Below are 144,179 nucleotides of genomic sequence, written 5' to 3'. Positions count from 1 at the left end.
TCCTGTGGTGAATATAAAATGTCCTTCTCAATCTCTTTTGATTAATTTTAGTTAGAAGTCTATTTTGTTAGATATTAAGATAGCTACACCAGCTTGTTTCTTTGGTCCATTTGATTGGAAATTTTTTCCCCAACCCTTTACTCTAAGGTAATGTCTGTCTTTGAAGTTGAGATGTGTTTCTTGTATGCAGCAGAAGGATAGATCCTGTTTCGTACCCATTCTTTTAGGCTGTGTCTTTTTATAGGTGAATTGAGTCCATTGATATTTAGAGGTATTAATGATCAGTGATTGTTAGTTCTTGTTAATTTTTGGTTTTGTTGTTGTTGGTGGTTGTGTGTGCGTGTTTCTCTTCTTTGGGATTTTCTGGTGTGGATTATCTCCTGCCTGAGTTTTCTTGGGTACATCTAAGTTCTTTGGGTTGGAGTTTTTCTTCTAGTACTTTCTGTAGTGCTGGATTTGTGGATAGATATTATTTAAATCTGGTTTTGTCATGAAATATCTTGTTTTCTCCATCTATGGTGATTGAAAGTTTTGCTGGGTATAGTAGTCTGGGCTTTCATCTGTGGTCTCTTAGTGTCTGCAAAACGTCTGTCCAGGGGCTGGAGAGATGGCTCAGAGGTTAAGAGCACTGACTGCTCTTCCAGAGGTCCTGAGTTCAATTCCCAGCAACCACATGGTGGCTCACAACCATCTGTAATGAGATCTGGTGCCCTCTTCTGGCCTGCAGTCATACATGCTGTATACATAATAAATAAATAAATCTTTAAAAAAAAAAAAAAAAAAAAAAAAAAAAAAAAAAAAAAAAAAAAAAAAAAAACGTCTGTCCAGGACCTTCTTGCTTTCAGGTGTAATTCTGATAGGTCTGCCTTTATATGTTACTTGGCCTTTTTCTTTTGCTGCTCTTAATATTCTTTCTTTATTCTTCATATTTAGTGGTTTGATTATTATGTGGCCAGGGGACTTTTTTTGTTTGGTCTAGTCTATTTGGTGATCTATAAGTATCTTATACCTTCATAGGCATGTCCTTCTTTATTGGGAAAGTTTTCTTCTAATGTTTTTTGAATATATTTTCTGTGCCTTTGAGCTGGAATTCTTCTCCTTCTTCTATCCCTCTTATTCTTAGGTTTGGTATTTTCATGATGTCCCAGATTTCCTGTATGTTTTGTGTTAAGAATTTGTTAGATTTACCATTTTCTTTTACTGATGAATCTATTTCCTCTATCGTATTTTCAGTGCCTGAGATTCTTTCTCTCTTCTACCTCTTGTAATCCGTTGGTTATGCTTGCATCTGTAGTTCCTCTTCCTTTATCCAGATTTTTCATTTCCAGAATTCCCTTGGTTTGTGTTTTCTTTATTGCCTCTATTTCAATTTTTAAGTCTTGAACTGCTTCATTCACTTATTTGACTGCTTTTTTCTTGGATTTCTTTAAGGGATTTATTGATTTATTCCAATTTTTTGTTTGTCTATTCCTCCATTTCTTTAAGGAAAATTTTCATTTCCTCTTTAAAGGCCTCTATCATCTTCATAACATTATTTTAAAGGCTGTTTTATTTTGTTTCATCTGCATTGGGATGTTCAGATCTTGCTGTTGTAGACCCACTAGGTTCTGGTGGCGCCATATTGCTCTTTATGTTGTTGAATGTATTCTTACACTGCTGTCTACCCATCTGTGTTTGATCGGTGCAGGTGATACCTGTGGTCTCTGGGAGTCACTCTTCCTACAGTTGGTGCAGGTGATGTCTGTGCCTTCGAGGGCCACTAATGCCGTGGAAGATGGTTGTGGGGGGGGTGAGGCATGAGGGTGGGGAGGGGGACTCTGGGGGATGGCGGGAGGAGGATGCTGCTGACTGGTTACTGGAGCTCTTCCTCCAATTGGTGCAGGTGGATCTTGTGCCTCTGGGGGACTCTGATGCCACAGGGGATGGTTCTGGTGGGGAGGGAGGATGACAGGTTCCCTGGGTTTGGGGGGCAGGCTGGAACTTGTAGGTTACAGAGTGTCCAGTGAATGGTGGGAGTGGTGCAGTGGTCAGGCCACAGGAGTCTTACCTGCTGACCAGCTGCTGGGGCTTTGGCGGGTGGGAGATGATAGTATTTCTATGGATAAACCATCACACTATGCCATTTCGACGCATTCAGTTGGAGAATGAGTCTCTCTTAACTAATGCATTAGTATTTCTTAATGTTTTCCCTACTACCCTTTTCTTCTCCATCCCCCCTTAAATTCAGGTTCAGGATTAACTGACATAGTGGGTGCTGTCAATCAACGAGTGTCTTGGCTTGCAAACTACATACCTTTGGATTACATCTGTATCCAGAGCGCTTGTCCTTTTGATGGCCTTCTCCAACATGGATGTCTGTATAGGATTACTAGAACGTCTTACAAGCTGTGGTCCAGCTAGTCCAACAATGACAGTCTACCAGTGAAAGTTGCCATAATCCAGTTGGATGTCTCAGCTGGTTTCCAGTATACACTGTAATCCCAGAGAATTAAGCTCTAATGCCAGAAAAGGAACAGACTTGCCAGAGAGGTGAGAACAAGCAGGCAAAGAGCAGAAATTTCCTTCTTCCATGTCCTTTATCTTAGCTGGCTGTAAGAGGTGTGGCCCAGATTAAACATGTGTCTTCGCACTTCAAAAGGTCTAGATTAAAAGTGGATTTTCACACTTCAAATAATTTAACTAGTAAAAAAAAAAATCCCTCACTGGTGTACTTCACAATTTGGGTTTTAGTTAATTCCAGATGTAGTCAACTTATCAACCAAGAATAGCCACCACAGATGGCCAACTGTACTTCCCCCATTTTTTCTTTTTTCAAAAAGGAAGGTTTTAACCTTAACAAAGTAAAATTACATATAATTTGGGAATTTGGGCGTAGCTTCTCTTACTACTTCCTGCTGGAGGGGGGCGCTGTATCTTATGGGGACACAAAGAAAATTTTAGGATTATGGAATAGTCCATGAGGCTGTATTGTCTGAGCCAGTTGCCTTGAAACCATTCTGGATGTTGGATCATCTGGGCCATGGTGTCATCAGAGACCTTTCAGGGGGTCTTGGCTGGTCAAACCTGATGTATCTTAATCTGGAACAAATCCATAGCCTCTGGCTTTCTGTGGGAACAAAAGTAGAGTCTCCTTTCCAAAGCAACATATCCTTATATTCAAATTTTGAAGTCAAGATATCTTTAAAATATGCATATTGGTTTAACTCAGTTTCCTTTACAATCAAATATCTCTCTGAAGTTAAGAATCCCAAAGACAACACAATCCAGATTCTCTGTGTAATATTCATCTTTACGTGGCTTATTTTCTATATTAATTTTACTGTCTCTTTAAAGACTTTATTTTTTAAAACTATGTATTTGTTTCTATAACTGTATATATCACCTTTTTTGTCTCTTTCAAGCCTACGTATATTTTACACACATTGTAAACTATTACATCTGAATCTGTCTTATTGTGAATCTATTGCTTTAAACTGCAGCAGCTGTGGCTGCTGGCTCCGCCCACCTCAGCTTCCCAACATGGTGGTGGTTTACCATCAGCTCTGGGAGCTATCGTGGGTCTCTATGCTTTTATCCAAGCAGCGTGTAGCCCAGAAACCTCTTTTTTTTTGTTTTGTACTAGCAAAGGCTAAATCCACCACGCATCTTAATGTGCCACTTGCAGAGGCCTCATTCCCGCCATACTGCAGGTCAAGCACACACACCAGGAACCCACCAGTAGCTCAAACCAGCAGCTGCCGCTCATTTGAGAGAGACAATTAGGAACTGTTTTTAGCTCCGTTTTAGAATCTTTTTTCTCAGTTTTTAGGTGGAAACTCTTGCCACCATGTTGGATGCCATTTGTAGCTAGAGTTTCCCTGCCTGACCCATAGTCAGGACAAATCTCTCTCACCTGTCAGTCCCACAGCCTCTCAGACCCAGCCAAGTAAACACAGAGACTTATATTGGTTACAAACTGTATGGCCGTGGCAGGCTTTTTGCTAACTGTTCTTACAGCTTAAATTAATACATTTCCATGAATCTATACCCTGCCACATGGCTTGTGGCTTACCGGCATCTTCACATGCTGTTTGTCATCATGGTGGCTGGCAGTGTCTCTCTCACTCAGCCTTCCACTTCCCAGCTTTATTCTCCTCCTTGTCCCACCTACACTTCCTGCCTAGCCAATGGCCAATCAGTGTTTTATTTATTGACTAATCAGCAACACATTTGCCATACAGAACATCCCACAGCAGCCAACCTCCTACAAATATAGTCATTTGAAGGAAGGGAAATAGAAAGTCAGCATGAACCCAGGTTAGCATGTTCTGTATCTCTGATGTTGTAAGTGAATAAAGACTCTTGAGCATTCTTGATGATCCTTCTGAGAACTCACACCACAAACCTCACACCTCAAACCAGTTAGACCCTGACTCAGAAGTCAGAAAGCACAAGTGTCTGCAAATTTCACCATCTTTCAGGAAAAAAATTCTAATGCTAGCATTTCTGGGTCTGAACAGGAAGAGAACATCTGGCAGCCATGAGCCCAGTCCTCTTTAGACTGTGAAAACTACATAATATTAGAGAAACATGATGTGAATATTGTTCCATAGAGAAGGGACATGGAGAGGAAACTGAGCCTGAAAACTCCATTTGTAGCCCAATGCTTCACCCAGGCTTCATTGGTCCTAGAGTTAGAGGTTTAGTAGCCTCACTATCTGCAGAAACAGAAGAGTTGGAAAGAAGACTTCACTTGATAAGGCAGTCTGGCACCCATACAGTATTCCCTCAAACTTGCCTTGATAACCAAAGATTATCAACACCATAGAAAAGTCTGCCATTGTCAAAGTGTTTCTGGATTGGAGGTAGGCTAGAGTGGAACTCCCAGGCTCCAAGAAAAGCCACTGTTAGCATATCAACTTAGAAATGTTCTAAAAATAATAGAAGAAATCCACTTTGTTGTGGGGTGTTCATCAGAGACAACCATTCAGACATGGGTTTAAGCCAATAGAATGTCTTTTATAGGGCTGGAGAGATGGCTCAGAGATTAAGAGTACTGGCCGCTCTCCCAGAGATCTTGAGTTTCTCTCTCCCCAAACACATGGTGGCTCACTATCATCTATAATGAGGTCTGGTGCCCTCTTCTGGCCTGCAGGAATACATGCAGGCAGAACACTGTATGCACAATAAATAAATAAATCCTTAAGAAAATTAGAAACACACACACATATATAAAAGAAAGAAAGAAAGAAAGAAAGAAAGTAAAAGAAAGTCTTTTATTAGCTGACTGGTGACTATATTAGGTGTTTGCTATCCCAATGCAGTCCCGAGCCTTCCTCAGAGTTTATAAGCATAAAACCCACATCTTGGGTTGACATACTTAGTTAACAAGAACAATTAGCCAGAAATGGAACCACAGAAGCAAAAAGAATAAGGTAAGTGTATGCTGGGACTTTCCTAGCACTATGGATTTTGGTAAATCAGGCCCTTGTTTTCCTTTCGGTATGAAATTTGTTGTGATGCCTATGTGCTAAGTTGTGTGGCCAGAACGGTACTTCCGTCATGGCGTCATTTGTGCTAAGGTCTGGGGGCCTGTTACAATGTTAAAATATATATGAAGACAGAAGGCTTTAAGGATTTGGTGAAACAAATGTAAACTGTAGAAATATTAGTTGTAACTGTTATAATGTGCACTAGAAATCTAGCGGTGAGCCATGATGCTCTAATTAGAAATGGATGTCCCCATATGAATCTATGAACCAGTCATTTTTAGGCCTTAATTTTTCAGCCAGATTTTACAAGTAAGTTTGAGATAGTTCTTGAGATTTCTTGTATGTGGTGTGTGTGCCTGTGTGTATGTATGAATGTTGTATGAGTGTGGTGAATTGTGTATGGCATATGTGCAAATGTGTGTATGTGTGTGTAAGTATGGGAGTGATTCTTTATGTATAGAAGCCAAAGGAAGATGTCAGGTATCTTACTATTTCATACTATGCCTTATTCATTTGATGGAGGGTCTCTCACTGAATCTGGAGCTATACTGGTGGCCAGAAAGTCTTGGCACCTCCTGTCTTCACCCCTTCCGCAGTGTGGCCATGCCGGCCTTTCACCTCCTTGTAGTTAGTCTTTGAGCTCAGGTCCTCATTGTTTTGTGGCAGACACTCTAACCCACTGAGCCATTTCTCCAGCCCAGTTTCTGAGTTTTCTGAGGGACATAAAAAGTGTTATTATTGCCTCATCCCTAGGAGTGATTAGAACAATGAGGACAGTGACAAAATGAAGAGAGGGAGGCAAACGGGAAGCATGATGAGGTGCAGTTGTGACAGGAAAGTCACCAGAAGGCTCAGGATTAAGACACCTGCCTCTATGCCTGAGGCCCTGAGCCATAGCCCAGAAGCCACATGGTAGAAGAAGTGACCCAACTTGGTCTGCATTCTTTTTACCAGCAGACTGTGGAAGTGATGAGTGCATTCTAAGCCCGAGGACTATTTTGTAAACATCTAACTGAGAGATAATAAGCCAGAAATGGAAAGTAGTATATCCACATTTAATTAAAAATATACGAGGGAAGGAAACCCCCCCCCCCAAAAAAAAAGAACAAGCAAGAAAATAGAAAACAGCAAATTGGCAGACATAAGTATAACCATATCAATACACAGATAAAATGTAAATGGCTTAAGCGGTCCAATTAAAATGTTAACTTTGTTGAAATGTATTAAAGAAAAAAAATCAAAACTGTTCTATTCCCAGTCTACAACAGAACCACTTTAAATACAAGTGTAGATCAGGCTAAAGTAAATATAGAACAGATATAGCACAAATATAACAAATGAAGAAGTAAATAGATACTGTAACTCAAATTTCTAAAGATCTTATAATAAAAAACCCAGAGCCTGATATTGGGACAAAAGTGGAAAGATCAAAGAAGCAGAGCAAGCCGCAGCCGCCACCTCTTACCTCACCGACTCCTCAGCCCAAAAGACTTTAGTTCCCGTTGCCTCACACCTTATATTCCTTTCTCTGCCCACCATATCCTTTCCTGTCTCAGCTTTCCTAGCACTGGGATTAAAGATGTGTGACTTTAAGAGGTTCTTTTTCATTTGACTGAAAGCCTTTACTAGTTTCACAGATCAAGACTGTGGGTGTATTTCTTTTAGCGTTCCCTACCACAATAGGATAATACGGGAAAATGTCCAGTTCACATCTGACAGCAAATTGGACAACTTGATTAAATCTCAATTCTGTGAGTGGTATGCATTTTCAAAATGACTCCTGAGGAAACAGACTACCTAAACAGCCTTTTGTAAAATAAGATTTATTAGTAAAACTCCAGGCCCAGAAATGTTTGCTCCTTAGAGAACTGTTTAATGTTCTCTTGGTTTAATTGTGGTAAGTTATGTATCTAGAAGTCTCCCCATTCCCTTCCAGTTTTCCAGTTTTGGGAATATAGGTTTCAAAATACTCCTCAATGACTCAACTCTCTCTCTCTCATTAGTATCTGTTGGAAGGTTTGTCTTTTCACCTCTAATTTTATTAATCTCTGTTTTCCTTTGGTTTGTTGGGCTAAAGGTTTGTCAATTTTGTTCATCACTATGAAAAACAAAATCTTTGTCTCTTTGTTGTCTCAACTGCCTCGTGAAGACATGTTTACAACTGTTATATGTTCTTGATGGATTGTTGCTTTATTAATGTAGAGTAGCTTCCATCATCTCTTCTGACTAATTTTGGTTAGAATTTAATGTTATCACATAGTGGAATATCTATTTTCAATTTCTGTTTGCTTCAGTGACAGCCCCCCGCCCCCCCCCCCACCTTTTGATTATGATTGTGTGGGTATCTTTACCAGTAAGTTGTTTCTGGATGACAATAGGAAGTTTTAAAATTAATTTTAATTCTGTGGTCAATATCAAGACCTCCTTTCCATGTAACATTACATATTTATAAGTTCCACAGACTAAAATGTAGACAAACTTCTAATAATCTGCCTGCCACGAAAGCATAGTACCAAAAAAAAAAAAAAAAAAAAAAAAAAAAAAAAAAAAAAGCTTGTTTCCTGTTAGGATCTCTCCAGCCATTAGCATGGAGGGGGAGGTCTCTTAACAGCTAGTTGTTTTTTTGTGTACTGGCTGGTTGCAGGCACAAATTTCATTGTCTGAGGGCTTGAGAGGATTGCATGTGTGTGCAATGACTTTGGCAGCTGGAAAGCCTAGCTTATTTTGGCTTGGGCTGCTTTGGTACCAGCAACTTAATATTTTTGCCTAAGTATGTTTGCTTCTGTGAGTTTGTGAGCAGATGAGTTCCCCTTTGGTGTTCATACGATCTTCCAGGTCTTTGTTCACTTCCTCTGTGCCCTCCACTGCAGGGCACTGTATCCATCACCTCCTCTGTGCTTGCCCAAGGTGTACAGTGGCATGGAAGGCTCTCTGTCCAGGCAGGTTGTCCTCGGTTCACTTTCTGTTTCCCAGTGTTTGCTCCTGGAGGTCTTGCTTTTCTTTAGATTTAAATCCTAGAACAAGGGAGGAGTGAAGCTGAGGGAGTTTCCCTTCCCTACAACTTTCTGCAGGGTTCTGAACTGACATCCTTAATCTAAGCAGTGGTTTCCAGAGAAAGGTTAGAATCACTCCTGTGTGGGAGGGAGACCCAAGAGGAGAGAATTTACACCACTGTATTGTAGGGATTTCGACAAAGCCTGGGGTCATTTCTACTGAGGTTGATTGATATTCTGCACTTATCCTGGGCTGAATAAATTAGGATGTGTCACATGCTACATAGACCGTCATGTGGTATTCATAGATATTTGTCCAGTTAGGGGTGGACACATTTGAAGCTCCCTGATGTGACCTTGGCTCCTCTGCTGGCCATTAGCCTGGCTTGTCTTGCTGCTCATCAAGCTTCCAAGTGTTGCTGGTCTCAGACCTTGGCACAGGACACTAGCCGTCCATGGAACTATACATATTTTGCTTTTAGGTTACATGGCCAGATTGTAGTTTTAGCATGGGCCCTCTTTCCTTCACTCTCTGTGCAGAGCTAACTCTTATCACTGTTACCAAGACACAGCTGCAGTTTTCCTCAGTCACCTCACAGTTAGCTCCTTGTCTGTGGGGTGGGCTCCAGGTGATCTTCCTGGAGTAGGGGAGTTGTGGGTTTTTTTTTTGTTTTGTTTTGTTTTGTTTTTTTGGAAATTGTTCTTATTCAAAAATTTAGTTTGTTACAATTAGCTGCATTAGAAGGCAGGCAGACTTGGTGAGTGGGCAGAGGTGCCTTGCCAGTGCTTCTCAATGTGTGTGGCTTCATGGGAGCCAGCCAGAGCTTCTCAAGACAGTCAAAGCTTTGCCTTTTTTTCTTTCTGGCCATCTTGGGGAACTCATGCCCAACTGCAAGCCCTTTTATTTTCCTTCCTAAGTGTTCCAGACTAGCCTTTTGGCCCTAACATTCCTGTCTTTACCATAAACACTTTTTTTGGATTCATGGTTTTGTACCTCTTTGCTTTTAGTAGATCCAGCACCAGCTTCTCCATCTCTAACGCCCATCTGTTTGCTCTTCCTTTGTTTTTTCAATATTTAAAGGATAAATAGAAGATAGTGTGTTTCTCTGGTGGCAAATTTTGTCTTGTTTTTTTCATAACCCTCCGTGTGTGTGTGTGTGTGTGTGTGTGTGTGTGTGTGTGTGCAAGTCTGTATGTGTGCTTGTGTGTGTGTGTGTGTGTGTGTGTCTTTGTGTATATGGTGTGTATCCTTCTTTGAGCACATGCCACAGCACAGGTATAGAAGTCAGAGGACAACCTTGGCTCCTGGTCCTCCCCCCTCCCCCCCCCTCTCCTCCTCCTCCTCCTCCTCCTCCTCCTCCTCCTCCTACTCCTCCTCTTCCTTCTTCTTCTTCTTCTTCCTTCTTCTTCTTCTTCTTCTTCTTCTTCTTCTTCTTCTTCTTCTTCTTCTTCTTCTTCTTCTTCTTCTTCTTCTTTTTCTTGTTTGAGGCAGGGTCTCTTACTGTTTGCACTGCATCTGCAAGGCTAGCTGGCCCACAAGCTTTCAGGAATTCTCTTGTTTCTGCCTGCCATCCACTGCTGTGGCACTGGGTTTACAGAAATACAGTACCACATCTGACTTTACTTGGTATGATGGTTATTCTTGGTTGTCAATGTCATCATATCTGGAATTAACTAAAACCCAAGCATCTAGGTCTACTTGTGAGGGATGTTTTATAATTAAACCATTTGAAGTTGGAAGACCCACACTAAATCTGGGTCTATTGAGGTGGGAAGATCCACCTTTACTCTGGGCCACACCTTCTGCTAACAGCTATATAAAGGACATGGAAGAAGGAAGTTATTGTTCTTTGCCTGGTGGTCCTCACTCTCACTGGCAAGTTCCTTCCTTTACTGGCATTAGAGCCGAGTTCCTCAGGATTCCAGCCTATACTGAAGACCAGATGAGACTTTCAGCCTCATGGACTGAGCAACTGCTGGATTCTTGCTCTTTCCATTGGTAGACAGCTATTGTTGAACTAGTTGGACCACAACCTGTAAACTACTCTAATCTATATCTCTATCTATATATCTATCTGTCTGTCTATCCATCTACCTACCTACCTATTTATCATGTATGTATGTATATATGTATGTATCTCTATGTCTGTCTGTCTATCTATCTATCTATCTCTCATCTATGTACCTATTTATGTATCTAATCATTTCTGATTCTCTAGAGAACCTAATTAATATACTTGGGATCAGGGCATTTGAACTCAGGTCTTCATATATGCAGAGCAAATGTTTTGCCCATTAACCTCCCCAGCCCTTCAACATTTTTTTTAAATGAAAGATCTCTACTTCGTTGATGAACTTCTCATTATTCATACAATGAATTGTGTTAATATTCTTAATGTAACGATGCTATATTCTCTGTCAATTTCCTTAGAATTACTCTATTCTTTTTCTAGCATTTCCCCAAATTCCTTCACAGTGTTTACTGAAAGAATATTTTGTTTCCTTGGTTGCATCATTTTGCCTTGCATTTTCATACTTCTTGATCCTCTTTGATACATCTGGTGTGCCAGTATATTACCAATTGGGCAGGAGAATTAATTAGGAAAATATTTTCCCCTGAAGGTATTGGGTATTATGTTGGAGGCTGCATAGGCTTTGTTTCCATTTGGATACCAATGGTGTCTCCACAAACTATAACTGAGGACTTGATGAGTGTGGTAACAAAGTCAGAGACCCTGATCTGCACCAGGTCACACGGTGATGACATTCTAATAGCCAAACAGGTACATATAATCTGTGGTACAGCGATTGGGACACTCAAGCAGTATTTGAGGGTGTACCATAGATGGAAGTTGGGGTGAAGTGTGGTTAGATTTGGTCTTAAAATGGCACCATACACGAAAGCTTACATATGGGAGGGAGCTATGTAAATATAGGTACCTACGTGGAATAGTGCAACGGTGTGTAGTCCATTGTAGTCCTCAGAAATGTTGATTGCTGCAGTATTGCTTTACAGAAAAATCCATGCCTCTGTGGGCTGATATGGATAATTCAGGCTCTACTATGTACAATTTCTGAGTTGTAAGAGGACTTGCTGTCTGTCTGACCAATAGGTAGGGTGCAGGCAGGACCCGTCCAGGTGGTCTCTCCCTGGGACTGAGCAGGATGATGAGTGTCGAATAGCCCAGGCCTCCCCATTCCCCCGGAGAGAAGCACGCTGGACCAGACGTCTTTTCGAAGCAGGAACTTGCTTTATTGCATCAGGAGTGAACTTATATAGGTTGGGGTAGTAGGGGGATGGGGTGATGATAGCAGGCCAATGAGATGATGCCATCTCAGCAGTTACTAGGCAGAGGCGATTCTAGATCGGGTAGTGCTGAGTCACTCTTATGCAGAGGTCATGTCCCAGGACAGGTTGCCAAACTCGAGCCAGGCTTAGGAAGTTACACTGGGCCTCACGCCCAGGCACAACAACTTGCCACTTTCAAACAAGCGCAGGCTGGGAATCAAGAGGACTTTATGCAAGGTGCTTTGTTTCCTTTTTGACCTGGCCACCTGGAGCCTCCATTTTCCATAATTCTCTTTCGTGTGCACTGTATTCCAACATTCTCAAATATCCTCAGCAAACATTGTCTGCTTGTTGTTAGGTTTTATTTCTTAAGAGGAGAAGGGGTTGTCTCGTGTCTCTCCTTAGCAATTTTTCTTTTTTGAGAAGTCTGCATCTCAGTTTATGGCAAAAATACTTTGGAGTATTTGGTGTTGGTATTTGAGTGCCATAGCTTCCATTAAGAAAGCAACTTAAGTTTATGCATAATTTGCATAACCTGTTATAGACTGATTGTTTTCCCTCCTGAAATCATATATTAATAGCCCAACCCCTCAAGGGATCATGTTAGGAGGAAAGGCTTTGGGAGGCATCTGTGGTTAGACTAGGTCATGGAAATGGAGTCCAAATGATAGGATCGTGAGATGAAGTGAAAGGTAATCATTCTCCACACACATACACCAAGGCAGACCATGCGAGGAGGCATTATCAAGAAGAATGCTTTCACTGAGGGTATGGCTACACTGGTACCTGGATCTAAGACATAAGTCACTAGAAGTTTGAGAACAAAATTCTATTGTTTAACCCACATAGTTTATAGGATTATAGCAGCCCAAATTTTAAGAAACCACTCCTGACCATGAATAATTCTTCCCTTTCCTCTGGGTCTCTCTTTCAGTCTTACTAACACATGTACTATTTACTTGTATTTTATTTCAAGAAAGATAGAAAGTAGGCCAGGGAATGGGCAATGAGATAATCAGCCAATAATAGCAATACTAAGGACAGTCACTGTGAAGTTATTCTGGGTTCTTGGGAATGTCAAGCAGCAACAAATGTCTTTTTAATAAAAAATTTATTAAATGGCTTTTGGTACTGATATTGAGTAAATCAGTCATTTAGTAATCACAACATTCAAAAACCTATCAATAAAAGGTAGAGAAATCTCTCCATCTTCACTGGTTCTGGCACAGAATTAGAGAGCTTCTTTAGTATTTTCTCAAGGATGCTGACTAGGATTTTTAGGAATTTCTTAGTTATTATTAAGGCCATTGTGATCTCTATGGTCATTGTTTCTCTCTTTCTTTTATTTGAACATATATATTTTGAATGTTTGCCTCACATGTATATCTGTTCACCACACGTGTGCCTGGTTCCTGTGGAGGTCAGGAGAGTATCAGATCCCCTGGAACAGGAGTCATAGGCTACTGTAGCTACTATGTGGGTTCTATTATGTGGGAATTGAACCTGGATACCCTGCTAGAACAGCCTGTGTTCTTAACCTCTGAGCCCACTCTCCAAGGCTCCCCACTTTCTCCTTTTTGTAGAGTGCTAGGGATTGAACCTGAGGTCTCATGCATTTGAGGCAAGTATGATACCACTGAGCAACTGCCCTGAACCTTCTTTCTTCTAAAGAGTAAACGTTTGGTTGGGTGCATTTGCACATGTGATTGCAGGCATGAACAAGACATGGCATGTGTGCAGAGGTCAAAGGACAACCTTGGGTGTTGTCTTTTACCTTCCACTTCCTTGTGTCAGGGTCTCTTATTCACTGCTGCATGTGGCAGGTTAGCTGGCCTCAGAGCTTCCATGATTCTCTATCTCTACCTCTTATTTTACCACAGGAGTGTGTGATTACAGATGCTTAGCTGGCTCTATGTAGGCTCTGGGGATCTGAACAAAGGTCTTCAGACTTGCAGGTAAGTGCTTTATCTACTGAGCCATGACTCCAGCCCAGTTATGGTTTCTCCTTGGGTATCTCTATCAAGAAAGGACACAAGTATCAAATTCAAGGTTATAGAGGCCAGCATTACCAAGAAGTCAAAGCAGCAGCTGGAGGCAGCTAGTGCCACTCCACCCACAGTGAAAAAATAGAGAACAATGGATGAATGCATATAAGCTGTTGATTAGCCCCTCTCTCCACACACACAGTCAGAGATCACCAGCTAGGGAATGGTGCCCCCCACAGTGGGCATGGCTTCCCACCTCAATTAACATAAGCAAAATAATTCCCCAAAGGCATGATCAGAGGTTTATCTCCCATGTGATTCTAAAGTCTGTCTACAACACTAACCATCACAATGTTAAACCTAAAAATGGATGCTGCTTTATAGTAAACTAATTCAAATAAAAGTGCAATTAATCCACCTGAGGGTTTACTCAAAGTGAGTAGATAGTTTTAAGCTCTCAGCTTATTTACACATATCTGATCCCCTTGCTACAGCTAATGTGGATATATGATCACTAAGTATCACTGGAAGGCCTGAATAAACCCAGTGTGTTATTTTGCAATATCAGCATCCTATTTTTCTGTCATTGATTCTGATGTTTGACAGCTACAGGATTTCAGCCTAATCAGAAATCAAGTTGTTTCTTAAATATATCTCTCTGAGAAGAGCATTAGCATCATCTGTCACCATATCAAGGAAATAAAATTTTAGGTAAAATAATTCTTTAGCATAAACATTCTTATTTACCAAAAGCCCATGAGTCAAACAGAACTCCTCATAATATCTTGAAAGCCTTTCTTGTACTGTTTCTTTCTTAGTAGTTTCGAACACATTAGCAGATTTCATATTTGCCTTGAGCTGATCCACTGACATTTGCCAGTCCTTAGCCAAACTCTGCAAGGATGCATCATCCACTCCAAACACAGTTCGATAGAAGTTCAGGCTCTTTTCAAGGTTCTCCACATCACTGCCCATGAGGAGGTGGGCCAGTGAAGGAATGGTACTCAGAAGGTCAGTTATAACAGTTTCTAGCCAAATCCTCTGCTTCAGGAATTGTCGCTTCCTTTCAATGGTTGCACGTGTAATACTAGGCAAGGAGAGCATAAAAATGTGTCGTTTGTATACAGGGAGAACACTCATAACCTTGTCCATCAGGATTGGGAAATCATAATCAGACAAATTTCTGTTAGAGATCAAGAAGATTGGTGGTTCATCAATTTTATTCTCCTGAAAGTTTTTCACACAGCTGTTGCGGATCTGCTGCAGGACCTTTTCTCTGTTAAAGATGTGTGGTTTGTATTCCTTTTCATTGTTTAAGTCAGAGTCCACCTTGGTTCTCACAAAGTAGAAGTCCTTCTTCATCATGCTGATTGCTTTAGCAAGGTCTATATCATTTTTCTTAAAGCATGTGGCAGAAACAATAATGAAGAAGTCATACTCATGGAATTTCATTTTCTCCAGATAATCTTTTGGTGGGAAATTTGTGGTTCCAATCCCAGGCAGGTCCCAAAAAACCACATTGGGAATATTGGGGTGTTTGTATGGATGTCTCTTCATGGTTGTTTCCACCACTCCAATTTCAGCTGCATCTTTCTCTTCATGCCCAACCCCTCTCAGGGCATTGATGAGGGCAGATTTCCCTGCTCCAGACTCCCCGGTCACAGCAACATTGAGTGGAGTACTGTCAATGTTTTTAATGCATCAGTGATTGAAGAGTTTGCCCCCTGAATGTTTCCTTCTTTCAGGCTTAACTCAGTTGAAGCTATGGTTTCCTGAGGAATGATTTTGTTTTCTGTTTTAAACTTCTTAAAATATTCGGCAAAGCTGGAGGCCAAATATTTGTGGCATTCATCCTTAGACGAAGAGGACTGTTGTTGACCCATGACTGTGAGCAAATAAAGGCCCTGAAAGAAAGAAGGAAAAGTCAGGAGGGTGTGTATCAAATTGAAAAATCTATATTATAGCAACTTTCACGTGTATTGCCACATCCCATCCTTAACAGTTGTCACTATGTATTGGATCTCTCATTCTGTTTATTTTACACAATGGGCATTTTGTGTCCTTTGACTAACATCACTCTATTTCCCCCTCCCCACAGCTCTTCTCAGTACCCTGTTTTCTACTTCTATGAATCTGGCTACTCTAGATTTCACCTGTAAGTGACACCCTAGGACTGTTTCTTTCTTGGTAGTTTCGAACACATTTCTACTGTTTTCTACTTCTATGAATCTGGCTACTCTAGATTTCACCTGTAAGTGACACCCTAGGACATTCTTTCTGCAGGTAGCTGAGACCTTTGCACGTGATTTTAATGGTTTATTCTCCATTGTCTCTTCACAGATCCATCTTATCTTTGCAGCCTGCTCTGTGCCTCTGTGCTATGTAGACTCCATGAGCAGAAGTCCCTAACCTTCTAGCTTCCAGTATCATTCAGCTGTATCTGTTCATGGCCTCGCTTTTGCTCTGCTTGGGCTGCATGTCTGACTGTGCATGTACCCATCATTCTTTACAATCTATGCTATTTGGCTATGGTGATATTTTATTTGTACTGAAATGTGATTTTATTTGTATATTAATAAATAAAGTTGCCTGGGGGTCAGAGCTAATAGCAAGCCATAGTAGAAGCTGGGCTTTGGTGGTACACACCTTTAATCCCAATCACATGACAGGCAGATATTTGTGTGTTCAAGGATACAGCCAGCATGGAGACACATGCCTTTAATCTCAATACCAGCCATAGAGACCTAGAGGTCTGTATAGACAGGCAGTGATGAGGAGGTTATGTGACTGGGTTTACAGCCAATAAGAAGGCAGAACAGAAAGTCAATAAAAAGGCAGATACACAGGAAGTAAGTCTCTTTTGGAGGGGAAGGACAATAGCTGCAGCGAAGGGTAAGAAAGGTTTTTTTTTAGTATCAGCTCTTAGATACTGCTCTGACCTCTTGGACTTTTAACTCTGCATTTGGCTCTGTGTTTCTTATTTAATAAGACTGTTACATCTACATTTGGTGCCTAATGTGGCAAGAATTCATTAAAAACCGCTTGCCTGGCTTGACTTGGTGGCCTGGCCCGGCTCCCTGCCTCGGCGGGCCTGGCTCCCTGCCTGGGCCCAGCTTGGCCTAGGCCCCAGGCCCGACTGCCTGTAGCTACAAGTGGTTTCCCGCAACAGGTGCTATGAACAACTCAGGCCTGCTGGAGCTACCGGTCATCTGCACTTGACTGTAATTGCAATAGCTACATGCAACTGCAGATAGAGCTGCTTTCGGGCCAACGCACATGGGAACACGTGGCTGGATTTAAGCTTTTAGCCAAAACTTGTGGCTACTCTTTCTTTCTTTCTTTCTTTCTTTCTTTCTTTCTTTCTTTCTTTCTTTCTTTCTCTCTCTCTCTCTCTCTCTCTCTCTCTCTCTCTCTCTCTCTCTCTCTGGATTCCCACCTAGGTAGCTGTTTTGAAATTCCCTCGGATTTCTACTGTTCTACGCAGACTTGGTAAGTCAATTAAGATATCAGATATTTTAAAGAAAAAAACTATTTAAATTTTTTTCCACATTAAAAAAATGGATATTATGTGTACATTGGAAGAAAATTGGGCTTTGTTTGATAAAATTTTAGGCAGTCTGAAAATGGAACAACTACATGAGAAGATTAATGTTGATGGGATTATGCACATTATTACTTTCCTTATTCTTATTTTACTATTAAAAAGATAGTCCATTTAAGTGCCAGGATAAAAGCTTTAGAAAAACCTGTTAAACCTGTTAAAATGGATTATAGAGAAATTCAGATTCAGATAGAAGAAATTAACAGTCAAATTGTTTCAGGATTGGATTATAAGGTTACAGAAAGAAAGCCTGTTTTCACACAATCACCCTTAATTTATCTAGTAACCATACAGCAGCTACCTGGTCAAGTGAATGCACAAAATATTTGGACTCCAATTGAAATGTTAGATTTATGAAAGTTTAAGGTGGAAATAGTATCTTATGGCATGCATTTCCCATTTGTAAAGCAAATGTTAAACTCCTGGTCAATTTATAATAAGATTATACCATAGGACTGGTGAGAGCTGGTAAACGCTGTTCTGGAACCCAGGGCAGAGATGCAGTGGCAAATGTGGTTCAAAGAGGAAGCTAAAAACATAGAAAATCAATGGAGGGCTAAAGAATCTCTCAGGATCAGCTTGTTGGAGAAGGCCAATATGCTGCAATACAAATACAAAGTTTATATGACATCCAAACCCTAATTCTACGTCGAATAGCAGCCTTGAATGCATGTGACAGAATTGAGGAACCAGGAAAGAAAACTGAGTCATTTCCAAAGGTTATACAGGGCCCAAAAGAATCCTTCATGGATTTCTTACAAAGACTGACTTCAGCAGTAAAGAGAATGGTCCCGAATTCAGAAGCTAGTAAGATAATAATTGAATCTTTGGCCTTTGAGAATGTGAATGGAGCATGCAAGAGAATAATCAGGCCATTAAAGGCAAGATCTGCACCCTTGGAAGATTGGATTAGAGACATGTTTAATGTTGAGGCTCATGATCATGATGATATGTGGCTAGGAGAAGCAATTTCAAGAGTTTTGAGGAATGTCAGATGTTTTGGATGTGGAAAGCAAGAACATTTGAAAAGGAGCTGTAAACAGGGAATTCCTAGAAACAATGTTTCTTCAAGGAACAATGGCAATAGAATGCTCCTTCCTTCAAGAGTATGCAGGAGGTGTGGTAAGGGAAAACACTGGACCAACAAATGTAGATCAACAAGGGACAGGTAAGGTAATACTTTGCCTCGGTCTTTGGAAAACTCTCAGAGGGGCCTCAGGCAGGCCCCCACAGCAAATCCAGTTCAAACCTTTCCTGCAGTCATAGAAGAAACCCCTACTCAGAGGAATTAAATAACCAAATGCCTATTGGAATAAGCCAGGCTGTTCAGGGTGATGAAACAGCTGAGACAGAGAGAATAGAAAATTCAGGAGAAAACATAAAGAAATTTTTTTTGGCAAACTTCTATAAATGAACAAAGACCAAAATTAACAATAAGAATAAATGGTGTTTTGTTATCTGGTCTGGTAGACACAGGTGCTGACGTGACCATAATTTCACCAGAATTTTGACATCCAACTTGGCCTCTTCAAGAGGTAAATGTTCAGCTTTTAGGAACTGGAACATTATCTCAAGTGAAACAGAGTGCAAGATGGCTTGAATGTATAGGTCCAGAAGGACAGAGAGGAAAATTAAAACCATATGTGGCTAATATGGCTATGAACCTGTGGGGTCAAGACCTGTTGCAACAATGGAATACTCAGATTAACATCCCTCCAACCTCAGAAACAAATCACAAACTAGCACATGTTTCTGAGAGAAATATTAGAAGGTATTATTCTAATGAGTGGTCACCAGGCATCCATATTATACAAGAACAGGGCACAACAACTGATGATCTTCCAAAGACACCAACAACTCTACCTTTAAAATGGTTAACAGAAAAGCCTGTATGGGTTCAGCAATGGCCTTTAACAACAGAGAAACTCCAGGCTTTAGAAGAGCTGGTAGAAGAACAGTTAAATGCTCAGCATATTGAAGAATCAACCAGCCCTTGGAATTCTCCTATATTTGTTATTAAAAAGAAATTTGGTAAATGGAGAATGGTAACAGACTTTAGAGCAATTAACAAAGTAATTCAGCCAATGGGTTCTCTACAGTCTGGAATTCCTTTGCCTACTCTGTTACCAAAAGGATGGCCTCTTATAGTTATTGATTTAAAAGACTGTTTCTTTTCAATACCCTTACAAGAAAAAGACAGAGAGAGATTTGCCTTCATGGTGCCTACTTACAATAATTCTCAGCCGGTTAAGAGATATCAATGGAGGGTCCTCCCACAGGGAATGTTGAATAGCCCAACCCTGTGCCAATATTTTGTACAACAGCCATTGGAAGTGATACATAAAATTTTTTTTAAATCTATAATTTATCATTATATGGATGATATTTTACTAGCTGACTCAAATGCAGATACTTTAGAAAGAATGTTTGAAGAAGTAAAGAAAATTTTGCCTTGCTAAGGATTACAAATTGCTCCTGAAAAGATATAAAGAGGAGACTCTATTAATTATTTAAGATATAAAGTAGAGCTACAAAAAATTAGACCCCAAAAGGTGCAAATTAGGAGAGATCAATTACAGACTCTTTCAAAGATTATTTGGAGACATTTCTCATCTACGAACTATTGTTGGGGTAAAAAATGATGAACTGAATAATTTGTTCAAAACCTTAGAAGGTGACAAGGACTTAAATAGTCCAAGAGAATTATCACCTGAAGCTGAGAAAGAATTGGCCTTGATAGAAAAGAAAGGACACATGGATCTTATTGATCCAAAGCTGGATTGCATTTTGGTTATTTTACCTTCTAGGCATTCTCCTACAAAAATATTAATGCAGAGGGAAGATATTATATTGGAATGGATATTTTTACCAATTAAACCAAAGAAAAAATTAAAAACTTATGTGGAAAAAAATCTCTGACTTGATTTTGAAAGGAAAATTGAGACTTTGTCAATTAGCAGGAATAGACCCAGCAGAAATTGTTGTAGCTTTAACTAAGGAAGACATTGAAAAATTATGGACAGAAAGTGAACCTTGGCAAAGACCTTGCAGTAATTTTTTGGGAGAAATTAACAGAAAATATCCCAAAAGTGATAGAATTGATCTTATAAGGAGAGCTGATTGGATTTTACCTTGAATTGTATGGGAAAAACCCATATCTGCAGTTTGTACATTTTATACAGATGCAAACAAACAAGGAAAAGGCAGGTTACAAATCAGAAAATTTAAGTAAAGTGGTTCAAAGTCTTTATAATTCAGTTCAAAAATCGGAATTGTATGCTATTCTGTTGGTATTAATGGATTTTTCAGAACCTCTCAACATAGTAACTGACTCTCAGTATGCTGAAAGAGTGGTATTACATATTGAGACTGCAGAATTTATCCCTGATGAGTCAGAATTAACTTCAGTATTTATTCAGTTACAAGATACAATCAGGAAAAGGAGTCATCCTTTATATATAACTCACATTCGATCCCATACTGGTCTGCCAGGCCCCCTAGCACAAGGCAATGATGAGATTGATAAATGATTGATAGGAAATGTGCTGGAGGCTTCAGAATTTCATAAAAAACATCATGTCAATAGTAAAGGTTTAAAAAAGGATTTTTCCATAACCTGGCAACAAGCCAAGGAAATTGTAAGGAAATGTCCTACTTGTTCCTTTTACAATCAGACACCATTACTAGCAGGATGTAACCCAAAGGGTACTCAGAGGAATGAAATCTGGCAAATGGATGTTTTTCACTTTGCAGAATTTGGAAAATTGAAATATGTACACCATACTATTGATACTTACTCAGGATTTCAATGGGCAACTGCTTTGAGTTCTGAAAAAGCTGATTCTGTAATCACTCATTTGCTCTAAGTTATGGCCATCATGGATATACCTGCACAAATTAAAACTGACAATGCTCCATCATATGTCTCTGTTAAAATGAAATAGTTTTTTTGCTTATTACAATATAAAGCATATTACAGGTATACCACATAATCCTACAGGTCAAGCAGTTATAGAAAGATCAAACAGAATTCTAAAGGATATGCTCAATAAACAGAAAGGGGTAACAAAACCCCCCAGAAATAGACTGCATAATGCTCTATTAACTTTGAATTTTCTCAATGCTAATGAGAAAGGAACAATAGCTGCAGAGAGACATTGGATAATAAAAAAAACTACAGAATTAAATCAGCCTATATACTTTAAGGATGTGCTGACCTCAGAATGGAAACCAGGATATGTGTTACATTGGGGACAAGGTTTTGCTTTTGTTTCTACAGGAGAAGATGGATACCATCAAAATTGATAAAGGTTCAATTTGAACAAGAGAGACCTCTTAATGAGAAGAGATGATAGTTCATCAACCAGTATGACCATCCAATTTAAACTAACTTAGACTATTAACACATGCCTTTTCATTTAATCAGATATAACTTGCCAAAAGGAAACCTCCCCAAAATTAGTCTTGGGGAAAGTTTTTTGTTTTTGTCTTTTAGGAGAGATCAGCTTTGGACTACAAAGTGCTCAGAGCAATTTTGAGAGGGCTAGCTGAGATGATCCAGTTTCAAAGACTACTTGAATTAGGACTTGAGATAAAACCTGAACTTTGGCATTATACACAGACTGGACAACAAAGGATATAGCTACCTTTCCTAGAATTTGACAATTAACCCAAAATTTTTCTTTTCAGAATAAAGATACCTTTGCCCATATCCAGCTGGAAGCAATTTTAAGAATATGACACCCACATTCCCAAAGAGGTGGTGTGGGGCAGGTGGTTTTTTTTTTTTTTGTCTTTTAATGGGTTTTGGGTCTGGGATAATTTTCATTGTTTAGGAGGTTTGGTTACAAGTTGTTGTTAAGGGCTAGGAAAAGGGCTAAGCAAAGGAGATTAGATTTAAGGTTCTTGTTTTAAAAAAAGATACATAGAAATCATAGAATAGAGGATAGATTATTGAATCTTCTTGGAAAAATAAAGAGAAGATATAGATATGAAATAGATAAAAAGATAGATTATTGAATCTACTTTTAAAAGACAATTATGAGTTTTAAATAATTTACATTGGATTGGATTTTTTATATTGTATACAAATTAATATATTGAGATTGATGTTGTTAGAAAATGCTGTATGTATATTTCTAATCTTGTTCAAGATATTGTACTTATACCATTCATTTAATAATGTAATGCAATTTGCTGATCCTTGAATGTTGTTATTACCAACTATTAGGATAAAAAGAAATGAAAGTTAGTAGTTAGACATTACAATAGAACTTGTCATATTAGGTATGTTTTCAAGATTGAGCAGATATATTTTAGATAGACAGGTCATCTTCAAACCCTTCAGAGATCTACAGAATGTTGCATTTAAAATGTTTTAATAACTTAGAAAATTTTTCTTTTTTGTTATATCTATGAGACATGTCGGCTCCTGGCAATACCAATCTACTTCAGAGAAAATATGGGCATTGAAGAAACTGCATATGGAATTACTTTTCATTGTGGCAAAAGTTAGTCACTGAACAACAAAGTATCCTCGAATTGACTGCTGACCAACAGGACAGACAGGACATGAAACAAAGGACTACCGATTCTTGCCAAAACAAGTGTGGTTGTGTATGGTGATATTTTATTTGTATTAAAATGTTATTTGTAGGTTAATGAATAAAGTTGCCTGGGGGTCAGAGCTATTAGCAAGCCATAGGAAAGCAGGGCAGTGGTGGTGTACTCTTGTAATCTCAGCACTTGGTAGGCAGAGCTGGGTAAGTCTCTGTGTGTTCAGGGATACAGCCATTATTGGATACACATGCCTTTAATCAATACCAATCATGGAAAACCTGGAGGCCTATACAGACAGGCTGTGAGGAGGCAGTCATGTGGTTGGGTTTACAACCAATGAGAAGGCAGAACAGGAACTCTATATAAAGACTTTAACACAGGGGTAGCTCTGGTTCGGAGAGGTAGGACCACCGCAGGAGGAAGGGTAAGGTTTTAGCTCTTAGCTTTGACCTCTTGGCTTTCTTCTTTGCATTGGTTCTGTGTTTCTTATTTAATAAGAAGGTTGGTTACATCTACAGTTGTGGCTTTAACAAAAGGCATCTTCTGAGGCCAGGACAATATGGCACCATCCCTGAAGTGGCCTTTGCAATCTGGAAAAGGTACAGTGCCCTTTTCTTCGAAGGCAGCAGAACAGGCAGTGGGCTGATGGCTTCTGATGTGCAATGGGACAGTAGCTGAAACAGTTATTCTTGAAGAGTAACTAAGCTCACACCTCTCAATAGTAGACTGACAATTATTAGAGGGATGTGGAGAAGAACGGGATGCTGAGATTAAGCCACACACACACAACCAAGAAGAATGGACAGCTGAATTAAAGAAACATTAACAATTTCTAGAATTTAAAATCCTGAATCATGACATGACACTAGTGGAATTCAGGTGTTTTTGGTACATGGACTGCTCTCACCAAATGTGAGGTCGAACTACTGACCTTGTGTACATACTACTTCACAAATGAGCCTGTCACATATGCTAAGCCTATAGGCTGAAGATGATGCCCCAACACTACGGAGAAACCTCAGGTGACTGTCCAGGCAGCTGGCTGTTTCTGTCAACTCACATTTTTTTTTTTGGAAGCTGCTTACGTGCACTTCCTGTTTTTATTTTTGTTAGGTAATATTTCCTTCTTGGGTCTCTGAGGGAGTTGAAGATTAGATAGTTAAAGTTTAGATAGTTATAGTTTTCCTTGTTAAGAATTTTAGAAAAGAAACTCACTAAAGAGTAAGTGTATAAATTTGAAAGACGTTATAGGATAGTTCTGTTAGTAATAAAGTTAGGATAGAAAGTGAATCAGGTACATTTTGGACTTACCAAAATAGGATAGATAATGGAATTATTTTCTCTGAATTTGTCAAATACAAATGGACTAGACATTGTTTAGGTATTTATTGCTTGTATACATGATATATAGTTACTGTACTTTTGTATATAGTTTTTCTTATATTAGTTATAATTTTTTCCTTTTTATTAAAATAGAAAGGGGGAAATATGGTGATATTTTATTTGTATTGAAATGTGATTTTATTTGTATGTTAATAAATAAAGTTGCCTGGGGGTCAGAGCTAATAGCAAACCATAGCAGAAGCCGGGTGGTGGTGGCGCACACCTTTAATCCCAATCACATGACAGGCAGATATCTGTGTTTTCAAGAATACAGCCAGCATGGAGACACATGCCTTTAATCTCAATACCAACCATAGAGACCTAGAGGTCTGTATAGAAAGGCAGTGATGAGGAGATCATGTGATTGGGTTTACAACCAATGAGAAGGCAGAACAGAAAATCAATAAAAAGACACACAGGAAGTAGGCCTCTTTCTGAGGGGAAGGATGGCAGCAGCAGGAAGGGTAAGAAGGTGGTTTTAAGTCTCAGCTCTTAGCTACTGCTCTGACCTCTTGGGCTTTTAACTCTGCATTTGGTTCTGTGTTTCTTATCTATTAAGACTGTTACATCTACATTTGGCCTTTGTTCAGTACTCATGGTATTTTTAAGGAAAATATTTTCTTCTTCTTATTCCTTTTGCTTAGATCTGGCAGTGGCCCCTCACACTGTCTGGCCTCTGATTGTCATGCAGTCCCTTATTTATCTGTTTGGCATAACTGATTTTCTGAATTTGTTCTTTTACTCAAGTCCCTTCATTTGAATATTTATTGGTGAATCCTTACTGATCTGTAATATGTAACTCTTTTCCAATAAAGAGTTGGGTTGAAGGCCAAGGGCCAAGCCTCTTTCCAAGGTGAAATGGGACCAATCTTTGCAAGTCTATAGATCATAGGAACTCTTGAAACTTGGACTTGACAATCTGTATTGACACTTAAGTTATATTCAGGTCTTGACTTATTGGTTAGCCCAGTGGGAAAAGAAGAACTGGCAGGTACTAAGGTCTGCTACTATGGGGACAACAGGTGTAGATGGACATGTATAACTCAGTTCTACAGCAATAAGAACCCCTGGTAGTTTTTTCATTTTCCATTCCCTAGCCCATGCAGTCCTGGAAACCAGGAAGCAGAGCCCATGAACAAAGTGGGCTATCAACCTTCCAGTGCTACTAGATTCTATTCCTTGGGTTCATGTGAAATCTGGACACAAGACGCTATCATGAGATGGAAAACAGGTAAAGCCACTGGCATGCCTATGAAAATATTTGGTATCCTGAATGCTATGCAGCCATGTTTGATCAGCCCCCATGTGTGGATGATCAGATAGGACAAGAACATGTGTCAATCTATTATTGACTAAGCAAGGCAGGCACCTTCATGGGCAGATTCCTCCATTCAATACCTTCAAACTGTCCTTTTCCTTATTGTCAGCTGAAATGTAATTGTGAAAGCTGGGGATTCCCAGAGGTATTCCTGTCCATCACTTTAAAATGAGCATGCTAAAGGAATGTAATCCTAAAATAAACATGCTTAAGTTGGACTACCCCTATGAATACGTATGGACCCCATGAATAAAATTGGTATTCTTCCTTTGTTGGGGAGTGAGTTATTGCATCACTTTGGAAATAACTCCAGGTTCAGCTTTGCCTCACTGAGGTAATAAGTATTTCTCCCCTGTGTTATGTATCACTTGTTTATTTTGTCTTTGAGCTCATTAAGATTTGAAATCAGTACACTGGGATTTTATTGCTGGTTATACTAAAGGCCCCTGTCTCATGAAGGAGCCCTCTCCACTGCCAGAGATAAAGTAGGGAATGGACACATTTCAGGGCCCTGGATTTCAGCTCTTCCACAGCCAGGTGGTCCTGTGAAGACTTTGTGAATCTTCAGAAGTTTTCCTATCTGGCCAGTGTTGTAGGACCCTTGAGACAGCTCTTCCAAAGAGGTCTCAGGGACAGGAAGAAATCCTGGGCCTAGTTTCTTCAATCTAACCTGTTAGCCAGGCCTCCCTCGTTTTGTAAAGCAGTCTCACTTTGGTTGGACTGATCATTTTAGAAATGATAGAGCTTTGATTTCCATGACTAAAATCACCTTTACCCCTTGATTCTTCTCCTCCCTCCACACTCCTGTCCATAGTCTGCTTGACTGAAAGCACACTCTATGGTTCTCTCACCAATCACATGGCACAACAGAACGTCCTCTCTCTGACACCCATAAGAAGGGATTCCTCATGCTGCCACATGGGTCCAATCTCAGAGCCTCTGCCATGATGCTGTCTGTCTGTCCATCATTGGCATTCACAACCCTTTTTTCTTTTAACCAATGTCTTATTCAAATAACAATCTGCCCCAGTGTCCTTCTTGAACCCCAGATCTGGGATCTTTCCTAATGGTATGGAGATGGAGTTTCTCATCCTATAGATCATCATAAAGGCACCTCAGGGAGAAAGGTGGGCCTGTGTTTGTTTTATTGATTGGATGATTTTGCTTTTCATGTGACAGAAGATCCAGATGTGTGATTTTGCAGCTTAGTCCTATAAACACCAAAGTCAAAATTTCAACCGAGTAAAGAAAATAGTTTTCCTGTTGACTAATCTTTTGTGTTTCAGCTTCATCCACATTGTGTTTATTCATCCTGTTTAAGGTACTACATACTGAGATATAAGGTTTCTAATTTGCTTCAAGTAAAAATTAAAAAATTTAAAGAACTGATTTAAGATTGAATCTCATTTAGAGATAAGGAAAAATAATCAGAGTAGAAGACTTTAAAAAATAATTGGACAGAGTAAATTTAACTAAGGTATTCTTTTGGATTCCTTAAATTGTATTTGATGTATATTTATGTTGTGTATATTGTGTTATGTCTACATGTATGCTTATGCTCATATACTGCTTACCTGGCACCAAAATGCCTTATAATACTAAATTAAAACTGTTAGATTTGTCCAACTTCCTTTTAGTTCACACAGGGTAAATAGATCTTTGACAAATAACTTAGATTTTCTGGTGAAAGATGAGTTTACCTCTAGAATTGTTAATGTGTATTCCTCCCAGGCTCCTGGCCTTGGTTAATAATTGTCTGTTAAATATTACAATTTTCTTTGTTTCATAAGTAGATAAACTTTGCTTTCCTAACAAAAACTCGAAATTCAGCACAACCCCTGGCCAGAATGGCTGCCATAGGTTGGTTTTTTTTTCCTCAAGGTCAATAAATGCTTTGAGGTAAAGCTTTGCTGCCTTCTAATTTAAAAGCACAGATGTATTGTGTTTTGTTCCTGGGTTACAGTACGAGCTGAGTAGCCTCTGGTTTAAGATATCTGTGTTTTCTTTTGTCTGTCCCCTTTCAGAGCAGTTACTTCTGTAATGGGGGACATAGCCTCATTTTTGCCTGTTTTGACAAATTGTTCTGACTATGCTTATCACTCTATGATAAAGCAATCAGTTCATATCCCTCCCAGTTTGTCAGGGCTACAAAAACTTTTCCTACATAAAAGTTGCTCATTTATATCATATCCCACAATATTAAAAAAAGTAAAAAAGGATCCAATAAGTAGGAGAAAAATGTTTAAAATGTTATAAGTATGCTGATATGTGTTTTTGGAAATGCTGAAGGGAAAGGACTTTTAAATTGGTTTTGTTCTAAGATAGAGGATAATTATAGAGTAAAAAAAGTATATGGGTATGACTGAGTTAGCGACAGTTAAAGGATATTAACATTTCTAATGTCAAAGTTCACTATACTGATATAAATCTAAAAACTAGCCTTATTTATACCAAGGATGTTCTCTTAAAATACTGATCTGCTTTTGGTAACATTACAAAAGTAGATCTTATTTAAAACAACATTCATCAAAAGCATAAGATGAAGGTTGTGGTAAGTTACAAAAAACTGTATCCAACAGCAATTCAGGGCTAGTAGACAACATATTTTTATATAATGTTATGGATTAGGTATTTTAATATCTAATTTGGTATGTACATTTTTTTGGGTAAAATTTTCTAAACCTTATGTTTCCTTCAGGTAAGTATTTCTGTTTCCTGCTGACAGCCTGTCTGCTGACAGGGACAGGCCCTGGGTCCCAGCACTGCCAGCTACAGAACAGAGAACCAAGAACAAAGGCCACAAAGTTCAAACCCTGCTCCCCATCCTCAGGAAAATGCTGATCTCAGAGGGTGTTGGGGGTGCTGCTCAGCTTCTGGCCTCCTGGTTAGGCAATTACTACTAAAATACCAGGGTTCCCTCTGAATTTTGTTACTCATCTCCCAAGCTGGACAGACATCCAAGTTCAACTCTGTCAGCCTCACATAAACCTAACAGAGGAGCAGAGGCCAGACCTAAGCTTTTCTGATAGCTACTGAAATTAGCTATTTGGTAATAAATTTGACCAATCACAAAAGCTGATTGGATTCTGATGAAAATGAAAGTAATTATGTCTATCAGGGCAACCATCAGCCTGGATCCACTGTATTTAGCCTGGTGAAAGTTATCAAGACAAAAGTTGCTGGAATTTTTTTACAAAGCCTCCCATCCTTTTGATCCCCATCCCTTGTTCTAATTATACACACTCTAAAACTGTCTTGGACCAGCAAGATGCCTGATCAGGTAAGGCCACTTGACACTAAGCCAGATGATCTGAGTTCTAGTCCCAAGACTCACATAGTGATGAGAGAGAATTGACTTCTAGAACTTGTCCTTTGACCTCCACATACATGTGCTCGTATGTGGGCACCTAGCCCCAGTACATGAGTACACAGAGAATGAATAAATAAATATAATCAAAAAACAAATAAAATGTGTTATACAAAATTCCCAAAAAACTACAAAAGAAAACAAGGACAAGAGAAATAAACAACAACAAAAATTTGTTGTAAACGTCTTGCACTGTGTATGAGCACAACAAACTCTAGTGATATGAAACATCAGTCATTACAAAAGGATGCATTTCTTCATTACTACTCCAACTTCGCAATAAAAACCATGAAGTTAAAGAGGATTCCTTAACCAAAAATGCCCATAGCATCTACTACTGCTTTTCTGAGAAATGGGCCAATTTCCTTCTCAATAGTTCTGATTATACCAGAGATTAGGGATACCTTGCTCAGACAAGGGATTTGTTGGTGTTGCTGCTTAGTTCCCATTTGTTCTGTTTCTGCAGTGGGTAGTGTTTGAATGCACAGTCTCATAACTGGTCAAAGTGGTGAGAACATGTGACTGTTGAGTGCTCATTCCTAAATATAACAGGGACATCTTTATCAACCCCCACCATAACCAGGTTCAGGAAACATCATGGAAGAGCCAGAGGATGGGCAGGGGCAGTGGCCTGAAATGACGTCTTCTGAATATGACATGGCATTTGCATGTGTGAACTCATGGCAACTGGGGTGCCCAGCAGATACTTCCAAAGATCTAGCCTGTCCACATTTCAGCATGAAGGAAATTGGGGGCACATGAGGACTCAGCTGAGGAGATATTAGGATTAGTTACTGGTGGGGGAGAGAGAGCCATTTTTCTTTAATATGTGACCACTAGAAAGTTGCCCATGATCAAGTAAATAAGCCTACACAAGAACACACAAGAGATCCTGATTAAAATCAGTGGAGTATTTAAAAACATAAAGACAAGAAAAGAAGAGAGAACAAGAGTGGGTAAAGAGAGAGAAACAGTTGTTGAAGACGATAAAAATACTACATAGATGCATGAAATTGTCATACAGTATATAAAAATATTTTTAAAACAAGACAAACCAATCCGTAAATTGTCCCCTAGCAGAATGTAGCAGAAGCATTCCACAGGGGGCGTCTTTCACCCCGGTCTAGCTTGCCCTGGAGTTTAGAATAAGTATGCTGAGCTGGTAGAAAGAGGCAAGAAAAGAGTACTAGGAAGTCACAAGACTGGGATACAACAATTTTCAAATATTCTATAGTGATATTTCACAACACATAACCCAAAAGGCTCATTTTCATCTATTCTATGGAATAAAGGTCTTCAAAACAAACAAACAAACAAACAAACAAACAAAAATCCCCCAAACAGAACAACTGGGTAAATTTTAAACATTAACTTGGTCCTTTACTTTAGGTCTATTCTAAACTTGAATGATTACCTAAGAACATCTGTAAGTCTTACCTGTCTCCAAAAAGCTCCCAAACTGAGGATTCCCAGCTCTGAGGATATGTCCCTAAATGTCTTTTTATCCACAGGCTCCTTAGGAAAGAGACAGTGAGGGTGAGAGGTGAGATCTGAATGCCCAGTTACCAGACAATCCTGTGTCCAGGGGAGGCTCTCACTGCTCAGGACAGAGGAATAGCCCTCGGCTGTGCTCGAGTTTCTTCACTGGAACTCCACCTCTGCTTCTTCAGCAGAAACAGGGAAGTTGGCTGGTACTTGTATACTCTCTTGGCTTTTATCCCACCTTCAGAATGTGCTAGCTAATCACAAGGAGAATGGATCCCATTTCATTCCAGAATTATCTGCATTTCCAGCAACAGGAAAGTGAAACTAAACTCACTTTTTTTTTTTTTTCTTCAGTGGTTCCAGGATTCAAGGAAGTGGAAATTGCCCTGTCATAACATTTTAACCCAACGCTTAGCAAGTGAGAGGAGCTCCAGAAGCTACTTACTAACTAGGTTAGAAGATATTCCATGACCCATTAGAGTTTATTTTCCCTTGGTCCTTCTGCTGGATAGTTTTATGTCAGCTTGACACAAGCGATAGTCATCTGAGAGGAGGGAACCTCAATTAAGAACATGCCTTCAAAAGATTGAGCTGCAGGCAAGCCTGTAGGGCATTTTTTAAATTAGAAATTGATGGGGAAGGGCCCAGCTTCTTGTGGGTGATGCCATCCTTTGGCTGGGGGTCTTGGAGTCTAAAATGAGGAAAGTTGAACAAGCCATTGGGAGCAAGCCAGTAAGCAGCACCATATCCATGGCCTCTACATCAGCAGCTGCTCCAGGTCCCTGGCCTATTTGAGATCCAGTACTGACTTCTTTTGATGATGAACAGTGAAATGGAATTGTAAACCAAATAAACCCATTCCTCTCCAACCTACTTTTAGGTCATAATGTTTCATCACAAAAACAGAAACCTAAAGATAAGTTGGTAACAGGATCATGGGGTATTGTGAGAGATCTCACCATGTTGTTCTGAGAAGGATTGTGAAAGGACCTTGGAACTTTGGTCTAGAGAGCTATTAAGAGTTTAAACTTGATGACCTTTTCTGTAGAAGCTTGGAAGATAAGAATGTTGAGAGTAAAGCAATCAATGGAGGCCTGGCTTGTGAAGTTCCAGAGGGAAGTTTGAGAGTCACTTAAAGACTAAAGATGAAAGTCTGTGGTTATGGTTAGCTGGGGCTGAAGAATTAATTGTATTTAACAAGACAACAGAGCTACTGAAGTAAGTCTTTGCTTTACTGGGACAATAGATGCTGGCCAACTGGAGGTAAGAAATTAGCAGTGATTAAGAAGAGACCAACATCACCAAGGAAAACTCTTTTGGGAAGTGTTTCCTCAGAGTCAGTGCACAGAAGCTGTGTTCCCAGGCCACCAAGGTTTTACTTCTCACTGGCACCCGTACTTGGTACTGTCCAAGAGTCTCTCTTTTAATGGTTTTAAAGTTGTGAAGGGGACATGGAGAGCAGCTGAGGCTTGGCACTGTGGGAGGCCAGGCTAGGCCATTGGAGAAGGTTCAGCCTCAGTATTAGTGGAAGCCCAAGGATTGAAGGGTTCATGGAGAGAAGTTGAAGCTTGGTTGGCACCATGAAGAGAGCCCAGGAATGGCTATTGGTGGTAGCCTGATTGCATCAAGGGACCCCATCATTTTTGGAGATTCCAGTATCATGGGATGGCCAACAAGAACAGGAGCTGTGAGGTGGAACAGTGGTAACCCTTAACCATAAAATTACTTTCATTTCTACTTCATAACTGTAATTTTGCTACTCTTATGAATTGTAATATAAATATCTGTGATTTCTATTGTTCTTAGATAACCCTTACTAGGGTCACGACCCACGAGTTGAGAATCACTGGAATAAACATTTCTTTGAGCAGAGCCAGATGCATCCTTTTAGGAGGAAAGGCTTTGGGATTCGTCTATGGTTAGAGTAGGTCATGGAAATGGAGTTCAAATGATAGAATCATGAGAAGAAGCAACAGGGAATCATTCTCTGCACACATACACCATGGAAGACCAAGTGAGGTATTACCAGGAAGAATGCTTTCACTGAGGGTTTGGCTACACTGGCACCTGGATCTCAGACATTAGTCACTAGAAGTGTGAGAACAAAATTCTATTGTTTAATCCACATAATCTATAGGATTCCTGCAGCCCAAACTTTAAGAAACCACTCCTCACCATGAACAATATTCCCCTTTCCGCTGGGTCTCTCTTTCAGTCTTATTAACCCATGTACTATTTGTTTGTATTTCATTTCAAGGAAGATAAAATGTCAGCCAGGGAATGGGCAATAAGATAATCAGCCAATAATAGCAATACTAAGGACAGTCACTGTGAAGCTATTATGGGTTCTTGGGAATATCAAGCAGCAACAAATGTCTTTTTTGTTTCAGAATGAATGTATTAAATGGCTTTTGGTATTAATATTGAGTAAATCAGTCATTTAGCAATCACAACATTAAAAAACCTATAAAGTAGAGAAGTCTATTCATCTTCACTGGTTCTGGCACAGAATTAGAGGCTTTTTTAGTATTTTCTCAAGGATGTTGACTAGGATTTTTAGGAATTTCTTAGTTATTATTAAGGCTATTGTGATCTCTTTGGTTATTGTTTCTCTCTCTCTTGCTCTTGATTAAACATTTATATTTTGAATGTTTGCCTTACATGTATATCTGTTTACCACATGTGTGCCTGGTTCCTGTGGAGGTCAGTAAAGTGTATCAGATCCCCTGGAACAAGAGTTATAGTCTACTGTGGCTACTATGAGAGTTCTATTATGTAGGAATTGAACCTGGGTCCTCTTCAAGATCAGCCAGTGTTCTTAACCTCAGAGCTCTCTCTCCACCCTTCTTATACCCATTTTCCGGAGTGCTAGGGATTGAAGCCGAGTCTCATGCAAGTGATGCAAGCACTATACCATTGAGCTTCTACCCCAATCCTTCCTTCTTCCTCTAAAAAAGAAACGTTTTGTTTGTGTGCATTTGCACGTGTGATTGCAGGCATGAACCTGACATGGTATGTGAACAAAGGTCAAAGGTCCCATTGCTTGTGTCAGGGTCTCTTATTAACTGCTGCATGTGGCAGGTTAGCTGGCCTCAGGGCTTCCAGGATCCTCTGTCTCTGCCTCCTACCTCACCACAGGAGTGTGTGATTACAGATATTTAGCTGGCTCTTTGTGAGCTCTAGGGATCTGAACAGAGGTCTTCAGACTTGCAAGGTAAATGCTTTATCTACTGAGCCATGTCTCCAGCCCAGTTATGGTTTCTCCCTGGGTACTGCTATCAAGAAAGGACACAAGTATCAAATTCAAGGTTACAGAGGCCATCATTACCAAGAAGTCACAGCAGCAGCTGGAGGCGGCTAGTGCCCCTCTACCCACAGTGAAAAAGCAGACAGCAATGGATGAATAAAAGCATGCTGCTGATTAGCACCTCTCTCCACATAAACACTCAAAGATACACACTAGCTAGGGAATGATGCTACCCACAGCATGCAGGGCTCCTGACATTAATTAACATAAGCAAAATAATTCCTCAAATCAAGCCCAGAGGTGCATCTCCCATGTGATCTAGAGTCTGTCCAAAACTATAACCATCAAAATGTTAAACCTAAAAATGGATGCTGCTTTATAGTGAACTAATTCAAATAAATGTGCAATTACTCCATCTGAGAGTTTATTCAAAGTGAGTAGATAGTTTTTAGATCTCAGCTTATTTACATACATCTGATTGATCCCCTTACTACAGCTAATGTGGAGATATGATCAATAAGTATGGATAAAGCCTGGATGGCATGAATAAACTCAGTATGTTATTTTGCAATATCTGTGTCCTATGTTTGTGTCATTGATTCTGATTTTTGACAGCTACATGATTTCAGTCTAATCAGAAACCAAGTTGTTTCTTGAACATATCTCTTTGAGAAGAGCATTAGCATCATCTGTCACCATGTCAACGAAATATAATTTTAGGTAGTATAATTCCTTAACATAAACATTCTTATTAAACAAATGCCCATTAGCCAAACAGAACTCCTCATAATATCTTGAAAGCCTTTCTTGTACTGTTTCTTTCTTTGTAGTTGTGAACACATTAGGAGATTTCATCTTTGCCTTGAGCTGATCCACTGACATTTGCCAGTCCTCAGCCAAACTCTGCAAGGATGCATCATCCACTCCAAACACAGTTCGATAGAAATTCAGGCTTTTCTCAAGGTTCTCCACATCACTGCTCATGAATAGGGTCAGTGAAGGGATGATATTTAGGAGGTCAGTTGTAAAGGCTTCTAGCCAAATCCTCTGTTTCAGGGATTGTCGCTTCTTTTCAATGGTTGTACCTGTAATATTAGGCAAGGAGAGCATAAAAACATGTCGTTTATGTACAGGGAGAACACTCATAATGTTGTCCATCAGGATTGGGAAATCATAATCAGACAAATTTTTGTTAGAGATCAAGAAGATTGGTGGTTCATCAATGTTATTCTCCTGAAACGTTTTCACACAATTGGTGCGGATCTGCTGCAGGACCTTTTCTTTGTTAAAGGTGCGTGGTTTGAATTCCTTTTCATTGTTTAAGTCAGAGTCCACCTTGGTTCTTACAAAGTAGAAATCCTTCTTCATCATGCTGATTGCTTTGGCAAGGTCTATATCATTTTGCTTAAAGCGTGTGGCAGAAACAATAATGAAGAAGTCATACTCATGGAATTTCATTTTCTCCAGATAATCTTTTGGTGGGAAATTTGTGGTTCCAATCCCAGGCAAGTCCCAAAAAACCACATTGGGAATATTGGGGTGTTTGTATGGATGTCTCTCCATGGTCGTTTCCACTACTCCAATTTCAGCTGCATCTTCGTCTTCATGTCCAACCCCTCTCAGGCCATTGATGAAGGTAGATTTCCCTGCTCCAGACTCCCCGGTCACAGCAACATTGAGTGGGGTACTATCAATTTTTTTTAATGCATCAGTGATTGAAGAGTTTGCCCCCTGAATGTTTCCTTCTTTCAGGCTTAACTCAATTGACGCTATGGTTTCCTGAGGAATGATTTTGTTTCCTGTCTTAAACTTTTTAAAATATTCGGTAAAGGTGGAGGCCAAATCTCTGTGGTGATCATCCTTAGATGAAGAGAACAGCTGACCCATGACTGTGTTCAAATAAAGGCCCTGAAAGAAAGAAGGAAAATTTAGGAGGGTGTGTATCAAATTGAAAATCTATTGTAGCAACTTTCAAGTGTATTGCCACATCCCATCCTTAATGGTTGTCACTATGCATTGGATCTCCCATTGTGCTTATTTTACACAATTGGGATTTTGTGTCTTTGACTAATATCACCCTATTTCCTTCTCCCCAAAGCTTTGCCCAACACCCTGATTTCTACCTCTATGAGTCTGTCTACTCTAGATTTCACTTGTAAATGACACAATAGGGTCATACTTTCTGCAGGTAGCTGAGACCTTTTCACGAGATTTTAATCATTTATTCTCCATTGTCTCTTCACAGATCCATCTCATCTTTTCAGCTGCTCTGTGCCTCTGTGCTATGTAGACTTCATGAGCAAAGGTCCCTCACCTTCTAGCTTGCAGTATCATTCAACTGTATCTGCTCATGGCTTCCTTGTGCCCTGCTTGGGCTGCATGTCTGACTGTGCATGCACCCATCATTCTGTGCAATCTATGCAATATTTTACCCTTTGTTCAGTACTCATGATAATTTTAAGGATAATATTTTCTTCTTGTTCCCTTTGCTTAGATCTGGCAATGGCCCCTCACACTGTCTGGTCTCTGGTTGTCATGCAGTCCCTTATTTATCTGTTTGGCATAACTGATTTTCTGAATTTGTTATTTTACTCAAGTGTCTTCATACAATATTTATTGATGAAGACTTCCTGATCTGTAATGTGTAACTCTTTTCCAATGAAGATTTGGATTGAAGGCCAATGGCCAAGCCTCTTTCTGAGGTGAAATGGGACCAATCTTTGCAAGTCTATTGATCACAGTAACTCTTGAAACTTGGATTTGACAATCTGTATTGACACTTGGGTTATATCCAGAGTCTTGACTTATGGATTGCCCATTGGGAAAAGAAGAACTGGCAGGTACTAGGTCTGCTACTGTTGGGACAACAGGTGTAGATGGACATGTATAACTCATTTCTACAGCAATAAGAACCCTGGCAATTTCTTCATGTAGCATTCCCTAGCCCACAGATTCCTGGATCCAGGAAGCAGAGACCATGAGCAAAGAGGACTATCAACCTTCTGGTGCTACTAGATTCTATTCCTTGGGTTCATGTGAAATCTGGACACAATAAGCTATCATGAGATGGAAAAAGGTGAAGCCACTGGCATTTCTATAAAAATATTTGGGTACCCTGAATGCTGTGCAGCCATGTGCAATCAGCGTCCATGTATGGATGATCAGATAGGACAAGAACATGTGTCAATCTATTATTGACTAATTTAGGCTGACACCTTCAAAGGCAGATTCCTCCATTCAATACCTTCAAACTGTCCTTTTCCTTATTGTCAGCTAAAATATAATTGTGAAAGCTGGGGATTCCCAGAGGTATTTCTGTCCATCACTTTAAAATGAGCATGCTCAGGGAATGTAATTCTAAAATGAGCATGCTTGAATGTTGGACTACCCCTATATGAACAAGTATGGACCCCATGAATAAAATTGGTATTCTTCCTTAGTTGGGGAGTGAGTTAGAGCATCACTTTGGAAATATCTCCAGTGTCAATTTTGCCTGACTGAGGTAATCATTATTTTTCCACTGTGTTATATTTGACTTGTTTATTTTGTCTTTGAGTTCATTAAGATGTGAAATCAGTGCATTGGGATTTTATTGCTGGTTAACTAAAGGGCCCTGTCTCATGAAGGAGCCCTCTCCACTGCCAGAGATAAAGTAGGGAATGGACACATTTCAGGGCCCTGGATTTCAGCTCTTCCACAGCCAGGTGGTCCTGTGAAGACTTTGTGAATCTTCAGAAGTTTTTCCTATCTGGCCAGTGTTGTAGGACCCTTGAGCCAGCTCTTCAAAAGAGGTCTCAGGGACAGGAAGAAATCCATAGACTGCTTGACTGAAAGCACACTCTATGGTTCTCTCACCAATCACATGGCACAACAGAACGTCCTCTCTCTGACACCCATAAGACGGGATTCCTCATGCTGCCACATGGGTCCAATCTCAGAGCCTCTGCCATGATGCTGCCTGTCTGTCCATCATTGGCATTCACAACCCTTTTTTTTAAACCAATGTCTTATTCAAATAACAATCTGCCCCAGTGTCCTTCTTGAACCCCAGACCTGGGATCTTTCCTAATGGTATGGAGATGGAGTTTCTCATCCTATAGATCAGCATAAAGGCACCTCAGGGAGAAAGGTGGGCCTGTGTTTGTTTTATTGATTGGATGATTTGCTTTGTATGTGATAGAAGACCCAGAACTGTGATTTTGCAGCTTGGTTCTGTAAACACCAAAGTTAAAATTTCAGCCGAGTAAAGAAAATAGTTTTCATGTTGACTAATCTTTTGTTTTTCAGCTTCATCCACATTGTGTTTATTCATCCTGTTTAAGGTACTACATATTGAGATATAAGTTTTCTAATTTGCTTCAAGTAAAAATTAAAAATTATAAAGAACTTATTTAAGGTTGAATCTCATTTAGAGACAAGGAAAAATAATAAGAATAGAAGACTTTAAAAAATAATTGGACAGAGTAAATTTAACAAAAATATTCTTTTGGCTTCCTTAAAATGTATTTGATGTATATTTATGTGTATATGCCTATTGTGTTATGTCTACATATATGCTTATGCTCATATACTGCTTACCTGGCACCAAAATGCCCTGTAATACTAAATTAAAACTGTTAGATTTGTCCAACTTCCTTTTAGTTCATATACGGTAAATAAATCTTTGACAAATAATTTAGATTATCTGGTGAAAGGTGAGTTTACCTCTAGAATTGTTAATGTGTATTCCTCCCAGGCTCCTGGCCTTGGTTAATAATTGTCTGTTAAATATTACAATGTTCTTTGCTTTCCTAAGTAGATAAACTTTGCTTTCTTAATGAACACTCGAAATTCAGCACAGCCCCAGGCTATAACAGCTGCCACAGGTTGGTTTTCATTTCTTAGGGTGAATAAATACTTTGAGTTAAAACTTCGCTGCCTTCTAATTAAAAAGCACACATGTATTGTGTTTTGTTTCTGAGGTTCAGTACAAGCTGAGTAGCCTCTGGCTTAAGGTATCCGGGTGTTCTGTGGTCTGTCCCCTTTCAGAGCTCTGACTACTATAATGGGGGACATAGCCTCATTTTTGCCTGTTTTGACAAATTGTTCTGACTATGCTTATGACTCTATGATAAAGCAATCAGTTCATATCCCTCCCAGTTCATCAGGGCTACAAAAACTTTTTCTACATAAAAGTTGCTCATTTATATCATGTCTCACAGTATTAAAAAAAAAGTAAAATGGATTCATTAATTAGGAGAAAAATGTTTAAAAGGTTATAAGTATGCTGATATGTGTTTTTGGAAATGTTGAAGGGAAAAGACTTTTAAATTGGTTTTGTTCTAAGATAGAGGATAGTTATAGAGTTAAAAAAGTATATGGGTATGACTGAGTTAGCTACAGTTAAAGGATATTAAAATTTCTAATGTCAAAGTTCACTATACTGATATAAATCTAAAATCTAGCCTTATTTATATCAAGGAGGTTCTCTTAAAATACTGATCTACTTTTGGGAACATTACAAAAGTAGATTTTATTTAAAACAACATTCATCAGAACCATAAGAGGAAGGTTGTGGTAAGTTACAAAAAACTGTATCCAACAGCAATTCAGGGCTAGTAGACAATATTTTTTTATATAATGTTACAGGATTAGGTATTTTAATACCTAATTTTGTATGTACATTTTTTTGGGTAAAATTTTCTAAACCTTATGTTTCTTTCAGGTAAGTATTTCTGTTTCCTGCTGACAGCCTGAGTGCTGACAGGGACAGGCCCTGGGTCCCAGCACTGCCAGCAACAAAACAGAAAACCAAGAACAAAGGCCACAAAGCCCAAACCCTGCTCCCCATCCTCAGGAAAATGCTGGCCCCCCACAGGGTGTTGGGGGTGCGGCTCAGCTCCTGGCCTCCTGGTTAGGAAATTCCCACTAAAACACCAGGGTCCCCTCTGAATTTTGTTAATCTTCTCCCAAGCTGGACAGACATCCAAGTTCAACTGTCAGCCTCACATAAACCTATCAGAGGAGGGGAGACCAGATCTAAGATTTTCTGATAGCTACTGAAATTAACTATTTGGTAATAAATTTGGCCAATCACAAAAGCTGACTGAACTCTGTAGAAATGAAATTAGTTATGTCTGTCAGGGCAGCCATGAGCCTGGATCCACTGGATTTAGCCTGGTGAAAGTTATCAAGACAAAAGTTGCTGGAATCTTTTTACATAGCCTCCCATCCTTGTGGTCCCCATCCCTTGTTCTAATTGTACACACTCTAAAACTGTCTTGGGCCAGCAAGATGCCTGATCAGGTAAGGCCACTTGTCACTAAGCCAGATGATCTGAGTTCTAGTCCCAAGACTCACATAGTGATGAGAGATAACTGACTTCCACAACTTGTCTTTTGACCTCCACATACATGTGCTAGCATGAGGGCACCAAGCCTCAGTATATGAGTAAGGGAATGAATAAATAAATGTAATAAAAAAACAAATAAAATACACTATACAAAATTCCCAAAGAACTACAAAAGAAAACATAAAGTGGAAAATAAGCAACAAAAAATTTGTCTTTAATGTCTTGCACTGTGTATGAGCACAACAAACTGTAGTGATATGAAACATCAATCATTACAAAAGGATGCAATTCTTCATTAGCACCCCATCTTTCCAATAAAAACCATGAAGTTAAAGAGGATTTCTTAACTAAAAATGCCCACAGCATCTGCTACTGCTTTTTTGAGAAATGGCCATGCTGGCCAATTTCCATCTCAATACTTCTGATTACACCAGAGATTAGTGACACCTTACTCAGACAAGGGATTTGTTGGTGTTGTTGCTGCTTAGTTCCCATTTGTTCTGTTTCTGCAGTGGGTAGTGTTTGAATGCACAGTCTCATAACTGGTCAAAGTGGTGAGAACATGTGACTGTTGAGTGCTCATTCCTAAATATAACAGGGATATCTTTATCAATCCCCCACCCTACCCAGGTTCAGGAAACATCCTGGAAGAGCCAGAGGATGGGCAGGGGCAGTGGCCTGAAATGATGTCTTCTGAATATGACATGGCATTTGCATGTGTGAACTCGTGACAACTGGGGTTCCCAGCAGAGACTTCCAAAGATCAAGCCTGTCCACATTTCAGCATGAAGGAAATCGGGGGCACATGAAGGCTTAGCTGAGGAGATATTAGGATTAGTTACTGGTGGGGGAGAGAGAGCCATTTTTCTTTAATATGTGACCACTAGAAAGTTGCCCATGATCAAGTAAATAACCCCACACCAGGACACGAAAGTGATCCTGATTAAAATCAGTGGAGTATTTAAAAACATAAAGACAAGAAAACATAGGGGAAACCATTGGGAAGAGGAAGGATGCCTGAGAGAGTAAGAGTCAGAAAAGAGAGAGGAATAATGGGTGAAGAGGATTTTAAAACAAACAAACCGATCCTAACATTGTCACCCAACATCCTACATGGGGGTCATTCACCCCAGTCTAGCTTCCCCTGGAGTTTAGAATAAATATGCTGAGCTGGTAGAAAGAGGCAAGAAAAGAGTACTAGGAAGTCACAGGATTGTGACACAAAAATTTTCATATAATCTATAGTGATATTTCACAACACATATGCTGAAAGACTCATTTTTTTCTATTCTAGGGAATAAAGGTCTTCAAAACAAACACACAAACAAAAATCCCCCAAACAGAACAACTGGGTAAATTTTAAACGTTAACTTGGTCTTTTACTTTAGGTCATTCTAAACTTGAATGATTACCTAAGAACATCTGTAAGTCCTACCTGTCTCCAAAAAGCTCCCAAACTGAGGATTCCCAGCCCTGAGGATATGTCCCTAAATGTCTTTTTATCCACAGGCTCCTTAAGAAAGAGACAGTGAGGGTGAGAGGTGAGATCTGAATGCCCAGTTACCAGACAATCCTGTGTCCAGGGGAGGCTCTCACTGCTCAGGACAGAGGAATAGCCCTCGGCTGTGCTCGAGTTTCTTCACTGGAACTCCACCTCTGCTTCTTCAGCAGAAACAGGGAAGATGGCTGGTACTTGTATACTCTCTTGGCTTTTATCCCACCTTCAGAATGTGCTAGCCAATCACAGAGGAGAATGCATCTGGTTTCATTCCAGAATCTTGTGCATTTCTAGGAACAGGAAAGTGAAACTAAACTCACTTTTTTTTTTCCTTCAGTGGTTCCAGGAGTCAAGGAAGTGGAAATTGCCCTGTCATAACATTTTAACCCAACGCTTAGCAAGTGAGAGGAGCTCCAGAAGCTACTTACTAACTAGGTTAGAAGATATTCCATGACTCATTAGAGTTTATTTTCTCTTGATCCTTCTGCTGGATAGTTTTATGTCAGCTTGACACAAGCGATAGTCATCTGAGAGGAGGGAACCTCAATTAAGAACATGCCTTCAAAAGATTGAGCTGCAGGCAAGCCTGTAGGGCATTTTTTAAATTAGAAATTGATGGGGAAGGGCCCAGCTTCTTGTGGGTGATGCCATCCTTTAGCTGGTGGTCTTAGGGTCTAAAATGAGGCAGGTTGAGCAAGCCATTGGGAGCAAGCCAGTAAGCAGCACCACATCCATGGCCTCTACATCAGCAGCTGCTCCAGGTCCCTGGCCTATTTGAGATCCAGTACTGACTTCTTTTGATGATGAACAGTGAAATGGAATTGTAAACCAAATAAACCCATTCCTCTCCAACCTGCTTTTAGGTCATGATGCTTCATCACAAAAACAGAAATCTAAAGATAAGTTGGTAACAGGATCATGGGGTATTGTGAGAGATCTCACCATGTTGTTCTGAGAAGGATTGTGAAAGGACCTTGGAACTTTGGTCTAGAGAGCCATTAAGAGTTTAAACTTGATGACCTTTTCTGTAGAAGCTTAGAAGATAAGAATGTTGAGAGTAAAGCAATCAATGGAGGCCTGGCTTGTGAAGTTCCAGAGGGAAGTTTGAGTCACTTAAAGACTCAAGATGAAAGTCTGTGGTTATGGTTAGCTGGGGCTGAAGAATTAACTGTATTTAACAAGAGAGCAGAGCTACTGAAGTAAGTCTTTGCTTTACTGGGACAATAGATGCTGGCCAACTGGAGGTAAGAAATTAGCAGTGATTGAGAAGAGACCAACATCACCAAGGAAAACTCTTTTGGGAAGTGTTTCCTCAGAGTCAGTGCACAGAAGCTGTGTTCCCAGGCCACCAAGGTTTTACTTCTCCCTGGCACCCGTACTTGGTACTGTCCAAGAGTCTCTCTTTTAATGGTTTTAAAGTTGTGAAGGGGACATGGAGAGCAGCTGAGGCTTGGCACTGTGGGAGGCCAGGCTAGGCCATTGGAGAAGGTTCAGCCTCAGTATTAGTGGAAGCCCAAGGATTGAAGGGTTCATGGAGAGAAGTTGAAGCTTGGTTGGCACCATGAAGAGAGCCCAGGAGTGGCTATTGGTGGTAGCCTGATTGCATCAAGGGACCCCATCATTTTTGGAGATTCCAGTATCATGGGATGACCAGCAATGAGGTGGAACAGTGGTAACCCTCAGCCATAAAATTATTTTCATTTCTACTTCATAACTGTAATTTTGCTACTCTTATGAATTGTAATGTAAATATCTGTGATTTCTATTGTTCTTAGATGACCCATACTAGGGTCACGACCCACGGGTTGAGAATCACTGGAATAAACATTTCTTTGAGCAGAGCCAGATGCATCCTTTTAGGAGGAAAGGCTTTGGGATGTGTCTACGGTTAGAGTAGGTCATGGAAATGGAGTCCAAATGATAGGATCATGAGAAGAAGCAAGAGGGAATCATTCTCTGCACACATATACCAAGGAAGGCCATGTGAGGCATTATTAGGAAGAATACTTTCACTGAGGGTTTGGCTACACTGGTACCTGGATCTCAGACATCAGTCTCTAGAAGTGTGAGAACAAAATTCTATTGTTTAATCCACATAATCTATAGGATTCCTGCAGATCAAACTTTAAGAAACCACTCCTCACCATGAAAAATTTTCCCCTTTCCTCTGGGTCTCTCTTTTAGTCTTACTAACCCATGTACTATTTGCTTGTATTTCATTTCAAGGAAGATAAAAAGTCGGCCAGGGAATGGGCAATAATCAACCAATAATAGGAATACTAAGGACAGTCACTGTGAAGCTATTATGGGTTCTTGGGAATATCAAGCAGCAACAAATGTCTTTTTTATTTCAGAAAGAATGTATTAAATGGCTTTTGGTATTAATATTGAGTAAATCAGTCATTTAGCAATCACAACATTCAAAAACCTATGAAGTAGAGAAGTCTATTCATCTTCACTGGTTCTGGCACAGAATTAGAGAGCTTCTTTAATATTTTCTCAAGGATGCTGGCTAGGATTTGTAGGAATTTCTTAGCTATTATTAAGGCTATTGTGATCTCTTTGGTTATTGTTTCTCTCTCTCTTGCTCTTGATTAAACATTTATATTTTGAATGTTTGCCTTACATGTTTATCTGTTCACCACATGTGTGCCTGGTTCAGGTCAATAGAGTGGATCAGATCCCCTGGAACAGGAGTTATAGTCTACTGTAGCTACTATGAGGGTTATATTATGTGGGAATTGAACCTGGGTCCTCTTCAAGATCAGCCAGTGTTCTTAACCTCGGAGCTATCTCTCCAGCCTCCTTTTACCCATTTTCAGGAGTGCTAGGGATTGAACCCGAGGTCTCATGCATGTGATGCAAGCACTATACCATTGAGCTTCTACCCCAAACTTTCCTTCTTCTTCTAAAGAGTAAACGTTTTGTTTGTGTGCGTTTGCACGTGTGATTGCAAACATGAACATGACATGGCATGTGTACAGAGGTCAAAGTCCCATTGCTTGTGTCAGGGTCTCTTATTCACTGCTGCATGTGGCAGGTTAGCTGGTGACCTCAGGGCTTCCATGAGTCTCTATCTCTACCTCCTATCTCACCACAGGAGTGTGTGATTACAGATGCTTAGCTGGCTCTATGTGAGCTCTAGAGATCTGAACAGAGGTCTTCAGACTTGTAAGGTAAGTTCATTATCTACTGAGCCATGTCTCCAGCCCAGTTATGGTTTCTCCTTGGGTACTGCTATCAAGAGAGGACACAAGTCAAATTCAAGTTACAGATGCCATCATTACCAAGAAGTCACAGCAGCAGCTGGAGGCGGCTAGTACTTCTCCACCTACAGTGAAAAAGCAGAGAGCAATGGATGAATGAAGGCATGCTACTGATTAGCACCTCTCTCTACATAAACACCCAGAGATACACACTAGCTAGGGAATGATGCTACCCACAGCAGGCAGGGCTTCCCACCTCAATTTACATAAGCAAAATAATTCCCTAAATCAAGCCAGATGTTCACCTCCAATGTGATCTAGAGTCTGTCCAAAACTATAACCATCACAATGTTAAACCTAAAAATGGATGCTGCTTTATAGTAAACTAATTCAAATAAATGTGCAATTAATCCACCTGAGGGTTTACTCAAAGTGAGTAGATAGCTTTTAGATCTCAGCTCATTTACATACATCTGATTGATCCCCTTGCTACAGCTAATGAGGATATATGATCACTAAGTATGGATAAAGCCTGGATGGCATGAATAAACTCAGTATGTTGTTTTGCAATATCAGTGTCTTATGTTTCTGTCATTGATTCTGATTTTTGACAGCTACAGGATTTCAGCCTAATCAGAAATCAAGTTGTTTCTTGAACATATCTCTTTGAGAAGAGCATTAGCATCATCTGTCACCATATCAACAAAATATAATTTTAGATAATATAATTCCTTAACATAAACATTCTTATTAAACAAATGTCCATTTGCCAAACAGAACTCCTCATAATATCTTGAAAGCCTTTCTTGTACTGTTTCTTTCTTTGTAGTTTCGAACACATTAGGAGATTTCATCTTTGCCTTGACCTGATCCACTGACATTCCCCATTCCTTAGCAAAACTCTGCAAGAAAGCATCATCTACTCCAAACACGGTTCGATAGAAGTTCATGATTTTCTCAAGATTCTCCACATCACTACCCTCGAAGAGTCAGAGAATGGATGATACTTCTGAGTTCAGATGTACAGGCTTCTAGACAATTCCTCTGCATCAGGAATTGTTGCTTTCTTTCAATGGCTGCACCTTTAATACTAGGCAAGGAGAGCATAAAATTGTATAGTTTGTATACAGGGAGAGCATTCATAACCTTGTCCATCAGGATTGGGAAATCATAATCAGCCAAATTTCTGTTAGAGATCAAGAAGATTGGTGGTTCATCAATGTTATTCTTCTGACACGTTTTCATAAAGCTGGTGCGGAGCAGATGCAGGACCTTTTCTCTGTTAAAGGTGCATGGTTTGAATTCCTTTTCATTATTTAAGTCAAGGTCCACCTTGGTTCTCACAAAGTAGAAATCCTTCTTCATCATGCTAATTGCTTTGGCGAGGTCTATATCATTTTTCTTAAAGCGTGTGGCAGAAACAATAATGAAGAAGTCATACTCATGGAATTTCATTTTCTCCAGATAATCTTTTGGTGGGAAATTTGTGGTTCCAATACCAGGCAGGTCCCAAAAAACCACATTGGGAATATTGGGATGTTTGTATGGATGTCTCTCCATGGTCATTTCCACCACTCCAATTTCAGTTGCATCTTTGTCTTCATGTCCAACCCCTCTCAGGGCATTGATGAGGGCAGATTTCCCTACTCCAGACTCCCTGGTCACAGCAACATTGAGTGGGGGTACTATCAATTTCTTTTAATGCATCAATGATCATAGACTCTGCCCCCTGAATATTTCCTTTTTTCAGACTTAACTCAATTGAAGCTATGGTTTCCTGAGGAATGATTTTGTTTTCTGTTTTAATCTTCTTATAATATTTGGCAAAGCTGAAGGCCAAATCTATGTGGTGATCATCCGTAGATGAAGAGAACAGCTGACCCATGACTGTGTGCAAATAAAGGCTCTGAAAGAAAGAAGGAACAGTCAGGAGGGTGTGTATCAAATTGAAAATCTACATTATAGCAACTTTCAAGTGTATTGCCACATCCCATCCTTAATGGTTGTCACTATGCACTGTTTATTTTACACAATTGAGATTTTGTGTCTTTGACTAACATTACTCTATTTCCTTCTCCCCAAAGATTTGCCCAACACCCTGATTTCTACCTCTATGAGTCTGACTACTCTAGATTTCACTTGTAAATGACACAATAGGATCATACTTTCTGCAGGTAGCTGAGACCTTTTCACGAGATTTTAATCATTTATTCTCCATTGTCTCTTCACAGATCCATCTCATCTTTTCAGCTGCTCTGTGCCTCTGTGCTATGTAGACTTCATGAGCAGAGGTCCCTCACCTTCTAGCTTGCAGTATCATTCAACTGTATCTGCTCATGGCTTCCTTGTTGCCCTGCTTGGGCTGCATGTCTGACTGTGCATGCACCCATCATTCTGTGCAATCTATGCAATATTTTACCCTTTGTTCAGTACTCATGATAATTTTAAGGATAATATTTTCTTCTTATTCCCTTTGCTTAGATCTGGCAATGGCCCCTCACACTGTCTGGTCTCTGGTTGTCATGCAGTCCCTTATTTATCTGTTTGGCATAACTGATTTTCTGAATTTGTTATTTTACTCAAGTGTCTTCATACAATATTTATTGATGAAGCCTTCCTGATCTGTAATATATAACTCTTTTCCATTGAAGATTTGGATTGAAGGCCAATGGCCAAGCCTCTTTCTGAGGTGAAATGGGACTAATCTTTGCAAGTCTATTGATCACAGTAACTCTTGAAACTTGGATTTGACAATCTGTATTGACACTTGGGTTATATCCAGAGTCTTGACTTATGGATTGCCCATTGGGAAAAGAAGAACTGGCAGGTACTAGGTCTGCTACTGTTGGGACAACAGGTGTAGATGGACATATATAACTCATTTCTACAGCAATAAGAACCCTGGCAATTTCTTCATGTAGCATTCCCTAGCCCACAGATTCCTGGATCCAGGAAGCAGAGACCATGAGCAAAGAGGACTATCAACCTTCTGGTGCTACTAGATTCTATTCCTTGGGTTCATGTAAAATCTGGATACAATAAGCTATCATGAGATGGAAAACAGGTGAAGCCACAGGCATGCCTATAAAAACATTTGGGTACCCTGAATGCTGTGCAGCCATGTGTGATCAGCCTCCATGTATGGATGATCGGATTGGACAGGAACATGTGTCAATCTATTATTGACTAATTAAGGTTGGCACCTTCAAGGGCAGATTCCTTCATTCAATACCTTCAAACTGTCCTTTTCCTTATTGTCAGCTAAAATGTAATTGTGAAAGCTGGGGATTCCCAGAGGTATTTCTGTCCATCACTTTAAAATGAGCATGCTCAGGGAATGTAATCCTAAAATAAACATGCTAGAATGTTGGACTACCCCTATATGAACATGTATGGACCCCATGAATAAAATTGGTATTCTTCTTTTATTGGGGAGTGAGTTAGAGCATCACTTTGGAAATATCTCCAGTGTCAGTTTTGCCTGGCTGAGGTAATCAGTATTTTTCCACTGTGTTATGTTTGGCTTGTTTCTTTTGTCTTCGAATTCACTAAGATGTGAAATTAGTTCATTGGGATTTTATTGCTGGTTAACTAAAGGGCCCTGTCTCATGAAGGAGCCCTCTCCACTGCCAGAGATAAAGTAGGGAATGGACACATTTCAGGGCCCTGGATTTCAGCTTTTCCATAGCCAGGTGGTCCTGTGAAGGCTTTGCGGCCTCTCTGAATCTTTAGAAGTTTTTCCTATCTGGCCAGTGTTGTAGGACCCTTGAGCCAGCTCTTCAAAAGAGGTCTCAGGGACTGGAAGAAATCCTGGGCCTAGTTTCTTCAATCTAACCTGTTAGCCAGGCCTCCCTCGTTTTGTAACGCAATCTCACTTTGGTTGGACTGTGATCATTTTAGAAATGATAGAGCTTTGGTTTCCATGACTACAATCACCTTTACCCCTAGATTCTTCTCCTCCCTCTGCACTCCCATCCATAGACTGCTTGACTGAAAGCACATTCTATAGTCCTCTCACCAATCACATGGCACACAGAACGTCCTCTCTCTGACACCCATAAGACGGGATTCCTCATGCTGCCACATGGGTCCAATCTCAGAGCCTCTGCCATGATGCTGTCTGTCTGTCCATCATTGGCATTCACAACCCTTTTTTTTTTTTAACCAATCTCTTACTCAAATAACAATCTGCCCCAGTGTCCTTCTTGAAGCCCAGACCTGGGATCTTTCCTAATGGTATGGAGATTGAGTTTCTCATCCTATAGATCAGCATTAAAGCACTTCAGGAAGAAAGGTGGGTCTGTGTTTGTTTTATTGATTGGATGATTTCCTTTTCATGTTCTAGAGTATCCAGATGTGTCATTTTGCAGCTTAGTTCTGTAAACACCAAAGTCAAAATTTCAACCGAGTAAAGAAAATAGTTTTCCTGTTGACTAATCTTTTGTGTTTCAGCTTCATCCACATTGTGTTTATTCATCCTGTTTAAGGTACTACATACTGAGATATAAGGTTTCTAATTTGCTTCAAGTAAAAATTAAAAATTTTAAAGAACTGGTTTGAGATTGAATCTCACTTAGAGATAAGGAAAAAATAATCACAGTAGAAGACTTTAAAAAAATAAATGGAGCTGGGTGGTGGTGGCGCTCACCTTCAATCCCAGTACTCAGGAGGCAGAGCCAGGCAGATCTCTGTGAGTTTGAGGATAGCCTGGGCGACCAAGTGAGTTCCAGGAAAGGCGCAAAGCTACACAGAGAAACCCTGTCTCGAAAAACCAAAATAAACAAACAAACAAACAAACAAATAAATAAATAAATGGACAGAGTATATTTAACAGAAATATTCTTTTGGCGTCCTTGAAATGTATTTGATGCATATTTATGTGTATGTGTATATTGTGTTATGTCTACATGTATGCTTATGCTGATATACTGCTTACCTGGTACCAAAATGCCTTGTAATACTAAATTAAATCTGTTAGATTTGTCCAACTTCCTTTTAGTTCACATAAGGTAAACATGGATCTTTGACAAATAACTTAGGTTTTCTGGTGAAAGGTGAGTTTACCTCTAGAATTGTTAATGTGTATTCCTCCCAGGCTCCTGGCCTTGGTTAATAATTGTCTGTTAAATATTACAATATTCTCTGCTTTCCTAAGTAGATAAACATTGCTTTCCTAACTAACACTAGAAACTGAGCACAGCCCCTGGCCAGAATGGCTGCCATAGGTTGGTTTTTGTTTCTCAAGGTCAATAAATGCTTTTAGTTAAAACCTTGCTGCCTTCTAATTTAAAAGCACATATGTATTATGTTTTGTTCCTGGGGTACGGTACAAGCTGAGTAGCCTCTGGCTTAAGGTATCCAGGTGTTCTGTGGTCTGTCCCCTTTCAGAGCTCTGATTGCTGTAATGGAGGACATAGCCTCATTTTTACGTGTTTTGACAAATTGTTCTGACTATGCTTATGACTCTATGATAAAGCAATCAGTTCATATCCGTCCCAGTTCATCAGGGCTACAAAAACTTTTTCTACATAAAAGTTGCTCATTTATGTCATGTCTCACAATATTAAAAAAAAGTAAAAAAGGATCCATTAAGTAGGAGAAAAATGTTTAAAAGGTTATAAGTATGCTGATATGTGTTTTTGGAAATGCTGAAGGAAAAGGACTTTTAAATTGGTTTTGTTCTAAGATAGAGGATAATTATAGAGTAAAAAAAGTGTATGGTTATAACTGAGTTAACTACAGATAAAGGTTATTGAAATTTCTAATGTCAAAGTTCACTATACTGATATAAATCTAAAATCCAGCCTTATTCATACCAAGGTAGTTTTCTTAAAATACTGATCTACTTTTGGGAACATTACAAAAGTAGATTTTATTTAAAACAACATTCATCAGAACCATAAGATGAAGGTTGTGCTAAGTTACAAAAAACTGTATCCAACAGCATTTCATGGCTAGTAGACATTACATATTTATATAATGTTATGGGATTAGATATTTTAATATCTACATTGGTATGTACATTTTTTTGGGTAAAATTTTCTAAACATTATGTTTCCTTCAGGTAAGTATTTCTGCTTCCTGCTGATAGCCGGACTGCTGACAGGGACAGGCCCTGGGTCACAGCACTGCCAGCAACAAAACAGAGAACCAAGAACAAAGGCCACAAAGTTCAAACCCTGCTCCCCATCCTCAGGAAAATGCTGACCTCACAGGGTGTTGGGGGTGTGGCTCAGCTCCTGGCCTCCTGGTTAGGCAATTCCTACTAAAATACCAGGGACCTCTTTGAATTTTGTTACTTGTGTCCCAAGCTGGACAGACATCCAGGTTCAACTCTGTCAGTCTCACATAAACCTAATACAGGAAGGGAGGTCAGACCTAAGCTTTTCTGATAGCTACTGAACATTATTATTTAGTGATAAATTTGGCTAACTGCAAAAGCTGCTTGGATTCTGATGAAAATGAAAGTAGTTATGTCGATCAGGGCAACCATGAACCTGGATCCACTGGATGTAGCCTGGTGAAAGTTATCAAGAGAAAAGTTGCTGGAACCTTTTTAAAAAGTCTCCCATCCTTTTGATCCCCATCCCTTGTTCTAATTATACACACTCTAAAACTGTCTTGGGCCAGCAAGATGCCTGATCAGGTAAGGCCACTTGTCACTAAGCCAGATGATCTGAGTTCTAGTCCCAAGACTCACATAGTGATGAGAGAGAACTGACTTCTAGAACTTGTCTTTTGACCTCCACATGCACGCTCTAGCATGTGGGCACCTAGCCCAGTACATGAGTACACAGAGAATGAATAAATAAATATAATCAAAATACAAATAAAATGCATTGTTAAACTTTTCAAAGAACTACTAAAAACAAGAAAAAATAAGCAACAACAAAACTTTGTCTTAAATGTCTTGCACTGAGTATGAACACAACAAACTATAGTGATATGAAATATCAATCATTACAAAGAGATATATTTCTTCATTAGAACTCCAACTTTCCAATAAAAACCATGAAGCTAAAGAGGATTCCCTAATTAAAAACGCCCACGGCATCTACAACTGCTGTTTTGAGAAATGGCCATGCTGGCCAATTTCCTTCTCAATATTTCTGATTACACCAGAGATTAGGGACACCTTACTCAGACAAGGAATTTGTTGATGTTGTTGCTGCTTAGTTCCCATTTGTTCTGTTTCTGCAGTGGGTAGTGTTTGAATGCACAGTCTCATAACTGGTCAAAGTGGTGAGAACACGTGACTGTTGAGTGTTCATTGCTAAATATAACAGGGACAGCTTTATGAACCCCCCACCCTACCCAGGTTCAGGAAACATCATAAAAGAGCCAGAGGATGGGCAGGGGCAGTGGCCTGAAATGATGTCTTCTGAATATGACATGGCATTTGCATGTGTGAACTCGTGACAACTGGGGTTCCCTGCAGAGACTTCTAAAGATCTAGCCTGTCCACATTTCAGCATGAAGGAAATCGGGGGCACATGAAGGCTTAGCTGAGGAGATATTAGGATTAGTTACTGTTGGGGGAGAGAGAGTCACTGTTTTTTAACATGTCTGTCTGCATGCCACCCTGCTTCCTACCATGACAATAATGGACTAAACTTTGAATAGTAAGCCAGCCCCAATTAAACATTTCCTTATAAGAGTTGCTGTCATCATTGTGTCTCTTCACAGCAATAGAAATTATAGCTAACACAATATTAATTTGTGATATTGGAGATGAACAAGAAAGGAAAGGCTATGGCTTAACAGTGATGTGTTCATGTGTCGTGTTCACAAGGTGTCATTAGTTTTATGTCAATTTGACACAAGCTAAAGTCATTTGAAAGGAAGGAACCTCAATTAAGAAAATACATACATAATATTGGGCTTCAAGCAAGCCTGTAGGATATTTTTAAATTAGTGATTGCTGGGGAGGGACCACTCCATTGTGGGTGGTACCATGCTTGGGTTGGTGGTCCTGGGGTGTATAAAAAAGCAGGCTGAGCAACCCAGTAAGCAATAATCTCCATGATATCTACATCAGCTTCTGCCTCCTGATACCTGCCCTGTTTGAGTGGCTGTCCTGGCTTCCTCTGATGATGAACAGTGATGTGGAAGTATAAGCCAAGCAAACCCTTTCCTTTCCAAATTGCTGCTGGTCATAGTGTTTCATCATAACAATAGCAACCTTAACTAAGACAGCCTCTGATTCCACAAAGCACATCTTCAGTTTAAGTCACACAGCATAATTCCTGTGTGACTGCCAGTTCCAATGTCACCTTAACACCTCCCCTTTTGGTCCTCTGACTCTAATCTTATTTCCTCAACTTTATGGCATAGTCATTTTCTTTAGTCCTTATCCCCACTGTAGCAGACTGATGGGAGAACTGGATCTGGGCTGTAGATGTTTGGGGTGAGAGGAAAATCAGAGTGAGAAAGTCCATGTTAAATCCCATTTATTCAATACAGCACTTCAGTGTCCTCAAGTCATCTTTTAGATTCACTGTTTCCTTTTAAGTATTTTATTTTATAAAAGAATTCTAACTGTGCACTGGAGAGAGAGGTAGAGAACTTTCCCAGCATGAATAAGGCCTCAGTTCAATGCCCAGCATCTCATCAAATGCAGGAGTTTGCGGCTCTCTGAAATTCTGGGACTCAGGGAGTAGAGGTAAGAGAATCAGCACTTCCAGGTCATCCTTGGTACATAGTGAGTTAGAGGCTAGCCTGGGCTACTTGACACCTGTCTCAAAAAAAAATGAGTATCAAGTTCAGTAAGACGGCTCAGCAGGCAAATACAATTGATGCCAGACCTAAGAATCTGGGTTTGGTTGTTTGGTAATTGATTACCTCAGATCTCATATTGTTGCCCTTTATTTTCCACAAATGTGAACAAGATCTCCTGTGGCAGCACAATGGACTTCACCATCTGTTAAGGAACCAGTAAACACCCACTGTCACCCTGGAGCTTCCTCTTTCTGTCTCACTCATGTCAAATCAATTCACAGACTTAATCTCTGTTTCCAAATCCAATCACACTTGACCATTCCTCCTACAATATCTTCTTCAAGACTTTCTCAATTGAGCTTTGATTATGTCATTGACACCACTGTATTTCCTCTGAGTATTCTTGCAACCACATGGATGATAAAATGGCCAGAGTTATCTTATGGACACTGAAATCATGTCATGTCAAGTCAACTCTGAGATGCACCATAAGGATTCCTTTCCCCTCAGGGAAAGTTCATTAGGTATGAGGTGCACATGCTGTGTACAACATAACTTTGAATATAATTATTGCACTTCTGGAGGCCCTGGTGTCTGAATCCCAGTCACTCTGCTCTCTCAGGCTGTCTTCTCATCTCAGGATTTTGTATTTAGTGACTGAATCCTGTAGCAATAATCTCAAAAGGTCTTATTAATAAAAACACAGGAGCCTGATATTGGGGTGAATGCTGAAAGCTCAGAGAGACAGAACAGGCCACAGCTAACCTCGCCTCACCAGTTCCTCAGCCGATACTGTTACCTCAGACTGGAAGCCTCTGAGTCCTCATCCAGAATGAATCTCAGCTGATCTGCTGCTCAAAAGCCTAAAAGCTTAACCAGGCTCTAGTTCCTGGTCCTCACGTCTTATATACCTTTCTGCTTCCTGCCATCACTTCCTGGGATTAAAGGCGTGTGTCACCATGCCTGGCTGTTTCCAGTGTGGCTTTGCACTCACAGAGATCCAGATCGATCTCTGTCTTTGGAAAGCTAAGATGAAAGGTGTGAGTGCCACCATTTTCTGGCCTCTATATCTAGTGACTGTTCTGTTCTGTTCTCTGACCCCAGATAAGTGTATTAGAATGTACAATATATTGGGGAACACAATATCACCATAGAATCCTATCCTTGTTGCTCTCCCCCAGCAGCCACACAGCTATTAACTTAATTGCCTTTCTCTATGTTGTGCTTCAACTAGGCAGGCTTTAGCACTGACACCCCCATTGGGATATAAGAATGTACCGGCTTTAACATTCACCATGCTTTCATTATGTTTCAGTTTCTTCACATCACTTACCTCCACATAATGTGTATCTGTCTGGGTTCATTCGCTGTCAGCCTCCCACAGTATAATGAACCTCAGGTAGCAGAATGTGCCTTTGTCTTGCTCAGTTCTTCATCATGAACACACAGGTATATGGTGGTTTATCATCAGGGAGTGATTAGGAAATATGAGGAATGCACCTGGACTTTGTTATGAACATTTGTGACTATTCTGTAGTTCTAACTGGTGTGTATGAAATTGAAGTCCTACAAAATTGATAGGCAGTTGGTTTCAAGAGTCTGAAGAGAGCACAAAAACAGTCTAATACAAACTGGGTATCTTAGAATCATATTGTGTATGAGCACAAACATACATATACAGACTCGCTGCACAGGCAGACCCTGTCCAATCCACAGGACAAATGGGAACAGCTGTGTAGGAAACCAGAGCTGCAGAACTTTGTTCAAACCGACTGCAGACATGAGCTTGGAAGAGGTGAGTAAAGAGGATGTCCAAAGGGGGATGCTAAGCCTGGTTAAATAAACACCACAGTCAGATTTCCTGTTGAGGGCCAGTCACCCACAGGGCACAGAGAGAATGTCCCTGAAGCACACAGACTGTTCTGTCTTTTCAGTTTTTCCCTCTCATTCTTTCAGTTCTACCTCCTGGATTTGTGATGCAGACTCCAGTGTGACAGTTTCCTGCAAGGTCTGTCCACTGAATGTGAACACAGGGAATGAGAAGGCTGTGACACAGCAAACATTCCAAAAGGAAGCCTGCCTAAATGACAGCTGTCACAACATCCTGACGGAGCTCATGTACCCTACAGAATAAGAAAACATCCTTACATCTTTACAATAAAGAAAAGCACAGTGAACAAGATTCTTCAGGCACAGATTTCCACAGCCAGTTACAGCAGAAGCAGCATGCAGAGAGACCTCTTTTCCACAGACCAGAGGCCTTGGAATGCAGGAATTAAATAACTGACCTTGAACTAGACAGCAAGATGAGAGTGAGATACAACAACCTCATGCACACTGCAGAGATATTCTATTACCTGAAGCATCCGTTGACAGTCATTATAGGGAGAGGAATAAGAGGCAAGTCACAACAATTGGATACGTTTACCAAAAACAATACCCATGTCATTTCCTTTAGGTCTATCTCAGCTTGAAGGATTGGCAAAGACCATTCACAAGCCTGCCCAATCCAGAAACTATCAAAGCATCCTAGCTTTGAAACTGAGGATCCCCACTCTCAGGCATGTCCCTAAATATCTTGTTACTTATGTGTTCCTTAGAGAAAAGATGATGAGTCTCAGAAGTTAAATATGAATGCTTCTGTCCACTTACCAGAAAATCCTGTGTCCAGTATATGGGCTCACTGTAGGTCAGCTACAGGAACTGCTGTCCACTGTGCTACAGGCTCTTCACACGAACCCACCCCTGGTCCCTCTGTGGAAAGCAGCAGGTTTATGTTAGTTTGGAAGAACTTCTACACTCTTCTGACTCTGCTCCTCCTGTCTCAGTGTGTGTTGGCCAATCACGGAGGAGCATTGATCAAGTGGCTTTTCAGAATCCCCTTCATTTCCAAGAAAAGTGAAAATAAAACAAAGTGTTGTTTTTTCAATCTATAAACACTTCATTTCCTGGCAGAAAAATTTGGACAGTCCCCAAACAAAAAACAAGGCATTCTAGAGCTTGCAAGCTGAGGTAGAATATGAAGAAGGATTTTAATAACTAGGGTAGACGTGCACAAAACTTAAGTCCAAGTGGATCAAGGACCTCAACATAAATCCAGCTACTCTGAACCTGCTAGAAGAGAAAGTAGGAAGTAGTCTTGAACGCATTGGCATAGGAGACTACTTCCTAAATAGAACACCAGTAGCACAGACTCTGAGACAAACAATCAATCAATGGGACCTCTTGAAACTGAGAAGCTTTTGTAGAGCAAAGGATACGGTCAACAAGGCAAAGCGACAGCCTACAGAATGGGAAAAGATCTTCACCAACCCCACATCTGACAGAGGACTGATATCCAGAATATATAAGGAATTCAAGAAATTAGACATCAAAATGCCCAACAGTCCAATTAAGAAATGGGCTATAGAACTAAACAGAGAATTCTCAACAGAGGAAACTCAAATGGCTGAAAGACATTTAAGGAACTGCTCAACATCCCTAATCATCAGGGAAATGCAAATCAAAACAACTCTGAGATACCACCTTACGCCTGTCAGAATGGCTAAGATCAAAAACACTGAAGACACCTTATGCTGGAGAGGATGTGGAGCTAGGGGAACACTCCTCCACTGCTGGTGGGAATGCAAGCTTGTACAACCACTTTGGAAATCAATATGGCGCTTTCTTAGAAAATTGGGAATCAATCTTCCCCAAGATCCAGCTATACCACTCTTGGGCATATACCCAAGAAATGCTCAACCACACCATAAGAGCACTTGTTCAGTTATGTTCATATCAGCATTGTTTGTAATAGCCAGAACATGGAAACAACCCAGATGCCCTTCAACTGAAGAATGGATAAACAAAATGTGGTACATATACACAATGGAATACTACTCAGCAGAGAAAAACAATGGCATCATGAGGTTTGCAGACAAATGGATGGATCTAGAAAAAATCATCCTGAGTGAGGTAACCCAGACTCAGAAAGACAAACATGGTATGTACTCACTCATAGCAGGATACTAGACATGAAACAAGGATGACTTGTCTGCTACTCACATCACCAGGGAGGCTACCTGGAAAACAGGACCCCAAGAAAGACACAGGGATCACCCAATGACAGAGAAATGGAATGAGATCTACATGAACAGCCTGGACATGAGTGGCGGTAATGAAAGGCGAGGGTTGAGGGAAAGAGAGCTTGGGGGAGCGGGAGATCCCAGCTGGATCAACAACAGAGAGGGAGAACAAGGAATAGGAGACCATGGTAAATAAAGACCACATGAGAATAGGAAGAAGCAAAGTGCTAGAGAGGCCCACAGAAATCCACAAAGATACCCACACAACAGACTGCTGGCAGTGGTCGAGAGACAGCCCGAACTGACCTACTCTGGTGATGGGATGGCCAAACACCCTAATTGTCGTGCTAGAAACCTCATCCAACTACTGAGGGATCTGGATGCAGAGATCCATGACTAGGCCCCGGGTGGATCTCTGGGAGTCCAATTAGCGAGAATGAGGAGGGTTTATATGAGCGAGAATTGTTGAGACCAAGGTTGGATAAAGCACAGGGACAAATAGCCAAATGAATGGAAACACATGAACTATGAACCAATGGCTGAGGGGTCCCCACTGGATCAGGCCCTCTGAATGGATGAGACAGTTGATTGGCTTGATCTGTTTGGGAGGCATCCAGGCAGTGGGACCAGATCTTGTGCTCATTGCATGAGTTGGCTGTTTGAAACCTGGGGCCTATGCAGGATTGTTTGGCTCGGCCTGGGAGGAGGGGACTGGACCTGCCTGGACTGAGTCTACCAGGTTGACCTCAGTCTGTGGGGAAGGCTTTGCCCTGGAGGAGATGGGAATGGGGGGGGGGGGTTGGAGGGAAGGGGAGGGGGACGGGAGGGGGGAGAACAAGGGAATCCGTGGCTGATATGTAGAACTGAATTGTATTGCAAAATAAATTAATAAAAAAAAAGAGAAAGAAAGAAGAAGAAAAAGACAATTACTAGTTTTAAATACTTTACATTGGATTGGATTGTTTTATATTGTATACAAATTATATATATTGAAATTGATATTGTTAGAAAATGCTATATGTATATCTCTAATTGTACTTATACCGTTCATTTAACAATGCAATTTTCTGATCCTTGAATGTTATTATTACCAACTATTAGGATATAAAGAAATGAAAGTTAGTAGTTAGACATTACAATAGAACTTGTAGTCATATTAGATATGTTTTAAAAATTGAACAGATATATTTTAGACAGGTCATCTTCAAACCCTTCAGAGATCTACAGAATATGGCATTTAAAATGTTTTAATAACTTAGAAAATTTTTCTTTTTTGTTATGATTATGAGACATGTCGGCTCCTGGCAGTACCAATCTACTTCAGGGAAAATATGGACATTGAAGAAACTGTGTATGGAGTTAACTTTCATTGTGGCAAAAGTTAGCCACTGGACAACAAAGTATCCTTGAATCAACTGCTGACAAAATGGACAGACAGGACATGAAACAAAGGACTACTGATTCTTGTGGTTATGGCTTTATCAAAAGGCATCTTCTGAGGCCAGGACAATATGGCACCATCCCTGAAGTGGCCTTCGCAATTCGGAAAAGGTCCAGTGCCCTTTTCTTCGAAGGCAGCTGAACAGGCAGTGGGCCGATGGCTTCTGATATGCAATGGAACAGCAACTGAAACCGTTATTCTTGAAGAGTAACTAAGCTCACGCCTCGCAATAGTAAACTGGCATTTGACAGAGGGATGTGGAGAAGAACGGGATGCTGAGATGAAGCCATATATACACAGCCAAGAAGAATGGACAGCTGAATTAAAAAACCATCAACAAATTCCAGAATTTAATATCCTGAATCATGACATGACACTAGTGGAATTCAGGTGTTTCTGGTACATGGACTGCTCTCACCCAATGTGAGGTTGAACTGTTGACCTTGTGTACATCCTACTTCACAAATGAGTCTGTCAGATATGCTAAGCCTATAGGCTGAAGATGATGCCCCAGCATTTTGAGAAACCTCAGGTGACTGTCCAGGCAGCTGGCTGTTTCTGTCAACTCACAAATTTTTTGGAAGTTGCTTGCATGCACTTTCTGTTTTTATTTTTGTTAGCTAATATTATTTCCTTCTTGGGTCTCTGAGGGAGTTGAAGATTAGGTAGTTATAGTTGAAGGTTAGTTAGTTATAGTTGAAGATAAATTAAGATAGAAAGTGAATTAGATACATTTTGGACTTAACAAAATAGGATAGATAATGAAATTATTTTCTCTGAATTTGTCAAATACAAATGGACTAGACATTGTTTAGACATTTATTACTTGTATATATTGTATATAGTCATTGTACTTTTGTATATAGTTTTTCTTTTGTTAGTTATAATCTTTTTCTTTTTTTTCCTTTTTATTAAAATAGAAAAGGGGAAAAAATAACTAGGGTAGAACAAACTGTTGAAAAATAATATTCACGATTCCTGACTCTACAAATATAGCCTAAACTGAAGTGGTACAGCACATTGTCTGGGATCCTGTGCAGATGCCAATTTTAGTCTTGCCCAAGACACAAATCATTTGACCCCCTCTGACTTCAACCTTATTTCTTCACAATTGTGGTTTCATATCCTTAATTCTTGTCCTTCTCAACTCACCTGAAGAAAAAAAAGTGAGTTTAGTTTCACTTTCCTGTTCCTAGAAATGCACAAGATTCTGGAATGAAACCAGATGCATTCTCCTCTGTGATTGGCTAGCACATTCTGAAGGTGGGATAAAAGCCAAGAGAGTATACAAGTACCGGCCAACTTCCCTGTTTCTGCTGAAGAAGCAGAGGTGGAGTTCCAGTGAAGAAATTCGAGCACAGCCGAGGGCTATTCCTCTGTCCTGAGCAGTGAGAGCCTCCCCTGGACACAGGATTGTCCGGTAACTGGGCATTCAGATCTCACCTCTCACCCTCACTGTCTCTTTCCTAGGGAGCCTATGTGTAAAAAGACATTTAGAGACATATCCTCAGAGCTGGGATCCTCAGTTTGGAAGCTAGGGGCTTTGATTACAGAAAGGCAAGACTTACTTATCGATGTTCTTAGGTAGTCATTCAAGTTTAGATAGACCTAAAGTAAAAGACCAAATAAATGTTTAAAATGTATGCAGTTATTTTGGTTTGGGATTTTTTATTTGTTTGTTTAGAGGACATTTAATCCCAAGAACTGATGAAAAAATTAGCCTTTTAGGATATGTGTTGTGAAATATCACTATAGAATATATGAAAATTGTTTTGTCTCAGTCTTGTAACTTCCTAGTACTCTTTTCTTGCCTCCTTTTACCCAGCTCAGCATGTTTATTCTAAACTCCAGGGGAAGCTAGACTATGGTGAAAGATGCCCTCTGTAGAATGCTTCTCCTATAACGTGCTGGGAAACACTTTTAGGATAGGTTTGTTTTGTTTTAAAAATATTTTCATATACTGTATGACAATTTCATACATCTATGTAGCACTTTTATCGTCTTCAAACACTATTCCTCTCTCTTTTCCCACTCTTATTCTCTCAGGGGTCCTTCCTCTTCCCAATGGTTGCCCCTATGTTTTCTTGTCTTTATGTTTTTAAATACCCCACTAATTTTCCTAAGGATCTCTTGTGTGTTCAGGTGTAGGGTTATTTACTTGATCATGGGCAACTTTCTAGTGGTCACATGTTAAAGAACAGTGACTCTCTCTACCTCACCAGTCACTGATCCTAATATCTCCTCAGCTAAGCCCTCATGTGCCCCCTGATCTCCTTCATGCTGAAATGTGGACAGGCTAGATCTTTGGAAGTCGCTGCAGGGAGCCCCAGTTGCCACGAGTTCACACATGCAAATGCCATGTCATATTCAGAAGACATCATTTCAGGCCACTGCCCCTGCCCATCCTCTGGTTCTTCCAGGATGTTTCCTGAACCTGGGTAGGGTGGGGGGTTGATAAAGATGTCCCTGTTATATTTAGGAATGAGCACTCAACTGTCACATGTTCTCACCACTTTGACCAGTTATGAGACTGTGCATTCAAACACTACCCACTGGAGAAACAGAAAAATGAGAAATAAGCAACATCAACACCAACAAATCCCTTGTCTGAGCAAGGTATCCCTAATCTCTGGTATAATCACAAGTATTGCGAAGGAAATTGGCCCATTTATCAAAACAGTAGTAGTGGATGCTGTGGGGCATTTTTAACTAGGAATCCTCTTTAACTTCATGGTTTTTATTGGAAAGTTGTAGTGCTAATGAAGATGTGCATCCCATTGTAATGATTGATGTTTCATATCACTATCATTGTGTTTTCATACTCAGTGCAAGACATATAAGCCAAAGTTTGTTGTTCCTTATTTTCCTTTCTCTTGTTTTTTGTAGTTCTCTGGGAATTTGTACAACACATTTTATTTGTATTTTGATTACATTTATTTATTCATTCTATGTACTCATGTACTAGGGATAGGTGCCCACATCTATGAGCACATGCATGTGGAGGCCAAAAGACAAGTTCTAGAAGTCAGTTCTCTCTCATCACTATGTGAGTCTTGGGACTAGAACTCAGATCATCTGGCTGAGTGACAAGTAGCCTCACCTGCTCAGGCATCTTGCTGGCCCAAGATAGTTTTACAATGTGTATAATTAGAACAAGGTATGGGGATCAAAGGATGGGAGGCTTTATGAAAAGATCCCCAACAACTTTTGTCTTGATAACTTTCACCAGGATAAATCCAGTGGATCCTGGCTCATGTTTTTCCTGAGAGATGTCACTATTTTCATTTTCATTTTTGTCAGGGTCCAGACAGCTTTTGCAATTGGCCAAATTTATCACTAAATAACGAATTTCAGCAGCTTTCAGAAAAGCTTAGGTCTGACCTCCGTTCCTGTATTAGGTTCATGTGATGCTGACAGAGTTGAACCTGGATGTCTGTCCAACTTGGGACACAAGTAACAAAATTCAGAGGGGACCCTGGTATTTTAGTAGGAATTGCCTAACCAGGAGGCCAGGAGCTGAGTCACACCCCCAACACCCTGTGGGGTCAGCATTTTCCTGAGGATGGGGAGCAGAGTTTGGGCTTCATGGCCTATGTTCTTGGTTCTCTGTTCTGTAGCTGGCAGTGCTGGGACCCAGGTCCTGTCCCTGTCAGCAGTCAGGCTATCAGCAGGAAATGGAAATAGTTACCTGAAGGAAACATAAGGTTTGGAAAATTTTATAAAAAATGTACATACCAATTTAGGTATTAAAATATCTAATCCCATAACGTTATATAAAAATGTAATGTCTACTAGCCATGAATTGCTGGTAGGTAAGGTTTTTTTTGTAACTTAGCACAACCTTCATCTTATGGTTCTGATAAATGTCATTTCACTTAAAGTCTACTTTTGTAAATGTTACCAAAGCAGATCAGTATCTTAAGAGAGCCTCCTTGATATAAATAACACCAGATTTTTACAACTGTATCAGTGTAGTGAACTTTGATCTTAGAAATTTTAATAACCTTTAGATATAGCTAACTCAGAGATACACATATACTTTTTTTTTACTCTACAGCCATTCTCTATCTTAAAACAAAACTAATTTACAAATAATTTTCCTTCAACATTTCTAAAAACATATATTAGCATACTTATGACCTATATCAAGCCCATGGATATAACAGAAGTATCAATACAGATTGTCAAATCCACATTACTATTAACTATATCAACTCAGCCTAGTGACTACTCTTTCTCCTGTCTCCTGCACATGTTGTCTGTGTTCATTTGAAATGCTGCAGGTGCCAGCACTTGGACCATCCATGTAGCAAGCATCGACTGGGATGGGTGATGTCCTAACAGTACTTTATCTGGCCTGGCTGTTGATTCAGTTGTTCAGGGACACTAAGTGTCTTTAAAGGAAAGTGATCTAGGACGTATCTGTGTGGCACTGGTGACTGGACTGGCAGACACTACACCCCATATAAATATGCATTATACTTTGCAAAGTTTGGGCCCTTTTTACCTTAGAAAGAGACTTGGCCATTGGCCTGGAATTCAACTCTCTATTGCAAAAGTGTTATATACTACGCATCAGGAAGGAGTCATTAATAAATACTCAAATGAAGAAACTTCAGTAAAAGAACAAATTCAGAAAGTTGGATATGCCAAGCAGATAAATAGGGAACTGTATGACAACCCAAGACCAGAGAGTGTGAGGGGCCATTACCAGATCTAAGCAGATGGAATAATAAAAAGAAAATATTTTCCTTCAAAATACCAGGAGTACTGATCAGTTCAGAAAGGCCAAATAGTATTGATTACGAAGAATGATAGGTGCAGGCACAGTCAGACATGCAGCCCAAGCAGGGAAAATGCGAGGCCATGATCACATACAGCTGAATGATACTAGAGGCTAGAAGGTGAGGGACCTCTGCTCATGGAGTCTACATAGCAGGGATGCACAGAGCAGGCTGAAAAGATGAGATGATCTGTGAAGAGACAATGGAGAATAAACCATTAAAATCTCCTGGGAAGGTCTCAGCTACCTGCAGAGAGAATGACCCTATTGCGTCATTACAGGTGAAATCTAGAGTAGCCAGACTCATAGAGGTAGAAATCAGGGTGGTGGGCAAAGCTGTGGGGAGAAGGAAATAGAGTGATGTTAGTCAAAGGACACAAAATCTCAATTGTGTAAAATGGAACATAGTGAGAGATCTAATGAATAATTACAACCATTAAGGAGGGTATGTAGCAATATACTTGAAATTTGCTATAATGTAGATTTTAAATTTGATACACACCTTCCTGACTTTTCCTTCTTTCTTTCAGGACCTTTATTTGCTCACAGTCATGGGTCAGCTGTTCTCTTCATCTAAGGATGAACACTACAAAGATTTGGCCTCCAGCTTTGCCGAATATTTTAAAAATTTTAAGACAGGAAACAAAATCATTCCTCAGGAAACCATAGCTTCAATTGAGTTAAGCCTAACACAAGGAAACATACAGGGGGCAAACTCTTCAATCACTGATGCATTAAAAAAAAATGACAGTAGCCCACTCAATGTTGCTGTGACTGGGGAGTCTGGAGCAGGGAAATCTACCCTGATCAATGCCCTGAGAGGGCTTGGGCATGAAGACGAAGATGCAGCTGAAATCGGAGTGGTGGAAACAACCATGAAGAGACATCCATACAAACACCCCAATATTCCCAATGTGGTTTTTTGGGACCTGCCTGGGATTGGAACCACAAATTTCCCACCAAAAGATTATCTGGAGAAAATGAAATTCCATGAGTATGACTTCTTCATTATTGTTTCTGCCACACGCTTTAAGAAAAATGATATAGACCTTGCCAAAGCAATCAGCATGATGAAGAAGGATTTCTACTTCGTGAGAACCAAGGTGGACTCTGACTTAAACAATGAAAAGGAATTCAAACCACACACCTTTAACAGAGAAAAGGTCCTGCAGCAGATCCTCAACAGCTGTGTGAAAACGTTTCAGGAGAATAACATTGATGAACCACCAATCTTCTTGATCTCTAACAAAAATTTGTCTGATTATGATTTCCCAATCCTGATGGACAAGGTTATGAATGCTCTCCCTGTATACAAACGACACATTTTTATGCTTTCCTTGCCTAATATTACAGGTACAGCCATTGAAAGGAAGCGACAATTCCTGATGCAGAGGATTTGGCTAGAAGCCTTTACAACTGACCTCCTGAGTACCATTCCTTCACTGGCCCACCTCTTCATGGACAGTGATGTGGAGAATCTTGAGAAAAGCCTGAACTTCTATCGAACTGTGTTTGGAGTAGATGATGCATCTTTGCAGAGTTTGGCTAAGGACTGGCAAATGTCAGTGGATCAGCTCAAGGCAAAGATGAAATCTCCTAATGTGTTCAAAACTACAAAGAAAGAAACAGTACAAGAAAGGCTTTCAAGATATTATGAGGAGTTCTGTTTGGCTAATGGGCATTTGTTTAATAAGAATGTTTATGTTAAGGAATTATACTACCTAAAATTATATTTCGTTGACATGGTGACAGATGATGCTAATGCTCTTCTCAAAGAGATATGTTCAAGAAACAACTTGGTTTCTGATTAGGCTGAAATCCTGTAGCTGTCAAACATCAGAATCAATGACAGAAACATAGGACACTGATATTGCAAAACAACATACTGAGTTTATTCATGCCATCCAGGCTTTATCCATACTTAGTGATCATATATCCTCATTAGCTGTAGCAAGGGGAATCAATCAGATGTATGTAAATAAGCTGAGATCTAAAAGCTACCTACTCACTTTGAATAAACCCTCAGATGGAGTAATTGCACATTTAATTGAATTAGTTCACTATAAAGTAGCATCCATTTTTAGGCTTAACATTGTGAAGGTTATAGTTTTGGACAGACTCTAGATCACATGGAAGATGAACCTCTGGGTTTGATTTGGGGAATTACTTTGCTTATGTGAATTGAGGTGGGAAGCCCTGCCTGCTGTGGGTAGCATCATTCCCTAGCTAGTGTGTATCTCTGGGTGTTTATGTGGAGAGAGGGGATAATCAGCAGCATGCTTTCATTCATTAATTGTTCTCTATTTTTTCACTTGTTGGAGTAGCACTAGCCGCCTCCAGCTGCTGCTGTGAATTCTTGGTAATGATGGCCTCTGTAACCTTGAATTTGATACTTGTGTTTTCTCTTTAGATAGAGATACCCAGGGAGAAACCATAACTTGACTGGAGACATGGCTCGGTAGATAAAGAACTTACCTTGCAAGTCTGAAAACCTTTGTTCAGATCTCTAGAGCCCACATAGAGCCAGCTAAGCATCTGTAATCACACACTCCTGTGGTGAGATAGGAGGCAGAGACAGAGAATCCTGGAAGCTCTGAGGCCAGCTAACCTGCCACATGCAGCAGTGAATAAGAGACCCTGACACAAGGAAGTGAAAGTAAAAGCCAACACCAAGGTTGTCCTTTGACCTCTGCACACATGCCATGTCATGTTCATGCCTGCAATCACACGTGCAAATGCACACAAACCAAAAGTTTTTTCTTTAGAAGAAGAAGGAAGTTTCGGGGCAGTAGCTCAATGGTATCATACTTGCCTAACATGCTTGAGACCTCAGGTTCAATCCCTAGCATTCCTGAGGAAGGGTAAAAGGAGGGTGGATAAATGGCTCCGAGGTTAAGAACATTGGCTGTTCCTGCAGAGGACCCCGGTTCAATTCCCACATAACAGGACCCACATAGTAGCTACAGTAGACTATATCTCCTGTTCCAGGGGATCTAATACCCTCTCCTAACCTAAACAGGGACTAGTCACAGATGTGTTAAAAGATATATATGCAAGGCAAACATTCATAAAATAAAAGTAAGTAAAGAACAAAATTTAAATATATATATGTTTAAATAAAGAGCTAACATGTGCGCATGAGAAACAATAATCATAGAGACTGCAATAATCTTAATAATACCTAAGATTACTAAATATACTTTTTAATCAGAATTCTTGAGAAAATGTTAAAGAAGCTCTCTAATTATGTGCCAGAACCAGTGAAGATGAATAGATTCCTCTACTTTATAGATTTTAAATGCTGTGATTACTAAAATACTGATTTACTCCATATCAATAAAAACCATTTAATAAATTCTTTTGTTAAAATATAGACATTTGTTGCTACTTGACATTCCCAAGAACCCATAATAGCTCCACAATGACTGTCCTTAGTATTACTGTTTTTGGATGATTATCTCATTGCCCATTCCCTGGCTGACACTTTATCTTCCATGAAATAAAATTCAAATAACCATTACATTTGGTACTAAGACTGAAAGAAAGATACAGAGGTAAGGGAAAAGTATTCATGGTGAGGAGTGGTTTCTTAAGGTTTGGGCTGCTATAATCCTATATACTGTGTGGGTTAACAATAGAATTTTGTTCTTACACTTCTAGTGACTGATGTCTGAGATTCAGATGCCAGTGTGGGCAGACATTCAGTGAAAGCACTCTTCCTGGTAATGCCTCATATGGCCTTCCATGGTGTATGTGTGCAGAGAATGATTCTCTTGTCGCTTCTTCTCACGATCCTATCATTTGGACTCCATTTCTGTGACCTAGTCTAACCATAGATGCCTCCCAAAGTCTTTCCTCCTAACATGATCCCACTGAGGGGTTGGGATATTAACATGATTTCAGGAGGGAAAAACAATCAGTGTATAATAGGTTATGCAAATTATGCATAAACTTAAGTTGCTTTCTTAATGGAAGCTATGCCACTCAAATACCAACACCAAATACACCAAAGTATTTTTTGTTTTTACTGTAAATTGAGATGCAGACTTACCAAAAAGATGACTAACTAGAGACACCAGACAACCCCTTCTCCACTGAAGAAATAAAATCTAAGAACAAGCAGATGATGTTTGCTGAGAATGTTTGGAGAATGCTGGAACATGAAAGAGAGTTATGAAGAGTGGAGACTCCAGATAGTCAGGTCAAGAAGATAACAGCGCACCTTGCATGGAGTGCTCTGGATTCCCAGCCTGGGCTTGTTTGCATGTCATAAGTCTTCTTACAGCTCAAAAATGAACAGAGTAGAGCCTGAGTTGTCCATATCAGCACCACAGAGGCATGGATTTTTCTGTAAGGCAATACTGTAGCCACCCATGGTTTTGAGCTCCACAAGGACTTATAATGAGTACACAATGTCCCACATGGGTACCTCTATTTACATAGCTCCCTCCCCATGCAAGCTATTGGTGTGTGGTGCCATTTTTAGACCAAATCTATCCATACTTCACCCCAACTTCTATGTATGGCACACACTCAAATGCTGTTTGAGTGTTTCAATCACCTTAACACCAAATTATATGTACCTCTTTGGCTATTAGAATGCCATCACCTGTGTGACTTGGTTCAGATTAGGGTGTTTGACTTTGTTACCACACTCATTAAGTCCTTAGAGTCATCAGTTGCAATTTGTGGAGAAACCATAGGTATCCAAACAAAACCAAAGACTATGTTGCCTCTAAATAATACCCAATATCTTCAGGGGAAACTATTTTCCTAATTAATACTCCTGCCCAATTGGTAAGACACTGGCACACCAGATGTACCAGATGTATCAAAGAGGATCAAGAAGTATGGAAATTCAAGGCAAAATGATGCAACCAAGGAAACACAAAACCTTCTATCAACGAACTCTGCAAGGGAAGTTGAGTAAATGCCAGAAAAAGAAAAGAGTAATTCTAAGGAAATTGACTGAGTATAAAGGGAATATATAACTGTTGGGGCCCAACTCCAGACAGCTGTGTCTTGAATTTTGTGTGACCTTCCTTACTTTATCAAACCTTGCAAAAACAGGTTCCTGGCCTAACCGCGGGCTCTACAACTTCCTGGAGTATGTGCTAATCAGCCAGCTGCAGGGGCCTGGGACCAAAGCGACCTCACCCTTCCTTAGGAATTTTCCATTCTTCTCTCCTTTTGCTTCCCCTGCTCCCCCTCCCTGCCTGAAGCCCTGCTTATAAGCCTCAATACCCAGTCAATAAATGAGACCTTGATGCGACTCAGACTGACTCTGTCTTCCCTTATGCGCCTGGTCTCCTTTCTCTCTTGCCCCCATTGATCTTTCAGGAGGTGCCTCCTCGGGTCTCCCCAATAACCTGGCCCGCGGGACGGGTCATATAACTATTTTCCATTTCTGGCTTATTATCTCTCAGCTATATGTTTACAAAATAGTCCTTGGGTTCACAATACACACTCATCACTAACATTGTTTATGGATAAAAAGAATGCATAACAAGTTGGGTCTCTTCTTCTACCATGTGGCTTCTGGGCTATGGCTCAAAACATCAGGCATAGAGGCAGGTGTCTTAATCCTGAGCCTTCTGGTGACTTTCCTGTCACAACTGCACCTCATCATGCTTCCCGTTTGCCTCCCTCTCTTCATTTTGTCACTGTCCTCATTGTTCTCCTAATCACTCCTAGGGATGAGGTGATAATAACACTTTTTATGTCCCTCAGAAAACTCAGAAACTGGGCTGGAGAAATGGCTCAGTGGGTTAGAGTGTCTGCAACAAAACAATGAGGACCTGAGTTCAAAGACGAACTACAAGGAGGTGAAAGGCCGGCATGGCCACACTGGGGAAGGGGTGAAGACAGGAGGTGCCAAGGTGTTCTGGCCATGAGCGTAGCTCCAGATTCAGTGAGAGACCCTCCATCAAATGAATAAGGCATAGTATGAAGTAGTAAGATACCTGACATCTTCCTTTGGCTTCTATACATGAACAGGCACACCCGTACTTACACACACACACACCCCCCACACACACACACCCACACCCACACACTCACACACACACATTAGCACATATGACATACACAATACACCATACTCATACAACATACATACATACATCCACACAGGCATACACACCACACACAAGAAATCTCAAGGACCATCTCAAACTTACTTGTAAAATTTGGCTGAAAAATTAAGGCCTAAAAAATGACCGGTTCATAGATTCATACGTACTTTTCAACTAATATGGGGAACATCCATTTCTAATTAGAGTATCATGGCTCATTGCTAGATATCTAGTGCACATTTAAACAGTTACAGATATCGTTTCTATAATTTATATTTGCTTCACCAAGTCTTTAAAGCCCTTCTGTCTTCATATATATTTTAACATTGTAACAGGCCCCCAGACCTTAGCACAACTGACGCCATGATGGAAGTACCATTCAGGCCGCACAACTTTGCACATAGGCAGCAAAACAAATTTCATACCAAAAGGAAAACAAGGGCCTGATTTACCAAAATCCATAGTGCTAGGAAAGTCCTTATGTACTAACGTTGCTTTTTTTTTTTTTTTTTTTTTTGCTTCTGTGGTTTCACTTCTGGTTAATTGTTCTTGTTAACTAAGTATGTCAACCCAAGATGTGGGTTTTGTGATTAGGAACTCTGAGGAAGTGTCCAGACTGCATTGGGATATTGAATACCCAGAGTAGTCGCCAGCAGGCTAATAAAAGACTTTCTATTGGCTTAAACCCATGTCTGAATGGTTGTCTCTGACGAACATCTGTAGCTAGAGTTTTCCTGCCTGGCCCACAGTCAGGACAAATCTCTGTCACCCGCCAGTCCCACAGCCGTCAGACCTAACCAAGTAAACACAGAGAATTATATTGGTTACAAACTGTATGGCCGTGGCAGGCTTCTTGCTAACTGTTCTTACAGCTTAAATTAATCCATTTCCATTAATCTATACCTTGCCACATGGCTCGTGGCTTACCGGTATCTTCACATGCTGTTTGTCATCATGGCGGCTGGCAGTGTCTCTCTAACTTAGCCTTCCACTTCCCAGCTTTATTTTCCTCCTTGTCCTGCCTACACTTCCTGCCTAGCCAATGGTCAATCAGTGATTCATTTATTGACCAATCAGAGCAACACATTTGCCATACAGAACATCCCACAGCACTTCCCCCCCCTTTTTTTTTTTTCAAAAAGGAAGGTTTTAACCTTAACAAAGTAAAATTACATATAATTTGGGAATTTGGGCGTAGCTTCTCTTACTACTTCCTGCTGGAGGGGGGCGCTGTATCTTATGGGGACACAAAGAAAATTTTAGGATTATGGAATAGTCCATGAGGCTGTATCGTCTGAGCCAGTTGCCTTGAAAACATTCTGGATGTTGGATCATCTTTGCCATGGTGTCATCGGAGACCTTTCAGGGGGGTCTTGGCTGGTCAAACCTGATGTATCTTAATCTGGAACAAATCCATAGCCTCTGGCTTTCTGTGGGAACAAAAGCAGAGTCTCCTTTCCAAAGCAACATATCCTTATATTCAAATTTTGAAGTCAAGGTACCCTTAAAATATACATTTTGGCATAACTCAACAGCTTTTACAATCAAATGTTTTTCTGCAGTTAAAAATCCCAAAGACAACACAATCCAGATTCTCTGTGTAATATTCATCTTTACGTGGCTTATTTTTTTATTAACTTTACTGTCTCTTTAAAGACTTTATTTTTTAAAACTATGTATTTGTTTATATAACTGTATATATCACCTTTTTTTGTCTCTTTCAAGCCTACAAATATTTTACACACATTGTAAACTATTACATCTGAATCTGTCTTATTGTGAATCTATTGCTTTAAAATGCAGCAGCTGTGGCTGCTGGCTCCACCCACCTCAGCTTCCCAACATGGCGGTGGTAGTTTACTGCCAGCTCTGGGAGCTATCGTGGGTCTATGCTGTTAACCAAGCAGCGTGTAGCCCAGAAACCTCTTTTTTTGTTTTTTACTAGCAGAGGCTAAATCCACCATGCAGCTTAGTGTGCCACTTGCAGAGGCCTCATTCCCACCATACAGCGGCAGGTCAAGCATGCACGCTAGGAACCCACAAATAGCTCAAACTGGCAGCTGCCACTCATTTGAGAGAGACAATTAGGAAGCTGTTTTTAGCTCCATTTTAGAATCTTTTTTTCTCAGTTTTTAGGTGGAAACTCTTGCCACCACCTTGGACGCCATTTGTAGCTAGAGTTTTCCTGCCTGGCCCAGTCAGGACAAATCTCTGTCACCCCCCAGTCCCACAGCCGTCAGACCTAACCAAGTAAATACAGAGAATTATATTGGTTACAAACTGTATGGCCGTGGCAGGCTTCTTGCTAACTGTTCTTATAGCTTAAATTAACCCATTTTCATTAATCTATACCTTGCCACATGGCTCGTGGCTTACCGGCATCTTCACATGCTGTTTCTCATCATGGTGGCTGACAGTGTCTCTCTCACTCAGCCTTCCACTTCCCAGCTTTATTCTCCTCCCTGTCCCGCCTACACTTCCTGTCTAGCCAATGGCCAATCAGTGATTTATTTATTGACCAATCAGAGCAACACATTTGCCATACAGAACATCCCACAGCAAACATCCCACAACAACATGAATTTCATTTATTTTTTAAAAACATTTCTAAGTTGATATGCTAACAGAGGCTTTTCTTGGAGCCATGGAGTTCCATCCTAGCCTGCCTCCAATCCAGAAACACTCTGACAATGGCAGACTTTTCTATGGTTTTGGTAATCTTTGGTTGACAAGACAGATTTGTGGGAATTTTTGGGTGCCAGACTGACTTACCGAGTGAATCTTCCTTCCAACCCTTCTGCTCCTGTAGATAGTGAGGGTATTGGACGTCCATTCCAGGACTAATGAAACCTGGGTGAAGCATTGGATTATAAATGAGTTATCAGGCTCAGTTTCCTCTCCTTGTCCCTTTCCTGGGGAACAATATTCCCACCATGTTTCCCTAATATTCTGTGTGATCATGACCAGAGTCATGACTTCCAGTGGTTCTCTTCCTGTTCAGAACAAGAAATGCTAGCATTAGAATTTTTTCCTGAAAGAAGAAAAAAAAATTGCAGACACTTGTGCTTTCTGACTTCTGAGTCAGGTTCTTACTGGTTTGGGGTGTGAGGTTTGTGGGGTCAGTTCTCAGAAGTATCATGGGGAATGTTCAAGAGTTTTTGTTCACATATCACATCATAGATACAGGATATGCTAACGTGGGGTCATGCTGACTTTCTGTTTCGCTTCTTTAAAATACTTTATTTGTAGGAGATTGACCATCTGTTGTTGTTGTTGTTCTTGGTTGACAAGTTGACTATGTTTGGAATTAACTAAAATCCAAGTGGCTGGGTATACCAATGACGGATTATTTTATTATTATGCAAATCACTTGAATGTGAAGATGTAATTTTAACCTAGACCTTTTCAAGTGGGAAGACACAATTATAATCTGGGCCACACCTCCTGCTGTCAGCTAATATAAAGGACATGGAAGAAGGAAATTTCTACTCTTTGTCTGCTTGCTCTCACCTCTCTGTCAAGTCCATTCTTTTTGTGCCATGAAAGCCTACTTCTTTGGGATTCCAGTGTATGCTCAAGACCAGCTGAGACATATAACTGGATTCTTGGACCCTCCATTGGTAGACAGCCATTGCTGGACTACCTGGACCACACCTGTAAGATATTCTAATAATCTTATATATCATCCATGTTTGGAGAAGGCTGTCAAAAGGACAAGTGCTCTGGATACGGATGTAATCCAAAGGTATGTATCTTACAAGCCAAGACACTCGTTGATTGATAGCACCCACTATGTCAGTTAATCCTGAACCTGAACTTAAGGGGGGAATAGAGAAGAAAAGGGTAGTGGGAAAACATTGGAAAAACATAAAGAAATTAATGGCATTAGTTAAGAGGTACTCATTCTCCAACTAAATGCTTCGAAATGGCAGTGTGACAGCTTATCCATAGGAATACTGTCACTTGCCCAGTAGTAATACAAAATGACAGTGTTCCTAAGAGGAAGTGGCAATACCTGAGAGGAGTGAGCACCATTTCCACATTGCCACTGAATGGTGTTTTGAAGAGTCTTCTACAGAAACACCAAAAAAAAAAAAAAAAAAAAAGAAAAATATATACCTGTGTGAAGTGGGTTTGATATTCAGCAATCTTTTAAAGATTCACTTTGTTTTTAATCATGCATATGTATTGTGGGGATTAAAGTATGTGCATGTAAGTGCCGGGGCAGTCAGAGGCATTGGAAATTCCTGGGGCTAGAATTAGAGGCAGTGGAGCCCCCTGACATGGGTGCCAGTAACAAATTCCAGTCCTCTTTCAGAGCAGTGCATGCTCTTAACCACTGAGTAATCTGTCCAGCATGGGCATATAATGTTGAGAAAGCAGCTATGCCTATGTCCAAGTCAGATTTTTCCATAGAAGAATTGATAGACAGGTGCATCTGTTTATGACAGATAGAGAGGTCAATCTCTGCATCTGTCTATATCTACTGTGGAATGGCACTAACTTTCTACTGCAGCATCTCGTCATGTGTAAGATGTGACGGTCCTGGACAATATATTATAGTTAATTACAATTTTCTCCTTGGTTTAAAATATCTACCACACAAACCACAGGTGTTTTCCCATTGAGCACTAAATCTACACAGCTTATTTATAAAATACGCTAACACACACTATCATTGTACAACTTTGTAAGTCATTCACTACAATCATTTATGTCTAGAATCAGGAGAATCATCTTTGTTTCCTACTCATCAGTTAGGTGAAGGGTAGTGTGTCTCTTTTGAAACTCTTCATGGCCTTTCACTCTTCTAAGGGTCAGACTGGGGGCAGCAAGCCCTGGGAAACCCACCAAAGGATGTGCTGCCCCTACCACCTATGCCCTGGGGAACCCATAAGAAGTTTGGGCTGGGGGCAGCAGGCCCTGGGAAATTCATCAGAGGATGCGTTGCCCCTAGACCCAGACAGTTAACAATCACATAGACAACACTCTCTAGACATATTCTGCCATAACATAAAGGATATGATAGATTGTATACTATAGCTGTCAGAAGGAACAAGTTTCCTGCAGATAAGAAATAGAACGTCTAGTTGTCAGAGAAAATGAGTCTGCAATGACATAAACTGTTAGATGATATGGCTATTTTCTTATAGCTGCAACTCTCCAATCAGTTCAAACCAAGCATCTCTCACCTAAAGTAAGCACCAATCCTGAGCTTGTAACTATTTAGAATTGGAATTTCCCCAGATCCCCTACCCTAAGCATTACAAAAGCCCTGCTTGATTGCTACTTGGCATCTTTCTTGCTCAGTGGCTGCATCAGATGAATTGAGAGACCTGGGTTTAAACTCATAAATAAAACGACTCTTCGGTTTTGCATTCGGATCGGTCTCTTGGTGGTCTTTGGCTGACTCTGGGTACAACAGTATTTCTCTCTATACATGATTATAATTGCAAGGTCAAATAGCTAATGAAGTGATTGATTGTGTGTCCTGAGACTAGACACTCTTTTATAATCAACTGATGACATTTAAACCCCTCAAAAAGGTAATGAAGAAACTAAGCAAGTATGTCATTCTGAAACTGCTAAACCCATGTAAGGTAGTTAGTTAGTTCTCTTTTGAGTACACTACTCAGAGGTTGTCATTGGTTCTGTTTCCAGCTCTTTCAGATAAACATACAACACTGAATTTGTCCTACAGATAAGATGATTTCAAGTAACTGACATCTGTAGCAAGCAATAAAATGAGATTAGTGTATAGAGTATATGCATCATTATTTCTCATCAGTTAGGCAAGGCTTAAATCAGACTCAGAAGATGGTAATCATTTCCTGATCATGTCATTGGCTAGAAATGGCTTTTTACTTCTCATTACATTTTACAAAAACTTTTATTAGCATTTTTTAGAAATTCAAATTTGACGTGTGTGTGTGTGTGTGTGTGTGTGTGTGTGTGTGTGTGTGTGTGTGTTTGTGTGTACATTCAACCATGCATGTACATGTGAAGGCAAGGTTATCAATGTATGGTATCTTCTTCTATCACTCTCCACCTTATTTTTTAAGACAGGATCTTTATTGAACCTAGTAACCATTGCTGGGTAGAAGACTGCACAGTGATCCCACTTAACCACACTTGGCTTTTGTGAGTGTGACAATCCAAAGTGAGGTCGTCATGCTTTACACTGAGTCATCAAGTGCTTTACCACTGAGCCAACACTCCAACCCTCAATATTTCACTTTTAGAGATAAGTGGTCCTACAAAGTACCACATGCCTGTAATCCCACCATGTCTGTTTATATAAATAAATATATATTATTTAATTTTTTTTTTGAAAAAAAATGAAGGGTAAGATTGTGGTAGTTCAGCTGGGAGACTTCAGAAAGCACTGGATTTACCCCTCAACACCAATACACCTGTGATGGCAGCCCTGGGGAGCTAGAGATGAAACAAACAAATTCAAGCTCATCAACTGTTCCAATGCAAAACAAGGCCAGCCTGGCTTCATAAAAACGTGTTGAAAAATACAAAAACATGGTGGTGAGTGTACTGTGGTGAGGCTGAAGGATGGTGGGTTGGTAAGAAAGGGAAAGGCAGGGGGAACAGAAAGGCAGGGAGAAGGAACAGTAAGAAGTCTCCATGGAGCGGGGAGGCTCAACCACAGCTTCCCCTCTCTTGCTTCCACTTCTTCCCACATTCCCAGTGTGCATTGTTTATGACCAGCAAGCAGCATAGAGAAGGAGTTTCAGTTTCGAATTCCTGGCAATGACTGGAAATGCAGCTATCCTTGTCCACTGGGAGTCCTGCATTCCTTCCAAGGTCAGAACAACTCTCACATTTCTCTAAGAACTGTGAGCAGACAATGCTCCAGGGCCTGACCCAGCCTGAGGGAAAACAACAACATCATCAACACCTAACTAAATTACAATCCTGGAAATGAGCTCCAGTTCCTCAGATGATGACATTGACCATGGCAGGTGTCTTCACTGGTGTTGGCTGATCTCTGCCACTTGTGACCAGGTGTTGCTCTAATGGATTTTCCCAAGGACCTGACCTGAGAAAATCACTCTCAGGGTGCTAGGGAAGATGCTATGTCTGGCATGGGGTTATCTGAGGGAAAAGAATCTATGTACACCATGCTCTTTTGTCTGTTTTGTCTCTATGATAAAATAAAGCACAGTCCTCACATTCAGCTCCTCCCTGTACCTATTCATCATGTTCCTCTAATAGTACTAACCAAAGCTCCTATGCTTTTGACCTCATTTTCATCCTCTGTTCCTTCATCTTCCATGTTTCCTTCCTTATTCCTTACCCCTGGCTCTGAGAATCTCTGCCTTCCTCTCTTCTCTCCATCTATGCACCTGTATCTACCATCTATAGAAACTGCCTTATCCTTTCTTTTTGGCCACATGACTCTGCTTTGACCAAGAATACTGCCCCATCCTTTACTTCACCTGGGTATGCAAAAACGTCCTTTGTTCTGAGTCAATTGTTTTGCAGTGCTGTTTTCCCTGTCAGGGGAAGGTTGGTCAGAGCTTCATTTGCACAAGAAACAAAGCTATGCATCTATAGCACACTTGTTTCCTAGGCCCTGCAGGGGTCCCACCTAGTGGATCATCAGAAGGTCTGAGAAGCTTAACTGTTTGCCATATGGCCTAGTAGTATATGGGCACACAAGAATTTCATAGCAGAAGACAGCTGATATATATTAATAAGTTAAATAACACCAAGTATTCCTTGATAAATGACTTCCTCTGGAGGACACCTTGGTTGGTCAAAGTATAGCTTATTATATACAGCTGAATCTCTATAATATATTCTTGCAGCCCACTGTACTACTCAATGTTCACCCAGCAGAGATGCTTAGGATGAACTTGAGTTCCTAAAAACAGCTGCTATAGCTGAGCTCTGTATTATTTCTCACGAGAACTCAAAGAAATTGAAATGAGTTAGGCTGGACACTACACGCTTTCAATGTCACCCAGAGAGGGCTGTTTAATATACACACAATGCCCATAATCTGTGGATTTGGCTCACAAAATCAAGAAGTGTGTTCCTGAGTCAATCAAGGCACAGTGATTCAGAGCTGTAATCTCAACAGTCAAGAGGCTGAGTAAGGAGAATCACTAGCTGCTTCAGGTCCGTCTGGACTTCATAGTCCTACAGGGATTCTAGATCTACATTGGACAAAGGAAGACATTATCTCAAATAATTTTAAAAGACACCATCAGTTGAGTGATGAGGCGTCTTACAGAATGGGAAATCTCTTTACCAGTTTTGTACATAGGGGGTTAGCATCTAGAATCTGTAAAGAAATCTCAAACATCAAGAAAACAAGTAACCCAATCTGAAAATGGAGTATAAGCTAAACAGAGAGTTCTTTAAAATGTTGTGCAAATGCCTGAGAAATATATATGTTTTTTAATGCTCAACATTCTTGTCCATCAGGGAAACACAAGTCAAAACTGCTTTGAGATTTCACCTCACCTCAGTCAGCATAGCTAGAAACAAAAATACAAATAGCAGCAAATGCTGCTGTGGATGTGGAGGAACGATAACACTCACTCCCCACTTGTGTTAGTGCCAATTTGCACAATTATGCACAAAACAATGGGGTCAAACACAGTCTAAAATCAGAAGCAAAAACTTTATTCCAAAAAAAAAATCACCATCGGGCACAAAAAGCTAATGAGCTAGATACCACAGCCAGAGTTTGGGAATCTGTAACTATGGCAGTTGGAGGGGATAGGGTTATGATCTCCTTCTTATAGCAAGCAGAAAGCATCAAGCATGGACAAATTTTTTTTTTCACAATTCCTAATTTAAACTTTTAAAGACAAATTGCTTTTTAAGGATTAACCATTTTCCATTAACATGGTTTTACAGAGTTTCACCTGATTGATATTTGTATAACCCTGAAGTCTTTCCTGACACAGCTAATTGATGTTTGCCCCAAATCTGCAACTCTTTCTGACATAGCTGGGTTCCCATAGAAGGAGGAATATGAAACAATGCAAGGCAGGTTATCACATAGAACTCATTAAAAGTTAACCTTGGCTTTTGATAGTGAGTGCAGGTGGCTGCAGAGAGCAATCTTTAGTAAAACACTAACATTTGGGTTGCTGAGAGAGCTGCCCATCATAAAACAAGGAAGGGCCCAGTGAAAGGTTAATCCCCATTTGCTGGCAAAGCTGATGGCCGTCGGCTTCCATCTCTTCATCTCACAAATGTTTATTCCTGTATTCCTATCTCATTCCAATATTTCTATCTTATATCTCTGGACCCTTCAGTTACTGGGGTAATTTTGTGGAAGCTCCACAAAAAAAGGAACATAGATTTACTACATGATCCAGCTGCATTACTCCTGGAAATATTCCCAAATGGCTTCATCTCCTACTGTTCAGCTACTTGCACATCCTTCATTCCTGCTCTATTCACAATAGCCAAGAAATGGAAACAATCTGGATGCCCATCTGCTGATGAATGGATAAAGAAAATGTGTGACTTTACAGAATGGAATATTATTCATCTCTTAAACAAAATGGAAACTATGAAATTCATGGGGAATTGGATGGAGAAGGATACAATCATTCTCAGTAAGGTAAGAGAGGCCCAGAAAGACAAACATCATTTAATCCCACTTATGTTTAGATCTTATCTTCCACCCTTCAGATATGTGTGCTCTATTTGGGATACCCACATGGGTTTTGAAACACTATGGGACCATGAAGTGAGACTTACAAGAGAGGGAAAATGGGATTTAAAAGAGAAATATGGATAAAGAGGTGTTAAATTGGGCTGAGAGGTGAGAATAGGGGAGGGGAGTGAAAGCAGAAGGTGTAAATAACACTACAGGATTTCCAAAATGTCATATGTAACCTCCAAATGCAGAGGCTTTCTAAAATATATCTATACACATACCAAAAAGAAAATGGATTTTCCCTCTATTGGGCAACAATGTCCCTGAGGCACACTACAGGGTAACAAATAAAAGGCCTAGACACAGGAATTACTTAGCTTTTTTGGATTTGTTGACCAGTGATGACCCTGGTCATTATAGGCCACTGCCAGTGCTCCTGATTACCTTCCAGAACTTGATGCTGGGATCATGTTAGTGAAAACACCACATTCCTGAGTTATAGAACATGGAGAAAATAAGCTGATACTGACCCAGAAGATCCACCCCTACTGGTTATCTTTCATAGTGCTGGAAAGTTCTAGCTACACTAGCAGAGGAGAAAATGAAACGTTGGTCATATCCAGGTGTGAACTCTGTGAGCTACAATAATGTCTGATCAGAGAAGATATAACCACCAATGTTATAGTGAGAAGAATGTGATGGTAGTAATGAACTACTTCCTGATTGGATTTAATATTACTCCACAATATGAAACCCATACTTGGTACCATATCTGGACAATAACCTAAGGCTACATTGAACATACACCCTAGTCAGAATCTACTACTACTATTATGCTAAAGGGACATAATATTAAAGCATGTCCTAATGATTTTCCGTTATGGCCATAAATTAAGGCATTACTTAATCCTTCTCATGGAAGCTCATATTTGTAGGAGGTTATAATCAATATAGATATCCACAGCTGTCCCAGATGTATAGAATAAGACATTGGTAAATGTTCAGAACTAATGGGTTATACATAGTTTTACTTCCAAAGGAATAGGAATAGTTATGGAAAAAAGGGTGAAAAGACTGTAGGAGTCAGATTTGTGGATGACTACAAGGAAAGAGTGTCTTTTGGACACTGCAGGGCAGTTATTCTGATAAATTGGCCATGGTTGCATCATGTGTGAGATTTGTCAAGCAGAACCAGAGGAAATCTCTGCATTGACAGGAAAGTTGAGAAGGACAAGAATTAAGGACATGAATCCACAATTGTGAAGAAATAAGGTTGTAGTCAGAGGGGGTCAAATGTTTTGTGTCTTGGGCGAGACTAAAACTGGCATCTGCACAGAACCCCAGACAATGTGCTGTACCACTTCAGTTTGTAGTTTCAGGCTATATTTGTAGAGTTAGGAATCACAAAAATTATTTTTCAACAGTTTGTTCTACCCTAGTTATTAAAATCCTGCCTGTTGTACCTCAGCTTGCAAGCTCTAGAATGCCTCGTTTTTTTATTTGGGGACTGTCCAAACTTTTCTGCCAGGAAATGAAGTGTTTATAGATTGAAAAAACAACACTTTGTTTTCACTTTCCTTTTCTTGGAAATGAAGGGAATTCTGAAAAGCCACTTGATCAATGCTCCTCCGTGATTGGCCAACACACACTGAGACAGGAGGAGCAGAGTCAGAAGAGTGTAGAAGTTCTTCCAAACTAACATAAACCTGCTGCTTTCCTCAGAGGTACCAGGGGTGGGTTCGTGTGAAGAGCCTGTAGCACGGTGGACAGCAGTTCCTGTAGCTGACCTACAGTGAGCTCATATACTGGACACGGGATTTTCTGGTAAGAGGACAGGAGCATTCAAATTTAACTTCTGAGACTCATCATCTTTTCTCTAAGGAACACATAGGTAACAAGATATTTAGGAACATGCCTGAGAGTGGGGATCCTCAGTTTCAAAGCTAGGATGCTTTGATAGTTTCTGGATTGGGCAGGCTTGTGGATGGTCTTTGCCAATCCTTCAAGCTGAGATAGACCTAAAGGAAATGATATGCGTATTGTTTTTGGTAAACATATCCAATTGTTGTGACTTGCCTCTTATTCCTCTCCCTATAATGACTGTCAACAGATGCTTCAGGTAATGGAATATCTCTGCAGTGTGCATGAGGTTGTTGTATCTCACTCTCATCTTGCTGTCTAGTTCAGGGTCAGTTATTTAATTCCTGCATCCCAAGGCTCTAGACTGCGGAGAGGATTTCTCTCTGCATGCTGCTTCTACTATAGCTGACTGTGGAAATCTGTGCCTGAAGAATCTTGTTCACTGTGTTTTTCTTTATTGTATAGCAGGAGTGCTAAGGATGTTTTCTTATTCTGTAGGGTACATGGGCTGCGTCAGGATGTGGTGGCAGCTGTCACTTAGGCAGGTTTCCTTTTGTAATGTTTGCTGTGTCACAGCCTTCTCATTCCGTGTTCACGTTCACTGGACAGACCTTGCAGACAACTGTCACACTGGAGTCTGCATCACAAATCCAGGAGGTAGAACTGAAAGAATGAGAGGGAAAAACTGAAAAGACAGAACAGTCTGTGTGCTTCAGGGACATTCTCTCTGTGCCCTGTGGGTGACTGGCCCTCAACAGGAAATCTGACTGTGGTGTTTATTTAACCAGGCTTAGCATCCCCCTTTGGACATCCTCTTTACTCACCTCTTCCAAGCTCATGTCTGAAGTCAGTTTGAACAAAGTTCTGCAGCTCTGGTTTCCTACACAGCTGTTCCCATTTGTCCTGTGGATTGGACAGGATCTGCCTGTGCAGTGAGTCTGTATATGTATGTTTGTGCTCATACACAATATGATTCTAAGATATCCAGTTTGTATTAGACTGTTTTTGTGCTCTCTTCAGACTCTTGACCCAACTGTCTATTAATTTAGTGGGACTTCAATTTCATACACACCAGTTAGAACTACAGAATAGTCACAAATGTTCATAATAAAGTCCAGATGCATTCCAATACACCCGTTCACTCCCTGATGATAAACCACCATATTCTAGTGTGTTCATGAAGAAGAACTGAGCAAGACAAAGGCACATTCTGCTACCTGAGGTTCATTATACTGTGGGAGGCTGACAACGAATGAACCCAGACAGATACACATTATGTGGCAGCAAGTGCTGTGAAGAAACTGAAACATAATGAAAACATGGTGAATGTTAAAGCCGGTACAATCTTATATCCCAATGGGGGTGTCAGTGCTAAAGCCTGCCTAGTTGAAGCACAACCTAGAGAAAGGCGATTAAGTTAACAGCCGTGTGTCTGCTGGGGGAGAGCAACAAGGAAAGTATTCAGTCACTAAGTATAAAGTCCTGAGATGAGAAGACAGCCTTAGATAGCAGAGTGACTGGGATTCAGACCCCAGAGGCCCCAGAAGAGTAATAATTATATTCAAAGTTATGTTGTACATAGCATGTGCACTGCATACCTAATGAACTTTCCCTGAGGGGAAAGGAATCCTTATGGTGCATCTCAGAGTTGACTTGACATGATTTCAGTGTCCTTAGGATAATTCTGACCATTTTATCATCCATGTGGTCGCAAGAATACTCAGAGGAAATACAGTGATGTCAATGACATAATCAAAGCTGGAATTGAGAAAGTCTTGAAGACGATATTGTAGGAGGAATGGTCAAGTGTGATTGGATTTGGAAACAGAGATTAAGTCTGTGAATTGATTTGACATGAGTGAGGCAGGAAGAGGAGGCTCAGGGGTGACAGTGGGTGTTTACTGGTTCCTTAACTGATGGTGAAGTCCACTGTGCTGCCACAGGAGATCTTGTTCACATTTGTGGAGAATAAAGGGTAGCAGTATAGGATCTGAGGTAATTAATTACCCAACAATCAAACCCAGATTCTTAGGTCTGACAACAAGTGTATTTACCTGCTGAGCCATGTTGCTGAACTTGATATTCATTTTTTTTGAGACAGGGTGTCAAGTAGCCCAGGCTAGCCTCTAACTCACTATGTACCAAGGATGACCTGGAAGTGCTGATTCTCTTACCTCTACTCCCTGAGTCCCAGAATTTCAGAGAGCCGCAAACTCCTGCATTTGATGAGGTGCTGGGGATTGAACTGAGGCCTTATTCATGCTGGGAAATTCTCTACCCCCTTCTCCAGAGCACAGTTAGAATTCCTTTATAAAATAAAATAAAATACTTAAAAGAAAACAGTGAATCTAAAAGATGACTTGAGGACACTGAAGTGCTGTATTGAATAAATGGGATTTAACATGGACTTTCCCACTCTGATTTTCCTCTCACCCTAAACATCTACAGCTCATTTCCAGTTCTCCCATCAGTCTGCTACAGTGGGGATAAGGACTAAAGAAAATGACTATGCCATAAAGTTGAGGAAATAGGATTAGAGTCAGAGGACCAAAAGGGGAGGTGTTAAGGTGACATTGGAACTGGCAGTCACACAGGAATTATGCTGTGTGACTTAAACTGAAGATGTGCTTTGTGGAATCAGAGGCTGTCTTAGATAAGGTTGCTATTGTTATGATGAAATACTATGACCAACAGTAATTTGGAAAGAAAAGGGTTTGCTTGGCTTATACTTCCACATCACTGTTCATCATCAAAGGAAGTCAGGACAGCTACTCAAACAGGGCAGGTATCAGGAGGCAGAAGCTGATGTAGATATCATGGAGAGATATTGGTTATTGGATTCCTAGCCTGCTTCCTTATATTGACCCCAGGACCACCAACCTAAGCATGGCACCACCCACAATCGAGTGGGCTCTCCCCACCAATCACTAATTATTCTACAGGGTTGCTTGAAGCCCAATATTATGTAGGTTTTTTTCTTAATTGAGGTTCCTTCCTTTCAAATGACTTTATCTTGTGTCAAACTGACAAAAACTATATAGTACAATTGACCCCTTGTCAACTTGACACACACACACACACACACACACACACACACACACACACACACATCACTTTTTAGCCATAGCCTTTCCTTTCTTGTTCATCTCCAATATCACAAATTAATACTGTGTTAGTTATGATTTCTATTGCTTTGAAGAGACACCATGACCACAGCAACTCTTATAAGGAAACATTTAATTGGGGCTGGCTTACAATTCAGAGGTTTAGTCCATTATTGTCATGGCAGGAAGTTGGGTGGCATGCAGACAGACATGGCCTTGAATAGGTAGCTGAGAGTTCTATATCGGTATCCATAGGCAGAAGGAAGAGAAAGTGAGCCACAGGGCCTGTTCTGAGAATCTTAAATCCCAAAGCCTCCAACAAGGCCACACCTCCTAATAGTGCCTTTCCCTAAGAGCCTATGGAGGCCATTTTTATTTAAACCACTACAAATATCAGTATCACAATATAAAACATTTTACAACTATTAAAGTCACACCTCTTTACAAATTCAAACACTTTAAAATTCAACCTCATTAAAAAAAGCCCTCAATGTCTCTTTTTAAATCTAAAGTCTTTTATTTCACAGTCTCTCACCTGTGGTCTCCTATAAAATCACAAATAATTTAAATACTTTCTTACTTCAAGAGGGAAGAGCCAGGGCACTGTCACAATCATATCAAAGCAAAAACAAATTCGAACTGTGTAATTAATTCAGTATCCATGTCTGGGATCCACTCGAAATCTTCAGGATTCCTCAAAGGGATTGGGTCACTTCTCTTGCTCTGACCTCTCAACAGTGATTTGGACTGTCTCCACTCTACTGCTGCAGCTGTCCTTGATGGTCATTCCATGGCACTGGCATCTCCAAAAATGATAAAGTCCCTTGATGCAATGAGGCTGCCACCAATAGCCACTCCTGGGCTCTCTTCATGGTCCAAGCAAGCCTCATTTTCTCACCTTCAACTCTTCAATCCTGGGGCTTCCACCAATACTGAGGCTGAACCTTCTCTAATGGCCTAAATCCTGGCCTCTCACAGTGCCAAGCCTCAGCTTCTTTCCATCACTCCTTCATGTCTTCAAATCCACCTGAGAGACTCTTGGACATTACCAAGTACAACTGCCAGGAAGAAGTAAAACCTTGGTGGCCTGGGAACACAGCTTCTGTGCACTGACCCTGAGGAAACACTTCCCAAAAGAGTTTGCCTTGGTGATGTTGGTCTCTTCTCAATCACTGCTAATTTCTTACCTCCAGTTGGCCAGCATTTAGTTTCCCAGTAAAGCAAAGACTTTCTTCAGTATCTCTGTTCTCTTGTTAATTACAACTAATTCTTCAGCCCCAGCTAACCATAACCACAGATTTTCATCTTTAGTCTTTAAGTGACTCTCAAACTTCCCTCTGGAACTTCACAAGCCAGGCCTCCATTATTTGCTTTACTTTCAACATTCTTATCTTCCAAGCTTCCACAGAAAAGGTTATTAAGTTTTGAACTCCTAATGGCTTTCTAGACCAAAGTTTCAAGGTCCTTTCACAATCCTTCTCAAAACAACATGGTCAGATCTCTCACAATACTCCATGATCCTGTTACCATCTTGTCTTAAGGTTTCTATTTTTGTGATGAAACTCCATGACAAAACAAAACAAAACAAAACAAAACAAACAACAACAACAACAACAACAACAAAACAAGCTGGGAAGGAAGTCAGGACTGTAATTCAAACAGGGCAGGAACCTGGAAGCAGCTGCTGGTGTAGAGGCCATGGATGGGGTGCTGCTGACTGGCTTGCTTGAACTGCTTCCTTTTAGACCCCAAGACCACCATCCCAAGGATGGAATCACCCACAAGGGCCTGGGCCTTCTCCCATCAATCAATTGCACCTGAATGAGCAAAAACCAGATATTTTTTCCTGTGGAAACAGAGGCATACTTTTCCCCAAACATAGTATTTTATAGGCTGGTTCAATTCAGCAGTTTCTTACTGTCAGGACAGGAAGGGATTAAGAGAAAGCAGCTGTGGCAAGGACCTTGCTCCACAGTGAAGAAGTTGGCTCAGGAAGGAAGGGAGGGGAGATCCACATGTACAAGGGCAGCTTATGGGCAGAGTGCCCGCCTGGCAATCAGCATCCTGCAAAAAAGAGGGTCAGCTTCCCTGTTCTTAATAATTAACACAAGGTTCTTGGTCTGGTGTTAGAAGTCCTGTCCCAGTCTGTCTTCCCCTTACAAGCTGCCCCAGCCCCAGGCCCCATCTACAGTGTCACAACAGGGCCTCAGCAGCTTAGCAACCACAGGAAGTTTCTCTTTGCTGGCCCTCCCTGGGAGTGTATCCTGTTGGTCTGAAGCCTGTTGCCTGCCATACCATGCCTTATTGAGCATCCAACCACCCCCTTTTCAGAAAATGATCCCCAAGTCACTGGCTTGGGCCTGAGAGTCCTTGAACTGGTCCAAGAAAATGTTCAGGGGATGTGGTGGTGGTGGTGGTGGTGGTGGTGGTGGTGGAAGCCATTTGCCACATCCCTTCTAGGAGAACAAGAGTAGTGTTCAGACAAAAACACAAGAGGGCACCAGAGCACACTGTACCAGTAGGGCACATTAAACAGAAACCAGGAATGGGCTTACAGCTTGTCTCACTGGGGGTGGAGTGTGGGTGGTGTGGGAGGGCAAGTTCTGTTTTTGTGACAGGAGCATCCTGGGTTTCCATTCAACCAAAGGAATCCTCTGTCCCAGTTCAACCAAAGGGACACAGTCTCTTCCAGGTAGTTCAGAGACATCTCTGAGCCCATGTGGTGTGAGTGCTAATAGTGCAACCAGGTAACACTCAGGCCTCCAGATTCAGTTAGCTCAAGCTTCCCAGAAACATCAACAAATGGATCAAAACAATGACAGCCAGAATAATGACCAACCAAGACAAAGAGTGCTCAATTACCAGCTTGGTTCAAATGCTCAACATGTCAGGAGTCTTTGGGGGGACTTCCTGGCCAATGCAGCATATGTTCAGGTCCATGAGAAGTTCCATAAAAACCACCAGTCACATATGCAATCAGCAAGAGCAATTATTAAAATTACCAACATATTTGTGTCTAATCACCTGCAAAAATGGCAAATTGTGACCTGGAGAGAAGCTCGAAGGCTCCTTTTAATCAGGGTTAGATAACTTCCAGGGAGGAGAGTTTAGTCTGGGGTCTGATTGGTAGGTTTAAACAAAAAGTTTATAGGATTGGTAGGTATCTCTAGTGGTTAGGGACTTTCCAGAGGTGGGGTAGGGAAAGCTATCTTTTTCAAGCAGAAGGCTGTGGAGCACCTGCTGATTAGTTACAGATGAGTTGTGCTTTTCCTGAGAACTATTTGCTAAGCTCCAACCAGCTCCTCCAAACTGAAGCTAAGGGCTGGTCCCTGGCAGGACTATTAGGAGAGCCTGTCATGGCCCTTGTCTGGCTCTCTGGCTGCTCATACAAAATATATGAAAATTGCTGTGTCTCAATCCTGTGACTTCCTAGTACTCTTTTCTTGCCTCTTTCTATCAGCTCAGCATATTTATTCTAAACTCCAGGGGAAGCTAGACTGGGGTGAAAGACGCCCCTGTAGGATGCCTCTGCTACAACCTGCTGGGGACAATGTTAGGATTGGTCTGTTTGGTTTGAAACATTTTTATTTACTATGACAATTTCATGCATCTATGTAGCATTTTTATTCTCTTCACCCAATATTCCTCTCTGTTTTCCCACTCTTATTCTCTCTGGGATCCTTCCTCTTCCCAGTGGTTGCCCCTATGATTTCTAGTCTTTATGTTTTTAAATACTCCACTAATTTTCCTAAGGATCACTTTCGTGTTCTGGTGTGGGGTTATTTACTTGATCATGGGCAACTTTCTAGTGGTCACATGTTAAAGAACAGTGACTCTTTCTCCCCCACCAGTAACTAATCCTAATATCTCCTCAGCTAAGTCCTCATTTGACCCTGATTTCCTTCATGCTGAAATGTGGACAGGCTAGATCTTTGGAAGTCTCTGCAGGGATCCCTGGTTACCACGAGTTCACACATACAAATGCCATGTCATATTCAGAAGACATTATTTCAGGCCACTGCCCCTGCCCATCCTCTGGCTCTTCCAGGATGTTTCCTGAACCTGGTTAGGGTGGGGGTTGATAAAGATGTCCCTGTTATATTTAGCAATGAGCACTCAACTGTCACGTGTTCTCACCACTTTGACCAGTTATGAGACTGTGCATTCAAACACTACCCACTGCAGAAACAGAACAAATGGGAACTTAGCAGCAACAACATCAACAAATTCCTTGTCTGAGTAAGGTGTCCCTAATCTCTGGTGTAATCAGAAGTATTGAGAAGGAATTGGCCAGCATGACTATTTATCAAACAGCAATAGTTGAAACTGTGGGCATATTTAATTAGGGAATCCTCTTTAGCTTCATGGTTTTTATTAGAAAGTTGTAGTTCTAATGAAGAAATGTATCTATTTGTAATGACTGATATTTCACATCACTATAGTTTGTTGTGTTCATACTCAGTATAAGACATTTAAGACAAAGTTTTAGAGTTGCTTATTTTTTTCTTGCTTTTAGTAGTTTGAGAATTTTGTACAATGAGTTTTATTTGTATTTTGATTATATTTATTTATTCATTCTCTGTGTACTCATATACTGGGGCTTGGTGCCCATATGCTAGAGCGTGCATATGGAGGTCAAAAGACAAGTTGTGGAAGTCAGTTCTCTCTCATCACTATGTGAGTCTTGGGACTAGAACTCAGATCATTTGGCTTAGTGACAAGTGGCCTTACCTGCTCAGGCATCTTGCTGGCCCAAGATAGTTTTACAGTGTGTATAATTAGAACAAGGGATGGGGATCAAAAGGATGGGAGGCTTTGTAAAAAGATTCCATGAACTTTTGTCTTGATAACTTTCACCAGGCTACATCCGGTGGATCCAGGCTCATGGTTGCCCTGATATATGTAACTATTTTCATTTTCATCAGGGTCTAGTCAGCTTTTGAGATTGGCCAAATTTATCACTAAATAGTTAATTTCAGTAGCCATCAGAAAAGCTTAGGTCTGGCCTCCCCTCCTCTGTTAGGTTTATGTGAGGCTGACAGAGTTGAACCTGGATGTCTATCCAGCATGGAAGATAAGTAACAAAATTCAGAGGGAACTCTGGTATTTTAGTAAGAATTGCCTAATCAGTAGGCCAGAAGCTGAGCTGCAACCCAACACCCTCTGAGATCAGCATTTTCCTGAGGATGGGGAGCAGGGTTTGGGCTTTGTGGCCTTTGTTCTTGGTTCTCTGTTTTGTTGCTGGCAGTGCTGGGACCCAGGGACTGTCCCTGTCAGCAGAAAGGCTGTCCCCAGGAAACGGAAATACTCACCTGAAGGAAACATAAGGTTTAGAAAATTTTACAAAAATATGTACATACCAATTTAGGTATTAAAATATCTAATACCATAACATTATATAAAAATGTAATGTCTACTAGCCACGAATTGCTGTTGGATAAGGTTTTTTTGTAACTTAGCACAACCTTCATCTTATGGTTCTGATGAATATCATTTCAATTAAAGTCTACTTTTGTAAATGTTACCAAAGCAGATCAGTATCCTAAGAGAACCTCCTTGATATAAATAACACCAGATTTTAGAACTGTATCAGTGTAGTGAACTTTGACCTTAGAAATTTTAATAACCTTTAGATATAGCTAACTCAGAGATACACATATACTTTTTTTAATCTACAGCCATGCTCTATCTTAAAACAAAACTAATTTACAAATAATTTTCCTTCAACATTTCTAAAAATATATACTAGCATACTTATGACCTATATCAAGTCCATGGATATAACAGAAGTATCAATACAGATTGTCAAATCCACATTACTATTATCTATATCAACTCAGCCTATTGACTACTCTTTCTCCTGTCTCCTGCACATGTTGTCTGTGTTCATTTGAAATGCTGCAGGTGCCCTCTTGGACCATCTGTGTAGCAAGCATCGACTGGGATGGGTGATGTCCTAACAGTACTTTATCTGGCTTGGCTGTTGATTCAGTTGTTCAGGGACACTAAGTGTCTTTAAAGGAAAGTGGTCTAGGACATATCTGTGTGGCACTGGTGACTGGACTGGCAAACACTACACCCCATATAAATATGCATTATACTTTGCAAAGTTTGGTCCCTTTTCACCTCAGAAAGAGACTTGGCCATTGGCCTTGAATCCAACTCTCTATTGCAAAAGTGTTATATACTACACATCAGGAAGGAATAATCAATAAATACTCAAATGAAGAAACTTCAGTAAAAGAACAAATTCAGAGAGTTGGATATGCCAAGCAGATAAATAGGGAACTGTATGACAACCCAAGACCAGAGAGTGTGAGGGGTCATTACCAGATTTAAGCAGAAAAAATAATAAGAAGAAAATATTTTCCTTCAAAATACCAGGAGTACTGAACAGTTCAGAAAGGCCAAATAGTATTGATTACAAAAAATGATGGGTGCAGGCACAGTCAGACATGTAGTCCAAGCAGGACAAAGGCGAGGCCATGATTACATACAGCTGAATGATACTGGAAGCTAGAAGGTGAAGGACCTTTGCATATGTAGTCTACATAGCAGGGAGGCACAGAGCAGGCCGAAAAGGTAAGATGATCTGTGAAGAGACAATGGAGACTAAAACATTAAAATCTCCTGGGAAGGGCTCAGCTACCTGCAGAGAGAATGACCCTATTGCGTCACTTACAGGTGAAATCTAGAGTAGCCAGATTCATAGAGGTAGAAAACAGGGTGGTGAGCAAAGCTGTGGGGAGAAGGAAATAGAGTGATGTTAGTCAAAGGACACAAAATCCCAATTGTGAATATGAACACAGTGGGAGATGTAATGTATAATTACAACCATTAAGGATGGGATGTAGCAATATATTTGAAATTTACTAAAATGAAAATTTCAATTTGACACACATCCTCTCAACTTTCTTTCTTTCAGGGCCTTTATTTGCACACAGTCATGGGTCAGCTGTTCTCTTCATCTAAGGATGATCGCCACAATGATTTGGCCTCCAGCTTTGCTGACTATTTTAAGAAGTTTAAAACAGGAAACAAAATCATTCCTCAGGAAACCATAGCTTCAATTGAGTTAAGCCTGACACAAGGAAACATTCATGGAGCAAACTCTTCAATCACTGATGCATTAAAAAAAATTGACAGTAACCCACTCAATGTTGCTTTGACCGGGGAGTCTGGAGCAGGGAAATCTGCCCTCATCAATGCCCTGAGAGGGATTGGGCATGAAGAGAAAGACGCAGCTGAAATTGGAGTGGTGGAAAAAACCATGGAGAGACATCCATACAATCACCCCAATATTCCCAATGTGGTTTTTTGGGACCTGCCTGGGATTGGAACCACAAATTTCCCACCAAAAGATTATCTGGAGAAAATGAAGTTCCATGAGTATGACTTCTTCATTATTGTTTCTGCCACACGCTTTAAGCAAAATGATATAGACCTCGCCAAAGCAATCAGCATGATGAAGAAGGATTTCTACTTCGTGAGAACCAAGGTGGACTCTGACTTAAACAATGAAAAGGAATTCAAACCACGAACCTTTAACAGAGAAAAGGTCCTGCAGCAGATCCGCACCAATTGTGTGAAAACGTTTCAGGAGAATAACATTGAAGAACCACCAATCTTCTTGATCTCTAACAAAAATTTGTCTGATTATGATTTCCCAATCCTGATGGACAAGGTTATGAGTGTTCTCCCTGTACACAAACGACATGTTTTTATGCTCTCCTTGCCTAATATTTCAGGTGCAGCCATTGAAAAGAAGCAACAATCCCTGAAACAGAGGATTTGGCTGGAAGCCTTTACAACTGACCTCCTGAGAATCATCCCTTCCCTGACCCTCTTCATGAGCAGTGATGTGGAGAATCTTGAGAAAAGCCTGAACTTCTATCGAACTGTGTTTGGAGTGGATGATGCATCCTTGCAGAGTTTGGCTAAGGACTGGCAAATGTCAGTGGATCAGCTCAAGGCAAAGATGAAATCTCCTAATGTGTTCACAACTACAAAGAAAGAAACAGTACAAGAAAGGCTTTCAAGATATTATGAGGAGTTCTGTTTGGCTAATGGGCATTTGTTTAATAAGAATGTTTATGTTAAGGAATTATATTGCCTAAAGTTATATTTCGTTGACATGGTGACAGATGATGCTAATGCTCTTCTCAAAGAGATATGTTCAAGAAACAACTTGGTTTCTGATTAGGCTGAAATCCTGTAGCTGTCAAACATCAGAATCAATGACAGAAACACAGGACACTGATATTGCAAAACAACATACTTAGTTTATTCATGCCATCCAGGCTTTATCCATACTTAGTGTTCATATATCCACATTAGCTGTAGCAAGGGGATCAATCAGATGTATGTAAATAAGCTGAGATCTAAAAGCTATCTACTCACTTTGAATAAACCCTCAGATGGAGTAATTGCACACTTATTTAAATTAGTTTACTATAAAGCAGCATCCATTTTTAAGTTTAACATTGTGATGGTTATAGTTTTGAACAGACTTTAGATCACATGGGAGATGAAACTCTGGACTTGATTCGGGGAATTATTTTGCTTATGTTAATTGATGTCGGGAGCCCTGCATGCTACGGATAGCATCATTCCCTAGCTAGTGTGTATCTTTGAGTGTTTATGTGGAGAGAGGTGCTAATCAGCAGCATGCTTTCATTCATCCATTGCTCTCTGCTTTTTCACTGTGGGTAGAGTAGCACTAGCCGCCTCCAGCTGCTGCTGTGAATTCTTGGTAATGATGGCCTCTGTAACCTTCAATTTGATACTTGTGTCCTTTCTTGATAGCAGTACCCAAGGAAAAACCATAACTGGGCTGGAGACATGGCTTGGTAGATAAAGAACTTACCTTACAAGTCTGAATACCTCTGTTCAGATCTCTAGAGCTCACATAGAGCCAGCTAAGCATCTGTAATCACACACTCCTGTGGTGAGATAGGAGGCAGAGACAGAGAATCCTGGAAGCTCTGAGGCCAGCTCACCTGCCACATGCAGCAGTGAATAAGAGACCCTGACACAAGGAAGTGAAGGTAAAAGTCAACACCAAGGTTGTCCTTTGACCTCCGCACACATGCCATGTCATGTTCATGCCTGCAATCACACGTGCAAATGCACACAAACCAAAAGTTTATTCTTCAGAAGAAGGAAGTTTTGGGGCAGTAGCTCAATGGTATCATACTTGCCTAACATGCTTGAGACCTCGGGTTCAATCTCTAGCATTCCAGAGAAAGGGTAAAAGGAGGGTGGATAAATGGCTCCGAGGTTAAGAACACTGGCTGTTCCTGCAGAGGACCCCGGTTCAATTCCCACATAACAGGACCCACATAGTAGCTACAGTAGACTGTATCTCCTGTTCCAGGGGATCTGATACCCTCTCCTAACCTAAACAGGGACCAGTCACAGATGTGTTAAAAGATATACATGCAAGGCAAACATTCATAAAATAAAAGTAAGTAAAGAACAAAATTTAAATATATATGTTTAAATAAAGAGCTAACATGTGCACAAGAGAAACAATAACCATAGAGATTGCAATAGTCTTAATAATACCTAAGATTACTAAATATTCTATTTAATCAAAATGCTTGAGAAAATGTTAAAGAAGCTCTCTAATTATGTGCCAGAACCAGTGAAGATGAATAAATTCCTCTACTTTATAGATTTTAAATGCTGTGATTACTAAAATACTGATTTACTCCATATCAATAAAAACCATTTAATAAATTCTTTTGTTAAAATATAGACATTTGTTGCTACTTGATATTCCCAAGAACCCATAATAGCTCCACAATGACTGTATTACTATTTTTGGATGATTATCTCATTGTCCATTCCCTGGCTGACACTTTATCTTCCATGAAATAAAATTCAAATAACCATTACATTTGTTTCTAAGACTGAAAGAAAGACATAGAGGTAAGGGAAAAGTATTCATGGTGGAGTGGTTTCTTAAGGTTTGGGCTGCTATAATCCTATAGAGTATGTGGGTTAACAATAGAATTTTGTTCTTACACTTCTAGTGACTGATGTCTGAGATTCAGATGCCAATGTGGGCAGACATTCAGTGAAAGCACTCTTCCTGGTAATGCCTCATATGGCCTTCCATGGTGTATGTGTTCAGAGAATGATTCTCTTGTCGCTTCTTCTCACGATCCTATCATTTGGACTCCATTTCCATAACCTAGTCTAACCATAGATGCCTCCCAAAGTCTTTCCTCCTAACATGATCCCACTGAGGGGTTGGGCGATTAATATATGATTTCAGGAGGGAAAAACAATCAGTCTATAACAGGTTATGCAAATTATGCATAAACTTAAGTTGCTTTCTTTACTTCTTTTTTTTTTTTTTTTTAAATTTACTATGTTGTTTATTATGTTAACAGTGTTCTGCTTGCATGTATTCCTGCAAGCCAGAAGAGGGCACCAGATCTCATTACAGATGGTTGTGAGCCACCATGTGGTTGCTGGGAATTGAACTCAGGGCCTCTGGAAGAACAGTCAGTGCTCTTAACCTCTGAGCCATCTCTCCAGCCCTTAAGTTGCTTTCTTAATGGAAGGTATGGCACTCAAATACCAACACCAAATACTCCAAAGTATTTTATTTTATTTTATTTTTTTACCATAAATTGAGATGCAGACTTACCAAAAGATGACTAACTAGAGACACCAGACAACCCCTTCTCCACTGAAGAAATAAAATCTAAGAACAAGCAGATGATGTTTGCTGAGAATGTTTGGAGAATGCTGGAACATGAAAGAGAGTTATGAAGAATGGAGACTCCAGATAGTCAGGTCAAGAAGATAACAGCGCACCTTGCATAGAGTGCTCTGGATTCCCAGCCTGGGCTTGTTTGCATGTCATAAGTCTTCTTACAGCTCAAAAATGAACAGAGTAGAGCCTGAGTTGTCCATATCAGCACCACAGAGGCATGGATTTTTTTGTAAGGCAATACTGTAGCCATCCATGGTTTTGAGCTCCACAAGGACTTATAATGAGTACACACTGTCCCACATGGGTACCTCTATTTACATAGCTCCCTCCCTATGTCAGATATTGGTGCGTGCTGCCATTTTTAGACCAAATCTATCCACACTTCACACCAATTTCCATTGGTATGGCACACACTCAAATGCTGTTTGAGTGTTTCAATCACTGTACCCCAAATTACATGTACCTCTTTGGCTATTAGAATGCCATCACCTGTGTGACTTGGTTCAGATTAGGGTGTTTGACTTTGTTACCACACTCATTAAGTCCTTAGAGTCATCAGTTGCAATTTGTGGAGACACCATAGGTATCCAAACAAAACCAAAACCTATGTTGCCTCTAACACAATACCCAATACCTTCAGGGGAAACTATTTTCCTAATTAATTCTCCTGCCCAATTGATAAGACACTGGCACACTAGATGCACCAGATGTATCAAAGAGGATCAAGAAGTATGGAAACTCAAGGCAAAATGATACAACCAAGGAAACACAAAACCTTCTGTCAATGAATACTGCAAGAGAAGTTGAGTAAATGCCAGAAAAAGAAAAGAGTAATTCTAAGGAAACTGACTGAGTATAAAGGGAATATATAGCATGATTACACTGAGACTATTAACACAATTCATTGTATGAATAATGAGAAATTCATCAGTGAAGTAGAGATCTTTCTTTTACAAAATGCTGTAGGACTAGGGAGGTTAATGGACAAAACATTTGCTCTGCACGCACGAAGACGTGAGTTTACACAGACAGACAGACAGACAGACAGATAGAGATAGAGATATAGATTAGAATGGTTTACAAATTCTGGCCCAGCTAGTTCAAAATAGCTGTCTACCAATGGAAAGAAGAGGAATCCAGCAGTTGCTCCGTCCACGAAGCTGAAAGTCTCATCTGGTCTTCAGTATAGGCTGGAATTCTGAAGAACTAGGCTCTAATGCTGGTGAAGGAAGTAACTTGCCAGTGAGAGTGAGGACAACCAGGCAAAGAACAATTAACTTCCTTCTTCCATGTCCTTTACATTGGCTGTTAGTAGAAGGTGTGGTCCAGATTAGCTGGATCTTCCCACCTCAAGAGATCCAGATTTAGTGTGAGTCTTCCAACTTCAAATGCTTTAATTTCAAAACATCCCTCGCAGATGGAACTAGATGCTTGGGTTTTAGTTAATTCCAGATATGATGACACTGACAACCAAGAATAGCCATCATACCAAGTAAAGTCAGATGTGGTACTGTATTTCTGTAAACCCAGTGCCACAGCAGTGGATGGCAGGCAGAGACAAAATAATTCCTAGAAGCTTGTGGGCCAGCTAGCCTTGCAGTAAGAGACCCTGCCTCAAACAAGAAAAAGCCTATGGACCAGGAGCCATGGTTGTCCTTGACTTCCAAACCTGTGCTGTGCAATGTGCTCAAACAAGGATACACATCACACACACACACACACACACACACACACACACACACACACACACACTCACACACATGATGAGTTTTAAAACAGGAAGACAAATTTTAAAACCGGAGAAGCACAATATCTTCTATTTATCCTTTATGTATTAAAAAAGCATAAATCTTGTACCTAAATAAATTGAATTAATTTAAAACTTCAATTTAGGCTTCAGGAATAGTATAACAGATGAATCATTTCCTCAGTGTCTCTGAATGAAGAGTCAGGGTATCCAGGATATGCTACACTCTGACAAAAGAAGAACAAACAGAGGGACTTTAGGGATGGAGAAGAGGGTTCTGGGACCGCTAAGAGCAAAGAGGAACAGAACCAGGAAGCAGAGGAAAGTGTTGATGGTAAAGACAGGAATGTTTGGACCAAAAGGCTGGTCTGGAACACTTAGGGAGGAAAATAAAAGAGCTTGCAGTTGGGCACGAGTTGCCCTGATGGCCAGAAAGAAAAAAAGGCAAAGCTCCTTCCATCTTGGCAGGCTTTGGCTGGCTCCCACGAAGCCACAAACAATGAGACACATTGGCAAGGCACCTCTGTCCACTCACCAAGTCTGCCTTCTAATGAAGGTAATTGTAACTAACTAAATTTTGATTAAGAACAATTTTCAAAAAACTTCCACCTACTCCAGAAAGGTCACCCACAGTCCACCCCACGGAGAAGGAGCTAACTCTGAGGTGACTGAGGAAAACTGCAGCTGTGTCTTGGTAACAGTGATAAGAGTTAACTCCGCACAGACAGTGAAGGAAAGAGGGCCCATGCTAAAACTACAATTTGGCCATATAACCTGAAGGCAAAAAGAACATAGTGCCATGAACGGCCAGCATCTGGTGCCAAGGTCTGAGATCAGCAACACTTGGAAGCTTGATGAGCAGCAGGACAAGCCAGGCTAATGGTCAGCAGAGGAGCCAAGGTCACATCAGGGAGCTTCAAATGTGTCCACCCCTAACTGGACAAATATCAATGAACACCACATGACCATCTATGTAGCATGTGACACATCCTAATTTATTCAGCCCAGGATAAGTCCAGAATATCATTCAATCTCAGCAGAAATGACCCCAGGCTTTGTCGAAATCCCTACAATACAGTAGTGTAAATTCTCTCCTCTTGGGTCTCCCTCCCACACAGGAGTGATTCTAACCTTTCTGGAAACCACTGCTTAGATTAATAAGGAAACAGCAGATGTCAGTTCAGAACCCTGCAGAAAGTTGTAGGGAAAGGAGACTCCCTTTGCCCCACTCCTCCCTTGTTCTAGGGTTTAAATCTAAAGAAAAGCAAGACCTTCAGGAGCATACACTGTGAAACAAACACTGAACTGAGGACAACCTGCCTGGACAGAGAGCTTTCCATGCCACTGTACACCTTGGGCAAGCACAGAGGAGGTGATGGATACCGAGAGAATTGACGAAGTGCCCTGCAGTGGAGGGCACAGAGGAAGGGAACAAAGTGTACTACTACCAGCCAGTGCATAAAAAAATAACTAGCTATGAAGACTCTTCACTCCATACTGATTGCTGGAGAGATCCTAAATGGAAACAAGCTTTTTTTTTTTTTTTATGTGGTGGGCATAAGATTAGAAGTTTGTCTACATTTCAGTCTTTGGAACTTGTAAGTATGTTACATAGGAAGAAAGCCTTGAGGTTGACCACAGAATTACAGTTAATTAAAAAACTTCCTATTGTCATTGAGAAACACCTAACTGATTAAGATATCCACCTACTCAGAATCAAAACATTGAAGCAAACAGAAACTGAAAATAACCTGACATAGATATTCCGTGATAAAATTAACTCACAACCAAAACTAGTCAGAAGAGATGAAGAAAGCTACTGTATGTTAATAAAGCAACAATTTGTCACAAACACGTAACAATTATTTGTCAGCATATATTACCAAATGTTGGAGACACCTAGGAGACAAAGATTTGGTATTTCAGAGTGATAAACAAAATTGACAATCTTTTAGCCAAACTAATCAAAAGAAAAAGAGAAGATAGAAATTAGTAAAATTAGAGATGAAAAGATGAACTTTACAACAGGTACTAAGGAGAGAGAGAGCTGAGTAACTGAGGAGTACTTTGAAACCTACATTTCAAAAACTGGACAACTGGAAGGAAATGGAGAAACTTCTAGATACATAACTTAGCAAAATTAAACCAAGATAATATAACATTAAAACACATCTCTAAGGAGCAAACATTTCTAGACCTGGAGTTTTACTAATGAATCTGCTTATTATACCAAAGGCTGCTTAAGTAGTCTATTTCCTCCAGAGTCATTTTGAAAACGGATACCACTCAAATAATTGCTGATTTAATGAAGTTGTCCAATTTACTGTCAGGTGTGAACTGGACATTTTCCTGTATTTTCCTATTGTGGTAGGGACGCTAAAAGAAGTACATCTACAGTTTTGATCTGTGAAACTAGTAAAGCTTTTCTGTCAAACGAAAAAGAACCTTTAAGGTGACCATGGGATTTCATTTGTTAATCAATTGCCTTGAAATAAGCAGAAGTTTCTGGATTATCATGCTCTAAACCTAGAGGCCTCATGTTAATCAACTTAGTGTTACTGTAATAAATATCAGAGAGATAATCATCCCACAAAGAAAAAAGGTTTACTTTTGGCTTACAGTTTCAGTGTTTGTGGTCTCTGATTAGATAGCCCCATTACTATTAACCTGCAGTAGTACATTAGTGTGGAGAACTCATGAAAGGAAAACACACACACACACACACACACACACACACACACACACACACACACACACACACACACAGAAACACAGACACACACACACACACACACACACACACACACACACACACACACACACACACACACACACACTCATGGGTGAGGACCATAGAAGTGAAAGAGAAATAGGCCTAGCTCTCAGTGTCTCCTCAACTGCATACCCAAAATGATCCCAAATCTTAGTTTGTCCCAATACTTAGAGGTCCAACCATGTCCCAACAGCACCGTGCTGCTGAGCAATGGATTTGCTTTGGGAATACCTTAGCCCCAGCCATAGAATGCCCCCTACCTGTAGAAGAGGGAAACAGAAGGGGTCTGAGTGGGGCCTGAATCCTAAACAATGGTTGCACAGTTACAGCACTCACGGTTTGAAGATGATGGAAAAAAGCAAAAACCCCCAAACCTTGATGATCTCTGAAAGGTAGCAAAGCAAGCAAATGGATTCTCCTGAGAGAGAATGTCTAAAAAGAGAGAGAATCCAGCCAACACTTGACGTTAGAGACACTTGAGTCAGACTTCTACGTCCAGAACTGCCTAGAAATGAGCTTGCATTGTTTGAACTCGCTGCATTTATGGTAAGTGAAAACTAATACACATTAATTCTTCAACATAGTGGAATTCATTGTGATTTTCACACATATCAATTGTGATCCATTACACTCTATACCTGCAGTGGTATCTTTTTACGTTTTTATTTGTTATATTTGTGTGGTATTTTTGTTCTATATTTACTTTAGCCTGATCTACACTTGTATTTAAAGTGGTTCTGTTGTAGACTGGGAATAGAACAGTTCTGATTTTTTTCTTTAATACATTTCAACAAAGTTGACATTTTAATTGGACTTCTTAAACCATTTACATTTTATATATGTATTGATATGTTTATACTTATGTCTGCCAATTTGCTGTTTTCTGTTTTCTTGCTTGTTCTTTTTTGGGGGGCTGTTCTCCTTTCCTTGCATATTTTTAATTAAATGAGGATATACTATTTTCCATTTCTGGCTTATTATCTCTCAGTTATACATTTACAAAATAGTCCTCGGGTTCACAACGCACACTCATCACTAACATTGTTTGCAGATAAAAAGAATGCATAACAAGTTGGGTCTCTTCTTCCACCATGTGGCTTCTGGGCTATGGCTCAAGACATCAGGCATAGAGGCAGGTGTCTTAATCCTGAGCCTTCTGGTGACTTTCCTGTCACAACTACATCTCATCATGCTTCCCGTTTGCCTCCCTCTCTTCATTTTGTCACTGTCCTCATTGTTATCCTAATCACTCTTATGGCTGAGGTGATAATAACACTTTTTATGTCCCTCAGAAATCTCAGAAACTGGGCTGGAGAAATGGCTCAGTGGGTTAGAGTGTCTGCCACAAAACAATGAGGACCTGAGCTCAAAGACTAACTACAAGGAGGTTAAAGGCCGGCATGGCCACACTGGGGAAGGGGTGAAGACAGGAGATGCCAAGGTGTTCTGGCCACGATCATAGCTCCAGATTCAGTGAGAGACCCTCCGTCAAATGAATAAGGCATAGTATGAAATCGTAAGATACCTGACATCTTCCTTTGGCTTCTATACATGAACAGGCACGCCCATACTTACACACACACACACACACACACACACACACACACACACACACACACACACTTTCACATATGCCATATGCAATACACCTCACTCATACAACATATACACATACAGACACACAGACACACACACCACACACACAAGAAATCTACAGGACTATTTCAAACTTGTAAAATATGGCTGAAAAATTAAGGTCTAAAAACTACTGTTTCATGTACTTTTCAAGTAATATGGGGAACATCTATTTCTAATTAGAGCATCAAGGCTCACTGCTAGATTTCTAGTGCACATTTGAACAATTACAGCCAATATTTCTATAATTTATATTTGTTTCACCAAGTCTTTAAAATTCTCCATCTTTGTATATATTTTAACTTTGTAGCAGGTCCCCAGACTGATGCCATTACAGAAGTACCACGCAGACCACAAAACTTATCACATAGGCAGCACAACCAATTTCATGCCAAAATGAAAACAAGGGCCTGATTTACCAAAATTCATAATGCTAGGAACGTCCTTACATGTGCTAACCTTGCTTTATTGCTTCTGTGGTTCCACTTCTGACTAATTGTTCTTGTTAACTAAGTATGTCAACCCAGGATGTGGGTTTTGTGGTTAAAAAAAAATAAAAAATAATAAAAAAAAAACCTCTGAGAAAGGCTTGGGACTACATTGGGATCCTGAACACTCGGTGTAGTCCTCAGCCAACAAATGAAGACTTTCTATTGACTTAAACTCATGTCTGAATTTTCATCTGTGATGAACACCCCACAACAACATGGATTTCATCTATTTTTTAAAACATTTCTATGTTGATATGATAACAGTAGCCTTTCTTGGAGCCTTGGAGTTCCACCCTAGCCTACCTCCAATCTAGAAACACTATGACAATGGGAGACTTTTCTATGCTTTTGGTAATCTTTGGTTATCAAGGCAAGTTTGAGGGAATATTGTATGAGTGCCAGACTGCCTTATCGAGTGAAGTCTTCCTTCCAACTCCTCTGTTTCTGCAGATGAATCTCTAACTCCAGAACCACTGAAGCCTGGGTGAAGCATTGAGTTACAAATGGAGTTTTCAGGCTCAGTTTTCTCTCCTTATCTCTTCTCCAGGGAACAATATTTACACCACATTTCTCTGATATTCTGGGTGTTGTGTTTACAGCAAGTGGCTTTCACAGTCTAAAGTGGACCGAGGTCAGGGCTGCCAGAGGTTCTCTTCCTGTTCAGAATAAGAAATGCTAGCATTAGAATTTTTTCCTGAAAGATATTGAAATTTGCAGACACTTGTGCTCTCTGGCTTCTGAGTCAGGTTATAACTTTTCTGAGGTGTGAGGTTTGTGGGGTGCATTCTCAGAAGTATCATGGGGAATGTGCAAAAGTCTTTATTCACTTACCACGTCAGAGATACAGGATATGCTAACCTGGGGTCATGCTGACTTTCTGTTTCCCTTCCTTCAAATGACTATATTTGTAGGAGACTGGCCATCTGTGGTGGCTATTCTTTGTTGACAAGTTGACTACATCTGGAATTAACTAAAACCCAAGTTGCTGGGTATACCAGTGGTGGATTTCTTTTATTAATTAAATTATTTGAAGTGTGAAGATCCACTTTTATTCTGCTTTTTTTTTTTTTTTTTTTTTTTGAGCTGAGGATTGAACCCAGGGCCTTGCGCTTGCTAGGCAAGCACTCTACCACTGAACTAAATCCCCAACCTGAAGATCCACTTTTAATCTAGACCTTTTGAAGTGGGAAATTACATGTTTAATCTGGGCCATACCTCCTGCTTCCACTAATATAAAGGACATGGAAGAAGGAAATATCTGCTCTTTGCCTGCTTGCTCTCATCTCACTGGCAAGTCTGTTCCTTTTCTGTCATTAGAGCTTAATTCTCTGGGATTACAGTGTATACTGGAGACCAGCTGAGACATTCTACTGGATACCATTCTTGGAACTTCCATTGGTAGACAGCCATTGTTGGGCTAGCTGGGCCACAGCTTGCAAGCCATTCTAATAATCCTATACAGACGTCCATGTTGGAGAAGGCCATCAAAAGGACAAGTGCTCTGGATACGGATGTAATCCAAAGGTTGGTAGCTTGTAAGCCAAAACACTAAGATAGCACCCACTATGTCAGTTAATCCTGAACCTGAACTTCAGGGGGGAGGGATGCAGAAGAAAAGGGTAGTGGGAAAAACTTGGAAAAACATAAAGGAGTATATTAATGGCATTAGTTAAGAGATGCTCATTCTCCAACTGAATGCTGAGAAATGGCATAGTGTGACAGCTTATCCATAGAAATATTATCACCTGCTTCAATGGTAATACAAAATGACAGTGTTCCTAAGAGGAGTAGCAATACCTGAGAGGAGTGAGCACCATTTCCACGTTGCCACTGAATGGTGTTTTGAAGACTCTTCTAAAGAAACACATGGGAAAATAGAAAAATATATACCTGTGGGGAGTGGGGTTGACATTCAGCAGTATAAGCTTTTTAAAGATTCACTTTATTTTTAATCATGTATATGTACTATGAGGATCAAAGTATGTGCATGTGAGTGCAGGGTCAGTCAGAGGCATTGGAAATCTCTGGAGCTAGAATTAGAGGCAGTTGTGAGTCCCCCTGACATGGGTGCCAGTAACAAACTCTGGTCCTCTTTCAGAGCAGTGTATGCTCTTAACCACTGAGCAATCTGTCCAGCACAGGCATATAACATTGAGAAAGCAGTTACTCCCATGTTCAAGTCAGAATTCTCCATAGAAGAATTGACAGACAGGTGCACCTGTTTATAACAGTTAGAGAGATTGATCTCTGCATCAGTCTATACCTACTGTGGAATGTCACTAAACTATGGCATCTCACCATGTGTAAGATGTGATGGACCTGGACAATATAGTTAATTAATTATGATTCCTTTCCTTGGTTTAAATTATCTATGCCAGAAACCACAGGTGCTTTCCCATTAAGCACTACATCTCCACAGTGTATTTCCATAATATGCCAACACACACAACTAACATTGTACAGCTTTATAAGTCATTCACGAAAATCACTTATGCCTAGAATCAGGAGAATCAGCTTTGTTTCCTGCTGACCATTGAGGTGCAGGGCAGTGTGTCTCTTTTGAAATTCTTCATGGCCTTTCAGTCTAACCCAATGGATGCTAGTTGGGAGATCTGTGTAGCCATTGCATTTCCCTGTATACATGATTAGAACTGCAGTGTCAAAAAGCTAATGAAGCTTTTATGTGTCCTGAGGCCAGATTGTAGACGAATTTCTAAACAGTCTTATTAAATAAGAAACACAGAACCAAATACAGGGGTGAAAGCCATAGACAGAGAAATAGGAATAGCCACCAGCTAACCTTAGCTCACCACGCCGCTGTAACTTCCCAAGCAAACAAGCTTCTTCCTGTGTAACCTGCACCTTTATTGCCTTGCTGTTCTGCCTTCTCATTGGCTCTTAGCCCAGCCACCTCACTTCCTCACCACTGCCTGTCTGTACAGACCTCCAGATCTCTATGGTTGGTACTGGGATTAAAGGCTTGTGTCACCACGCTTGGCTGTGTCCTTAAATGCACAGAGACTCTGCCTGCCATGTCATCTGATTAAAGGTGCGTGCTACCACTGCCTGACTTTTGTTTATGGCTGGCTATCTATGTCCTCTGATCTCTGGGCAAACTTTATTTATTAACACACAAATAAAATATCACCACATTTCAGCCCAAATAAAATATCACCACACCAGATGCCCTTTTATAATCAACTGATGACATTTAAACCCCTCAAAAAGGTAGTGAGGCAACTAAACAAGTAAGCCTTTCTGAAACATAACTGCTAATCCTATGTAGTGTACTCTTTTGAGGACACTACAATCCTACAGAGGTTGTCACTGGTTATGTTTCCAGCTCTTACCGATAAACACACAACACTGAAGTCATCCAACAAATAAGATGATTTCAAGTAACGGACATCTGTAGCAAGCAATAAAATGAGATTAGTGTAAAGAGCATATGCATCATTATTTTCCATCAGTTAGGCAAGGCTGAAATCAGACTCAGAAGATGGGAATCATTTTCTGATCATGTCATTGGCTAGAAATGGCTTTTTGCTTCTTAATACATTTTACAAAAACGTTTTAGCATTTTTAGAAATTCAAATTTGATTTTTGTGCGTGTGGTGTATATTCGTGTGTGTGTGTGTGTGTGTGTGTGTGTGTGTGTGTGTGTGTGTGTGTGTGTATACATGTGTACACTCAACCATACATGTACATATAGTAGCTGGGGATCAATGTATGGTGTGTTTCTTTGTCACTCTCCAGCTTATTTTTTAAGATTGGGTCTCTCATTGATCCTAATTATCATTGATGGGTAGAAGATGGCACAGTGATCACACTTCACATACATGGCATTTGTGGGTGTGACAATCCAAAGTGAGGTCCTCATGCTTTACACTGAATCATCAAGTGCTTTATCACTGAGCCGACACTCCAACCCTCAATATTTCACTTTTAGAGATAATTGGTCCTTCAAAGTAGCACATGCCTGTATAACCACCATATGTAAATAAATAAATAAATAAATAAATAAATAATAAATAAATAAATAAATAAATAAACAAACATTATTTTAAAAAAAATTTGAAAAGAAGCAAAGGGTAAGACTAGGGATGTAGTTCAGTTGGTAGACTTCAGAAAGTCCTGGATTTATCCCTCATTACCAAATCACACCAGTGATGCCAGCCCTGGGGAGCTGGAGATGAAACAAACAGAAATTCAAGGTCATCAACTGTTCCACTGAAATACAAGGGCAGCCTGGCTGCATAAGAACGTGCTGAAAAATACAAAATGTGGGGGTGAATGTACTGTGATGGGGCTGAAGGACGGTGTGCTGGTGAGAAAGGGAAAGGCAGGGCGAAGGAAGAGTGAAGGGTCTACATGGAGCGGGGAGGCTCAACCACAGCTTCCCCTCTGTTGCTTCCACTTCTTTCCACATTCCCTGTGTGCACCGTTTCTGACGAGCAAGCAGCATAGAGAAGGAGTTTCAGTTTCACATTCCTGGAAATGACTGGAAATGCAGCTATCCTTGTTATTTTGGCAAAGAGTCCACTGGGAGTCCTGCATTCCTTCCAAGGTCAGAACAGCTCTCACTTTTCCCTAAGAACTGTGAGCAGACAATGCTCCAGGTTCTGACCCAGCCCGAGGGAAAGGAACATCATCATCAACACCTAATCAACAACATCAAATTACAACTCTGGAAATGAGCTCTAGTGGCTCAGATGACAAAATTGACCATGCCAAGTGTCTTTATTGGTATTGGCTGATCTCTGCCACTCGTGACCAGATTCTACTCAATGTTCACCCAGCAGAGATGCTTAGAATGAACTGGAGTTCCTAATAACAGCTGCTATACGTGAGCTCTGTATGATTTCTCTTGGGAACTCAAAGAAATTGAAATGAGTTAGACTAGACACTTTACACCCTCTCAATTTCCACCCACAGGGGGCTGTTTAATGTACACACAATGCCAATGAGCTGTAGATTTGCTCACAAGATCAAAAAGTATGTTTCCGAGTCAGTCAAGGCATGGTGATTCACAACTATAATCTCAACAGTCAAGAGACTGAGGCAGGAGAATCACCCAGAGCTCAAGGCCAGTGTGGACTACATAGTACTACAGGGATACTGGACCTACATGAGATACAAAGGAAGATGCGATCTCATAATATTTTTAAAGGACACTATCACTTGAGTGAGGAGGAAATCTTATAGAATGGGAAAAATGTTTACCAGCTATGTTCTGGACAGGGGCTTAGTATTTGGAATCTGTAAATAAATATTAAACATCAAGAAAACAAACAATACAATCTAAAAATGGAGCATAATCTAAACAGAAAGTTCTCAAAAGATGACATGCAAATGCCTGAAAAATAAACATTCTTTTTTTTTTGAGACAGGTTTCTCTCTGTAACAGTTTTAGTTCTCCTGGAACTTGCTTTGTAGATCAGGCTGGCCTTGAACTCACAGAGATCTACCTGCATCTGCCTGGCAAGTGCTGGGATTAAAGGGAATTCCATCATTGCCCCGCAGTGTTCAACAATTTTATCCATCAAGGACACACAAGTCAAAACTACTTTGAGATTTCGCCTCACCCCAGTCAGAGTGGCTAGAAACAAAAATACAAATAGTAGCAAATGCTACTGTGGCTGTGGGGAGAGAACACTCAGTCCCTGATGGTGGGAGGGTCAACTGGGGCAGTTACTAAGATAAATTGTATGGAAGCTGCAAAAAAAAAGGGAACATAGATTTACTACATGATCCAGCAGTACTACTCCTGGGAATATTCCCAAATGCCTTTATTCCTACTTTTGAGCTACTTGCTCCTCCATCATTCCTGCTCTATTTACAATGGCCAAGAAATGGAAACAATCTAGATGCCCATCAACTGATGAATGGGTAAAAAAAAGTGCAGCTTTACAGAATGGAATATTACTCATCTGTTAAGCAAAATGGAAACTATGAGATTTATGGGAAATTGGCTGGAGATGAATACAATCATTCTGAGTGAGGTAAGAAAGACTCAGAAAGACAAACATCATTTAATCCCTCTCATGTGTAGACCTTAGCTTCAACCTTTCAGATATGTGTGTTTCATTTGGAATACCCACAGGGGTTTTGAAACACTATGGTGCCATGGAGTGAGACTTACAAGAGAGGGAAAATGAGATTTAAAAGAGAAATATGGACAAAGAAGGGTTAAATTGGGCTGGGAGGTGAGAATAGGGGAGGGGAGTGAAAGTAGAAGGGATAAATAACACTAAAGTGTAGCATGATTCTTAAAAGTTCTTATTAATAAAATCAAACCTGTGAGCCAGCTATTAGGGTGAAGCTGGAAGATCAGAGATACAGAACAAGCCACAGCTAACCTCACCTGGCCAACTTCTCAGCTAGTCTTGTTTCCTCAGACTGGAAGCTTCTGTGTCCTCATCCCAATGGCTCTCAGCTGAACTGCTGCTCGAAAGCCTGAAGCTTAACCAAGCCAAATGCTTACCCATCCAAATGCTTCTAGTTTCTAGTCCTCACGCCTTATATACCTTTCTGCTTTCTACCACCACTCCCTGGGATTAAAGGCTTGCTTTCTGGGATTAAAGGCATGATGAGACACCATGCCTGTCTGTATCCTTGAACACGTGGATTTCTGCCTCTGGAATGCTAGGATTAAAGGCATGTGCTACCACTGCCTATCCTTTATGTTTAATATTGTGGCTGCTCTGTCTCTGACCCCAGATAAGTTTATTAGCATGCACAATATTTGGGGAATACAATACCACACTAAAGGATTTTCAAAATATCATATGTAACCTCCAAATGTAGAGGCTTCCTAAATTATATCTGTACACATACAAAAAAGAAGATGGAGTTGCCCTCTACTGGGGCAACAGTGTCTCTGCTAGGCACCACAAGGTAACAAATCAAAAGGCCAGGCTTGTGGGAGGCTTGCTCCCACCTTTTTAAAGAGTTCCTGTGAGGAAGAGATAGGAATAAGGAACTTGTAGATAGAATGATAGGCCTAGCAAAGAAGAAGAGAGACAGAAACACAGGATAGCTTTGGGAGGACCCTGGTCAATACCCAATGGCCCAGAACTTTACTCAAAAGGGCTTTTCATAACAATGCCAAGGGATGAGGTGAAAAACCTCCCCTTTGCTAGATACAACCAAGTGGAGACCTTTCCAAACACCTGGTACCCAGTCCCATGGTCCAATCATCCTCTTATGCAGCTCTGTTGGTAAAGCAAGCTCAGATCTCACTAGGAAACCTCTGCGGGCTCCCAGACAGACACAGGAATTACTTAGATTTTTTTGGACTTGTTGGCCAGTGATGACCCTGGTCATTACAGGCCATTGTCAGTGCCCTTAATAGTGGGATCCTGTTAGTGAAAACACCACATTCCTGAGTTATAGAACATGGAAAAAATCAAACTAATACAGAGGCAGAGGATCCATCCATAGTGGTTATCTTTCATAGTGCTGGAAGTTTCTAGCCACAGTAGCAGAGGAGAAAATGAAACATTTATGAAATCCAGGTGTGAACTCTGTGAGTTATAATAATGACTGACCAGATAAGATATATCCACCATTGTTATAGTGAGAAGAATGTCATGGTAGTAATGAACTACTTCCTGATTGGATTTAATATTACTCCACAATATGAAACCCATATTTGGTACCATATCTAGACAATAGCCTAAGGCTATATGGGTCATACACCCTAGTGAGAACCTACTACCCTGGTTATGCTAAATGGACATAATATTTAATGATTTTCCATTACACCCATAGGCTAGGCTATTGCTTAACCCCTATCATTAAAGCTCATATTTGCAGTAGATGATAATCAAAACAGATATCCACAACTGGCCAAGATACATAGGATAAGACACTGATAAATATCCAGAACTAAATGGAATATACATATTTCTACTTCCAAAGGCACAGGGATGGCTGTGGAAGAAAGGGTGACAAGACTGTAGGAGCCAGAGCTGGTGGATGATCACAAGGAATCAGTGTCTTCTGGACACTGCAGGACAGCTCCACATAAACTCACAGTGGTTATGACAACATGTATAGGACCTGTCAATTCCAAACCAGACCAAATCCCTGCATTAAGAGGGGAGTTGAGAAGGACAAGAATTAAGGAACATGAATCCACAATTGTGAAGAAATAAGGTTGTAGTCAGAGGGAGTCAAATGGGTTGTGTCTTGGGTGAAACTAATTTGGCATCTGCACAGGACCCCAGACAATGTGTTGTGTGACTTCAGTTCACACTGCATTTGTGGAGTCAGGGACCAGGAAAATTGTCTTTCAAGGGTTGTATTTGAGTCTAGCTAGTAAGCTCCTTCTCTGTGTTCCCCTTTTTTTTCCAAGCCCTGTTCCACATTGTTATTTTAGGACCGCCCAGCTTTTTATGCCAAGAAATGAAGCGTTGATAGAATGAAAAACAGCTGTTCATTTTATTTCACTTTCCTCTTCTTGGAAATGCAAGTGATTCTGAAAAGCAACTAGATGGTCCTCCATGATTGGCAAAAACACACTGAGAGGGGAGGGGGCAGAGCCCGGAAGAGTGTGTTAAGTTTTGCTGAACTGACATGAACCTGCTCCTTTCCACAGAGGAAGCAGAGGTGGGTTCATGTGAAGAGCCTGGAGCGCAGTGGACAGTAGTTCCTGCAGCTGAACTGCAGTGAGTGCATACACTGGACACAGAATTTTCTGGTAAGTAGACAGGAGCATTCATATTTAACTTCTAACCCTCACCATCTCTTTTCTCTGAAGAGCTGATAGGTAACAAGTCACTTAGGAAGGTGCTCTGAGAGAGGGATCCTCAGCTTGGATGCTGGAGTGTTTTGGTGGGAGCTGGATTGGGCAGGCTGTGGATGGTCTTTGCCAATCCTTCAAGCTGAGATAGACCTAAAGGAAATGATCTGAATATTGTTTTTGGTAAACGTATCCAATTGTTTTGGCTTGCCTCTTATTCCTCTTCCTAAAATGGCTGTCAGTGGAGGCTTCAGGTAATGGAATATCTCTGCAGTGTGCATGAGGTTGCTATATCTCACTCTCATCTTGCTGCCTAGTTCAGGGTCAGTTATTTAGTTCCTGCATCCCAAGGCCTCCGCTCTGTGGAGAAGAGGTCTCTCTGCATGCTGTTTCTGCTGTAGCTGGGTGTGGAAATCTGTGCCTGAAGAATCTTCTTCACTTTGGTTTTCTTTATTGTAAAGCAGGAGTGCTAAGAATCTTCTCTCCATCTGTGAGAACTTGAGCTGTGTCAGGATGTGGTGACAGCTGTCACTTAGGCAGGCTTCCTTTTGTAACATTGGCTGTGTTACACCCTACTCATTTCCTATGTTCACATTCAGTGAGCAGACCTTGCAAACAACTATCACACTGGAGTCTGCACCACAAATCCAGGAGCTAGAACTGAAAGAATGAGAGGGAACCGAAAAGACAGAACAGCCTGTGTGCTGCAGGGACGTCTGTCTGCCTGTGCCCTGTGGGTGACTGTCCCTTCAATCTGACTATGGTGTTTATTTAAGCAGGTCTAGCTTCCCTTTTAGGACATCCTCTTTCCCCACCCCTTCCTGGCCTGTGTCTGCAGTCAAGTTAAACAGTGTTCTGCAGCTCTGGTTTCCTACACAGCTGCCCCCATTTGTCTTGTGGATTGGACAGGGTCTGCCTATGCAGTGCGTCTGTGTGTGCTTGTGCTCCTCACAGTATGATTCTAGGATATTTCTGTTTTGTATTAGACTGTTTTTGTGCTCTTGTCCGACTCTTAGCATCAGCTATTAAGTTAGTAGGATTTCAATTTCATACACACCAGTTAGAACTACAGAACAGGCTCAAATGTTCAGAAGAAACATCTAGTGTTTCCCTCATAGCCTTCGTTCATTGCCTGATGATAACCCACCGTACACCCGTGTGCTGGTGATGAAGAACTGAGCAAGACAAAGGCACATTCTGCTGCCTGAGGTTCATTATACTGTGGGAGGCTGACAGCAAATGACCCTAGACAGATACACATTATGTGGCAGCAAGTGCTGTGAAGAAACTGATGCATAATGAAAGAACGGTCAGTGGTAGAGGCAGAAACAAATTTACATCCCAATGGGAATATAAATCCTGAATCCTGCCTACCTGAAGCAGAACCTAGAGAAAGGTGATTAAGTTAATTACCAATTGGCTGTTGGGGGAGAGTAACAAGGAAAGGAAGCAGTCACTAAGTACAAAGTCCTGAGATGAGAAGACAACCAGCGTGACTGGGATTCAGACACGAGAGAGCCCAGAAGTGAAAAAACTATATTCAAAGCTATGTTGTATGGAGCATGTACACTGTGTATGTAATGAACTTTCTCTGGGGGAACTGGGGATCCTATTGGTGCCTCTCGGAGTTGTCTTGACATGACATGGCTTCAGTGTCAATAGGACAACTCTGGCTGATCATTCACTGCAGTCGAAAGTTTTCTCTGGTCCCATCTGGCCCCACAGTCCTACAGCCACTTATAAAATAATTATTCAGAGATTTAATACTATTTGCAAACTGTATGGCCTATGGCAGGCTTCTTACTAGCTGGCTCTTATAACTTAAATTAACCCATAACTATTAATCTATGTATCGCCACGTGCTCAGTGGCTTTATCTGTGTCCTATTACATGTTGCTCCTTTGGCAGCTGGCTGGCATCTCCTTTCTCTTTCCTGTCTCTCTCCTTGGATTTCCTGCCTGCCTCTAAGCTGCTTTACCATAGGCCAAAGCAGCTTATTTATTAACTAATGGGAACAACATCTATTCACAGTGTACAGAAAGATATCCCCCAGCATTTCCCCTTTTCTATCTAATCAAAAAGAAAGGTTTTAGCTTTTTTTTTTTTTTTTTTTTTTTTTTGGTTTTTCGAGACAGGGTTTCTCTGTGTAGCTTTGTGCCTTTCCTGGAGCTCACTCTGTAGCCCAGGTTGGCCTCGAACTCACAGAGATCCACCTGGCTCTGCCTCCCAAGTGCAAGGATTAAAGGCATGCGCCACCATCGCCTGGCAGTTTTAGCTTTAATATAGTAAAATTATATATAACAAACACTTATCAAGCACGAATTACAGTTACAATATTTAGTCTACTTTTATTTGGCAAAATTAAAGAAAATATTCTATCATATATCTTATATTTGTGAGTCTAAAGTTTCATATCCAATTTATTTTATTTTATTTTATTTTTTTTTTGGATTTTTCGAGACAGGGTTTCTCTGTGTAGCTTTGCGCCTTTCCTGGAACTCACTTGGTAGTCCAGGCTGGCCTCGAACTCATAGAGATCCTCCTGGCTCTGCCTCCCGAGTGCTGGGATTAAAGGCGTGCGCCACCACCGCCCGGCTCCAATTTATTTTTTTATCATATAGCCCAAAGGAGGCGTTGCTTCCTGCCATTGTATGTGACCTCTTATAAGGAGTTGGAGAAGGGTCACATGCCCCTTCTCCCTGTTCCTGCCTGCGAGGTGGATTCACTCCTGGTCAGATCAGAGGACAACTTTAGCTGTCTACTCCATTCTGTTTTGTGAGTGTATTTCCTCAATTTATATCTTAATAAATTCTGTTACCCATTTTTTTAAAAGGGAAAGACAGGAAGTACCACCACCTTTGGGCCGTATAGCCCAAGGTCATGGGCAGAGCAAATACCACTACAATTTATATTGTTGCAAGAACAATCATAGGAAATATAGTAATGTTGATGACATAATCTAAGTTGCAATTGAGGAGGTCTTGAAGAAGATAATATATGAAGAATGATAATTGTGACTGGATTTGGAAACAGAGATTAAGTCTGTCAATTGATTTGATATGGGTGAGACAGAAAGAGGAGGCTCCAGAGTGACAGTGGGGATTTGCTGTTGATATTCTTTTTTTTTTTTTTTTTGAAACAGGGTCTCAAGTAGCGTAGGCTAGCCTCTAACTCACTATGTTTCAAGGATGACCTGGAAGTAATTGTCCCTCTTATCTCTACTCCCTGCAAACCAGAACTACAGGGATCCACAAGCATCTGCATGTGATGAGGTGTTGGGGATTGAACCCAAGACCTTATTCATGATGGGAAAGCTCTCTCTACCAATTGACCTACATCTCTAGTGCACAGTTAGATTGCTTTCATAAAGTAAAAGATTTAAAAGAAAACAGTGAATCTAAATGATGACTTGTGGACACTGAGATATTGTAGTGAATCAATGGATTTTTAACACAGACTTTAAGAGTAAAAAGTTTTGGATTATTGTAAGTTCATATTCCTATGGAGATTAGTTCCAAGTAATGAAAAAGACAGAAGGAAAGTAAACCTAAGCAAATTAAGAATTATTTCAACCAAATACAATAGCTGGACTTACTGACATCTTTTGAAAACAAACATTAAACAGACAAAGGGTGGTGGATGTCACACGCCTTTATTCCCAGCACTTGGCCTGGTTTACAAATCAAGTTCCAGGAGAGCTAGGACTGTTACACAGAGCAACTATGTCTTGAAGAACAAAAAAAAAACTAACTAAGTAAGTAAGTAAACAGACAAAAAAGATTTGTATAATCATTAGAGATTTGGTATTGATTAAACACTGATGTCAATTATCATTCATTATTATTTATTTTTCAGCTTGAGAAACTAGATATTGTAGCTAGAGTTTTCCTGCCTTGCCCACAGTCAGGACAAATATTTGTCACCCGCCAGTCCCGCAGCCGCTCAGACCCAACCAAGTAAACACAGAGACTTATATTGCTTACAAACTGTATGGCCGTGGCAGGCTTCTTGCTAACTATTCTTATAGCTTAAATTAATCCATTTCCATAAATCTATACCTTGCCACGTGGCTCGTGACTTACCGGCATCTTCACATGCTGCTTGTCATGGCAGCAGCTGGCAGTGACTCCTTCTGCCTTCCTGTTCTTTCTTTTCTCCTCTCTGTTAGTCCCACCTATACTTCCTGCCTAGCCACTGGCCAATCAGTGTTTTATTTATTGACCAATCAGAGCAATTTGACATACAGACCATCCCACAGCAAGATATCTTGGATTTAACAGAATACTCCAGTCAGGCTAGAAGCAACACAGTTGCTCATATTTTTATAGTTGTTAATGCTGGCTAAAGGACTCAGGCAGATTTTTATATTATTTTCCCTTACTTACGTTTTAATTTTTCCATAATTAAAGCTTTAATTGAGAGCTAGTAGAAATTTGTTCTAGTTTGCTTTCTATTGCTTTTATAAACACCATGACCAAAGGCTTTTTGAAAAGAAAAGAGGTGTTTTTTTTTTTTTTTTTTTGACTAACACATTATGCTCAGAGTCCATCACTGAGGGAAGTCAGGGCAGAAACTCTACAAGAGTAAAGGCAGGAACAATGGGAGAATGCTGCTCACTGGCTTGCTCCCCATAGTTTGAGCATGCTTTCTTAACTACCCAGAACCACCTCCTACATCAATCCTCAATCAAGAAAATGTCCCACAAGCATTCCCCAGTATAATCTGATGGGGGGCAATTCCTCAACTGAGATTTTCTTCTCCAAAAGGACGCTAGTTCGTCTCTTGTTGACCAAATGTAATCAGCACAACACATATGGGAACTAGTTAACATCAGGACATAACTGAGGCTGCGGCACAGAGAACACAGTGCTAAGCACAAAGGCCTCTTCAGTCTCATGCAGCTCACTCTCCCTTCCTTCTTTCAGGGCCCTTTTTCAACACAGCCATGGGTCAGTTATTCTCTAATACAGCTAAGAATGAAGACAGTGGAGATTTGGAGTCCAGCTTCACTAAATATTTTAAGAAGATTAAGACAGAAAACAAGATTATTTCTCAGGAAACCATTCATTTAATAGAATTTCATCTGAAAAGAGGAAACATTCGGGAGGCACACTCTGTAATCAGTGATGCATTAAAAAATATTGATAACACCCCAATCAACATTGCTGTGACAGGAGAGTCTGGAGCAGGGAAGTCCAGCTTCATCAATGCCCTGAGGGGGGTTAGAGATGATGAGAAAGGTGCAGCTGAAGTTGGGGTAACAGAGACAACCATGAAGAAAACCTCATACAAACACCCCAAAATTAAAACTTTGACTTTATGGGACCTGCCTGGTATTGGAACTATGAAATTTCCACCAAAAGATTATCTGGAGAAAGTGAAATTCCAAGAATATGACTTCTTTGTTATTGTTTCTGCCACACGTTTTACAAAACTTGAACTAGACCTTGCCAAAGCAATCAGATTCATGAAAAAGAATTACTACTTTGTGAGAACCAAGGTGGACATGGATTTACAAAATGAAAAGAAATGTAAACCATGTGCCTTTGACAGAGAAAATATCCTGCGGCAGATCCGAAGCGCCTATGTGAATTCTTTTTGTGACAATAACATGGATGCACCACAGATTTTCTTGATTTCCAACCACAATTTATCTGACTATGATTTTCCAGTTCTGATGGGCACCCTGATTCAGGATCTTCCTAATCAAAAGCGCCACAATTTTATACTTTCCTTGCCTAATATCACGGAGGCAGCCATTGACAGAAAGCACAAGTCTATGCAGCAGATTATCTATTTACAAACCTCCTTACTTGAATTGTTCACTGTTCTTCATATACCAGGCAAGGAGTGCGACAAGGAGAAGCTGGAAGCAAGTTTAAACCACTATCGAGTCCTCTTTGGAGTGGATGATACATCCTTGGAATTCATTGCTAAGGATTCCCAAGTGCCTGTTGAACAACTGAAAAAAATCATTAAATCTCCTTATTTGTTTGAAACTAAGAATAGGGAAAGACATGAAGAAAAGTTTGTCCAATATTTAGAGAAACTGTATAATGGTAAGCTCCTTGTTATAGATCCTGACATTGAGAAAATCTTTTACTTTCAACGGATTTTCCTTGACACAGTGACTGAAGATGCCAAAGTTCTCCTTAGAGAGACATTGAAAAAACTAGTTCAAACTCAACCTATCCACAGCCACTGACTGTGGCAATATGAAATGGTTAATACCAGGTAGTCATCAGATAAATTCCTCCTCTAATGTATTTTCTTTACACTGGCCAATCCATTACCACCATGAGAAAACCTAAGCATAAGGGTCATGTGTATTAATATGTCAGAACATGACAATCACCAATACCTCTTCAACTCTCTACTTTCTCCCATTCTTTCCTCTCTGTTTTTCAACTTCACATGCACACTTGAATACACATACATACACACACACAGAGAAACAGACACACATATACAAGCACACACACACACACATACACAAAAGATATGAATAGATGTTTTGTAGCTACTTCCTCCTAATCAAAACATCCTAACAAAGACTCCAGAAGCTGGGCACTTTATGCTCAGTGCACAAAGCACTTGGCATGTACATTTGAGGACCAGAGCTCAATTTCCAGAACCCACATAAATGTTGAGTGGGTGTGGCAGTTATCTTGTAATTCTACACTCAGAAGATAGAGACAGTGGAACCATGGACCAAGCTGGCTAGCTAGAGTGTGTATACCTGCAAGTTTTAGGTTCAGTTGAGAGACCCCACCTTAATGACAAAGGTAGAAAGCCAACGAGGAGGAGGCCCAACATAAGTCTGAAATACCCACACACATGTAAACATGCACGCCACAAACAAGACGCATTTTAAATATAAACTAAAATAAGACTCAGAAAGAAAATCACAGATCTCAGAAATTCAAAGGGTTTATGAAGCTATCCTCAAGGTTATCTAAGTAGTATGCATTTTGGGGGGGTGGGTGGGGATGCAGTTCATACCAGCTGAGGTGCTTGTACATCCTGCAGGGGCCTCCATGGCTGCAGCTGTGGTGAATCATTGCCATGCTGGGGTGGGCTTTTCAGTGATGCAGCTGTCGTTGGATCAATGCTCCTGTAAGTAACCTTCACCCTAATAACCTCACTTATTCATGAGCTAGACATGGAAGACATTGTTTCTTTGGTCTGTCATGGTTGTTCAGATGGGGTGAGTAGACATTTGTTTTTATCTCCCCTCAAAATCATGTAACACAATAGATGCTTTGAATAGGGATCCAAAGAACCAAAAATGAGTTGAGGAAGACTGGTCTTATCCTTACAATGGGTGCTGACATATGGAAGTGAGGCTGACCATATGATCAGTCTCCTCAATCTTACACCCAGACATATCTAAATAGAAACTGGACATAAAAGGTTAGATAAGGGTGGGTTGTTGGAACAGAGAATCCTGTCCATTGTCTGTAGTGGGTGTACATTCAGCACAACAAGGGGTAGGTAATGTCCTAGGATGGTAGGTGCAGTCTTAAAATGGAGATTTGCACGCATAATACCTGCAGTCGAAGGTCCTAGATTGCCCAGTGCACCATCAGAAGAGGAGTGTATGTAAAACCCAAACCAAGAGGAGCCCAGGTTGCTAAGCTATCCTCATGTGCTTGTCTACTTAAGGGGAGGACAGAGGGCAATAAAAAGTTCTAATAAAACCCTAATAAACTCACTGACTCATTAAACCAGACATGGGTAGAATCTCTTCTTTAATTTGTCATTGGCTCCCTATTTGGGGTAGACTTTTCTTTATCTCTTCCCAGGAAAAGTTATACAATAGCAGAGGTGTTTTAGCATAAGTAGCCATTGTCAAGATACTTAGTTTGGTGTCACAGGCCCGAAGGAGTAATTTGTACATTGTCTTAGTCTGTTTCTGTTTATGTGATTAAATGCTAACCAAATCAACCTGAGAGAGGAAAGGATTTAATTGACTGGCAGGTTACAGTCCGCCATCAAGGGAAGTGAAGGTAGGAACTGGAGTAGAGACTGCTTACTGACTTGCTCTCCAGGACTTGTTCCAATCTGCTTTCTCACACAACCCAGGACCACATTCCTAGGGATGGCACTCAGCACAGTGGTCTGGGTCCTCCTACACATTTATCAATAAAATGCCCCATGCACATTTGAATAGGCCAATATGATGGAGGCAATTCTTCAGCTGAGAGTTCCTCTTCCACGTGAGGCAATGTGGTTCATGCCTCTCATCACAGCGCTCTGGTGATTCCTTATTCCCAAATAACGTAACCTAAGAGACCAGCTCTCGAGGTTATATCCAGGGTTAGAGGAAGAAGTCCACAGCATAGTGAAACTGAGCTTAAGGGTTTTCTATCTGAGGGGTACAGAATAGACTCACACATGTGCTGTTCTGGTCATGCTCTTTATTATTTTGCTCTAGTTTCAAATGTCTACCAATTATATACACATACTACAGCAGCTCGCTGGCAATAGAAAGGTTACAAGGCTATTTATTTCTCAGGGTTACAAAACCTTTGTACATACCATAAGAGACACATGTAGCAACAGCTTGTGAGTTTTTTTTTTTTTATGGCTAGGGATGCAGCTGTGATTGTGAAGTTTTGGCTTATCTCTTAAAGAGAGAGAGGTCACAAAGAGGAGAAACTAAACCAAAGAGAAATCTTAGGAGGAAGCAAAGAATTCATGCACTATTCTACATTTCGTAAGTGTAACTAAATTTATAAGCTAAAAGTTTGTGATCAGTAAAAAGGGAAAGGCAAAACACCATTTTCTTGTTTTCTCCTGACTCAGATAGTGCAGTCCCACTTCGGAAGTGGCATCAGTCAGTAACCATGGCAACCTGTGTAAGGCAACGGGGAAGTCTACAGTGTTGATTCACATCAGCATATTCGCCAAATGTTAGCTGACATAAAAAATCATTTCAGCCCTAGAAATATATCTTCTACCCTATCCGTGGTTTCAGAACAAAGAGGGGGCCTAGTAACTATTTTTTTCAAGGCTGAGGCCAGGCACTTCCCTGATGCTCTGGCCATCTGCAGGGTCTGCTTCCCATGGTAACTGGGTGAGAAAGCCTTTTCTTTCCAGACATGGTTAGTCAGCTAACAGCTTGTTCCTGTTACTCACACAAATCTTAGGGCTTAAACATAAACAGTTAGTTACTGAGTCTAAAACTTTGCATCAATAAACTGAGGTGAAAGTATATACAAAATACTAATAGGCTTTGGGGTCAAAGCAGGGATGCATGGCCTGTTATTGGCTGGCAGGATGAGCTCAGGGCAATTTTGTTCTCTTTAACCTCTGAAGAGCTTTAATTCAACAAACCCAGATGTAGTGTAATTCCACACTTGAGTGTTATCTGTGAAAGTCCCACTTGTGATCTAAATACAGTGATACCTTGTCTGGCCAAATTGTCCTGTCAGTAAGTAATTATAGAACAGGCTTCTAAGTTTTTTATTGTAATATGGAACAAAGACTTGACTATGAGACTTATTTTATTCATGAAAATTACCCAGCGTAGGGAGAAGTAATCCTTCTATCAGTACATAGGAGTAATGGTGCCCGATAAGTGAGGAATACACTGCTAAGGTTGTAGGACAAGTCCCATAGGTGTTTTAGAGGGGACCATGGCATCACACAAGAGAATTACAGGTAGAAGCAGCCAGCTATTCAAAAGGCAGTATTTCTCATAGACCCTACCTCGTGAATTTCTCCTCCCTCAGAGATATATATCTCTGGCGGGTTGGCCTTCTAAATATCAGCTGTAATCTACTGCATAATCTTGCGGACTCTGTTACCTAGGTCTAATTATGGTCATGTCAAACCTCCTTGGCCAAAGCCACCATCGTATTGACTAGATTATTCCAATTACCCATATATCTACCACATTTTGCTCTTCCCATTTTCATTTTCAATTGTTCATCTAGTATTATAAATCCCAGATCAATTAGGAAGGCTTTGCCCTTCATTTGTGATTGTTGGTTTCTTCGGTCTTGCTTCTAATAAAGAACATGGATAGTACATTTCAGACAAAGAGGAAAAGGATTTTAAGTACAATGTAATTGAGCCTTTGAAGACTCAGTTCAAGTTAGGGCTATTTGGAAAGCATCCAGGTATATAGTCCTCAGGAAACCACAGTATCACTCCAGCTAGGGAAGGTGTGGTTGGAGTTTCTGTGAAGTGAGGAAGTCTTGGGCTCAGGGTCCATGGCCTCTAATACTTAGGCTTATATTCACTCTTAAGGCTCAGGAGAGCACATATCACACATACACACACACACACACACACACACACACACACACACACACACACACACACACACACACACACATGTTTGTGATACTCCAGAGACCCACAGTTGGTAAAACAGGACTCTATTACAACATCAGTCTTAGTTGCCAACAAGATAAGGTTTCAGATCCACAGTTATGAGGTATGATACAGTAGTGATTCTGGATTCTGGAATAAAGGGACAAGGCAGTAACTAAGCTCTTTAAAGCTCATTGATAAGGTAGAAGAAAATAAGCTGGAAATGGTATGGTATAGCTAGGCCTTGGGTCTTGAGATCTTGTGGCAGTGGCCAACTTAGATGCCAAGATTTCTGCAGCAGAGGAAGGTAAGTGTGGAAAGACTCAGCCCTAACAGGCCTGAGGGCCAGCTGGCAGAAACCTGGTAATAAGATACTTCCTGAAAGCCAACCTGAGTCTACCTAAGGGCCTTAGCAATAGCAACTGAGACATGATTGGAGATGACATGGACCAATGAGAGGCAGCCATGTCACAACCAGCAGATGCATGTTCATCAAACCTTTCCCTGGGATGGGGTGGAGGGTATATAAGGTTTGCCTCTTTCTGAATAAACTGAGCTTGTTTCAACATCCTCCCAGAGTCTGTTTCGTTGACTCTGTGCATACTTGCCCCCTCCCCCAACAGCACAGGACCCTGCCACTTCTGGTTGTATTCCTTTCCTCAGGTGTGGCACTAGTTGACCGACCCCTTGAGTGTTGTATTTTGGTAATTAGGCCTCTCTACATTGTGTGCTTTCGGTTCCTTTGGCAGGTAAGTACTGGGACCCCCCCTTTCTTCTTGTTGTTTGTCTTGTTTGTGAGTCTGTCTGTACAGTAGGGTGGCACATACTTTTGTTCAGGCTTGCCTAGTGTTTCCATATAAGGGCTGGACCTGCAGGAAACAGAGCCACGGTCTCTGTTGTCTATCACATCTTCTACCACTATGGAAAACTTCCTTCCTCACCGTAAAGAAGACCATATTGGAGCCCTCAAGTCCCTCCTAACCAGCCAGGGGCTCTGGGCTACAACATCAGAACTAGAAAGGTTTTGGTTGGAGGCTGTGGAGCTTGCTCCATGGATCTCTTCAGAGAACATGTGGGAACCTGATCTTTGGATGAGACTTTTGTTCCTGGACAGAAAAAGGGAAGTGGCCTCAGGAATAACCCTCCAATTGTTTTTCATGTCCATTTTATTAACTATGATTGCTGGCTTAAAGTCCTCCTCTACTGAGGAAGTAATTAAGGCCCACAATAAGCACTGCCAGGAACAATGTAATACCAACTTATCTATCACCTTCATTCCATCCATGACTTATATTTCCTCTGCCTCTGCTGACAAGGAGACAGATGAGAATAGGTGTAAAGTAAAGGAAAAGGATGGAAAGACAGAGGAAATGATTGTGGCAATGCCCAAGCCTATACTGGCAGCCCGTCTCTCTGCTCCCCCCATGTCTCAAGTGGCTACCCCCCATCACTGCAGCATCCATGGAGTGATTTGCCTCAATGTTTACCTGCTGAGCCAGCTGATACCTCCCAGCCTATTCCACCTATGGTGCCATATATGCCCACCATAGTGTTTCCAGTTAATGTTGGCCACAATGTGACCAACCAGCCATGGATACCTACCCCTCTTACAGACTTGTCCTTGGTCCATAAGGCCACTAATGAATCAAGTCCTGACTCACCGTATTTTGAACAAATCCTACGGCAATGAGCAATGCACTTACAGACTTACGATGACTGGTACCATTTGATGAAGGCTGTGTTGGAGCCTGCAGTTTTCCTTAACTGGTACGCTGCCTATGATGACCAGGCTGAGGCTCAGGCTTGTCTTAATATACAGTACAACATTGCTGTTTCTCTTGAGATGCTCATGAGCCAAAAACCATATGTTAACACTGTCACACAAGCCCAAATTGGACAACACGCTTATTTCCAACAGGTCTTGGAACTGGCCTTCAACGCACTTAAGTCTTACACTCCTTGTGACCCATCTGCATACTTTCACAACCTCATCCAGCAGCCAGGGGAGTTGTTTACTGATTTCCTCATGCAGGTTAATGAAATGGTGGAGTGGAGCATGGATCTTGGTGTGGGGCATACAGGATGACATGGGCCAAAAAGATGGTGCTGAGAGGAAGTTAAGCAGATGCAGCCCAAGTTGTTTTTACACTGAGATTAGATACAAAAATCAGACAGGATGATGTCAGTACATAAACAGCTCATAGACAAAGGAATGAATATTGGGTGAACTTTGAAATGATTGGTTGGTTCCTTCCATCCCTCCTAGGGTTCTGAGGCTTTCTGCTATAAAAGATGCTTACTGCCTAATAATAAATGAGTTCCTATTTGACACGACTCCCTGCTGTGTTTGACTGTCTCCAGGTAAGAGGAAGGCTGGGGAATGGGTGAGTGTCACACTTACCTTTCCTTGGTTCCAGACCACCTCCTCAGAGGTGATCTAAGTTCCTAGTGGGGAAAGACCCCACATCTTGGCCCTACTCAGTAGATGATGACTAAACAATTGACATAGGAAGGGCTTAATGCCCCTACCCTCAATGCAGTAGCTGCCATCCTCAATGAGGATATTCACAGATGGGTAATAGCTACTAGAGATCTTGATCCCAACAGTGGCCCAATTGCTGCCCCCACAGGCTCCCTTAATAGCCCTTTTGCTGGTAAACAGAATAGGGAAGAGACTCAAGCTGCCTCCACTGATAGAACATGCTAAGGATGTGGCAGACCTCATCATCTTAAGAGGGACTGACCCCAGGCTAACCCTAAGACTAGATGCCCAAAATGTAACAAAGGGTTGGGCCAAGAACTGCCACTCCCCACTGGAGGGGGCTAAGGTTTCTTTAAACTCCAGGCACGGCATTCTCAACCCTGCAAGCAAGAGGAGACTCTACAAACCTGAAGATCTTTTGGACACTGCCCATATTTCCTCGCTCTTCTATGCTGACCATCATCCTAGATGGGTAGCTTGTTAAAGGGCTGGTGGATATGGGTATGGATGTCACCATTTTAACTGAGGCAGAAGCACTTCATTTCCCACAGTGGAAATTTAAGGTTGGCCCCCCAATTAGTGGAGTTGGAAGTCAACAAGATTCCAAGATAACCACCTGCCTGGTCCATTGGAAGGACCTTGATGGCAACTGAGGAGCCATTTACCATATCATCTCTATTGTGCCTAGAAACTCATAGGGCAGGGATATCTTGGAGGATATGGGGGCTGTCCTTACAACAGATGATAGAGCCTTATTTGATGATATTGTTGTCCATGAAAAAATGGGCCTTACTGGCTGAGACCTGAAGCAGCACCTCTAATTCTAAGGGCCACTGTCCCCAAAGTCCAGTGCTACTAAACAGCCAGATCCTGTTCCAATCAATTGGTTTTCTAACCAAAATGGAGCCTAAATTATCAATATTAAAACACCTGGTGGAAGAACAGTTGTGTGCTGGACATATAGAACCATCCACCAGCAGGCATAATGCTCCAATATTTGTTATTCCAAAAATGTCAAGAAAGCATTGTCTATTGCAAGACCTTTGTGTAGTCAATGACCAGATAGAATAAATGGGTTCAGTGCAGCCAGGCCTCCTGTACCCCAGTGCAATTCCTCATTCTCATTGTGTCACAATATTAGACATCAAGGACTGCTTTTTCCAGATTCCCCTAGCACAACAAGATAGGGGCCACTTTGCCTTTACAGTCTGTGAGCCAAACATGTACAAGGCAGCAAAAAAATATCAATGGGCAATTCTCCCTCAGGGAATGAAAAACAGCCCCTCAACATGTCAATTATATGTTGCTTAGGTTCTAGTTAATGTTCCTAAGGATATTGTCCTAGTATATTATATGGATGATTTGCTATTGACCCATCCTGATTTGGCTTATTTACAACAAATTGTTAAATAATTTTACAACAGGTTCACCTGTGACCCTACAGGTTTTATTGGCTCTCAGACACCTAGATCAAAGTCCTCCTAGAGAGGTAATGCATGCATGCATGGCTCACTGAGATACAGAAGGCTACTGTCTAAAGCCCACCACCCAGACAGTTCTCCAGGATTGATGCTCTTTGAGGGCTGGTAGTCAATGATAGATAAGAACTTGTTTGGCAAGTCAACCTCCAGACACAGTCCATCTAAGTTCTCTAGAAGAAGAGAATCAATGGGACAAGTATATTTGTAATATATGCATAATATATAGAATAATATATTAAACCAGCTTACATTGAAATAGTATCAACAGCTGAATCTCAGCTGAGAGGCTAAGAACCTGCTGGTTGCTTCATACTTGAGGAGTCATGCCTCAGCAGTCAGGGTCATCCCACAATGGTTGTCTCTCACTAGGCAGGACAACAACCCTATAGTTACTCAGGCCACAAGGTTGGTACCTCAGAAGTCCCAACTGTCACAGAAAACCTGGAAGTTTCTTGGAGGGTCACTGATCCAGAGTCCAGGATGGATTCCTGGAAACACTTGTTCTGATATTGGTGAAGGAATCAGCAGCAGAGACAGGATAAATCAGCCCACAGTAAGAGGGAAGGCCAAGCCAACACAAGGCAGGTCACCATCCCCCTCCTTACCCTTGACATCTGGGTGGGTCCTCCACCATCAACCAAGGCAATCAGGACACTTCTTCAGGTGAGGCTCCCTATCAAGTGATTCTAATTTGTGGCCAATTGACATCAATATCAACTATAATACCCTCCCTTAAGATCTTTCTTCCCTCCCTGCAGTGACCCCTTTCCAGTTTCCTGGCTTTTATGGTCTAATAGTGGCTGTCTACCAACAAGAAGTCCAAGAATCCTATAGTTGTTCAGTCCCTGAGACTGGATGTCTCAGCTGGTCTTCAATATATGTGAAATCACAAAGAAGTAGGCTCAAATGCCAGTGAAGACACAAACTTGCCAGAGTGAGGGCAAGAAGGCAAAGGCAAAAGCCTCCTTCTTCCCTGTCCTTTCTAGGCTGTCACCAAAAGGTGCCCACAACTGGTAATCTACTCTAATAATCATATATTTATATATCTCTATATAGTTCTATCTATCTCTATGCTATATCTGTACATCTACATCTATCTATCTATCTATACCTGTATCCTCATTCTATCACTTCTGTTTCTCTATGACTAATATAGGGGTTGACATGAGGGAATGATGAAAGGCTAGAAGTGGGGAGGCCTGAGATGGTCCACAGGAGGGAAGAAAGCTGGGCCTTCTAAGAGGATGTACAGAGTTCCCAGAGAGTTGAGTCAGAGAGGAAGGATAGGCCTTTATGTCGTCTACAACAGGGTGGGAGAGGAGACTAGGGGGTTAGAAATGGAGGACAGGAAGGAAAGTGAAGGTCACCTAATTGATTCCCAGGCTCATGTGGCCAGTGGGTTCTCAGGTAGAGAGTGCATCTGTGTATTGGTGGCTGAAACAAAGGGATGGGTGAGAAAGGAAGGCTAGATTCCCTCAGTCATCTGCAGAGTCCCCAGGGAATATAGGCTGTGAAGGAAGAAAGGGTCCTGTAGGTGCCAGTTGCAGGGCTGGGGATGAGACTGGAGAACTATAAATGGAGGACGTGAAGGGAGTGAAGATCACCTACCTGATTCACTGACCAGTTGGTATGGCCAGTGGGTTCCAAGGTAGAGAATCTATTTTTTTTTTTTTAAATTTTATGTGTCTAAGTTTCTTGCCTGCATGCATGTATGTCTGCCAGATATGTGCAGTACTCGTGGAGGCCAGAAGAGGTCTTTGGAACTCCTAGAATGGGAGTTACACACAGTTGTGAGCTGCCATATGGGGGATGAGAGCAGAACTTGGCTCCTCTGCAAGAGACAAAAGAGCTCTTTAACTCCTGAGCCACCCCTCCAGCTCCTAAAATTCATTTCTTAAGAGGATGAAAAATTTTATGCAAAATACATAGAGAACATTTTAATAAAATCATATAAGAAAATTTCCCAAATCTAGGGAAAGAGAATCCCATCCAGATACAAGAGACATACAGAACACCAAACAGAAAGGACCAAGTAAAGAAAATTCCCACATTATGTCATAATTAAAATGCTAACTGTACAGAACCTTTGTTGAAAGCTGCGAAAGAGAAGGGCCAAATCACATACAAATGCAGGTCGATCAGAATCACTCCTAACTTTTCAAACTTTGGAAACTAGAAGGGCTTGCACTTCAAAGTTTGAAAGACTATATTTTCCAACATTTACATTTATAATGATTAATACTAATTATGCTTTATGTACATTAAAATATAGCTATTTCTATCATAAGTTTTGTGTCATTCTTAACAACAATGTATATGTTTGAACACTATAGAAATCATACCTTTATTTGTTGTCCTTCCTGAAGACATTTAATGATCCTGAGTCTTTCCTAGGTATGTGAGAGAATATTTTTAAAAATATCAATTTCAGAGGGCATGACATTGCATTTCTTATCAGATGTCACTGATTTGTAACATGGGCCTTAGATTACCCTTCTGGCCTTCACAATGAACACATGTCATATCATTGTATTTTCTTGTAGACAACAATGTTTTGATGTGATGGCTAATCTTGGTTGTCAACTTGGCTACACCTAGAATCAACTAAAATTCAAACTGCTGGACACACCTATGAGGGCTTTTCTTGATTAGACCATTTGAGTTGGAAAGAAACACTCTAAATCTGAGCTACACCTTCCAGTGGCAGCCCACATAAAAAGACAAGGAAGGAGGAAACTTTCACTTTTTGCCTGCCTGTCCCCATTCTTACTGGCAAGTTCATCTATCCTGTTCCTGAGTTATTCCTTTGCTAGTATTAGAATCTACTTCTTTGGGATTACAACATAGACTGAAGGCCAGTAGTTCTCTAGAAATTACCCTGGACTACAGCACCAGATTGGGACTGCTGAGAGAGACCTCCAGTCTTGTGGACTGAACAACTCTCAGATTCTGGGCATTTCTGAAGGGAGACAGCTATTGTTGGACTAGTCAGACCACAGACTGTAAGCTGCTCTACTCTACAACTTTATATGAACATACACACACACACACACACACACACACACACACACACACACACACACACACACACACACTCTATTAGTTCTCTTCTTTTAGAGAATCCCAACTAATACAATGGGGCCATCTCTTTAATGAACTGTTTGTAGCGCTTTCTTTCATGTTGGAAAGAATATGATTTTTTTTCCTCTGTTATCAGCATCAAGCCTGTTGAGACAATCTATGACCTATGTAGGCCTGGGGCACACTGCCATGCATGATAAGGAAGAGTGACCTTTGCTTTTGTGAATGCTCTGCGAAGTCACCGTGACAAACCAGAGAATGACCTACTTTCCTTCTTTATGCTAACTAGTTCGATCCTGTCTTGCCTTAAAGGGATGACCAAAAACTGAAAATAATTTCCCACTTAGTGATATATTAGTACTATTCACCTTGAAAGGAGAAGTTTTCTTTTGTGAGAGTCACTTATTTAAAAAAATCATTGAAAGAGAAATTTCACTAAAATCCTTGCAGTGAGAATAAATTGGACCATGGAATAGCTTTGCACTATTAAAGGCCTTTCTTTGTAAATGTCCCTTATCAGAGAGCAATGCCATTTGTTTTAAATATAGAAGCCAAGAAAAACCCCAACAGTCTTCACTTAGTGTAAAAATAATACCAACAAGAGGCCACAGAATCAAAGAGATTTTGTCAAATCCTTCTAATTTCTCAGTTATTCCTCCTCTGGAAGCCTTCAGAAGTAAATGAATTCAGTTTGGTCATTAACTATGGGAATTATTGTCTCAGATACCAACAAAGAAGAGCATAGCCTTTGGTTATTTGCTGTCTCTTAGAACCAGCATCCCCAACTTCTCTAAGTAAGAAGCAAAGTAGAATGTTTTGTTAAGTCACAAGGATGCTATAGGATAAATATTTATGAAGAGCTTTTATGGAGAACAACGAAAGATGTTATGAAGTGCCAACTGCTGACATTTTTAAATCACACTATGCATCTAAAACAAGAAAGATTAGGTAATGTTGGCATGCCGACTATTCTCATCACAGTAAGTGGCTTTTGTGAGGTGTTGATTGGTATGCTCTTAATATATATGCACTTAGCTATTAGTGACTACGTTGGTTTGAAGAGAAAACAAAGCTCGTTACATAGAGATCTAAAGAAGACTCAGCTTGAAAGGATTGTTACAAGGCTTTTTGAATTCTGTAACCCCAAACATTCTAAGTTCAATTTCATGATATTTATTCAGACCTTTATATTACTCTCTGTCTTAGTTAGGGTTACTACTGCTGTGGTGAAACATCATGAATGAAAGCAGCTTGGAGAGGAAAGTGTTTATTTGTCTTACTTATCCAGAGTCACAGTCCGTTGAGGAAAGTCAAGTCAGGAACTCAAACTAGGCAGGGACCTGGAGGCAGGAACTGGTGCAGCGGCCATGGAGGATTGCTACTTACTGGCTTGCTCCTTGTGGCTTACTCAGCCTGCTTTCTTATGAAACCCAGGACCACCAGCCCAGGAGTGGCACCACCCACAATGGATTGGGCCCTCCCACATGAATCATTAATTAAGAAAATGCCCAACAGGCTTGCCTACAGCCAAATCTTATGGAGGCATCTTTTCAACTGAGACTTCCTCCTCTCTAGTGACTCTATCTTGTGTCAAATTGTCATAAAAGCTGGCTGACACACTCTTCTAGGAACAAAGATGGTTTCATGCTAATACAATTTTTGTTTTTTATAATTATAAAAATTAAGTTTGGAGACTAAACTTAAGGTAGTTTAACATGCTAAAACTTAGTTTTATTTATTTTTATTTTATTAAGAGATAGATAGATAGATAGATAGAGTACATGCCATGTATGGTATGTGTATGAATGTTGGAAGGCAACTTGTGGGAGTCCATTTTCTCTGTCTACCATGTGGGCTTCTGGAATTGAATTCAGGTCATCAGGATTGATGGTAAGTTTCCTTATCCCCTGGGTCATCACAGTGGCCCTAAATTAAATTTAGAAGCAAATCATTAAGAATATATATATGTGCTTTAAATACTGGAAATAAGTTACCCTCTTTATGAAGCCATTGTTAATGCTTTGTTCCTGTTCAACACTCCCTGGAACCTGGGAACTATGGACAGTGAACCAATTCAGATTAGACTGGTTTTGGGTGTATTCACGCTAAGGTGAAACCGTGTCCTCAAGTGAACTTTTAAGGAGGATTCTCTATTTACAGCCTTATGCAGAAGTAGGTGTGCATATGGTTAAGTCAGGTGCATTATGGAAAGGGACATGTATAGTGAACAAGGGTTTATGTAATCTAAGCTTGCCCATCAAAATAGAGACTCATTCAAATTGTGCCCTCCTTAACCGTACTGACTGGTTTTATGTCAACCTGACACAAGCTAGAGAAAGGAGCCTTAATTGAGAAAATGCCTCCATAAGATCCAACTGCAAGGCATTCTCTTAATTAGAGATCAGTGGGGGAGGGTCCAGCCCATTGTAGGTGGTACCATCCCTGGGCTGGTGGTTCTGTGTTCTAGAAGGAAGCAGGCTGATCAAGGCAATATGCAGCACCCCTCCATGGCCTCTGCATCAGTTCCGGCCTCCAGGTTCCTGCCCTGTTAGAGTTTCAGTCCTGACTTCCTTTGATGATGAACAGTGATAAGGAAGTGCAAGCCAAATAAACCCTTCCCTCTCTAACTTGCTTTTTGGTCATGGTGTTTCATCACAGCAACAGAAACCCTGACTAAGATGTTAACCAAAGTTCTCTGTCTTTTGAGCACCATAAGAGGAAGTAATTGATCTCCTGAATACATCTTCTCATGTGTTGTGTTGTGAATCTGTCCTGCTTATTGTGAACACTGTCCTGCTTTCTAATCTTCACCATTTCTTTGAATAGTTTTTGAGTAGTTTTCTTGCTCCCTTGAACATCAGTGTAAGCTTTTTTTTTTTTCATTCTTATATAAGAGGTCAATGTAGCTGAAGTTTTCCTGGTCCTGCTTGGCTCCCACAGCCCTGCAGCTGCTTGGACCCAAGTAAACACACAGAGGCTTATATTAATTAAAACTGCTCTGCCATTAGCCCAGGCTAACTATTGACTAGCTCTTACACTTAAATTAACCCATAATTCTTAATTATGTTTAGCCACATGGCTTGGTACCTTTTCTCAGTTCTGCCTTGTCATCTTGCTTCCTCTGTGTCTGGCTGGTGACTCCTGACTCAGCCTTCCTGTTCCCAGAATTCTCCTCTCTGCTTATCCCACCTACACTTCCTGCCTGGCTACTGGCCAATCAGCGTTTTATTTATTAACAAAATCAGAGCAGCACACATTCACAGCATACAGAAAGATATCCCCAGCAGGCCAAGAACCTGAAAAGCACCTGCCCTGGTCCAAACCACTGGTAACAGTTGCCCAAAATAAAAATCTCATTTCCCAGCCTTCATTGCATCTTGATATGGCTATATGAGCAGATGAAGGACATCAGGTTGTAACCTTGGGGAACTTTCAAAGATGTATGAATGGCTGATACTCTCTTTATTCTTTTTCTTTATACACATGCTTCTTGCAACATGAGAAGCTCCTATCAACCCTTATCTTATAATAGTTGGATATCTGGGATATCCTGGGGCAGAGCCGCTATGGTAGCCTGGACCAATGCATGAGAAAGAAACTTTTGGATCATTTGAATCATAGGGTCTGTAGGTGATTCTAAAATATCTGGAAGTCTTTGGTCTAGTGAATGAGTGGAGCTTCCACATCTTCTGTCAGTGATTGTTTGTTTATACATTCCCAAATGGTCTGTGCACATGCTTCTCTCCACTATCTGCTATTAGTATTTTAAATGTTTTCTGCTGTAACAGATGTTTAATCATTCTCTTTTCAGCCCCTGCCTCCTTTACCCTTGCCTTATCTTCCCTCCATTTCTATTTCTGTTTTCTTTTGAAAGCCTCTGAAGTTGTTTCTGCCTCTGCTCTGATGTTTTGTATTCTGATTATTTTTCCAAAAAGTAGATTTGAATATTATTTTTCTTCTTTTTTGGGTACCAGGTCATGGATTCTCTTCACCCAAGCTGATTCTGGGAGCCTTAAAATTTAAAAGAGACATAAGCACTTTTTAAAAAAAAAATTTACTTTATTTTATTTGTATGAATGTTTAGCCTGAAGGCATTTATGTGTACCACATACATTCCTGGAACCCATGGAGGCCAGAAGAGGGCATCAGATCTCCTGGAACTGGGGTTATAAGTGGTTGTGAGCCACTATTGGGAACTGAACCTGAGACTTTTGGAAAAGCAGCAAATGTTCTTAACCATTGAGCGTCCTCTCTATCTCCAAGGACAAGCATTCTTAGTAGCTGTTTCTTGCTGAAGGTATGAACCACAATCATTGTCATATTTTTTATTCTCTTTCCAATTTCCCAAACTAAGATTGCTTATGAAAAACACATAGAGGTATAACACAAATTGCTAAACAATCTTATTAATAAAAAACCCAGAGCCAGATATTGGGGTGAAAGCTGAAAGACCAGAGAAACAGAACAAGCCTGCCACAAGTTCTTACCTCTACGAAATCCTCAGCCTCAAGAGTGTGATTCCTGTTTCCTCATGCCTTATATATCTTTCTCTGCCCAGACATCACTTCTTGGGATTAAAGGCATGTGTGCTTTCCAGTACTGGGATTAAAGGTGTGTGCCACCACTGCCTGGCTCTGTTTCCAGTGTGGCCTTGAACTCACAGAGATCTGGATGGATCTCTGCCTCCCAAATGCTAGGATTAAAGGAATGTGCTACCACTACCTGACCTCTATGTTTAATATAGTGGCTGGCTTTGTCCTCTGATCCCCAGGCAAGCTTTATTGGGGTACACAATATATCACCACATAGAGGAAGAAAGATAAAGTAAATAATCATCTACAGCTTACTTCAACTAGTTAGAATGTAATGAGCCTGTGTGACACAAAGGAAATGCTACTTTTTAAATTTTAAATTTTTTATATTTGTGAGAATTTCATACATGAGCACTATAGCTACACCATTTCCATCCCTACTTCTCCCCCTCCAACTCCTTCCAAGTCCCCTTCATTCTCTCTTAAATTTATGAACACTTACTCTTTTAATTACTATTGTTTTATACATGCACACACACGCACAAGGCTGCTGAGTCTGTTTAATGTTACCCATGTGTACAGGTGTTTAGGGCTGACCACTTGGGATTGGACAACCTGTCAGGGAGCTGTCATTCATAGAAAACTGATTCTCCTGCAGCAGCCATTGGTTGACTGTAGCTCTTCATTCAGAAACAGAGTCTTGTGAAATTTTCCCCATCCATGTTGGCATGCTAACTGCTATTGTCATTATTCTTATTTTAGCTGATGATACTGTTGAGAGGAAATGCTAGCTTTGAAAGAGAAAACCAGGCAACTGTTCTGCAACTGTAATTGCAGTGGCTAATCTTGATTGTTGATTTGATTGGATCTAGACTTAACTACAAGACACACCTCTGGGTAGATCTGGGAAGCTATTTCCACGAAGGATTAACTGAAGTGGAGGGAGCGTGGTGGGAGGAACCTTTCCCAGAGTGGGTGGCACCTTCCAGTGGTGACCAGATGTAAAAAGGCCTGCAGAAGAGCAGCTTGCTTGGCTTGCCTTTGCTTCTTGCTGTGTGTCTGTCCCACTGCTGCTGCTGCCACTTCCGTCACCACCATTCTCTGCAGCAGAACTCATTTTGTTTGGCTTTCCAGTGTGAACTGAAGACCAATGGCTTTCAAGGAATCTTCTAGGCCTTCTGGCCAGGTGGACTGAACAGCTACAGGTTCTCAGTCTCTCCAATATGAAACAGCCATTGCTAGATAAATCCATGTTATGTAAGCAAATTTAATAAACCTTCTCTCATAATCTGTATGATTGTATCTGTTCTGTTCCTCTCCAGGACTCTAACACAGCAGCTGCTGGTAATTGTGTCTCCCACAGCCTGTTACAGTGAAGGAAACTGCAGGCTGTGTCCTTTATCCTGCTCTTCCTAATAGCAAGTCTCCAGATGTTGTTAGTATCTAACCTTCTAGATCCCAATCTGTCAGAACCAGATTCTTTTCTTAAGAAACCATCTGTACGCACCCTCTTTACCCATAGGTTACCTCTCTTTGTCTATCTGACTGTTGGGGGATAGTTGATCACACTTTGAACCCTGAGTTTGCATTTGTGTTGATGAAATAAAATTAACCTTGGGTCAGGAGGCTGAGTTAGCAACTAGTTGACAGGAAGTAATCATAGAGGATCCGAGGACATCTGGGAGAGACAGAAAGACACAGGAAGTAGTAGGGAGGGATTTGGAGTGGCACAGCCTTTTCTGGTTTGACAGAGTGGAAGCATGGGTCTTTTTGGAGACACTGGCAAGGAGAGGAGATTAACTAGTTACCACCCAGCCTCTCTGAGCTAGCAGGTTTTCACCCCAGCCTTCGAATCTGGAGTCTTATCCATAAGGAGAATGACAGAGATTTAGTTAAAGCTAACTTTAGCAGTAGTGACAGAGCCAGTGCCCGTGGGAACAAAATTTCCACCAGACTGTGGCCTGAGCAACTGGGCTACTGCAGGAGAAGCAGGCAGGTAATTGTGGAGTTGCAATTGCTAGCTGAAATAGCAGTAGATTGAGGTGCAGCCACTGTGCTGAAGTCAAAACAACACTTGACCTCAGTACCCTGGTCATAGCTCTCTCTTTCTCTCTCTCTTTTGGTTTTTACTTAGCCCTAACACGGCCGTCAATATACTTGGTATGGTCTCTACAGTGAGCAGGTTCATGCTTTCTGAAGGTGTCCATGAAAAGATTACTCAACTGCATTTCCTTTTTGAAGTCTGAATCACAGGTGCTGTACACACATGGGGAGGGGCAAGACAGAGAAAGGGTATCAAGTGAGCGTGTAAAAGCAACCCACAGGAGGAAACACAGAAGAAATGGATGGAGATTGCCTAACACGATAGAAGAAGGAGTGAGATATTGGACCATCAAAGGAGAGAGAGGGAGAGAAGCTGCCACAGGTGTATCATAGTGCAAATAATAAACAAGGTGGCCGTGAATCTGGATAAGCCATCAGACCTTGTATGGCATGAAAAGACCGCAGCCCTTTAAGGGTCCAGTTGTGCCTTTCCAAAGTACTTGCTGTCCACCTCATCTTCTCCCTTTGTAGTTACAATAAGTTTTACTATGTGAGGTAAATTGTCATGCATGTCTTTCTTGTAATTTAAGAATGCCTAAAAACACTGTGTTGGTGGCTTTTCTCATTGCTGCAACAAAATACCAGACAAAATTAACTTAAGGAAGGACTTGAGGATGCAGTCCATTGTGGCAGGGAAAGTGGAGCTGCAGGAGCATGGGGGCCACTGGTCACATTGTGTTCACTGTAAGGAATCAGAGACGGATGAATGGTGGTCCGCCATCAACTTTCTCCTGTTTTGTTCAGTCTGGGACCCCAGCCCATGGGATGGTCTATCAACATTCATGGTGAGTCTTCCCATTTCAGTTAAGCCTCTCTGGAGACATCTTCATAGATATGCCCAGAGACTGTCTCCTGGATGATTCTATACCCTCTCAACCTGACAAGACCATCACACAGACCTTTCAAATCTCTGTTTGAATTGTTGCCATACCTTATAGAATATATTTCTAGACTCCTCTACTTTACTAGTTCTGTTGGCACGTCAACAAAGAGTTTTCATACTCCTGAGATCCTGGGTAATGATCCTATATCCCTCAAATTTGTTTTTTTTTAAAAGGACTGCTACTAAATGAACAGGCAAATTGATCACACTAAATTGCAATAAGGCTTGTGGTTGCTTATAGAACTTGTCTGACTTATGTATTTGTCCTAAATTCCTACATGATTTTTGTTTTCATGGATCGTTCTGGTCAGCTTATAAATGCAATCCCTCCTATTTGGACAAACCTCTTCCTCTCGAGCCTGTTATTCCTGCCTGCTATTACCACATCCTTCTGTTTCTCTCTGCAAATTGAAAAGGGTTGTCTGTTTTCATTGTTTCAATTCTCTTTCCTTTCTCCTACAAACCCATTCTAATGCACGTTTTCAGGTCCCCATTACTGTGCTGTGTATAAGGGCATCAGCAACTCCACATTGCTGACTGCAGTGATTAATTTTCAGTCTGTAACATAGTTGACTCCGCAGCAGCCCTTGCCAGAATTGATCACAGCTCTCCAGTCTGACACACATTGCTCACTTGGCTTTGGCAAACACAAAATTTTTCCCCTTTCTTTTCTGCTTTGTCGGATAAACTGAAAGTGCAGTTTTTAGTTCTCCTCTTTGGTGAAGAAAGGATGGAGTTCTAGTGTGGTGAAGATACCATGTGCATAAATTCAGTTTTCCCCAAGCAGTATGTAAGAATGAACAGTAGAATGTGAGTGCTCCTTATTCTTAAACTGTGTCTGTGAACTTGGCTGTCTTCTCAGACATTCACTACAGCTCTATAAACAAAACATAAAGGCCCCTTTAATGCATGCCGAGTAGGACTACACAGTTCTCCATTCCTTTGTGTGAGTTTATCATAATTCATGGAGAGAACTGATCTTTAGACTGTTTCCATTTTTATTGCAGCGTAGTGTTGTTATGATTGACCTTATAAAGGCAGCTTATGAATATATACATAAAAGCATGTCTGTATGATATGAATTAACAGTCATAGTTGAGGGCTTAAAAACACATATATAATCTTTTCTACTCTCATATTTGTGAGTTTATCTACTTTTAAAATTTAGGGTTTTGCTGAACACTGCAACAACACCACAGTCAGGATTTGCCCAGCTCTCACTGTCATTTGCCCACATGCAAACATTTCATTTGCTTGATGTGCTTATTCTCAGTTGAGATTAAGTAAGGCAACCTTCTCCTTTCTTGTTTCAGTCCAATAGGGCAAGCAGGCATCCTGCTCATAGCTTATCTAGTGGCACATCTTCCTCAGCTTTGTAGGTGAGGAAGTTTTTCTCATTAAAATGGCTTTGAAGCCTCATTCTAAAGTGCTGCAGAGAATCTTTCCCACAGGAGGCCTGGTGACCCCGATGGAGAAAATACTTAAGTTAGATGAGCCCCCGCTCAGGCCCAAGATACCTGTTGGTGTTGAGTTCATGTCAACAAAGGAATACTCTGTGTTAAATACACCACACACTGCATCTTGAAATAGAAACACAGTTTTACAAAGGTTATGTGCGTATTAACCAGCTAATGCAAGCACCATGCCCAAAAGCCTGCAGAAATTTAGTTTTGTACTTTTGCTAGAAGCTATGATTCATCATCCACCAACACAGTGTTTCTGGTGCCGTCACAGACTAGTAACTACTACAAACAATGAGGACCACTGTGTTTAGATAGGAACACTTTATTTCCGAGGAGTCTGTGATAATTATAATGTAGCCAATACTACATGAGTGGTTACTTATTTATATTTAAATTATGTACATTTGTGCACACACATCTATATTGTATGTGTACTTTTAACTAAATATAATGTCTCCATAGGTTTATTTTCAAACATGCTTAGTGATATTTATCCATCCTTCTTCCCCCCCACGTCTGCACTTCTGCACTGGCCTCCCATCTACCCAGTTACAGTCTCCCCGCTTTTCCCATCTCCCCATTTATAGCACCTGTGTCTGACTATCTCTCTTTCTAGAGCTCCTGCTTCTCCGCCCTCCATCCATGGTCCTTTTTCATTTTCCTGATTTCTGCAGTTACTGCTGGTCATATACTCACATAGAAGGATTAGGAGCTATGATTCACAAATGAGAGAGAAAATAAGGGGTTTGTCTTTCTGGGTCTAGGTTTCCTCATTGCTTCATTGTAATATTTTCCACTTTTAATGCATCCTAGATTTTGTTGTGTTTTCATTTTGATGTCATTCCAAATATTTTTTTCAGTTTTTTTTTTTTATTTCTTCTTTGACCGGTTCATCATTAAGTGATATGTTTGTTGTCTAATTTCTATGTTCGTGCACTTGTTACAGATTTGTCTGCTTTAAAATTTGTCTTATCGCAGTATGCTCAAACAGGATACACAGTTGTTTCAGTTTTTTTGAACTTGTTAAGATATGCTTTGATGGGACTGGAGAGATAGATGGCTTAGGGATTAAGAGCCCTGGCTGCTCTTCTAGAGGTCCTGAGTTCAATTCCCAGTAACTACATGGTGACTCACGACCATTTATAGTGGGATCTGATGCCCTCTTCTGGCATAAAGTCGCTAGAGCACTCATATACATAAAATAACTAAATAAGTAAATCTTAAAAATAAGATATGTTTTGTGTTCCAGTATGTCATCTATTTTAGAGAAATTTCCATGAGCTGCTGAGTAGAATGTATATTCTTTAGTGTTTGGGTAGAGTATTCTGTAGATATCTTCTAGGTTGTTTGATCTATGATCTCATTTAATTCTGGTGTTTGTCTGTTGATTTTTTTTGGTCCAGATGTACTGTCTACTGGAACACATGGGTATTGAATTAACCTACTGTTACTTAATTGGACTTAATCTGTATTTAAGTGCATTAGTACACTCTTTATGAAGTTGGGTGCACCAGAGTTTGGTGTATATATGTTTAGAATTGTAAAGTCTTCTTGGTTAATTTTTAGTTCCTTTGATTAGAAATAAGTGTCCTTTTTATTTATTCTGATTTGTTTTGGTTTGAAGCCTATTTTGCCAGATAATAGGCCAACAAGGCCTGATTACTTCATGATTCCATCTGCTTGACACATTCTTTCCATCCTTTCTCTGTAAAATGGCTCCCATTTTTGAAGGTACAGTGAGTTTCTGGCTGACAACAGAGAGGTGAATCTTGTTTCTTAATACATGTACCTTATCTGTGTCTTCAGATTGGAGAGTTGGGGCCACTAGTATTTAAAAGTATTGGTTACTGTCTTTTTTTAAATTTTTTTCTGTTTGTCTTCTAATGCCTATTTTGTGTTTCAGCAATTATAGCTTCATCTGTTCTCTCTACAGTCTTTTGATTATATTTATTTCTCTCTTCAGTCTGGAGTATTGTTTTTGGTATTTTCTGTAGGACTTGTTTGGTGGAACACAGATCATTCTACCCTGTTTATACCATGGATTTTTTTTCCCTCTTCCAATGATGACAGATTGTTTTACTGAGTACTAGATTGGCATCTGTGGTCGTTAAGAGCTCAAAGTACAGTGTTATAAGCTTTTCTGGCCTTTAAAGTTTTCATTGAGAAATCAAATATTCTTCTGATGGGTTTTTCCTTCATACATGATTTGTGATTTTTCTCTTGCTACTTTCACTATCCCCTTTTTGTTCTGTTTATTTAATATTTTAACTATAATTTGTGGAGCATTTCTTTTCTGTTCTCAGCTGTTTGGTGTCCTGTGTGCTTCTTGCATCTCTATGGTTACGTCCTTCCTTAATTTGAGTAACTTTTCTTCTATTATCTTGTTGAAGATCTGGTCTAGGCCATTGACCTGGTATTTTTTCTCCACATATATTTGAATTTTATCTCTTATGGCATCCCATAGTTCTTGCATGTTCCTTTTATGTATTTTTTCTCATATTCTTTGCTTGTGTGGTCTATTCTTCTATTTTGTCTTAAAGTCCTGATGTTCTATCTTCTACTTATTTTATTTAAATTGTGAGGCTTTCCTCTGAATAATCTAATGAGTTATGGAGTTTTAAAATTCCTTTTCAATTTTAGCTTGAGTTTTCTTCAATATTTCCATTTTATTACTGAATTCAGCTTTCAAATCCTGAACTGTTTTCTATCATTTCAATCAACCATATATTTCTATTTTCTTGGACATAACTTAGACATTTATTATTTGTCTCTTTAATTAATTGAAGTGTTTTTTTTCAAGTTTTCATTAAACACCTTGAATTTTTTGATAAAGTTTAGATTGCTCTTTAAAATTCTGATTTCTGGAGTTTGATTAGGCAATTCTTATTAGAGAGTGTTTTTATAGGACTACTGGGTCTGGAGAGGACATATTGTCCTGGTATTTCATATTGTTTGTGTGTTTTTTTTTTTTGTGATATGACCTAGGCATCCCAACCTCTTTCCTTGGTTATGTATCTAATGTGAGATTATAGCCTGCCTCAGGATAGGATAGTGCAGGAGCTGGGTGACCAAAACTATGCCTGTGAGAATGGGAATAGCATTATAACTTGAGGTTTTATGGGCACACCAGGAAAATCTGGTTACTTAATCTGCATATCCTGAGGTAGGCCTGGGGGTGTGTAGATGGTGGTGCAGGCAGGGTCGGCTCTGCGGGGGAATGGCCGTGTGTGGTGGTTTGACTAATTGGACTGTCCTATACTGTTTTCCAAATGTTTTGATGTGTCATTTCTGTGGCAGATTCTGAAACCAATATGAAATTTTGAACTGATGATGATTCATTCACTTCTTAGGGTTCATAGTTGAAAAGAAAACCAGACATGTCTTAAATTTGCTGATGGGGATTTTGCAAGTTCCTGGCAGACTGTCACTTCTATCAGGTCAGCAGGTGATGAAATGATTGAACGTGACACTCTTACTGGGATGTGCAGGGTGACTGACTGAAATGGATTCACTTTCCCAGTTAAACCTCACACCATGTGGAAATGCTTAGTTAATTCTTGAAAAAAAAAAGACATGTTAACCTACAAAGCAAATAATAACCCACTAAATATAACAAACCACATACATCCCTATAATTCTACAAATTAATGGTTGTGTACATAGTGAACCCCTACCATGGTCAAGAAACCCAAATTAGTTATTTCTGCAAGCCTTTCTAAAACCAAGCACACACAGAGGTGCCACAGATTGGAGATGGTAAGCACTAAGAGTACTTGTCTTGCTGACAACCCTCCAATTTTAGAAATAATTGGGTCCTTTTTATTCAGTTTTCTGTGTGGCATTAAAGGCTCACAGTTCCGTAAATTGCAATGTGACACTATTCTTGAAGAACCTTCGACAGTTACCCTCCCCACTCCTCAAATCTCAGCAGCAAACCACAAAGGAAACAGTCAGAGAAGTGAGGTCAGGATTTTACTGAGTGGCTTCGTTAGAGTTGAGGATAGGTAATATGGTAATATTCTAATTCTTTCCCTTTTTTTTCTTTTCCTTTTGTTTTTCTTTTCTTTTTTGCTGAGTACCTATAGCTTTTGAGGCAACTTGAGGTTTCCATATGCTTAGTGATCTCTCTTTTTACCAGCCAATACAGCAGGACCAAGAGTAGACCACCAGCTTCTGTGGTCTCCTGTGATGAGTTAGCTAGTGCTTGAGTCATTGACCAGATTTATTTTTACACATGAAACAACTCCTGTTTTGGAAATGCAAATTTGTGCAGTAGATCTTGGTGGCTTTTGAAAATGATTTTCTTGGGGCTGGAAAGATGGCTTGTGGGTTAAGAGCACTTACTGCTCTTCCACACAAACAGAGGAACAGAGTTTAGTTCCCAATACCCACATTGGGCTCCTAACTGCAGCTCCAGGGGATCTGGTGCCCTCTCTAGGTCTCTGAGGACACTGCACTCATGTGCATGTCACTTGCCCCAAGTATATACATAATTAAAAATAAAATAAATCTATATTAATGAGTTATTTATTTACTTGTGTGTGTGAGTGTATGCTCATGTGTCTACGCCATGGAGGGTGTCAGATGTCATCCTCTATTTCTTTTGAGGCAGCTTCTCTATTTAAACCTGAGATTTGGATGTTAGCTATGTTGGCGGTCAGCAGATCTCAGGAATCCTCCTGTCTCTGCCTCAGTTGGAGCTGAGGTTATAGGTATGAGTGGGATGACTGACTTGTTACATGGATATTGGTATCCTAGCCCTATCTTCTGTGCGGCAGGGACTCCATTGGTTGCTATTTATACCAGAGTTGATGGTGCCAACCCTTGAGGACACTAGCAGTTTTCAGTGGGAGATCTGATGGTTCTTTGTAATTTTGCCATCATGGCATGTTCAATTAACATGAGTATCACAAATACTGAGAGAAATGGGCTTATTGAGTTTTTATCCCACCAAATTCATTCTGGTCTCCTACAGGGAGGGCCAGCTAATGGTGACAGCCACCAGTCAGTGACTGGTGATGAGGGCATTCATGGAATCTATTTAATGGCCAAGGGACTAGCTCTCAAATTCTCTAAATTTCAGATGGGGGAATGTCATGTTTTGTGCAAATCTTTCTAAATCCCTTCGGCCAAACTGAACTTTCCATGTCTTTGTTTTTGTTTTTGGTAAAGTATAATTGGATGCAGTTGCAGGCTGTGTTCTCTGTCCTTAAAAGCTATACATACTGTTTCAGCTATATGCTACTACCCAGCATACTACTCCAAAATATGGCGGCTCAAAACAACAAATTTCTATCTCACAGTTCCACGGGTGGATTGTGCTTTGTGGAAATTTTTCATGTAATCTTTCTTGTAGTTGTAAGGAGGAGGTGAGTAGGCTGGCATCATGAGAGGTTCAACTGGGGTGTGCATTTGAGAGACGACTTCTTCCCTCATGAGTGGGTCCTCACAGGGGGTGGGGTGGTGGTGGTGTGTGTCGGGGGGAGAGCTGGAACTGTTGGTCATCGGCCAGGCAAACCTCTCACCATGCATATCTATGAAATTAGAAGACATGGCTCAATCAATTTTAGGCCATCTCTTTTTGTCTTTCTGAATTTCAACCCTACTCCTAGTTTTGTTTACTGATAACCAATACTTCTTGGAGTCTGGGGTATCTTTAAGCATTCTGAAAGATACGCATCTTGCAAATGTCATCTCATGTTATCTAGAGTGGCATGTGCAAGGGGCAACCAGCAGTGCAAACCCAGGGTTTTGGCATAATGCTCTCCAGCGTTTGCAAGTTTATGTTTCTGCCTTGTAAGAAAGGAACGAAACAACATATGTGCTGCAGATGAGCACTGTTTAAGAGTCTCACTCCCACACTCCATGTTCTAAGTGTTCCTTTTGTATACTGTTGTAGCTGTGTAGAACTTAAACTTTATATCAATCTTTTGTTCCATTATTCTTTGTTTTTTTGTTTCATATGTGCACACATCTTTTCCCCAGCTGTTTGTGCTTTGAGGCATATTTGATGTGTTTCCACAGTATTAGCCTATGCTTTTACCGTGATTTTTTTTTTTTTTTTCATGAAGCAGACACTTGTTGCCCACGGGAACTAAAGAGTTAGTTACACTCATGCTGCATTATAACATGGCGTGGATTTGGCACCAGGTTGGCTTTGAATGATCTAGACGAAAGGATTTTTGTGTGAACTATGCTGCATGGTTCATCATTGGCTAATCATGTCATATTTTCTGTCATTTATTTTGATTGATATTTAGCACATTCAACTTCTTCAGCATCTGGAGTGTTTAAAGCCCTCACTGAGAGAAAAGTAAAACTGCATCTGCATTTCCAAACATTGCCAGGTGGGGGAGCTCTGTGGTAAGAAATGGCTGTGAAATATTTGAAAAACTTGAAGTCCTTATTCCTAAACCACATGCTTAATGGCTGTTTTTGTTTTGTTTTGTTTTGATTTTCGTCTTTTCTTTTCTTTTCTTTTCTTTTCTTTTCTTTTCTTTTCTTTTCTTTTCTTTTCTTTTCTTTTCTTTTCTTTTCTTTTCTTTTCTTTTCTGTTCATCTGTGAAATTCTTCCCAGATTGGAGAGTTTTGTTTAAAATTGAAAATCAAAACAAATTTTAAAACATAGCCTGCATTGTGCCAAAGACATGCTAGTTTTTTCTGTTCTGTGGCCAACATTTTATTATCCATTTTGTCAGTGAATTGTTACAGTGAAATAGCATTATTTTGTTTTGATTTTTAGAAACAAAATCTCACTGTGTGGCTGTTCTGGAACTCACTATGTAGACCAGGCTAGCCTTGACCTCACAGAGATCCACTTGCTACAGGCTCCTGAGAGCTGGGATTAAAGTCATGCACCATCACATCCAGCTTTTGAAATAGGAATATTTTTAAAGACTCTTACTGATAAGGCATCCATACCACATCAGTATTTTTTCTTTTATTGAAAATAGATTTTTTCTCACATAATATATCTTGATAATGCTTTCCCCTCCCCTCTACTCCTCCCAGTTCCTCCCCACCTCACCTCCCATTCATATCCACTCCCTTTCTGACTCTTATTAGAAAACAAGCAAGCTTCTAAGGGGGTAATAATAAGATAAAATAACATAAAATAAATTAAAATAAAACAAAAACAAACACATAGGAATAGGACAAAACAAACAGAAGAAAAAGAGACCAAGGAAAGGCACAGGAAACAGATACAGACACAGAGACCCACTTGCTCACACACTTAGAAATCCCATAAAAAAATGCTAGACTAGAAGCTATAATATATATGCAAAGGACCTGTAG

General features: G+C 40.5%; 4 protein-coding genes and 2 pseudogenes across 5 annotated transcripts; 3 read left to right on the top strand and 3 right to left on the bottom strand.

Moving 5' to 3' along the window:
* Positions 1 to 12,161: 12,161 nt before the first annotated feature.
* Positions 12,162 to 15,621, bottom strand: LOC128112470 (interferon-inducible GTPase 1-like; annotated as a pseudogene).
* Positions 15,622 to 34,328: 18,707 nt separating this feature from the next.
* On the bottom strand, positions 34,329 to 41,688 carry LOC128112469 (interferon-inducible GTPase 1-like). Its single transcript, XM_052741471.1, has 2 exons — positions 41,594 to 41,688; positions 34,329 to 35,606 (listed from the first exon to the last, which is right to left on the bottom strand). Exon 2 carries the CDS (start codon positions 35,583 to 35,585, stop codon positions 34,329 to 34,331), a length of 1,257 nt encoding a protein of 418 aa, XP_052597431.1. The 5' UTR covers positions 35,586 to 35,606; positions 41,594 to 41,688.
* A 3,674-nt stretch (positions 41,689 to 45,362) lies between these two features.
* LOC128112468 (interferon-inducible GTPase 1-like) lies at positions 45,363 to 46,618 on the bottom strand (annotated as a pseudogene).
* A 13,663-nt stretch (positions 46,619 to 60,281) lies between these two features.
* LOC128112467 (interferon-inducible GTPase 1-like) lies at positions 60,282 to 94,165 on the top strand. Of its 2 annotated transcripts, none has more exons than XM_052741469.1 (2): positions 60,282 to 60,376; positions 91,340 to 94,165. In XM_052741469.1, exon 2 carries the CDS (start codon positions 91,361 to 91,363, stop codon positions 92,615 to 92,617), a length of 1,257 nt encoding a protein of 418 aa, XP_052597429.1. In that variant the 5' UTR covers positions 60,282 to 60,376; positions 91,340 to 91,360; the 3' UTR covers positions 92,618 to 94,165. The 2 variants fall into 2 exon arrangements, with proteins under 2 accessions (XP_052597429.1, XP_052597430.1); XM_052741470.1 differs by lacking the exon at positions 60,282 to 60,376 and adding an exon at positions 81,188 to 81,274.
* LOC128112466 (interferon-inducible GTPase 1-like) lies at positions 64,291 to 65,550 on the top strand. Its single transcript, XM_052741467.1, has one exon. The coding sequence runs from the start codon at positions 64,291 to 64,293 to the stop codon at positions 65,548 to 65,550; it is 1,260 nt and encodes a 419-aa protein (XP_052597427.1).
* Positions 94,166 to 110,298: 16,133 nt separating the features above from the next.
* LOC128112465 (interferon-inducible GTPase 1-like) lies at positions 110,299 to 116,909 on the top strand. Its single transcript, XM_052741466.1, has 2 exons — positions 110,299 to 110,493; positions 115,461 to 116,909. The coding sequence occupies exon 2, from the start codon at positions 115,481 to 115,483 to the stop codon at positions 116,738 to 116,740; it is 1,260 nt and encodes a 419-aa protein (XP_052597426.1). The 5' UTR covers positions 110,299 to 110,493; positions 115,461 to 115,480; the 3' UTR covers positions 116,741 to 116,909.
* Positions 116,910 to 144,179: the final 27,270 nt, after the last annotated feature.

Source organism: Peromyscus californicus, unplaced genomic scaffold, assembly GCF_007827085.1.
Source record: "Peromyscus californicus insignis strain IS unplaced genomic scaffold, ASM782708v3 Scaffold_17__1_contigs__length_78620276, whole genome shotgun sequence".
NCBI lineage: Eukaryota > Metazoa > Chordata > Mammalia > Rodentia > Cricetidae > Peromyscus > Peromyscus californicus.
Note: the sequence above shows the minus strand (reverse complement) of the source record. Positions and strands in the feature narration are given on the sequence as shown.

Coding starts and splice junctions, on each gene's coding strand:
- LOC128112465 (XM_052741466.1), top strand. CDS start 115,481: ATGGGTCAGTTATTCTCTAATACAGCTAAGAATGAAGACAGTGGAGAT.
- LOC128112466 (XM_052741467.1), top strand. CDS start 64,291: ATGGGTCAGCTGTTCTCTTCATCTAAGGATGAACACTACAAAGATTTG.
- LOC128112467 (XM_052741469.1), top strand. CDS start 91,361: ATGGGTCAGCTGTTCTCTTCATCTAAGGATGATCGCCACAATGATTTG.
- LOC128112469 (XM_052741471.1), bottom strand. CDS start 35,585: ATGGGTCAGCTGTTCTCTTCATCTAAGGATGATCACCACAGAGATTTG.